The sequence below is a fragment of the Cervus elaphus genome, chromosome 18, assembly GCF_910594005.1.
Source record: "Cervus elaphus chromosome 18, mCerEla1.1, whole genome shotgun sequence".
NCBI lineage: Eukaryota > Metazoa > Chordata > Mammalia > Artiodactyla > Cervidae > Cervus > Cervus elaphus.
The window spans coordinates 109,326,156-109,470,334 of NC_057832.1; the positions used below are offsets into that span (position 1 = coordinate 109,326,156).

The 144,179-nt window shown below is 42.6% G+C and overlaps 1 protein-coding gene and 1 pseudogene across 1 annotated transcript; both read right to left on the reverse strand.

Annotated features, from left to right (window-relative positions):
* Positions 1–2,554: 2,554 nt before the first annotated feature.
* KDM7A (lysine demethylase 7A) lies at positions 2,555–77,848 on the reverse strand. The gene is made up of 20 exons (XM_043871604.1): positions 77,561–77,848; positions 44,560–44,645; positions 38,515–38,632; positions 34,147–34,307; positions 32,168–32,309; positions 31,690–31,876; positions 30,572–30,734; positions 25,464–25,551; positions 24,152–24,258; positions 22,812–22,903; positions 19,451–19,540; positions 17,545–17,754; positions 15,932–16,056; positions 15,565–15,719; positions 14,245–14,342; positions 13,607–13,755; positions 13,208–13,416; positions 11,775–11,860; positions 9,684–9,957; positions 2,555–9,084 (listed from the first exon to the last, which is right to left on the reverse strand). The coding sequence occupies exons 1-20, from the start codon at positions 77,752–77,754 to the stop codon at positions 8,990–8,992; spliced, it is 2,829 nt and encodes a 942-aa protein (XP_043727539.1). The 5' UTR covers positions 77,755–77,848; the 3' UTR covers positions 2,555–8,989.
* On the reverse strand, positions 52,886–54,104 carry LOC122673754 (annotated as a pseudogene).
* Positions 77,849–144,179: the final 66,331 nt, after the last annotated feature.

The window sequence follows — 144,179 nt, forward strand, 5'->3', positions numbered from 1 at the left end:
TCCCACCTTCAGGAGGCAGCCAGGCCCCAGGTGCCATGTCCTTTCACAGCCACAGCAGCTTCTGGAAAAAGAGAACAGTTCTGCTGTTTGTTCACCCTGTAAGTAGAGCTCTAAAGGGGTGTGTGTGTGTGTGTGTGTGTGTGTGTGTGTGTGTGCTCTAAAGGTGTGTGTGCTCTAAAGGTGTGTGTGTGTGTGTGTGCTCTAAAGGTGTGTGTGCTCTAAAGGTGTGTGTGTGTGTGTGTGTGTGCTCTAAAGGTGTGTGTGCTCTAAAGGGGTGTGTGTGTGTGTGTGTGCCGGGATACTGTGGATGCTCTAAGGGGGGTGTGTGTGTGTGTGTGTGTGTGTGTGTGTGTATGTATGAGAGATACTGCGGGTGCTCTAAGGGTGTGTGTGTGTGTGTGTATGAGAGATACTGCGGGTGCTCTAAGGGGATGTGTGTGTATGAGAGATACTGCAGGTGCTCTAAGGGTGTGTGTGTGTGTGTATGAGAGATACTGCGGGTGCTCTAAGGGTGTGTGTGTGTGTGTGTATGAGAGATACTGCGGGTGCTCTAAGGGTGTGTGTGTGTGTGTATGAGAGATACTGCGGGTGCTCTAAGGGTGTGTGTGTGTATGAGAGATACTGCGGGTGCTCTAAGGGTGTGTGTGTGTGTGTATGAGAGATACTGCGGGTGCTCTAAGGGGATGTGTGTGTATGAGAGATACTGCGGGTGCTCTAAGGGTGTGTGTGTGTGTGTATGAGAGATACTGCGGGTGCTCTAAGGGTGTGTGTGTGTGTGTGTGTGTGTGTGTATGAGAGATACTGCAGGTGCTCTAAGGGTGTGTGTGTGTGTGTGTGTATGAGAGATACTGCGGGTGCTCTAAGGGGGTGTGTGTGTGTGTGTGTATGAGAGATACTGCAGGTGCTCTAAGGGTGTGTGTGTGTGTGTGTATGAGAGATACTGCGGGTGCTCTAAGGGGGTGTGTGTGTGTGTGTGTATGAGAGATACTGCGGGTGCTCTAAGGGTGTGTGTGTGTGTGTGTGTGTGTGTGTATGAGAGATACTGCGGGTGCTCTAAGGGGGTGTGTGTGTGTGTGTGTGTGTGTGTTTAAGAGATACTGCGGGTGCTCTAAGGGGGTGTGTGTGTGTGTTCGAAGGGGTGGGTGTGTGTGTGGGGTGTGTTCTAAGGGGTGTATGTGTGAGAGAGATACTGCGGGTGCTCTAAGGGTGTGTGTGTGTGTGTGTGTGTTTGAGAGATACTGCGGGTGCTCTAAGGGGGTGTGTGTGTGTATGAGAGATACTGCGGGTGCTCTAAGGGGGTGTGTGTGTGTGTGTGTGTGTGTGTGTTTGAGAGATACTGCGGGTGCTCTAAGGGGGTGTGTGTGTGTGTTCGAAGGGGTGGGTGTGTGTGTGGGGTGTGTTCTAAGGGGTGTATGTGTGAGAGAGATACTGCGGGTGCTCTAAGGGTGTGTGTGTGTGTGTGTGTGTTTGAGAGATACTGCGGGTGCTCTAAGGGGGTGGGTGTGTGTGTTCGAAGGGGTGTATGTGTGAAAGAGATACTGCGGGTGCTCTAAGGGGGTGTGTGTGTGTGTGTGTGTGTTTGAGAGATACTGTGGGTGCTCTAAGGGGGTGGGTGTGTGTGTGTGTTTGAGAGATACTGCGGGTGCTCTAAGGGTGTGTGTGTGTGTGTTTGAGAGATACTGCGGGTGCTCTAAGGGTGTGTGTGTGTGTGTGTGTGTGTTTGAGAGATACTGCGGGTGCTCTAAGGGTGTGTGTGTGTGTGTTTGAGAGATACTGCGGGTGCTCTAAGGGGGTGTATGTGTGTGTGTGTGTGTTTGAGAGATACTGCGGGTGCTCTAAGGGGGTGGGTGTGTGGGGGGGTGTGTTCGAAGGGGTGTATGTGTGAGAGAGATACTGCGGGTGCTCTAAGGGTGTGTGTGTGTGTGTGTGTGTTTGAGAGATACTGCGGGTGCTCTAAGGGTGTGGGTGTGTGTGTGTGTGTGTATGAGAGATACTGCGGGTGCTCTAAGGGGGTGGGTGTGTGGGGGGGTGTGTTCTAAGGGGTGTATGTGTGAGAGAGATACTGCGGGTGCTCTAAGGGGGTGTGGGTATGTGGGGGGGTGTGTTCTAAGGGGTGTATGTGTGAGAGAGATACTGTGGGTGCTCTAAAGGGTGTGTGTGATACTGCGGGTGCTCTAAGAGGGGTGTGTGTGTGCTCTTAAGTGACCATGAGGAAGCACCCCCACCCATGACCACAGCGCAGCCAGTCACCCCTCTGTGTTCCTGTTTGAACAACTGCTTCCTTAACAACACATCTAATAAGGTAATAAGACATTCAAACTTTTCACACTGAAACCTTCAGAACTCGAAGGAGCCTAAGTTTGACACAGCTTTTCACATTCTCAAATAATTCTCTCAAGACTCAATAAGCAGAAAACGGGAACAGAAAGTCAGAATTGGATATAGAATTCAGATTTTTTTCTTTCAAAGACACATTTTATACAACTTTCAACATTTATACTTTCAAACAAAAGGAGCAAAAAATACACCGAGTACTAAAAAAAAAAAATCAAAACAGAAGTAATACAATTTTAATTTCAATATTTTAAAATACAGAAATTGAAAAGTAGGAATACCAAATACAACTTCAAACAAGTCACTTGTCCTTCTCTATAATAATCAATGTAAACTACTTAAAAACTTACAAATTTAAAACAGAAACAAAATAAATACTGTACACTTTCCCTGCCTGCAGGCAAAAGATGGGAAATACTGTTATGAATCCGAAAAAAAAAAAAATGCTCTTAAAGCTTCAGCATCCCACTTCCCAGCCACACCCCACTCCACCGTCACAGTGTGCTTCTGTATTCAAAGGACACACATGTGCACACACGCTGACTGCCTACCCACACAACAAGACACTACTCTGCAGACACCCCGAACAAGAAAGGCTACCAGTCACCTGGGACCATGGGCATGAGAATTAGGTCAGGAAAGTCAGTCAGGCTAGCAAAACATTACTACAAAACTAGTAAATACCAGAGCCAACAACTGTCCCTTTTCAAATTTCACAGATTTCAACCCCCTAAAACCAAGACTACCCCTCCCTGTCACCACCCTCTACCCTCCCCCTTGCCCCCCCAAATCAAACAAACCTGCTGAAGCACTGGCGAAGTTAGACATTTCACAGCAATGTGAAAATTCATATTATATAATCTCTTAAAATGAACCTTTTCACCCTCTTTCCACAGCATGAAACTGTTATGGCTTAATTTATATTAAAAGTAGAAAAGTCTTTTCGGAAGGAAACGCGGTCTGCCAAGATGCATGTGCATTTCCTGATCAGTGCTATTTCATACCTAACAACTGCATGACTTGCTTTGCAGTCAGAAGCTGTTTTTTGGAAAAACTGAGGTTATAGCTTTTGATTCAGTCTAACCATAAATGTAAGGCCCTTAGTTTGGTTTAGGTTTCTTTTGCAAGATAAAATAACCTTGGGGTTCACTTAGCAAGTTACACCTCAGGTCCCTGACTATAATGTGGAAGTTATATGTAAGCTTTGCAAAAATAAAAGGTGAATCCTATGAATCTTAGAGGGAAGAAATGATTCTAGGCAAGGAATCAACTCCTTATTATATATTACACCTGCTGCTGGTAATGGTTACCCACCAAAATCCACCAAAGAAATATGAGTATTTCTGGGTTATTTTTTTTCCTGCAAAATATTATATATTCTAGCACTTATGATCATTGTTTTGGTGAAAAATCTTGGGGGAAAACAGCTGACACTTTGAAAACAAAATGGCCAAAATAAAACTGGGTGGAGGCAAGGTTTGTCTTTATGATTAAGTTTCATTTAAGGTTGTCTTCTGAAATAAAAGTGAATTCAGAACGTCACAGGTCTTGCATAGGTAAACTACTTGGAGGTCTTGGGCTACGTGGTAGCCAAGGTTTATTAGTGAAATAGTGCAGAGCAGATAAAACTTTTTGGAAGAATCACTGAACACAGTTTCAAAAAGGCTTTAACAAAAAGAAAATTCAGTATTACACTTGTTAAGACAAAACTTCAGGACACTAGAAAAGGACAGGAAGGGTGACAGGGAGACTCTAAGGAGTAGAATGCAGGTAAATGAGTATTAAGTTTCCTCTACCCACTGAAGAAGAAAAGAAATACCATAACAGAATAAAACCACAGTCTGACAAGCTAATTGCTTTGGAAATAGGCATTTGCTTCTTAATGTCCTTAACTTAAATTTTTAGGTAAGGGGTATCAAATATTTGACTTATGGCATGACGTTTACTGAAAAATAAAAAAATAAGGGAAGGTTGTTTAGTAAGGCTACAGCATTAAAATTACATTACGTTCAACAGCAATATAGTGAGTATGTCACTTCCTCTGTCTTTCCCCCAGCTTCTAGGAAGCATATCGACATCACCCACCACAGACGAGCCGAGGCTGCAGTGTCCCAGAAAAGGGGCTGCCGCAGGGAGCAAAGTACCAGAGGCCTAGTATCCACCAAGCCCCCAGCTGGTCACTGCCCTCTCTGGGTTTCATCTGTCTCTTTTCTCAAGCTAAAGATCAGATGTTCAACCTTCTCAAAACGGCTTTAAATGAAAATCTGGGGCATCTGAAAATGACTGATGACCTTTAACTTCTCTTTTTGGAGGAAGCAATTAGCTTAATAACTAATGAGAAAAAATGAATTTTTGAAAAAATTTCAAATTTATAATGAAGCCCTCGTCTTTTAATATGAAATCATAAAATGCTTATACACTGCAATAGCTACTACAGCAGTAGTATACTGGGCCATACAGTCATTCATCAACTCTTTGAGGAGCTGACATCACGAGAGAACACTTCTTGCAAAAAGCAGAATCTCTTCTCCTGAAGCTTCCAGCCAAGACTCCCTTCCTACACTACAGGGGTTTCTCTCTACCCAATGCGCCACTGTTGGCCAACTCAGAGCTGTCTTTGCTCAGAGCTGATCCCCCATTATCCTTCCACCTTATTTTCCTGCCCTACTACCGTGAGTAGTTGCTAAACCATCCTAATTCCATAATTTATTTTACCCTATTCTAGTGCCTTGAAGAGTACGCAGAATGTGTGAAGCAGTAATCTTTGAGAAGAACTCAAAAACTAATTTTAATTACTTTAAATCATCTAATCATCTTAATGATTACTTGGGGATAAACATTCTCACTCTTCTCCACAAACTATCTCATTCCTTTTTCTTTCACCTCACACACTGATTCTGAGTTTAATTCAGCACCTTTTAGAGACTCTTCAGTTTTTTTTTAGGTAGCATGCTCTGGGCACATATTTGATATGAAGCAAATTTTATGAGTAACAGCAGTTTTCATTTAAAAATGCACATAAATGTGCATTCGTTGTCAGTTGTAACTTATCATAAATTCTCTGCAAGTATGAAGTGTAATTAGATTAACACTTTTCTATGTTTTTCTTAACTGAGTTTTGATCCAAATTTACAAATGAGAAAGCTAAGACTCAGAAAGAATAAGTGACTTATTCAAGGTCACACAACTGAAATATAAAGGGCAGAACCTGGACAAACACCCAGGTCTTCTGCTCCTTTCATGCTATAACATGCTCCTGTGATTATGAACATTAAATTATTAAATTTCGAAAGGTCTTTTAAATTTTGAAAATAATTGTTTTTTTACTTCTATAGTTATAGAGTGTATTTCCACTGAAACTAATAAAGTTATGTCTTGTTTTTTCTATGAATGGGCCCTCTTTTGTTTAAGTTTGCCTAGAAGTGAAAATAATACTGCCTATTTCCTAGAGAATACCTTCAACAGCAGAGACCACAACTCCAACTTTATATCCCCCCACTCCCACAGTACTAAGTAGTGCTGGGCACACAGTAGATGCATGATAAATATCTGATCTCATATGAATAAATACAGTAGAGTTCATTAAAAAGGCAATAATTGGATTAAAAAACAGCAGTATTCAGTGCTGAATATTTTAGTGATACAGATGAGCTTGTTTTCTGAGTTTATAAGATGGTTCTGGTCAGAATTTTCAATTCTGTATGCTTTAAAAATCAACTGATGCTTATTAAGTTCGAAGTATTTCTAGGATATTGGACTATTATGAACTGCCAGCTTTGTAGAGTATACATCATTAATCAATACTGGAGAGCTTAGTAGTATGTGATATTATGAATTAGAGTACAGTGGATCCCAGGTTAACAGAAGTCACTTATTTGAATCAATAAAGGAAAATAATTACCTGCTACTACAATTAAAATTGCATATGTTAAATGACAATTGTTGGTCATTATTTGTATTTGCTTATAACTAACTAAATGCCACCATTGCTGTCTTCCTAAGTTGCAGTGTCTGTAGGGTGGTGTTATTTATAAATGAGACTGAGGGAAAGATGAAAGGTTATTACAGTCGAGTCCAGATGCTGGCAGCAGTCACTTCAAAGTTCAGTCATTTCCACAAGATACAGGGATGCAGCACAGTCAGTGATTTTATAAGAGCTTTGACTATGGAGGTCATTGGATTCAGTGGCTGAATTTTTACCAATTCACAAAAAGTTCACATGTATTCTATTTTAGTGGTTATTTCATCTTACTGAAAGGTTTTAAAATTTAGCCAGTTAATGGGCTAACACTGCCAAAAATGAATCCACAGTACCTTCACTTAGAAGTTCCATATACTGGCTACTTAAAATTAGTATTTATTGGCCTAAGTACACAGGGCAGATACTGGCCACAATTTTAATTCATAAAAATAAATTATTTTCATTTTTATGGCTAAAGGAAAAAAAAAGTCAGGTAATTAAAAATACTTGGAGCTGTGAAAAATGTAAAGACAACAAAAGAACCCAGAGCATAATGTAGCTGGAAAAGAAATGATAATTCTTATTTCTAAACTAAAACCAAAACATGTGTACTATAACACTAAAACGGTTTATCTACAGAAAACCAAAACATCACAGTACTATATTGTGTGGGGAAGGTGGGAGAATCACGCAAACCCACATTTTTGATATCTTGAGATCTGATGACCAACCAAATGACTGACTGTACCTACTTCTTTCCTAGTTTTGGCAAAGTGTAGACAGAGTTTTAAGTCAGCCTATTATAGACATTTAGTACTTCCATAAAAATTCTTCCTGAAACCCAGATAAGACTCAGACAGTGGTCCAGTCATTTAAACCAAAAAGGCTAATTCATAAGATATATCATATATATTCCATGAAATATTGGAATGGAAACAGAGTAAGAAATACTTCTCTTTGAAACCATGAAAGACAATGATATAGACTTCTTTTTTCTTAGCTCTTCAAGTGATACTTAAAAGGGAAAGTCCTGCTACCTTGCTGAGTGAAAAAAAAAAAGACAAATCCATAATATGGCCATATTTCTTTTCCATAAAAATAAATTTTATCCAATTTGCCTGTATTTTTTGTAGGAACTTATAAAATGCTCTATTGTCAGAACTGGAAATATCTCCACCCCACCCCCCAAGAAACAAGAAATTACTTGTTTTTATGTCACAGGCGGAGAGGAAAACATAAGCTATTGCAAGCAGCTGAAAACTGGCATTTAGTAAAAATTGTGCACAAAGGATATAAATGATTCCTTAAAGCTCAACCGGATACTTAACCTCACTATGCACTGGTTAAGTTAGGACAGATGGAAGAAACTGCAGAAAGCACCCATTTTACTCCAAATCCACATCTTAAATAACGCTTTAGAAGGTTAAGAAACAAAAAACTACACACACACACACACACACACACACACACACACACACACACCCAATTCATCTACTCCAACATGCTTGCTTCTATACAACTTAATATAGTATAGTCTTATATTACGGCTTATTATGCAGATTTGAATATTCTAAGTCAAACCATATTTCATATTTTCCAACAGATTAGGTATACAGAATAAAAGCATCATAAAATATAACCTCTGTGGCAGGTGCTGGCCCTGCCCTCCAACACCAGCAGTATGAAGAAGGCCCTCTGGAGTTACAAATGTATTTGGAAAACTACAAACATGACAATTTAACCAAACTTATAATACTTTTCCCACAAGCAGGGAAAAGATATTAAAGCTGTACTCTTTGGGACCCAGATATCATCAGCAAAAGTGAAAATGCAAGAAGCCTATTTTTCTATTTAGAAGAAAACTGCAATGTCAAACGAAATGAGAAATGTGGCGTCTTGAATGTAGTTCTTACACACTGGCTACGAAAGTGTTTCCCTGCAAAGAGAAGAGTCTTGTGTCATCACGAAATGAGGGGGAGTGCAGAGGGAAGGTGGGACATAGGTAATCGACCTGGATAACAGTATGCACCTTGGATGTTAGCAAAAGCGAAGCTAATAGCTTATAAAAAACACATGAAATATATAAAATAAAATGATTTTCATATACATCTTAATTTAAAATAATTAATGCATCAAATCCCTGTTTAAGACTTTAACCTGAATAGCAAATTTAAGAGTCCAGACTAGTTACTGTTACCGTGGCTCTTCCCCACGTGTAACACACGCACTATCAAAAATAATTTAAAAACCTTCACATTCTTAAATCTAAATTAGTGAGATATTTCTCCAGAAATCTTCCAAATAAATAGCTTTAAAAAAGAAAGAATTTAAAAGCTGTTAACTTTAAAAAAAAATCTGTTAAATAAATTACTGATAATTCTTTACCCTATCACTGAAAATAAATCAAAACACTACCAACAACAAAATGAAATTCAAGCCCTGACAAGAGACCCTTTCCAGTTCAAGGTCTCTTTTTAAGGTTCTACCCTCCTTCTTCCTCTCCCCACCAGGTCCAAAATGGTTATTGCTGAGTGGGTGTGGCACAGTGAAAATGCAGCATCAGGTTCATTTTGTTCTTCAGGCAGTGTTCCCTACTGTACATGCAAACTGCTTCAGTGGGGCGCGTGGAAGCTCCAGGCTCCCGCACCCCAAGACCGGTCTCCGAAGGGAATAGTGGCCACGGCCACAGCTCCGTCACACAAAGAAACGTGCGTGGCCATTTCTGTTCAGTTTAAGGATCTTCCCAAGACGTTGCTTGGCTGTTGCCATTCCTTTTTTTGGACGTTTACCTACAAAACACAGCACACCAACAGCAGTGTAAGTAACAGTGAAAATCACAGTTGACAGGACCTGGAAGGCTTAAAGCAGAACAACACGGCAGGCAAAGGCTTTCAGGCGTCTTGAATGGGTCGAGTCACATGCCTGGAAGTCCACTGCTTAAAACCGTTCCAGCTCACCCACGAGATAAGGGCCAACCTCCTTCCTAAGACTTGTAAGACTCTCCCCCGGTCTGAGCCCTGCCTATCTCTTCAGCACCAGCTCTTACCCATCCTGCTTCAAACTGTGCTTCAGCAACGCAACTGCTTCCTACCTCACCCCATGCTGTTTCTTCCCTTTGTCCTACGGGTCACGCTGTCTCCTTCGCCTTCAGTGCTGTCTACACTGTCCCCCCCACCTCAGCATGGCCAACCCATTACCGCCTTTCCAGGATCTACCTCCCCCTCCAGGAAACCCCTCCTGCTCCTCAGGGTTGACTGAGATACCTTCTTCTCTGTCCCCATAGTAATCTGAGCACCTGCTATCAATGTTGTGTCCATACCCAGCAGGCTGTGAGCAATGACTGCAGAGACATGTCTATTTAACTTAACCTACACACATGTGACGTTACCTTTTGTTGCCTGGTTGCTGATAGGTGGTGGATTTGACGCAGGTCTCTTGGTGGGGTGAAGGGGCACTGAAAAGGAAGTTTCACCAACAGGCCTTTCTGGGCTTATACTGCCGTTACTTAGCTGGCACGCCCCTGATATCAAGCTTGAACTCTGCGTATACTTTGCATTCTGAAGGCTTGAGCCACTGCTGTCCACACAATTCCTACTTTGTACTTTCTGACTGATTTCTGATGAAACTTCCTTTTTGATGCATTTCTGGCCTCTGTTTAGATCCTAAGAAAGAAGGAAATAAGGCCAAATTTTTAGGGTTTCTTTAAGATAAGTAGTAACAATTTAAGAGAGAGAAGAAACAGATTACTGAACTTGGGTTTTCTTAACATGAAGTAGCCATAGATGACCCCTCCTGATGGTCATCTCATTCCAATACCTAGTAGCTCTGAAGGATTCAGGTTTTGAAGATGCCTTGTAACTTAAGTTGAGACATCTTCAAGTCAAGAAGAAAACATTATAGATAGATAGATAGATGATTGGTGGGTCTTGAAATCAAAACAGAGAGGGTCCCAACCAGAATTAAAAAGAGAAAAGGAAAAGAACTTTCCATAAACTTGGAAGGAGCATACTGTAGCTGTACTGTTTCATGAAACTAGTTTTAAGTGTGTGTTTGTGTGTGTGTATTAAAGTGAATTTCTGATTGTGTAATGGTGAAGTTTTAAAAACAGCATTAAACACAGACTTGCTTTAAAACAGTCTTACAAATACGCTTGAGCATGAAGAAACAGCTTTTCAATTTAACACACTTTTCTAATACCACTCTAGATTACAAGAAACAGAAATTCTATTTTCTCTAAGGTGATCTTGCTAATCATTTGTCTTCTACTTCTTTATTTTCAAACACAATTATAAAAGCAACAGCTAGATTTAAATAACAGCTTACCTTTTAATACTAAATCCTATAATGCTGAGTTATAAATTTTATAACCAGTGAGGCACTATAAAATCATACATTAATAAGTGAATTCTTAATAGTTAAGGAATTTCTTACCTGACCTTTGTCTCTGGAGCATATCCTCCCATTAAAAGAACTTGTACTTGCCTTTAAAAAATAACTTGGTTCTTTCTCTTTTTATAAAAGTAATTGACAAGTATTTAGAAAATATAGATAAGCCAAATGAAGAACATTAAAACCACCCATATTTCTGTTATTCAGAGAGCAAATGGGGTTGGGAGGCTTGGAGACTCCACTGTGCCACCTAAGAGTTTTGATTCTTTCTTTGGTTGTCATTTTCCAAGGTCTGCAGCAAAAAGGTCATGCTACTGCTGCTGCTACTGCTAAGTCGATTCAGTCATGTCCGACTCTGTGTGATCCCATAGACGGCAGCCCACCAGACTCCTCTGTCCCTGGGATTCTCCAAGCAAGAATACTGGAGTGGGTTGCCATTTCCTCCTCCAAAAAAGGTCATATAGTCTTCCTTTTTTGGTGCTACTGGCAACGTTTTTTTAAAAAAGGTATTTTGGGGGTTCATTTTGTTTGGTATAAGCATTCATACACGAGAATCCTAAGACATCAAGTGTCTTCTCTTGGAGCAGTGACTCTTAATCTGGAGTTAACGAATGGTCTGGGGTGAGGGTGGGGCACAAACATGAGAAAAATGTAAGCACAAGTCATATTTATGGAGAACATTTTTTGGAAAGAAAACATTTTCCTGTAACTGTCATCAAATTCTCAAAGAAATTTGGTATCTAAAAATGCTCAATAAACAACAGCAGAGATTAAAAGGATCCTTGTGGTATTGTGGTACTTTTTTCCTTTCATGTTTCATTCTAGCCAGACATAACCTAAAGGTGTTGGCAGCCAGGAGTTTTTAACTGCTTTCTTAAATAAGTTGCTTTTTTCCAGATAACATTCTATCCATAAGCCTTTCATTGGTTAGTCAGAATCCCTAAAAATGGGCAGCTGTTCAAATGTACATTTAATGATAATTGTTAAGCTTTCTATATCTGGGGGTTGATTACTGATTGCAGTTTTAAAAACAAAAGCAAAAACAGAGCTAATGACAATCCTATTTCAATATTTCAAACCTTGAATATACCTGAAGATTAAATCTGGAAGTTGTATCAAATTGTTTAATCCAGGAAGAACTCCTCAAGTCTTGATCTTCAGTCTTGACATGATATCCTAAAGAGAAATTTTAATTAAAAATCTTCTCACAAACTGGATCTTAAAGAACAAAGTTAGCCTGCTGCTTAAAACTGAAAGTAAATTTATGTTGACATTTTATTTAAAAAATGAGCATGCTAACTCTTTATTCATATACTTTCACCATACTCCTTTCCCTCTCAAAAACAAAACAGTCACCAGCTTGCAATCCAACATGTTAATTATTTCAATTCTCTCAAAGACTGTCTGTCTTTCTTTCTATGGCAGGTTTTGGGCCAGATGCTGGAGGACCTAGATCAAATTCTGTGGCCATCTGTTGTAGATGTAAAACCAAGTGCAATACAGTTTCTCTAAAAATAGTATATTTTCCCATACAGAATAAAGGCATATGTTTGCCTGAATCTGGCAGCATTTCCAGAGAAGCTTTCTTTTCAAGGGGCCAAAGAGATTATAGGAAGACAGAATGGTAAGTGGAAAGACAGAAAAATCCAGATTTGAACTTGAGACTTTTTATTACCAATGCAGCTTTAGGCAAGTTATATAACCTCTTTAAACCTGAGTTTCCTCTTATACAATAAGCAAAGATTTTGAAATCACATGATCTAGTCTTGGGTTCAAATTCCAGTCACCGAGTAGCCATGTAAGTCTGGGCAAGTTAACTCCACTAAATCTTTTTTTCCTTACCTATTAAAGCTACATTACACACACCCCATGTGTCGTTTCAAGAATTAAGTGAAATGAATGCCAAACTCCTGGCACATAGCTGACACAGCTAGGTGGGAATTAACATAATTCCTACAGGAGACTTCAGTTTTAATGTAGTACCATCTTTTCCCTAATCCTCCTCAGATTTTTAGGGAAACAAAATTTCTCCCTAAAGGCAGACAGAAGAGACCACTATGCGGCACCACTGATATTGCCACTGAGTCTTCTCTCTTTCCCAAAGCCTCCTTTTCAAGTAGGAGAGAATACCCCCAAGCAGAAACAGTTCCCTTCCATAAAAGGAAAAAGAGTGGATTGTTCAAATTTAGCACATCAATTAAGACACAAACATTCCTTCCATTCTGATCAGCTTATAAAAGGGAAACAATACTGTCTTGCAAGTCAGAGAACACAACTTCTTAATCCTTTAATTTACATTTTAAGTTATTCTATTTGCATCTAACATTTGTCAACATTTTATACATATATATACATATATATATATATATATATATATAGCCAATATGTCTAACACCATCCCCAACTGAAGATGTTTAATAAACATTTCTTGTTCATAATCTCTAACCTCAAACTAGGATTACAGGGCTATTACGGTGAGGGTTCTGTGTTGTTTTTCAGAGACTTACAATTTATGTTTCTTACCACTTTCCACTGGCTTATCACAGCGATACAACTGCCTGACCTCATGGTTACTGCTGTGGCAGCTGCTGGGGTCCTGGAGAGAGGGTCTTTCACCACCGCAGTCTGTGCTTTGTATCTGCCTTTGTAAACACGTGGAATAGTGCAACCCTGCCATAGACAGCATGCCCTGAATAGCTTCTTCCTCTGTGCTCGTCGAGGTAGGACATTCCCTGAAGGGCAGATCAGCAGAAAAGACAAGAACTTTCTTACTCAAAGGAAATATTTGGTAAAATTTAAAACCAAAACACACACACACACACACACAACAAAAACCCCCAAACAAAACAAACAAAAAATAACAAATGTTTTCCTATCATTTATATCACATTGTAATAAGACCATCATCATCAGCATGCCTACCTTTTAACTGGAATTTCGCTTCGAGATGGCTTCTGGCTCTTTTGAAGGAAGTTCCTCATCACATTAGATTCTTCCTTAAAGTTTGATGTTATCTCCTGTTTCTTTTCATCACCTGAACTTTCAGACTCTTCAGTGGTAAAATTATTTTTCTGAGATAATTAAATGGAGGGAAATCTATATAAGAAATCGGAACAAGTTTGTACAAACTAACCAAAAACACTTTATCCATCTAAAGGGAAAGTAAGAACTTAATTATCATGGAATTATTTCTGTATTTCATATGAAAAAGTGGAAATCTCTAGTTACTGCAGTAACATAATTCCTTAGTTTAAAAAAAACCCACACAGTACAGGCTTTCTTTAACGCAAAACGAAACATAACCTATGAGGAAACATGAGAAACCTGAGAGCTGGATCTCCCTCTACCCTTTCCAAAATCAGACAGAAGCTGTGTTGATCAGATGTAAGTAGTCACATGACAGGGTGTGTGTGTAATTCCCACTGCAGAGAAGGCTCTGTGCCACAAAGGTCAGACAGACAGGCTTTGGGAAAGCTGTCATCCACTTTCCTCCCACATAAAGGAAAGTGGGTGTTCATCTTTCCATCACATAACTCTAAGTTACAGGGTCCCAGGCGTACCAGTGCAGTGCAATCAGGTCCAGAGTCTTCTGAATCAGAAATATCAGAATATTCAGATGATCGATTCCTGAGTTCTGATTTCACACTTGTTAAAAACCCTGAGAAGGAAAATGATCAGAGAAAAAGAGCCATCAGAATTGGAACAAAGTGCCATCCAAAGGCTGTCCAACTCCTTTCTCACTGCTTTCATTGTCTTCATTTCATTCTTCCCCCAAGGACTTTTTCCTTAATTAACCAAGATACAGATTGAAGTGTATTCTTAAAACTTCTGTGGTATTTATCGAATATGGTTTACAACCCTTGCATTATATATTATTGACTATTATATATTTCTTCCCAGAAAAAATCTCAACACTGAAATTAGCTATGATGCTTTTCACTTTCTGTTGTGCTTTATTTGTCTCAACAGAAAACAAAACAAAAAAACTCTCCTGGGCCTAAGACACATTCAAGTAGACAGTGAATCCAACAAGCTTATAGACCAGGCTTCACCCTTGCCTCTCTTTCCCCACAGCACTTTCAGGTAGCAACTGCTGGTTAAAGTTTCCATTGATCAGCTGCCTCTCCCCTGGCATGTGAACAAATGTAGAGTCACAACAATAACATACTTATCTGGAATTAGCAGGAACTGAGGTATTCGGCATGGATTAAATAATGTTAATTATCTAGAACTTTCACTTATCAAGTACTAAAATGTTTAACTACTTTTTAAGATAGAAGGGTATATGGAGGCTCTGAAAAATGTTGAGAAAATGAAGACTTCATTCAAAGAAGATCTCAAGGAGGAGGAGGTGTTACTATTCATTGCATTGATGGTAACCAATTAACAACCAAGTAGAGGCCTTCTTGTCAATATGCAATCAAATAAAATAATACTTGAGTTACTAATAGCTTCAGATCAGCCAGTTATATATGTCTCCTAATTCTGAAAACTGTATGTATATTAGCTAAAATTATCTTGGAAACTGCACTACATTTGCAACTGCTTCATAATTTGGAGTAGAGGCCCATAAAATGCATGAGCTTTTATGTGACTCTTGTAAAAACTGTCATTAGATGAGGGTGTCACTGGCCGATGACATCCTTGTCACTAATACCACCTTCCCCGGCTGCCACCCCTCATTGGGAGGTCACATTCAGCATTTCCCTGATGGAGAGATGACTCAGAAATGCTCCAGATTTCTCAAAAGAGTATTAGGGACGTAAGAAATTTTAATCCTACTACTAATTTAAGCACTTTAAAATGAGCGAGTTACCTGTCATATTATTAGCATATTAATAATGAACAGACCTTTAAAATGACCATTAAAACAAACATACTGTTAAGTGGTTTTTGAGACTCTTCATTCTCCACTCCCTCTATTCCTGAACTCTCTTCCATCTTCACTTTTGCCTTTTTTGTCCTTCTCTTATCCTCTTCATTTTCACTATCTGCTGTATAAAGACTCTGATCTGTGAAGGGTTGTCTCTCATCCCTATATATAGAGGGAAAAATAATCAGTCAGAAAATAGTGCAACTGTGCAGCCAAACAGTATCACACCCTCCTTACTTTGCAGAGCAAACTGAGAACTGAGACAGTTTCCCCATATTTCAGGCAGGTGTGCAATGGTCTGGACCCGGAATAAAATGGACAGAGCGAATCCACAGAAAACTAAATGCTCTGATACTTTGATCTACTTCACGTACTTAATTATCCTTCCATTTGTCAGCAGCAATCGAAGATCATTATCTTTCGCTCTCCATTCAGGTACTGTGGAAGATGGCTGGAGATGTTTGTTGAATTTTCCGTTCAGTTTTGAGCTCAAGATGTCCTTAAAGTATAAAAACAGAACTTACTTAACCTCCACCCTCAAATATACCTGCTTGACAAGTAAAGGAGCAGGATAGTATACCACCACCTCCCCCTGCCCCCGGCCCCACTGCCCCACATCCTAAGAGTGCTGGGCAGCCTCCAAGGCTAGGGCATTTGCAGTGCTGCAACATGGAAACTAAATGGTTCCTAAAACCAGAATGAATGTGGTTCATCTTTCTGTAGGGCCAGTAACAGTAAAACACACTCTACAAAGCAGAATATAAAATCTGCCTCACGTGAATTCAGACATTTCACTCTTGTAGAAAGCTGAAAAACTGGAGACGTACTGCCGTCATGTACTTTGAATTCGCTTTCCCTTGTTTCCCCCTAACTGCTGGGTCCTTGCCGGTCCCCCTATTTCTGACCTAATCTCTAGTCCTCCCACCAGGTACTCTCAGCAATTTACGGGTCACCACCCTGCTATCGCCAGGAACAAAGGCCACCGAGTGACATAAAGGCACAACGGTAGCTGGTTTTTAAAACATAAAGAATATTTCCTTTAATATTTTTCTTTAATAATACATAGAGCTTCTTATAATAACCTGAAGCTTCTCCCAGACGGCTATGGGTTGAAGGAGGTTTAGAACAACAAAAGCTTAAAACAGTAGAAATATAATTATATAAAATTTAAACTATTTAAGGAAGCTTTAATTTCTATATAACTTCTGTAAATATGTTAATTCAGAGATACTGCTATCTTTACTCATTTTAAACTGTCCTCTCCTTAAGATGTACAATCATGGATGACATGGATCTCACCACAGGTCAGTGGCATGTTTTACAAAGGCCCCACGCTGAGCTCATGAGTCTGTTAGGCCAGCATTTCTCAAACTGTAATGAGTTTAACAGTCTCCCAGACTAATAGTGATGCATGCTGCTGCTGCTGGGCCAGGGAAAGGCCTACAGCACCTGCACTTTCCTCTGCCTTCAATACTCCTCCTCAAGTCTGTATATCCACCTGACGTCTTCTGCTATGTAAGTTCCTGTCAAATGCACCCACCTGAGAGGTTCTCCGACCACCTCAGCAGAAGCAACCAGCCACCCCAGCCCCTTTATTCCACTGCTCTCTTCCTTTACGACCTTTTTATCTGAAATTACATGACTTTAATACCTGTCTCTGACTTCGATCCTTCCAACTTGAGCTTGGATGGAAGCTACATGAGGGCAGGGCCCTGAGTTCTGCCCACTCTGGTAGCTTCCCAGAGCCTAGAAGAGAACCTGGCACTCAGTAAACACTCCATATACAGGTCAGCAAACCGATGGGACCTGTTCATCCTACTTCTACACGGAAGCAAGTCCCCATCACGAGCAGAAGTGCTGCTGACCCCTAGGGTGCTAAGCAAAGATCAGACAACAAGAATGGCCAGCCTGTTCTCTTTCTATCTTCCTTCTGAAGGCACTTCAGAAACGACTGAGTCTCTCATGTGACCATGGAACAGAAGCTTGCCTCTTCCCAGGGACACATCTCCAGTCTTCTGAGCACCTCCCTCGTGTGGAGCTCCAGGATGTCGAGGTTGGAAGGGGTTCGGACATTGTGGTCTCGAAGTTTTCGCATCCTTCGTCGGGAATGGTATGGGGAAGCTGCTTCACTTGAGGACCGTGAAACTGGACACACAGAAGGGATTCCCTGAGATTTAACTGGTTTGCCGTTTTCCTCCTTTAAGAACAAAATTTGGGGTATTTTTATGACAAGGCCACAAACATAGATGACTAAGTAATCATCTATAAAAATATTTTAGAAAACAAAAAACATTCCTTTTAATCATATAAACAAAAAACACCAAATTATAAAACTTGAACAGTTCTGCTGAGATCTTTTCCCCTTCTCTCTCCCACCTAAAATACTGTGAACATATATCCTTGATTTTCAACATAATTTTAAAGGCTGTGTCATATTCTACTGTAGAGATATAGCATAATTTACTGACCTAATACTTAGGGATAGATATTGTTTTCATTCTTTTACTATCATTTTGGTTCCAAGAGGTGATAGTGGTAAGTGGGTATAGTCATATATCAAGTGTAACTGGAATTGTCTCATTTACTTTATTAAAGTAATGCTAAGTCAGGTATATGCCAGTTAGAAATCATAAACTAATTTATACTTCCTATCAGCAGAGCAAAAATATAGAATTTTATCTTTGCCAATGTGATAAACCATCATTTGAAATCATAAATTATGTGGTAATATGTGGTTGAATACTTTTTCACATATTGAAAATATTTTTCATATTTTTATTGAATTGGCCATTTCCATCTCTTCTTTAGTGAAATTCCTGTTTATATTTTCTTTGTACATTTTTCTACAGCCATTTTGCTGCCTTCTGTACTCCCTACCCTCCAATTAAAAAAAAAAAACAAACCACTTTGGTGACTATTTTTGTCTAATTATTCTTCCAAGAATATTTTACCATTTTCAATTTGTAATACTAATTTGGAATTGACATACTCTAGAAATGACACTCCCATTTATTAAACTAGAGTTTTATTTCTCTTAGTAAAGATTTATAGTTTTTCATATAGACCTACACTTTCTTATTGAGTGTATTCCTAGTTTTGGTTGTTGTTGTTATATATGATATTTATATACCTATACATTTACATATATTAAAATTAAATATATGACTTTTTACTTTAAAAATTCATTTATATGCAGCTCTTCAAAAACATAAAATAATCTCCTACTATATCTGAACATGTTGAGAATTATATGAAATACTCTATCCAAGGATATTAAACCCAACATTTTAATACCTCTTTTTTGTTTCCCAAATACAGCCCTGATCTGAGCCGTTAAATCATCAGCATCCATTCCTCCACTTAACTTCCTTTCAGTTCAAGCTGGACACTAAAATAGAACCACCTTCCTGAAGAATTACTTTAATTAAAATCCCCTATCTTTAACACCTAGAATATCTTCTAATTAATAAAATACCTAATCTCCCACTTTATGGGCTTTTATCAAAGGGCATATACCTAACCCAGTTGTCATAATATTTTCAGTTGAGTGGGTCTCCTTGCCCCAACCCTCTTTCCAATCCAGCTTCACCGGTTCTTACTCATCTTAACATGTATTCATCTTTGCATTGCAGAAATGAATGACATCTGAAAGTTTTGTCTATTCTGTATTTTTTCATTTTTGGAGTAACCTGAAGAACCTGAAGTAACTCGGTAACTACATCCTTATTACTTCATTATGATAAAACATTCCAGATTTCTCTGTAGGGCTTTGAAACCCTGAAACTTCTTTCAAGAATGTCGAGGCTTTCCAATATTTGTAGTATGGTGGTAGATCCAACTGCCTCTCAAAGTAGATAGGAACCAAGCATTTAGATGATAGTTTCTACTCTTACCTCTATTGCTCGAATTACTTTAGAAAGTTCTTTAATAAGATGTCCAGGTCTAACATTGTCTGGAATTTCAAAGGCATGTTCAGATACAAGCTGTATTTGGATTAACAAAGATAAGACAACCAAAGTTATTTACATTTTAAGATGTAAAAACTAATCGATTTTTAGATTCTCTAGATTTCATAGACACAGTCAAATACCAAGAAGCCAGGTCTCAGAACTCATGGAGCTGGTTTCATATCTTCTAAGGAGATCCTTATTAACTTATGAAATCCTTTTACTTTGAGTTAAACATGGACTTGTCTTTCTGTGAATTTTGCTCAATATGGACTAAAAGCCTACTGTAATTCTAAATACTACTATAATTAGTAAAGAAACTAAGCCTTAAATTTAATTCATAATACAAAAGGATTTGTAAGGGGAAACACAGGCACTAAAATAATCCTAGCTTCTCATGGTAAGTCTAATTCATAAAGTCTTTTTTTTTTTTTTGCTTTTCAAAAGTAAAACAGGAAAAAGATTCCATCAATAGGAAAGAGGAATTAATTGGCGAGTTACCATATCTACTGAAGTGCAAACTGCTATCATTATTTTATTATGTCTAATTCCAAATATTAATCTGTTTATCTAAGAACAGGCTTCCCAGGTGGCTCAGTGGTAAAGAATGCACCTGCGATGCAGGTTCAATCCTTGGGTCAGGAAGATCCCCTGGAGAAGGAAATGGCAACCCACTTCAGTTTTCTTGCCTGGGAAATCCCATGGACAGAGGAGCCTAGTGGGCTACAGTCCATGGGGTTGAACTGAACACAACTTAGCGACTAAACAACAACCAAATCTAATAACATTTGACCTTTAGATGCCCTTAACATACTTATTGCTACTCCTGCTTTATATCCTCTCCCTGGTTTTAGCATAATTTATTAAAACAAACTAACAATAACAGTAACACTAAGTGCGAACTATGTGCCAGGCTGAGCAACAACAAATTAAATAACAACAACAAGAAAATAACTGAGCGACTGAACAACAGCAAATGTGCCAGGCAAGATACAGCTGAGTACGTTACAGATGTTAACTCATAAATCACTTCAACACTAGACAAGAGGTTCTACTAGGACTCTCATTGTACAGGTTCGCGCTTTATCAGCAGCACAGCTGAGACTTGAATCCAAGCCTCTGACTCTGGAGTCCACACCCTGAACCACTAGGCTACTAAGCTGCCTCTCAGTTTAGAGCAAGGTTAACAATTAACTACAAACATCATGCTTTTAAAAGTGTACTTCAGATGTAATGAATTAACAGTATCTATTATTGATGAACTTTGTTGTTGTTCAGTTGCTTGGTCATGTCCGACTCTTTTCAACCCCGTGGACTGCGGCACGCCAGGCTCCTCTGTCCTCACTGTGCGTCAAAATCACCCACAAGTTTGTTACAGACAAAGGTTCATAGCCTACTACAGATCTATTATACCAAAATCTCTCTGGAAAAAAGGTTATTTCTAAAAATCTCTATAGGCAATTTTGATAAACACACAAGCTTGAGAACAACTTGTCTAAAGCTTTCAGAAGGAAAGGAATTACACAGTTTTTACAAGACACCCTTTGTTTTTACCTTGTTATATACGATATACTTTTGCAATCTGTTTTTGCCTTTATTTGTCATTTAGATGATGACATCTCTGATGCTGATTTTTATTTTCCTATATGCTTCCACAGTGCCCCTGCTCTAATGGGTATACAGCAATGATAAAAAAAAAAAAAATGAAAGGAAGCATAGAATTATTGGGAGGGTAATCTATTACCCTCAGAGAGTAAAGAACCTGCAGGCAATGCAAGAGACGCAGGTTTGATCCCTGGATGGGGAAGATCCCCGAGAAGGTAATGGCAACCTACTCCAGTACGGCTGCCTGGACAATCCCATGGACAGAGGAGCCTGGCAGGCTACAGTCCATGGGGTCGCAGAGTCGGACTCAACTGACAGACTAACACTTTCCAGTATCTTTTAGGTGGCTCAGTAGTAAAGAATCCGCCAGTCAATGCAGGTGATGCAGGTTTAATCCCTGGGTCGGGAAGATCCCCTGGAGTAGGAAATGGCAACTCAGTCCAGTATTCCTGCCTGGAATATTCCATGGACAGAGGAGCCTGGTGTGACAATCCATGGGGTCACAAAGAGTCAGACACAACTGAGTGACTGAACACAAGCACACAGCAAGTATCTTTTAAGAGCAGGATTTTTATTTCAAGTGCACATTTGAGAAATTAGTAGGGAAATGTATTTTCATCAGATAAAATATTTATCACTTATTAAAGCACTGTGTGTAAAGTTACAGGAAGGAAATAAAGATGAGAAAGTCCCTGTTTTTTAAGAGCTCATAAATGTAGACAATAGGAAATGGACACATTACTTTTAAGTCCACTGGCACAAGAGACATGCTATGGACATACAATGAAAGGACCTATGAATTCCAAATGGAGAGATCTGAGATGACCTCTTAGAGGTGGCAGGATTCACATGCAAACTAGACTACAGTTCAGGGAAAATGGACAGCTCCTGCTTGAGCCTGGACATCTCTTTTCCTTTGTTCTTACATAAGACCAGCAGAGGGATAACAGCATAGACTTTGCAAACACAGAGACCAAGCTTTCGTCTTAGCTCCACCAGTTGTCTTGGGCAAGCACTTAAACTCTGAATCTCAACTTCTCCATATGTAAAATGGGGACAACAAAAGCACCCCAGACTCATTTAGTTGCTCTGAAGAGTAAATGAGTTAGTAAATGCATTTACAGATATAAAGACTAAACACAGTGGTTAGCACACTATGTGAGCACAAAGTTATAATTATTATTCTATATCTACATGTTAATTTCTTAGTCAATATCCCAGATAGTCTCAAATTTACTTTCTTTTCAAGATTAAAGAAATACTAGGTACTTCATTCTCATAAATATAAACAAAAACCAGCACATCTGTATATACTAATAAAACACAGGTTGTACTTCTCAGTTAAAGCATGATTCCTATTCCTTCTACCACTCCCACTCATTGACAAAACAGCATAAGGGCTCTGTTTTCCTGACCTTGCCATATGAAAATTAACAGTTTCCCTGATGGCTCAGATGGTAAAGAATTTGCCTGCAGCACAGGAGACCCAGATTCAATCCCTGGGTTGGGAAGACAGGGAATGGCTACCCACTCCAGTATTCCTGCCTGGAGGATTCCATGGACAGAGGAGCCTGGAGGGGCTATAGTCCATGGGGTTGCAAAGGGCCGTGGACACGACTGAAAGACTAACAATTTCACACTTTTCACTTTCCTGACCTTGCCATATAAAAATTAAGTTATTTCACCAAAGACAACTACTTACTTCTTTTTTCATCCATAATTTTAAAGCAGTATGCAGTGCTTTCACTCCCTGTACTAGGTAAGTCTGAGGCTGGAAACCATCCTCTCTCAATTCTGTGGGAATGAAGTTAAGGGGGAAAGGAGTTAGGTTCCGTGGCAAAGTGTTTAACTTTAGGTTTTGAGTAACCACCAAATATCAAACAAGTTAATAGAGAGGGAAAAAAGTGAAATAAGAAACAATCAATTGACAAGATGAGAAAGAAAAAGAAACTGAACTACACTAAAAACTAACTACTACCTCCATCTCACACAGCAGCACCACTTTCAAGACACCCACCTCCACACAGTGCTACACGGTGTGAGATGGGGTTCTTACTACTTGTTCCTTCCAAAGAAAGTGAGCCCCCCTCACCCCTTCTCAGGAAAGAAACCATGAATGAGTTCCATCATTTAATTCTGGGCATGCTATCCTGCGAAAACAGTCATTGATTTGCTTCTTTTCATTCTACCCTTTCTTCTTGTGCAACTTTTAAATGAGAAAACCCCCAATGTTTAGAATAGACTTTGCTGTTTAATCTGTTTATATCTCTTATTCTGTGGAAGTTAATTATAATAGTAGCTCTATTTCCAAACTTACTAGAAATGTAAGACAACACAAAAACTAGATCGACTGTATTCTCATGGGCACAAGGGTAAAGCAAAATAGATAAAAGTTAGAAGTGACACTGAGTCTCCAACTTGACTGCTCAAAAATCATTAAACCAATACTAAAACACTAAAATCTAAAAAGCCACATAAAAATGTAGCTTTCACATTTAAAGGGATATTCCCCCACCCACCCGCCCCCCAAAACCATTCTTCTTCAGCCACAGATGCACAGCCTGACACTAGCTGGTTTGCACTAACAGGTGCCTTATACTGACCACGTAACGGTCACAACAGTAACAGCACAGGCACCACCTGATTCTCTCAGGACAAGAGAATTATTCCCTTGAATTTTTTTAAAGCAAATGCTTGGGGACAAATATTAAGTAACAGTCTTTGGCTTCAACTACGTTTTTTGCTAGGGAGGCACTTTCACATGCCTGATAATCTGTGCAGGTGACTAGAGTCCCAGGAGAAAGAACACTTTTCAGTACTACCTGTGTGGTTCCAATGCAGCAGTTCATGTATTTTTACAACTATGGACTAGAGATCTCCTAATTTGTTAAAAAGCTTCTGAATACGGGGAAATCATGCATATAAAAAACAAAATAGGGACACTAGCCATCATATTTTTAAAAGGACCTCTCTATCAGTGACTTTAAGTGAATTTATAAATATCATGCATCACATGAAACAACAAAATGTTCAAATTATTACCTTTTAGGGTTTCCAGCAAGTTTTTGGCTACAAACCAACATATGGCTTCAAAGAAAGGGAATTTGAAAAGATCTGGTGTTTTAAGTCTTTTTTCCATCTCATAACACCTAAAATAAAAGTTGAAGAAATTCAACATTAGCATTTCCAAAGTTAAATGGAGGCAACCAACTTAACTGAAATAAGGCAGCCCATGAAACAGAAGACCAATGGGGTCCTACACATTGCTCAACACCACACACGTGGGTAGGACTGAGTCGTGATTTGACTCAGGTCTGCCCTTATCAGACCTGACAGTATACTGAAGAATTTACACTGGGCTTCAAAAAGATCACCCCTAGGGATCTGTAGCCTAGTTTTAACAGAAGGAATTTTACAAGGGTTCCACTGTAATAAATACAATGTGTTTAGAAACCAGCTCCCTGTATTGGACAGCACCCCAACATCCACTCGTGGAGTTTTCTTTAGGTCCCACTAAGCATTCCAGCTCAGGACCACACTTGGGAGGGGTCAAGGTGAGACGGCAGAAACCATAGGGTGAGTTTTTTCCAAGAGTCCTTGCAGCAGTCCATACAGCCAGGAGCCGTCTTTCTCCAGGGACACAGCTCAAGATTCACTTGGCAAGTGCGAGAGTTTGGCTTAAAGCTTCATGCCCCGTAAGAACCAGAATCTCTTGTAATAACTCCACTGATGCATGGCTTCCAGGGTTCCCCATGGGCATGCCAAGTTACAAGTCAGGAAAGTCAAAAGACATGGCTCCCTACCAGGTATTTCCAGTTCTCCCAGTCCTTGCACAGTTTATCAATGAGGAATCATTTTACCATAAGCAATGTTGCCTAATAACATTCTTCTCTTATTAGGCTACCAGAGGAAGTTTTTGCCCAAAAGTCAGATTGTCATGCAGAAGGGGAAATAGTTGGTAATCCTCCACCACAGCAAAATTGAAACAGGTGTTTCCTAACTTCGAATTGTTCTGTCCCAGCCCCATATGTTACACCTGAGTCTGACCTGATTTAGTTCAATTCTCTCACTGGAAAAAGAGCCAAAGGAGAGCCTATCCATCTCTATAAAATTCTGAAATGTGGGGAGATATTTAGTCTCAACTTGAATAAATGATTCTTTTTGTTTTAGATTCATCAAGGTGTCCTCCTGTCAAAATTTTAAGGCAATGTTTTTGTCAAAAGTTTCAAATAATTTCTCAGAGCCTATCTCCATGATATCACAATCAAATGTGTTGCTGAAATTGTTTATCTTTAACTTTCAAGTCCTATTCAAGAAAGAATGAAAAGATCCTTCAAGAGCTGATAACACAAACCTGAGCTGCATGCCAATGTTAAGGTTGTGCAGAAAGTTCCCCCCAAAAGCCATACAGTCCTGAGAAGTGAGCACAGCATGAATCCACCCTGAAACGGTTAAAAGGATATGTCAGGGACTGTTCGATATTTAAACAACACAAATGTGATATCTACCTGTTTTACGAAACACACAAAAAATCAGTTTACCTCATACTTCAGTGCCAGAGAAGCTAATGTCTATTATGATCTAAAGATGCAATGATTCAAGTATTTATTAAATGCCTATTCTATGCCAGCTTCTGTGCTGTGTTTCAGATTAACGCATTGACCCAGTTAGACAAAATTATGGTACAGAACAGAAGGAGGTTTTGGTAGTTGTTACTGTTTTTATTTTTTAGTTAAAAAACACATCTAACTTTATGTTAAAGATTTTACTCTAAGACAAGTCAAATCTGGTTAGAGTGAGGCAAGCACGTTTTCATTAAATGAACAATTGGAACTGGCTGAGCCCCTGGCCTTCCTAGTGTTATCCTGAAATGACTGCCTGTAGGGACCAAGCAGAGGAGGACGGGTGGGACTCCACCCAGGACCTGCCTCTAAGAAAGAAAAGGTAGATCCCCCATATTCCATTAGGCAGGGTTATGGCCCTACAAATACAAATGTTGGCTATTAGAATGGTATCTTCCCATAAAGCCAACATGTTTCCAAAGTGAGGCTCATTTCTTTTTTTTTTTTCATTTCATTTATTTTTATTAGTTGGAGGCTAATTACTTTACAATATTATAGTGGTTTTTGCCATACATTGACATCAATCAGCCATGGATTTACATGTGTTCCCCATCCTGAACCCCCCTCCCACCTCCCTCCCCATCCTATCCCTCTGGGTCATCCCAGTGCACCAGTCCCGAGCACTTGTCTCATGCATCCAACCTGGACTGGAGATCTGTTTCACTTGGTAATATATATGTTTCAATGCTATTCTCTCAGATCATCCCACCCTCGCCTTCTCCCATAGAGTCCAAAAGTTTGTTCTATACATCTGTGTCTCTTTTTCTGTCTTGTATATAGGGTTATCGTTACCATCTTTCTAAATTCCATATATATGCGTTAGTATACTGTATTGGTCTTTATCTTTCTGGCTTACTTCACTCTGTATAATGGGCTCCAGTTTCATCCATCTCATTAGAACTGATTCAAATGAATTATTTTTAATGGCTGAGTAATATTCCATTGTGTATATGTACCAAAGCTTCCTTATCCATTCTTCTGCTGATGGGAATCTAGGTTGCTTCCATGTCCTGGCTATTATAAACAGTGCTGCAATGAACACTGGGGTACATGTGTCTCTTTCAGAACTGGTTTCCTCGGTGTGTATGCCCAGGAGTGGGATTGCTGGGTCATATGGCAGTTCTATTTCCAGTTTTTAAGGAATCTCCACACTGTTCTCCATAGCGGCTGTACTAGTTTGCATTCCCACCAACAGTGTAAGAGGGTTCCCTTTTCTCTACACCGTCTCCAGCATTTATTGCTTGTAGACTTTTGGATAGCAGCCATTCTGACTGGCATGTAATGGTACCTCATTGAGGTTTTGATTTGCATTTCTCTGATAATGAGTGATGTTTAGCATCTTTTCATGTGTTTGTTAGCCATCTGTATGTCTTCTTTGGAGAAATGTGCTTAGTTGTTTGGCCCATTTTTTGATTGGGTCATTTATTTTTCTGGAATTGAGCTGCAGGAGTTGCTTGTATATTTTTGAGATTAATCCTTTGTCTGTTTCTTCATTTGCTGCTATTTTCTCCCATTCTGAAGGCTGTCTTTTCACCTTGCTTATAGTTTCCTTTGTTGTGCAAAAGCTTTTAAGTCTCATTAGGTCCCATTTGTTTATTTTTGCTTTTATTTCCAATATTCTGGGAGGTGGGTCATAGAGGATCTTGCTGTGGTTTATGTCGGAGAGTATTTTGCCTATGTTCTCCTCTAGGCCTTTTATAGTTTCTGGTCTTACATTTAAATCTTTAATCCATTTTGAGTTTATTTTTGTGTATGGTGTTAGAAAGTGTACTAATTTCATTCTTTTACAAGTGGTTGACCAGTTTTCCCAGCACCACTTGTTAAAGAGGTTGTCTTTTTTCCATTGTATATTCTTGGTGAGGCTCATTTCTAAGAGATGATGTGTAACTTCTGAAAGAAAGGTCTTGGAGACCAAACGTAAAGACATTATACAAATGTAAATAAATATATTCACATACATTTGCATGGAAAAATTGACTGTTAAAACAGACGGATCCCATTTTCTTTATACTTTTCCTAATTTGATTTGTCATTGTTCTGTGATACAGTATCTATAAAAGGCCAAGAAGACTAGATTTCAAGTGGTGGCCATTTGTGTGCTCAAAGGCACAAAGTCTTAAGCTTGACCCTGAAATCACAAATTTGAAGTCTGTGTCGGCTTCAGATTCTGGTTTGGAGAGTTCGGGGCGGGGTGGGCGGGGCTGTCACAAGGATCAGGATGCTCCACTGTCATCTTGTGAGCGGGAGCCAGGTTGCGACAGGCAGGACAGGGCCACACAGCAAGGCTGTCCTGCATTGGCCAGGACTTTCAAATATCTGCTGGGCATTCAGACAGGTACAGAATCTGTCACTGACTGAGCCCAGAAATGATAGCTCCATTAATGTGAAACACAGCATCTTTTGCAAGGTTTTGGCACAATTTTCTAGGAACACAACTAGGTAGCCTGTACACTGAAGAAAATTTATCAGTTGCCAAATACCTTGGGGGAAAAAAACCCACACTATCTATAGCAGTGGTTCTTCAAACGTGGTCCCCAGACCAGCAGCATCAGCCTCAGCTGCGAGCTTAATAGAAATGCAAATTTTCAGGCCCACCCCAGAGCTGCTGAATCAGAACCACTGGGTTAAGGCCCAATGCTCTGTATTTTGGGCTTCCCAGGTGGCGCCAGTGGTAAAGAACCCCCCTCCCAATGAAGGAGATGCAAGAGATGCAGGTTTGATCCCAGGGGTGGGAAGATCCCCTGGAGGAGGGCCTGGCAACCCACTCCAGTATTCTTGCCTGGAGAATCCCATGGTCAAAGGAGCCTAGTGGGCTATGGTTCACACGGTCGCAAAGAGCTGGGCAGGACTGAGCACACACATGCTTTGTGTTTTAATAAACCCTCCAGGTGACTCTGAGGGTCCACGTAGTTTGAGAACCGTAATCCACACCAACGCTATAGACCCTGAGCTACCCGCCACACACCTGTACTGCTTAGCTGGCCTATGCATCACCCTGCCTTCCAGTGCTGCTGTGCCTGAGCAGGGACATTGCAAAACAGTATTTTATTATAAATTACTTCTAACTTCTTTATAATCTAATTAGGTTATTACATCAGTTGGGGGGAGGGAACTATTGGTGCTGGCGGTTATACTGATGATAAATTTGAATTTAAGATTTTAAAACAGATATAACAAAATATTTACTACAAAAGGGAGCTTTGGGGGTCTTTAAGGGACGGGTTTGGCCCATTCACAGTGAAAATATTGATAGGTATCTAGATTTTATAAATTCTGGTAGTTCTAGGCATTTACTCATTCATTTATTCAAGACATACTTATTATATACTCCAGAGCCAAAGTAAGAAAGCAGGGCCTATAACAGATCCTTGCAAACTCTGCAGCCATTGAGGTCACCCAAATCAGAAGAACACAACTCTTAGAACCCCTGGCCTGCAGAATCCATACCCTGCATTCAGTCACCTCTCAAAATGATATACCTGATGCCTGTACCTGAGGCTATAACTAAGGCCAATACTCAATCCCTTCCTAGGCTCCCTCAGAACAGACTCATTTGCCTCCTAATTATCCCAGGACAGCAGCCCAGATTCCTACAGCAGCCTTGGCCTTCAGCATCAGCGTAGAGCTGACCAGTTAAAAACTGAAGGGAACTTCATCAAAATTTAAAAATTTTGTGCAAAGGACATTATCAAGAAAGTGAAAAGACAACCCACAGAATGAGAGAAAACATTGCAAATCATATATCTGAAAAGGGTCTATTCAGAATATATAAAGAATTCTTACAACAATAAAAAGACAGCTCAGCTTAAAGGCGGGCAAAGGATTTAACAGACATTTCTCCAAAGAAGACATACAAATAGCCAGTATGAAAAATGCTTAGCATCGTTACTCATTAAGGAAACACAAATTAAAACCACAATGAGATACTAGTACTTCACACCTACTAGAATGTCAAAAATAAAGAGAAGCACAGTGTTGGTGAAGATGTGGAGAAACTGAAATAACTTTACATTGTTGGTAGGGATGTAAAATGGTGCAGCCATTAAGAAAACAGTTTGGCAGTTCCTCAAAAAGTTAAACATCATTAAACCATATGACCCAGCAATTCCACTACTAGGTATAAACCCAAGGGAAATGAAAACAAACCTCCACACAAAAACTATCACACAAATGTTCAAAGCAACACTATTCGTAACAGTCAAAAAGTGGAACCAACCCAAATGTCCATCAACTGATGAGGGGATAAATGAAATGTGATACATACATGCAATGGAATATTATTTGGCCATAAAAAGCAATGAAACACTGATAAGAGATACAACATGGATAAGTCTAGTAAACATGATGCTAACTAAAAGATGCTGGATACAAAAGGTCACCTATTATACATGAAATGTCCCAAACAGGCAAATCCAGAGCCAGAAGAAAATTAGAGGTTACTAGGGGCTGAGAGGAGGGGAAACAGGGAGTGACTGCTACTGGTACAGGGTTTCTTTTTGAGGTGATGAAATGTTCTGGAATTAGACAGGGAGAGGGTTGCACAGTTCTATTAATCTACTAAAAACCACTGAATTGTACACTTTTAAAGGGTGTATATTAAGGTATGTCAATTTTTCAAAATAAAAATGAAGGCAAATGACATAAAAACACAATGCCAAAACAAGTTGAACCACAAGAGAAACCCTCTAAGGGACAAAGACGTGAAAAGTTCAACATAAGAATTATCTCTCAGGCTATGCAAAGCTACTTTCCAAACATGTTAAACTCAGAGATTCCAATCAAAAGCTGACTCTGTGATGAGCAATCGCTATGGGGAGTGGGGATGGGATTAAAACCTTACCTGTAGGAACAAATAAGGTATGTCCCTGCTTTACCACACATTTGTAGCATTTATCCACCTTATCTCCAAAGAACACTTCACTCTGGGTCACAGATGAACTCCAAGATTCATAGAGGGCCAAATTGTCATCTGTTGGCTTTATCAAATAAAAAACCTTCTCGCCCTAGGAGGAAGTAATCACACTATTTTTGAAAAAGGAAATGCCATTCTCAGGGTGGCCTATATTGATGCAATTTCCCAATACAATGTTCTAAATTACATTAGATAATTGTCAGATTTCTCAGAAAGACATATTTCACATGCCTGATCAACAGCTATTGCCTTTAGTAAGCATCTTCACAGGTACTAAGGCTCCCCCTCCCAATACGACAAGGGGTCAGTAAAGCCGTGATGGAGAAACAGTTACAGGAGAGGAGGGTAAAGAATCACAAGCATCCTACTGATCTCATGTTCAAGGTATAGAAGTAAATACAGGTTAATGGGCCCCAGGTTACAGAGAGTCATCTCTGCAAACTCTGCCCTTTCTTCTAAGACCTGTAACACTACAGCTGTTTTTAAAGACTTGTGAACAGACTTTCTTTAGTGACCTGACCCTCTGCTTTCACATGAAGCAAAAGAAGAGCTCAAGGCACAGCATCAGAGTCCAGAGCGTTGCTGATGCACAGGCACGTGGTTTAGACGAAGATCTGGTTCAAGACTGTCACTGTTCTGTGACGATGGAAATGCTTCCTATCTGTGCTACCCGATACAGTAGATGAAAAGCCCTAAGTGGCTACAGAGCACTTGAAATGTGGTTAGTACAAATGACGAACTGAATTTGACATTATGTTTCATTATTTACATTTAGCCCCATGTGCTGAATGGCTACTGTAATGGAAAAGCACAGTTCTAGATAAAGCAAGGTGAATATAGGCTCCCAAGGAGAATTCGTAATTTTATGGGCATTCCTGACTTATCCAACTAGCTGTCTTTAGCCTGACCTTAAGATCAGAAGCAATTATTACTCTAATTTTGCTCCTTCTCAGGTATCTGATTCATGGATTGACTGGTCATTGACTACAGGGAAGAAGACTGTATGTTTTTGTAGTTAAGTGAACAAAGAAATACGCGAAGCTTACCCAGAGGACATGGTACCAAACTGAAGTCCCACCAAAATCAATGTGGAAATCTGTGTAGCTGTCTTGAACTCCCATTAAGCAGTATTTCTGAACAAATGGCTTGGGAAAGACTGAATCATCTGGCCAATAATTTTCCACCCAGGAAAGTTTTCTGGCTATATCAGGAACCTCCACCAATTCAGACATCCTTTAAAAAAAAACAAAACAGACACACACAAACACACACACCCACATCATGCAAATTAAAACTTCTTAAAACTGCATCTCCCATCTCAACCCCAACCAAGAAATTAACTGAAACTCAAGGCTAACAAGAATACTTAAAAGTTTGAGCATGCCAAAGCAAAATGTACAACATAGCTATATCTCTGGACCACTTTAGGAGTCACAATTATGTTTCTTACTAAAATAAATTCATCATTTAACTACATTTAGCTAACATTCACAAGGCTAAATCAAAATGCCCAGAACTACTCACTTTGTATCTGAAAATTCAAGGCTGATCACATTTAACACTTTTGGTCTGTTGGGATTCGTGAAGTATTTCACATAATTGTGAAGTGTCATTTTGCTGTCTGCCTGCCTTGCCACATCAATGACATCTATCACTTTGTCACCACCTGCAGAGAAAAATTATCGTCTTATTATTTTGCTTAAGAGTTTCATCAATAGATGCCCTAAAGAAAAATATTTTAAAGACCATATTTACTGCACATGATAATTAAGCTATCTGTAAGAACTACATAGCCTAGACAAAGACTCTTCCTATATCCTCACTTTTTAAGTCCAACTGGAACTTCGGAACAAAGGAACAATTTTTGAAAGAATAAAGCAATTAAGACAGAGCTGCATAATTAACACCGAGTGTGAAAATTTATGTGTTTACAAAGGTTTCCATACAACAATGATTTCTTGTGCAGCCTATGACAAAAATGCATATTACACTGGTAGGTAAAAACTGTGCCACATGTTCTGGCTGTTAATTCCTGGTGATCAATAATTATAATTAAGAATTCTACACAAAATGTGGACACAGACTTTTCCCTTTTACTTCAACACTTAAGATTCTGAGTCCATCATTTTGAGAAACCAATCAGTCATTGGGGAATTAGTGAACAAATTAACCAGTACAAACAATTTCTGTTTGCCTGGTAGTGTCTTCTCTCCTAATATTCTGCTTCAAGAAAAAAATGAAACAAAAATCAGTTCATATTATTGTCTGTGAAATGAGTTTTGAATTGGGATTAATTTACAATTTTCCTATAAAACCATGAGGTACTGCATGTACAACACTGAATCACCCTAAAAACCAGTTAGTTTTACAATGCCCTACAGGATAAGGTGAAATTCAAAATACGGCAATACTTAATCTGAAACAGGAAACAAATAAGTGCCAGCTTCTTACCTGAATGTAACTTTAAACAAATTAAGAAAGTCAAATAGACTATATTATATTTAGCAGGCAAAACAATTCTGTTAACTGAAGCATTTTGCAGTATTAAAAAAGTTAGCTATCAAGTAGTGTGAACATTTTACCTACACTTTTATTACACTAGCTATTTATTTTACAATGTTATCTATACAATCAGGTTTATGTGAAACCTCAGCCTCATCTTCTAATTTATCAAATAGTTCAAAACTAAGCTGAATGTGAAGTCAGACAATTTAACTGGATTTCCTCAGTGAAACAATTGGCAATGTCAACCAATGGATCGATAAAGGGACAAATGCTCAGATTATTTCATGCTCAGAAGATAACATACTGGAAAGAATAGACAGTTTGAGTCAAGATAGACTTGAGATCTAATCCTTAAATAATCTTTATCTACTTTGCTGACAAGGAATGAGATCTACATAGAGTCAGCTTTCTCTCTCAATACCCTAATGAGAATGAAAGAAGTAACTGAAAATGTCAAAAATAATGCAACAGAGAAAGGGTCTTCCACCCTGCTTCTTATACCTTTCTGCGACTCAATACAAAGCATTAAGTCCAGACATCATTAAATGGCAGTATCCTCAAGTCATTAAAGTAAAACTAGGTTTGAAAATAAGCTTCTCTTTTCTAGGCAGCAGGAGGTTACTAAACCAGGATCCAGAAATCTTGCACCTGAATGCTGCTACCAAGGTCTAGAACTCACCCAGTTTCCCAAAGACTTCTTTTTCATATCTGTAGCTACCCCTCTGTAGTATTTTTTCCTAGCAAGTATCAGTAAATTTGAGGACAAAAAAACAAATAAAGCAACAGGATGAGGCTGTACAGAATGCTTCCTTCTGTCTTTCTGAAAGTAGGTCTGCTGAGAAAAACGTTTTCAACGTACATGACATTGCATTTCACTTTTCCTGACCCAGAAACTGAACTAAACTAACACCTCTTCATTCAGTTTTTGGTATTTTAAGATAATATCAAGTTTATTTTTACCGTGTTTTCCCAAGCAATTAAAGGAATCAAGTTCGTACCTACATAACGTTCCACATCCATAACAGAAAAAGTTGGTGGAGGGAGCCTGAGTCCTAGATCATCTAATTTGGGAACCATTATAGGGACTTCAAATCCATGTTTCTCCAGGTATCTTTGTGTCAGCTGGCTGCCATGCATCTTTACAATGATTTCATCGGCACTAAAGAAAACATAAAAGTAAAATGTCATCTTTGCTGATAAGTTCAGCTAAAAAAAAATCTGGTAATGGATTAATTCATATGCTATATTATTACCTGTATCAGTGGTTCTCAACCTATCTCATACCTAATTTTCCTTTTTTATAACTAATGTTTTATAAAGCTCCTTTTAGTATCCTACATGTAATTGGAAAAATATATGTGAATTATATAAAATGCCTTAACTATAACAAGAGAAAAAACAAACTATAGCAAACTATGGATTGCAATATGTAAATATTCAGGTAAACAACACTAGAAAAGGTAACAGAATAACAGTTCAGTTCAGTCACTGGTCATGTCCTACTCTTTGCTACCCCATGGACTGCAGCATGCCAGGCTTCCCTAACAGAATAACAAAATAATGGGATGCCTACAATTAGTCGTAATGAATGGTTGGATTTAAAAGAAGTAACAAGATTAGAAGTAACTCAACACATGCTGCATAGAAGCCAGAAGAACAAAAGGGAGGGGGTACAATACAATAAGAGCTGGTTAGGATAAGTAAAACCAGATCATATTTCATCTGGCTATAAAATTCTACAAATATTTATTAGACATCATAAAGTCGCCTGAGACACAGAACAATTCATGTTTTCCTGCAGACTGGAGGATGACTAGCATCCATAGTCCTTACTCATTGAAACAACGTCCAAATGCCCCAGTTGAGAATTCCTGATTTAAAAGATCATTATCCTAAGTATTTAATAAGTTTTAATACATTAGTCACCTTCAGTCACTAAAAACAGGTGCATTCTGGCTGCATTCTTTAATGACTAACCTGTTCTAGGCATTACACTCAAGTCTGTCCCTTTTCACTGTCTCCTCAGTTCAGTTCAGTCACTCAGTCGTGTCCAACTGTTTGCTACTCCATGAACTGCAGCATGCCAGGCTTCCCTATCCATCACCAACTCCTGGAGCTTGCTCAAACTCATGTTCATTGAGTCTGTGATGCCATCCAACCATCTCATCCTCTGTCGTCCCCTTCTCTTCCTGCCTTCAGTCTTTCCCAGCATCAGGGTCTTTTCCAATGAGTCAGTTCTTTGCATCAGGTGGCCAAAGTATTTGAGCTTCACCTTCAACATCAGCCCTTCCAATGAATATTCAGGACTGATCTCCTTTAGGATGGACTGGTTGGATCTCCTTGCAATTCAAGGGACTCTCAAGAGTCTTCTCCAACACCACAGTTCAAAAGCATCAATTTTTTGGCATTCAACCTTCTTTATGGTCCAGTTCTCACATTCATTCATTACTACTGGAAAAACCATAGCTTTGACTAGATGGACCTTTGTCAGCAAAGTAATGTCTCTGTTTTGTTTTTTTTTTTTAATGTCTCTGTTTTTTAATATGCTGTCTAGGTTGGTCATAGTTTTTCTTCCAAGGAGCAAGCATCTTTTAATTTCACGGCTGCAGTCACCATCTGCAGTGATTTTGGAGCCCAAGAAAATAAAGTCTGCCACTGTTTCCACTGTTTCCCCATCTATTTGCCATGAAGTGATGGGACCAGATGCCATGATCTTAGTTTTTTGAATGTTGAGTTTTAAGCCAGCTTTTTCACTCTCCTCTTTCACTTTCATCAAAAGGCTATTTAGTTCCTCTTAGTTTTCTGCCATAAGGGTGCTGTCATCTGCATATGTGAAGTTACTGATAATGTCTCCTGGAAATCTTGATTCCAGCTTGTGTTTCATCCAGCCCAACATTTCGCATCATGTACTCTGCATCGAAGTTAAATAAGCAGGGTGACAACAGTCTGCCTTGGCACACTCCTTTCTAAATTTGGGACCAGTCTGTTTTTCCATGCCTGGTTCTAACTGTTGCTTCTTGACCTGCATATAGATTTCTCAGGAGGTAGGTCAGGTGGTCTGGTATTCCCATCTCTTTAAGAATTTTCCAGTTTTGTTGATTGTTCCCTAACCATAAATCAGAGATCTCTAAAAATGGAGATAGTCTCAATTTTATATTCCAAATGCTCACAGAATTGCAGCTGCTATACATTGAAAGCTAAGGGCAACATTTGCATAATAGGTTAAACACAACAGTTTCCTTTCTTACAATCAGATCTTAGCTGTCTTGATGTCATCTGTAGCCTAGCTGTCAAGGAGATAACAGGAGAAACTAGGTCCCTGAATTACTGAGCTCAGATCATCCCACCTTCTCAGAAACAGCAGGTCAGTTTAAGGCCTTAAAATATCCAGACAGACTCTCCTTGGACAGTCATGTAAGTAGAAGGCTTAGAGCTTCTTTACCTGACTCACTGAGTTCTGTATTGCCTTTTATTTTCCCCATAAATATTCCCAAGTGTTCCTTCTTCCTCAGCCTCTGAGAACTTAACAATTCCTTAAACCCAATCTAAAGGAGAATCTTAAATCTCTTGTACTCCTTCATCTTAAATGTTTGGTGTTCTACTCCTCCAAAGTGATCAAAAATATATAGATTCAAGTGCTCAAAAATATAGGTACATCATTACTTACAAGAGAAAAAAAAACTGGACCCTTTACCATAGTGGGACTGTTAAGTAAACAATGGTACATATATATGGTACACACACACACACATACTATTGCACACTACATAGCAGTTAAAGAGTGAGATAAATTTATGTATATATGCAGAAGGGTATCTATTAAATATAACAGTAAAAAAAAAGCAAGTTGCACAACATATGTGTAACATAACTCCATTTTATCTTTTAAAATTAGAAGTGTATATCCATCACACATCTGTACACATAATTGTTTTTAAAAATTATCATTTACATAAAAAAAGGATCTGAAAAAACTTTAAGTCTTAAAATAAGGGTGGAGAAGATAACCCATTCACTTTATTTTACACATTTCTATGCTAATCCCATTGAATATGTGTGATTTAGTTAATTATTGTCACTCTGTCTTTGGAGGTTTATGGAGTTAAACAAAATAAAACCAAGACCTTTAATTAATGGTAAGTACAGTGTGGACATTTGTGAGCATCTCTGTAATCTGTATTTAACTCATTTGTGTTTAACACTTTGGCAGAGAAACCACAGGAATCACTGGGCCAGGATTTTTGACACTACTCTTTTGGGTTACAAACCTATTTAAAAAAATGAAAACTATGGCCTTGCTCCCTGAAAAAAATCACATCAACAATAAATAGTTTATACAGTTTTAGGGAACTCACAAGCCTCTCTGAAGCCAGCCGAGAGACACTGGCTGAAAATTTGGGCTCCAAATCAATCAATGAAAAGAAACATTTCTCCAATGACTTTGATACTGATAAAAGAGAATATTTGAGAACAGGACCTTTAATATCGCAAAAAGCACATGGAAATCACTGTGTTTCATATTTTTTTCTCTCTGTTACCTGTGGGAGCCAACAGAAGCCGCTTATCACTTATGCTTCTGTTTAAGGGAGGGGACTGGCCAGGTATCCTCAAGATTACAAAGAAAGAGCAAGGGTTTTACACTTACAGGATCTGAAATAATTCCATAATAGGCTGCAGGTGATATTATGATTGAAATTTGAATTGTACTTCCCCTTTTTAACAAGCCTGGATGTGATCCCGTGTAAAAAGCCTATTAAGCATTATCACTTTAAATAGATGTCAGGCAGTGAGTAGGAAATGATCTAAATTAGCGTGACTAAGTGCTGCATAATGCTTTTGACACTCCTCTCTCGGGCCACACAACTCAAACACATTATCTTAAAAACAAAAAACAAAACCTAGTCTTGCTGCCACCAGAGGCTGAGCAACAGCTGTGAGGACTTCCGGCCGAAGTAGAGTGGAGACGGATCAGAAAACAACGTAAGGGAAAAACAGCGTGAAAACAGGAGCAGGTGAGGTAAAGAGGAAAGAGGAGCTGCAGGTGTACAACATAAGGAGTCAAGAATGGGACTAAGTGCCTCAGATCAATGTGCTTCAAACTTCTCAGATTGAGACCTACAGTTAAGAAAAACATTTTTACACAGTAATCCAGTACACATACATATAACAAAACTTTCACGAAGCTATGCTTATTTACTCCTATTACATGCAATGCACCAAAATTTTCTATTTTATTTTCAAAAAGTAAAAAGCTGGTTGAGAACAGTAATGGCTTGCAACCTGAAGCTTGAAAACGCTGCTTTAGATAATGTCACCTTATTAGGTAACATTCTTAAATGTTCTTTGGTCATAACAGGTTTCCATACCTTGGGAAGACTCGAGAACGTAGTTCCTTCACAAAAGTTCTAGTTCCAGCCTGCACTGGTTTGGAACCATCATCAATTTCTGTGTAGTCATGCCTGTGCCAGTTCCTCCTCTTTTTCACTGGATTTTGAGAAGATTGAAAGAAGAAAACATCTCTGTAACTGGTGGTACCATGTACTTTCTATCATTATAGTCTACATAATCAGAAACAATTGTTAAGTATAATAATACTCACATTTTTAAATGTATTTCTAAGGCTGAAGAAGTAAAATTTACTTTATGGAATGCTGCAACTATAGGCAGTTAACTGTGGGGTTTTTTAAATCCTTCTACTACTATTATTATTATTATTTTGGCCATGCCTCACAGCATGCCCCAACCAGGATTCAAACCCACACCCCCTGCAATGGAACCTCAGAATCTTAACCAGTGGACCACCAAGGAAGTCCTTTAAATCTTTTTACTTCAAAAATTATTTTAAAATTAAACCAAGGAATTCAAATTAGCAGATTGAGCCTTTTATAATACCCATATTTATATATGCTATAAACCTCACTACTATTTAAAATCTGGACTGTCACTAGAACTTTAGGTCATAACAGGATTTTTATAGATCATCCAAATCAGTCTCTCAGGACAGGGCCTTTGATCTCACATCAGAAATCTATTTTAACAGCACAGTCACTTCTCTTTTATGTCAAGATTTATTCCCAAAATAAGCATGGTTACATTGACAGAGGAACAGCATCATAATATAAGGAAGACAAGTGAGGTGACAGAATAAATACCGGAGGGTTCATTCTAACGCTCAGATCCTGTGAGTCTATAGCTCTGGGAGGCTAAAACCTGAGTAGGCACAGCAACCACAATCAGGACACGTGGCTTTGACTCCTAGTTTAGTCACAACTTACTCTGCGCATGTGTGTGCACGCTCAGTCACTTAGTTCTGTCTGATTCTTCTGCAAGCCCATGAACTGTAGCCCACTAGGCTCCTCTGTCCAAGGAATATTCCGGGCAAGAACACTGGAGTAGGATGCCATATCCTCCGCTAGGGCATCTTCCCGACTCAGGGACTGAACCTGCATCCCCTGCACTGGCAGGCAGACTCTTCACCACTAGTGCCACATGGGAAGCCCCGACTTACTCTGCAACATGTCTGGGTGCAGTGTCCTCGATGTGGAAGTGAAGGGGCTGAGTTCTATTTTTCAGACTGTGCTGCGGAACCCTTAATAAAAGGGAAGATGGAGAAGAGACTGAGGTAGGAGCTCTGGACCTCATTCATTCCTCTTTTCCTCAGGGTGGAACTACCTACACATCTTTTGTGTGGCATCGAGGTAAGATTTCAGTTTTACATCTTTTTTTTTTTTTTAATTTGAAAATCACTTTTAAGCCTAAAACTTCCGTAATTGTGGGAAATGCATGTGAGCGAGTGAAAGTCATTCAGTCATGTCTGACTCTTTGCGATCCCCATGGACTATACATATAGTCCATGGAAGTCTCTAGGCCAGAATACTGGAGTGGGTAGCCGCTCCCTTCTCCAGGGGATCTTCCCAACTCAGGGATTGAACCCAGGTCTCCCTCATTGCAGGCGGATTCTTTACCATCTGAGCCGCTAGGGAAGCCCAGGAAATGTACTGATGTCTGTAATTTACTTAGATTGAATCAAAAAATAAGATGGGCAGTGTACAGTCGGATAGTTAATGGACAGATATGAGATAAACAAGTAACATGAAATGCTGATAAGTGGAATCTGGATGGTAGGTTTAGAGGTAACATTCTTTCAACTTTTCCTGTATATTTGAACATTTTCATAATAAAACCTTGGCAGGGGGTGACAACTCTATGAGTCTAAGTTATTTCAAACCCTTCACCTTACAAAGATCATAATAATATAAAATACTGCTGGATCCTCATACGGATAAGGAGAAGCCACATTTAAATAATCAACAGGGGTAGAAATTAGGTTCCTTCATATCTAAGTCTCAAACAAGATTCCCAAGTAATTTATGGCAGTCAGATCCTCAACATGGAAAAGAGTAAATCCCACTTTTTAAAAAAACCTCATGGAAAAAAACTGACAATCATTAGGCAACCTTCCTAGAAAATACCATTAAGGCATCCATCGTGTGTGTGTGTGTGTGTGTGTGTGTATTCTTTTTTCCTTACTTAAAATCACTTCTAGGGAATTCCCTGGCGATCCGGTGGTTAGGACTCTGTGCTTTCACTGCTGTGGGCCCTAATTCGGCCCCTGGTTGGGGAACGAAGATCCCGCAAGCCTCGCTACACAGTCAAAAAACAAAACAAAACAAAAATCAAAGGTATATGATTCAAAGGTATTTGATTCCAGGCTTTTTGCTTAACATATACACAGATATATAACCCCATTTTATTTTCAGCTGGGATCATAATATTTATGCTTATCTTTACTATCATGGGCATTTCGTCCTTATTAAATGCTCAAAAACAATTTAAAGGCAGCCTAGAGTTTTAAGATGTAAATGAAGATGTATCTTTAAACAAAGATGAAATTAATATTTATATACATAAGTCTGTTTCTGGCTACATACTACAAAATTGCCTCCAGAAAAGTAGCAGGTAACCTATTCTCACCAATACATATGAGCAACCTGGTCAACAGTGGGAAAGAGGGAGGAAGGGAAAAAAGAAAAAGAACAAACTGCCCATTTGAAAGTTAATAATGATGTCACATTGTTTTAATTTTCATTTTGACATAACAGATTAGAATTAAAACAGATTGGGATTGGACAGCTGCAGGTTCAAACTCCAGCTCTGCCAAAAAGCTACATCACAGACCTAGTAAGATCATTTTTCTCACATCAAGGTGTTACAAATATCAAAGGAGATAACATAAATCTATTAACTGTACTTCTCACCATCGTGTCTGGGGCAACCAATAAGCTGCCAATTACTTTTCTTTCCTTTTAAATGTGTTGACTTGCAGGATGTTAATAGAAGGCTACACTGTCCTGTTGGACTAACATCCTCAACACATCAAATCAGCCACTGCAAGAGCTGACTGAATTTCTCAAAGGAAGGAGGCCAGCGAAAGAATATTTTAATAATGGTCATAGGGAAAGGAGAGAAAATTTTGCATTTGGATTGCATGTGCCTGAGGAGCACTGAGAATATGTGTTTAAGTATTGGGCTGGGTTTTTTGATACTGGGCCTCGAATAGAGTTCTTAATCCCCATTAGGAAGGTAAAGTCTAAATTCACCATATTAATGAATATTTTACTGTCTAAATGGAATCTGCAGTAAGAATTCCTAGGGAACTCTGAAAGAAACAGGAAATCTTTGGTAGCAAGTAAGAGAGGCTTAAGAGCAGAGAGAAAAATGTCCAAAAGAGATTACCCAAATTAGGTGTGAGGGTGAGGGGTGGGGAAATGGAACGTTAAACCGGGATAAAACAGATTGCTGGATCTGTGGCATTTTTCTTATGGGTACTTAGAGCTGGACTTTTTGCCCAGAAGACAGCCCATGCCTGATCACGGATGAGAAGAATATGAAAGGGCAGGTAATAGTCAAGCTCCCCTCTGAAGCATTGTTATTCAAAGTGTAGCTTCATGATCCATTATGGATTGTGAAATCAATTTAGTGAGCATGACAAGCTTTTAAAAAAATTAAATCACACAGGAAAAAAGAAAATAAGAGTGCATTACATGGAGCAGTGTTTTAAATACTACATTATTCTGATTCATAATAACCCATATAACATTTCATAGAAATTAAATTCAAATTATTTCATTTGGGGGTTATTTACTTAAATTCTAAACTGAAACTTACATTTCAGTTCTGTTTCTCGTCTTGATATAACAAGCCAGTATTATTTATTTCCTCCAAGAATTACACTTGGTCAATAATTACTTCAAGTTATATACTACATACTTCGGCACTACACAAAATATGAAACTTTATAAACATTTATGGGACTTCCCTGGTGGTCCAGTGGTTAAGAATTTGCCTTCCAGTATGGGGAACATGGGTGCAATCCCTGGCTGGGGAACCAAGATCCCACATGTGTGGGATCACACATGGGATCACAAGCCCATGGGCCACAACTAGAGAGCCTGCGCTGTAATTACCGAGCCTACTCGCCACAAACAGGATGTGGGTCACAACTAAGACCCAAGGCAGCCAAGTACATAGATAAGTAGTATCTTCTTTAAATTTGTGACAATAAGTCAATTATACATGTAACAATTCAACCAATTTGCTAACCTCAAATTTTATACTGCATAATTAACAAAAAGGATAACCTGTACTTTACAAAAAAATTTTTCAATAATTTATATAGCTTAAATTGTTAAATCTCTTAGAAACTAGGTAAATTATTAATATTTCTAACAAAACAGATAAGCAGTCAGTTGTTACTAAGTCACTTTTGAAAAATCACTTGCCCATAATCAAAAAACACAATTTCTACTTTAAAAAAGTACTAGGGAAAAAACTGAATTCAGAAAAAGAAATTGTCTACGTTACCCACATCTGACCAAAGTGTGTACAAGGTATGTTTGGGAAAAGGTAGTTCTAAAGTGATTAAGTCTACAATTTTCCCCTTTAGTTTTACGAACACAAAAATGCTAGGATGCAGTCTAAGTTTTTAAGAGAAGAAATAGTTAAAATATATTCCAAAGCCTCTTAAAAATCGCTTCTCTACTCTCACATCTGTACAATAACTAATACTCCAATATATTCTGAAGCATTTGTAAGAGGCTAGCAACAAAGGGGATGACAGAGGATGAGATGGTTGGAAGGCATCATCGACTCAATAGACATGAGTTTGAGCAAGCTCCAGGAGATAGTAAAGGGAAGCCTGGCGTGCAACAGTGCATGGGGTCGCAAAGAGTCGGACACGACAGAGCGACTGAACAACAATCTCCTTTCCTATGTGTTGCTGGTGCACTCCAGAAGATGTGTGAGCTTCCCTGCCCATGCCCACGGCCCTCAGAAAGGACAGTGTGGGCAGAGACTTGGTCTGGCCTCTGTCCTTGGGACAGGATGACTGTGGGAAGGTTACTTCCATCATAGAGGACTGCTAGACAGGACTCTAGGCCATACTCAACAGCCGGACCTAATTCGGACAACAGAAGTAATACCTTGGCATGTCAGTGCCCTAATTTTTTCCTCCAAGTGTACTGCACATGTGCATTAAAGTCTTGTCCTATACACTGTCCCAAATAGTACTGATTATTTTCTTCTTCTTTCAGTTTCATTGGGATATAATTGACATACAGCAATGAATAAGTTTAAGTTATACAACATAATGGTCTGACTGACATACATCATTTCATGATGACCACAGTAAGTTTAATGACTGTCCATCATCTCATGTAGACTCAAAATAAACAAAATAGAAAGAAAATTTTTTTCCTGTAATGAGAACTCTTAGGATCCACTTTTTTAACAACTTTCGCAAAGAACATACAGCAGTGCTGAATCATATTTACATGTTGTACAGCCCTAGTACTTATTTATCTTATAGCTGGAAGTTTGTACTTTTTGATCACCTTCATCAAATCCTGCCCCCCACCCCCCACCCCTGCCTCTGGTAACCACAAATCCGTTCTCTTTTTTTATGAGCCTTTGTCTTTGAAACATAAATGGCCAATAACTCTGTGTTAGTTTCTAGCACACAAAGTAGTGATTCAGTATTTCTATACATTTCAGACTGATCACCAGTAAGTCTAGTTACAATCCTTTTAAAAAAAACATTTAGAGATAAAAATAGCCAGAATCAGAAAAAGTTTACTTTATTTTATTTCTCAAGTTGAAAGCTTTGAAAAATATGTGTTTTGAGTTTGGAGCTTTGCACTGGCAATTAAGAACAATAGTGTTTTTTTCACTTAATGCTTTGACTTGTTAAATAAGTCAGTAATTCAAACAAAAACTGTACTCTCAATACCTTCAGAAAAACCTTTCTTATAGTTCTTGGTGGGTATAATAAAACTAGCCAGAGTATCATTAAGTATTGTCATGTATATATTAAGTTCTAAATCCCAATTTTGATTTAAGCTTCTAGTACTCACTCAAGGAGGAGCCATGCAGAAGCGCACAGTTGGGACAGTGATACAGGTCAATGTCGACGGCATGATGTTCTTCTACTCCAACACAGCTAAGGTAGAGAAACATAAGGCCAATATGTAAATAAGGTAAAAATCTTTACTTAACTATAATAGATTGGTTAGAATCTAGCTAAGAAATGCACAACAATCTCACCAACACATTTTGAAGAGTACAGAAACACATGTAAGAATAAATTTTATTGTCTTCTCTGCATACTGGAGAAATGGCAACCCACTCCAGCACTCTTGCCTGGAAAATCCCACGGACAGAGGAGGCTGGCAGGCTACAGTCCATGGGGCAGCAAAGAGTCGGACACAAGTGAGCGACTTAACTTCACTTCTGCATGCTGGAGTGGGTAGCCTTTCCCTTCTCCAGGGGATCTTCCCAACCCAGGGATCGAACCCAGGTCTCCCACAGTGCAGGCAGATTCTTAACCAGCTGAGCCACCAGGGAAACCCAAGAATACTGGAGTGGGTAGCTGATCCCTTCTCCAGCGGATCTTTCCCACCCAGGAATCAAACTGGGGTCTCCTGCACTGCAGGCAGATTCTTTACCAGCTGAGCTACCAGGGAAGCCCCTTTTCTCTGCATATTTGCTGAATAATTGTGGGGGAGAATATACCCAAATACATGGGTAGTGATTCACTATTAGCAGCAGTAGAGACAGCACAGGTATAACATATTTATAACATAATAAGTATATTTTATTTTATAAATATATATTTTATTTATAATGTTATAAATAATTATAACATAAACCGTAAGACCCTCAACCATTATGTAAATGCTACCTGCTATGGACTCAATGTGTTTGTGTCCTTCCAAAATTCACATGCTGAAGCTGTAAACCCCGGTGTGACTATGTTTGGAGATAGGGTCTCTAAGGAAGTAATAAGGGTTCAGTGAGGTCATAAGGAGGGGGCCTTAATCCAATAGGATTACTGTCCTTTTAAGAAGCGACTCCAGAGAACTCACAAATCCTCTCTCTCTCTCTCCAGTTTCTTCTCTCTGCCTCCCTTTCCTGGGTAGATTAAAACACCACCTAACTGTAAAATATGGTCGTCATCAGCCAGGGTGGCTAGCAAATTTGGGTTAACGTCACTGACGTGGCAAGAGCACTGAGTCCTAAAAATTCTGCATTAGGTCTCATACCCCTAATTAACCAGTTAAATCAGTTTGAGGCATTGTATCTGGAATACTCTATTCCATGGAGTATAGAGCAGTAGCATTTAAATAAAGATTGAGGGAACTAGGAACTTGAAAAACTATATAGTGACATCTTGAACACAGGAGTAGTTCATCAATCAAAGACCACAGCAGCTTTGCTTACTTTCTAAGTAATTTATTAGGGTAAAGTTCTACATGTTTGTATTCCCCGAAAGTGTCAGAACAAAAACACAACCACAACTAGTACCTGAAAAAGAGCCAAAGCAGTACTAACACAGAATTTGGGGGTGTCAGTTGACAGGTGTTACAGTGGAAGAGAAAATCAGTGAAACGGATGGTGGTCACATTACTCAGAAGGCAGCAAAGAGAGTAAGATGACAGGAAATACAAACAAGAGTGTGAGAACCATGAAGGAGAGAATGAAAATGTAACATACATTTAACCAGAGCCTCAGAAGGTAAAGTAGAGAGAACAGGGGCAGAAGCAATACCATGAGCTAACAGCTACAAATTTGCAGAAATAATGAAAGACACTGATCTCCAGATTTAAGAAACCCAACATATCCCAAGCAGGATGGATAAAAAGTCAACTCACATCACAGTAAATCTGTACAAAACAAAATTTGGGAAATTTCAAAGCCATAAGAAGAAAAAAGCACAGATTACATGCAAGGATGAGAGACTTCTCAAAAGAAATAATGAAAACCGGAACACATTAGAATACCTTACATGTGTTTAAAGAAACAATCTGCTAACCTAAAATATCTATTAACTGAGCATTCAATACTCAGTTAAAATGTGTTTCAAGGAGGGGGAAAGAAAGAAGCTGTACAACCAAAACAGAGTTTAGCCCCAGCCAACCCACAGCAAAGAAAATGCCAATGTATGCACTTCTGGCAGAAGGAAGACGGTCACAGACAGGTCTGAGATGCAAGAAAAATGGAAAAGCCAAAAAAAGTAGAGCAATATCTCCGATTGAATATGTAGGCAAATCACAATCTATGAAACATACAAGGTTTGAACTGCAGAATTAAAAAAAAACATGACCTAATGAACATTTATAGAACCCTACACCCAACATCCATAGAACACACCCTTCCTCTCAAGCACACATGGACCGTTCTTAACAAGCAACCACACACTGGGCCACAGTCAGTTTTGCAGGTGTGAAATCAGAAATTCTCTGGCCACAGTTCAGTTAAGAGAGAAAGAAATGACAAAAAAGGTAACTGGAAAATCTTCATGTGTCTAGAAATTAAGAAATAATATTATAAATAAGCCAAGTAAAAAGATAAATCATAATGAAACTCTAAAAATTATTTTGAGCTGAACAGTAATGAAAATGCTACATAACAAAATTTGCCAAATGCAGAACCTGTAAACAGAAATATATAACCTTAAATATATGCATTACAGGAAAAAGGGGTTAAAATTAATGAAGTAATAAAATCTACCTCAAATAGTAACAAAAAGAATAACAAAATAAACCTTAAACACACAGACAGAAGGAAAACTAAAAGAACAGAATTGATGACACAGAAAACAAACATACAATAGAGCACTGTGGCCAAAAATTGATTCTTTGGAAAGACATAAAATTGTCAAACCTCTGGCAAGCTTATGAAAAATAAGATAAAACATAAATAACCAATGGTAAGAATAAAAAGAGGGAGAAAACTATAGATTCTATAGATACTAAATGTAAAAGAGGGTATTATGAATGATTTTATGCTAAAGGATTAGAAAATATAAGACAGGCAAACCTGAGTCACAAAGAAAAAATATTTGCATAGTCCTAAAATTGTTACTTCTAACATTAAAAAGTTATGCCCCCCTCAAAAAATTCCCAGGCCCAGATGGGTTCACAAGAAAGTTCTATTAAGTATTAAGGGAATAAATAATTCCAATACTATAAATTTGCACAAGCAAGTAGAAAAAAAGGACTTACTTTCTAACTCATTTTATGATAACACAACCTTGACATTAAAACTTAGAAAAGATGATACAAGAAAGAAAAACTATAAGCCACTCTCATTTGGAAATATCAAGTTTGGTTTATCTCAGGAATGCAAGGTGGTTTTAACACTAAAAAAAATTTAATCTGTGAAATTTGCCACATTAAACAGATTAAAAGAAAAACCCACATGACCGTTTAAAAAGGAGCAGGACAAGTATTTGATAAAACATTTATTTCTGACTAAAATGCAAACAAAATTCCTTAGAAAATTAAGACAAGGATACTTACTAAATCTATATTACTAATACTCACTAAAGGATTCTTATAAAACTCCTAAGCAAGTAACATGAAAGTAGTCTCGGAACTTCCCAAATAAATTAATAAATTTAAAAAAAATCAAATTAAACATAAAAATTAAATATCCCTAAACCAAGAAAGTTATTTCAGATCTTTAAGTAGATCTAAAAGGAACTACATACGTTTCCGTTTCCTCTCTCAGAAGGAAGGATAACTTCTCCCACTCCTCAGCCCCCATTAAAAAAATTCTACAGTCACTACGGTTTCCCTGATGGCTCAGACAGCAAAGAATCTGCCTGCAATGCAGGAGACCAGGGTTTGATTCCTGGGTCGGGAAGATCCCCTGGAGAAAGGAATGGCTTACCCACAGCAGTATTCTTGCCTGGAAAATTCCATGGACAGAGGAGCCTGGCAGGCTACATACAGTCCATGGGGTTGCAAAGAAGTCAGACATGACTGAGTGACTAACACTTTCACTTTTCTAAGTCCCTAAGCTTTAACAGATATGTTAAGAGCAAATGCAGTAGGACACATAAGATGCAGAACTCCGAAAGCAAACTTTCTAAGAATAACTTTCAAATCTCCTTCAGTCTCTCACAAAACCTTCCTTCATATACCAATCGCTCCATTTTCTCCTAATGGCAAAATGCTCAGTGTTTCTTAGACTGTTGTGAGTGTGTGTGTGGAGGGGGTGCCTTCCTGTGGAGGTGACAATCTGACCTTTGCTGACTAGCTTCCATCTACAGAACCGCCTCAGTGCCTTTTGGTAAGTGGGACAGTGACAACTTTAGCACTTTCTATTGTCTTAACCTTCTGAAATTGTTGCTTAGCTAGCTTTTTTGTGTGTGTGTGTGACACTTGACAAGAACAGAATTTAATTAATGACTAACCAGGATTCCCTGGGATCTGCCAAACATTCTTTTTTTTCCTCCTGCATAATGCTCCCATTTATATTCCCTCCTCTCAATGTCAGAAGAGTTGGAGGCCAAATTTTTAAAGATGTTCCTGCCAGCAGACTTCATTAGATATTCCTCTTGCTTCAAATCCTCTCCCCATTCCTCACCAAGCAATCTTACAGACTCTCCTTGGTGAAACTTCACTGGATCACCCCACAGAAAGTTCTGCAACACTTTATTCACACACATCTCCACTTCTGGATGTCTAATACTGAGCTGTTTTACATACCTTACTTCCTGACTTGAGCTCAGACTTCTCCCAGGATCACTTATAGTGACCTCTCAACAGGATGATCCCAGTAAATTTTTTATGATTATTAACTGTGCTGAAAACTTATTTGAAAATCGATCCATTGTGGCAAAGTTACATGCAAGTTAAAAAAAAAAATGTCCAGCTTGAATTTCTGAAGAATTTAGTATAGGAACTAAAGGCAACACAATCTGTAAAAAAAAAAGGGGGGGGGCGGGGGGGGGGAAACGATCTTTCAATGTATGAATTAGTAGATTTCTCATCTTTCCTTAGATAGTAGAAGGATGCAGTAATGAAATTCATTAATTCACAATTTTGCTTCATTGCAAGTTTTCACCTGTGTTTCAAAAGTTCACCCTTCTACCCAAAAGTAATTTTTACGACTTCTCCATAAAGGACTGAGTCATCCATTGTGCAAGCCCCAAAACCTCACAGTAATACCACCAAAGGGGCTGGGGAGTGGCCTTTGAGATGAAGTAACTCCAGGAATAGAGAGGGAGGTTTATAACCTGCTCGTCATATTTCCTTTCATGTAACTTTGGAGTCAGCCGAGGCCTTGGGACAGCTATAATCCAGGCAAGGACTACTCAGACCAGTTTCAAGCCACCAGAGAAATAGGGGTCAATTGGCTTGAGTGGGATGCATAGATTCTGGAATCAGGAAAACTGATTTGATTTCTAGCTCCAGTAGTTTTGACTTTGAGCAACTTTTTTAATTCCTCTGAGTAGGAGTTCCCCTAGGACTAAACAGGACAATGCAGGTAAATATGTAACGCATATGGCTTAGCATATAATAAGCAATGGTACAGTAAATACATTAATAAATAGCAACCATTAACATTATTATGCTTCTATTAGGTACTAATCACAGCTAATACAGGTCTGGGCTTATTACCTATGAGGTCTGAGCCCACACAGGAAACTTGGCCTTATGATTAGGCTTAATATTTTTTCCTTCAGTGATGTCTCTTCAGAGTACACGTTAGACACTCAAATGGCCATTCTTAAAGGGAAAAAGAAGATAATTCTTTTCCAATTTTTAATTACTTTTTGATGGTTGAGTTCTCTGGGGTCAATCTACCTATGTTAAAATCCTGGACTACTACCTATGTATGACTTCGGGTAACTTTGTCTGTTCTTTGTCTCACTGTAAGGATGGAGATGACAGTATCTCCCTCAAAGTTAAACAAATTAATTAAGTTAATAAACATAGAATGTTTAGAATGAAACTGTAGAACAATTGTTTTGAAGGTCCAAAAACCTTACTTTGTTTATTGATATTGGCTTAATAGGTTGACATTCCTGCTAAAACTATACTAGAATGCCAACAGCCATTTTCACATCTAAATTACATTTCATGCAGTTTTAACCCTAAGATACTTTATTATCAGGTATCAGCTAAAGCAAAAATTTATAATTTGCATGTATGAAATATTTTCACTGAAAATCAAACTGGTAATTTTTAATTAAATCTTTGATTCAGAAAAACCCAACGTCTGTTATTCTCTTGCTGACATTAAACTGTGTTCATAAAATTAAGTGCTTTTCCTTACACGTTGAGCATGACATTGAAGACTTTATTTTTGACACATCAAAGCTATTTACTGGCATATTATGTGCTTAACTATATTTAACAAGGATTTTGAATGAAGTGCATACTGAACCAAATTCTTTCAGTTCATAATAATCTCAGAAAAAATGTGACACTTTTCCTACCTCTAACAGTTGGCTCATCCTTCCAACCGTCCTAACGGCTTCCTGAGTTATTTCCAACCAGCTGACTCAGAACATTCAGGTTACCAAGGGTGAGGGAGGAAGACAACATAAAAAGGAATTGAATGGGGATTTCTTGGTGGTCCAGTGGCTAAAACTTCATGCTCCCGATGCAGTGGGCTGGGGTTTGATCCCTGGTCAGGGAACTATATCCCATGTGCTGCAATTAAGACCTGGTGCAGTCAAACAAATAAATAAAACTTTTTTTTTAAAGGAATTGAACAAAGAATATGACAGAAAAATAAGAGGGACTGAAGAACCAAGAGATGAGCTCACTGATACAAAACACCCTTCAAAAAGCTGAAAATCCTGTTGGTATGCTTCTAATAAAACTTGTTCCAGGATGAATGTGTGAAATATACACATCAAATATAATTGACATTACACTATTTACCTCTAGAGCACAGAAAAACATGCTTGTTCTGCTTGTCACTGCCTGACACCTGAGTACATAGAAGAGGCGATATAAATGGTAAATAGTTTAAAGGATCTTTGTGAAAGTGGCTTAGTCGTGTCTGACTGTTTGTGATCTGATGGACTATACAGTCCATGGAATTCTCCAGGACAGAATACTAGAGTGGACAGATCTAGAGGATCCCTCCTCCAAGGGATCTTCCCAACCCAGGGATAGAACCTACGTCTCCCGCATTTCGGGTGGATTCTTTACCAGCTGAGCCACAAGGGAAGCCCAAGAATACTGGAGTGGTAGACTATATCGTCTCTAGCGGATTTTTCCAACCCAGGAATCTTAACAGGGTCTCCTGCTTTGCAGGCGGATTCTTTACCAACTGAGCTATCAGAAAGAAAAGTACTATTATACTTTTCAAGGTACTGTAAGATTAAAATTGTTTATTTTTTGTGTTTAGTTTTTATGTACTATTTGTGTGAAAAGTATTATAAACATATTATAGTACAGTGCTGTGTAACCAACTGTGTTAGCTGGGTACCTAGGCTAACTTTATTGGACTTGCAAACAAACTGTACTTACGAGCCCGCTCTTGAAATGGAACCTGTATTTATGGGACTTACTATGCAGTTCTACTCTTTAGCAATCGACTTTGGCTTGTCCGGCTATGTGTGGGGTGTGTCTACAGTGACTAAGGAAAGCTATAATGCAAACAGTGCCCAGCAGATTTGCTATTTCACGGAGATAGACTATACTTCTATTTATAACCAGTGAAAGGGCAAATAAATGCCATCCCAAAATGAATATTATTTGAGAATTAAGTAAGAACTTTGTAAATCATCTCAGGGGAGAAAAAACTTGCCATGATGATAAAGGATAAACAGAAACAATTATATAAAGGTTTGCTTAGAAATGTCCGTAAGTTAATAACGGAAAGAATTAAGGACTATGCCATCAGTATATACATTACTGCCTTCGTATATGTTTTAATAATTAATTTAATGAGAAATTTAAACTCTACATCTGCAGCTATAGGATTAAAAAAAATCTTGATTTCATAAATGCATTTGTGTATTTTTGACTGATGATTTCTCAGTTCAGTTCAGTTGCTCAGTCGTGTCCAACTCTTTGCAACCCCATGGACTGCAGCACACCAGGCCTCCCTGTCCATCACCAACTCTCAAGAGTTTACTCAAACTCATGTCCGTTGAGTCAGTGATGCCATCCAACCATCTCATCCTCTGTCATCCCCTTCTCCTCCCACCTTCAATCCTTCCCAGCATCAGGGTCTTTTCAAATGAGTCAGTTCTTCACATCAGGTGGCCAGAGTATTGGAGTTTCAGCTTCAGCATCAGTCCTTCCAATGAACATTCAGGACTGATTTCCTTTAGGATTGACTGCTTTAATCTCCTTGCAGTCCAAGGGACTCTAAAGAGTCTTCTCCAACACCACAATTCAAAAGCATCAATTCTTTGGCACTCAGCTTTCTTCACAGTCCAACTCTCACATCCCAATAACTAAAGTAAAAAACATACAAAAATCTGTCCTAAAGCAATTTGAATTTAGAAGTACAAGAAATGTTTGCGGAGTTCAGTTCCTTACTGAGAAACCATGAGACTTAGGGAGTTAACATCTAAGAAAACTTTTTCTAAACCCATTTAACACTCTAGTCTATCTGCGGGCTCCAAACCTGGCTATGCATTAGAATCTCCTGTGGAGCTTTTACAGGCTGTGTGAGGCAGCCTTTCAAAAGAATGAGGCAGATCTGCAAGAAAGGATATGGAAAGATCTGCAGGACATGCTGGAAAGCAACAAAAGCCGGGTGCCAAAGAGTATGCCCCCACCCACCCATGCCTGCATGCCTGCAAATGCAGAGTATAATGTGTGGAACCATCTGCAAAAAAAAAACGTGTAAGAGAAAGAAAACTGAATGGATACAGAATGGAAGGGAGGGACAATTGCTTTCACCATACAACTTTCTACTGTGGTTTTTTAAAATTATTGTTTTTGTTTTGCTTTGATAGGAAAGTAGGATATATTGGCGGGCATGCGTAAGGAGAGGACAGTGCCAGGCTCTCATGAGCGCGGGGCCCACCATTTGTCCAGGGGAACATGAGCAGGGATATATTTGACTCCACAGCCACCCTGGATGGGCCGCTTTTCTATCATGTTTTCAAATTCATCAGCATCAAACTTAGTAAATCTCCACTTCTTGGAGATGTGGATCTTCTGGCAGCCAGGGAACTTGAACTTGGCCCTAGGGAGGGCCTTAATCACACGCTCCTTGCTCCGCAGCTTGGTGCAGATGGACAATGTGACTTGGCCGATGTCGCCCCTGGCCGCTGTGCACACCTGTCTGGAGCCCACTAGCTCCAGCACAGCATAGCATCTTGTTCGTGTGGATAACGTGGAAGGCGTGGAGCCACATGGATGTGAAAGTCATCTTTGCCACTGCTTTTCACCATGTACAAATACGGGCACTTGTTGGCACAAATACAGGCAGCCTCCAGGGCTTCAGAGGAGAGTGGCTCCTACACATCTGACACTGTGTGGCCACAGGGTGGGAACTCAGCTTCTTTTGGCTTCTTCTGCCCCAGGTCAAAGATGCGGATCTTGGCATCAGGGATACACCTCGACCAGAAGCCAGACTTTGAATAGAGCTTGTTCTTACAGTACAGGTAACACCAGGAGGGGTGGCAGTCATGGTGACATCAGGATCTTCAGTGAAAAGAGATGTTTTTTTTAAAAGAAAAAAATACATTCTTGAGCCCCACCTTAGATCTACAGGGAAAAGTTAATGGGTGGTACCTAATAATCTTCATTTTTAACAAGCTCCCAGGCAATTCTTTTGCTCAGTAGAGAAATGGCGGTTAGGGAACTATTGATCCAAAGCCCTAGCAGAGAGGCTAGGGCAATGCCTTATTCACAGCTGTTTCCTGTGAAAACTCTGTTACTCCAATTAGGCTTCATATTTCTTAAAGATATGAGTAATGAGATCCAACCAGTCCATTCTAAAGGAGATCAGTCCTGGGTGTTCAATGGTAGGACTGATGTTGAAGCTGAAACTCCAATACTTTGGTCACCTCATGTGAAGAGCTGACTCATTTGAAAAGATCCTGATGCTGGGAAAGATTGAGGGCAGGAGGAGAAGGGGACAACAGAGAATGAGATGGTTGGATGGCATCACCAACTCAATAGACATGGGTTTGGGTGGACTCTGGGTGTTTGTGATGGACAGGGAGGCCTGGTGTGCTGTGGTTCATGGGGTCACAGAGAGTCGGACACGACTGAGTGACTGAACTGGACTGAATAGTTGCTTCCCTTGTGGCTCAACTGGTAAAGAATTCGCCTGCAATGTGGGAGACCTGGTTTCGATCCCTGGGTTGGGAAGAAACCCTGGAGAAGGGAAAGGCTACCCACTTCAGTATTCTGGCCTGGAGAATCCCATGGACTGTATAGTCCATGGGGTTGCAAAGAGTTGGACACGACTGAGCAACTTTCACCTCACTTCACTTGACTGCTGCTGCTGCTAAGTCACTTCAGTCATGTCCGACTCTGTGCGACCCCATAGACAGCAGCCCACCAGGCTCCCCCGTCCCTGGGATTCTCCAGGCAAGAACACTGGAGTGGGTTGCCATTTCCTTCTACAATGCATGAAAGTGAAAAATCAAAGTGAAATCACTCAGTCGTGTCCAACTCCCAGTGACCCCATGGACTGCAGCCTACCAGGCTACTCTGTCCATGGGATTCTCCAGGCAAGAGTACTGCAGAGGGTTGCCATTACCTTCTCCACCACTAATAACTTAGAATTTCCTATTCTCTGATCTACCTAAAGCTGACTATACAGTAGATGCTCAAAGAATATTTACTGATTGACAGAAAGCAGAAATTCCAAGCACATTAGAGAGGCATTAGTTTGGGCTACTATCCTGGCCAATATTCTACCATACTCAAATTAAATGTGAATTTTGCAGATAGAAAGGGGTAGAAAATGGATGTGACAGGGGAAAAATTAATAACAGATGACTTTTTCTTTCAAGATCTTATTTTGAAATGTCCATACTTTTTGTTAATGAAAAATAATGTAGTATTACTCAATGTTCAAATTTAGTCATAGGTATTTATAACCCTATTGTGCAAAAAAGGATCTCTGTTCTTTACAGATTTATATATTATGTCCATTTACTCTGCTCTCCTTTCTTGTAGCTTCTAAGTGTCCCTATCTTAATTTTCCAAGTGGGGTTATCTACTAGAAGAATACATAGATTAAAAAGATTACAGGTTGAAACAGACTTTTAAAAGATGAACCAATAGCCCAGCTCACAGTTCTATTGTCCACTGTGAGCATGGGAAGGAAAGCTATGTGTTCTAGGGTCTAATGACATCTACAAAAAATTTAATGTATACAGGGCTAAGAAATCACACCCTGGGGTAAAATACAACAGCAAGTCATAAACTTTTATATTGAGGACACTTCAGGGATGAGTCAGCTACAAAGGACAGGAATCAAGTCAAGCAGATCTAGTGCCCTAGTAACCTTTCTCCTCTTGTAACAGTCTTCAGTGCCCAAACCTAAGGGAAGAGACAACATGCCGAGCCCAGCCAAGAGAAAGGATTCATCTTAGAGAACTTCCTGTTGGAACAGAAACTAAAGTTTCTGGGAGGTCTACTCAACACCCTTAGCAGGCTTTTTCATTCTCAATGAAGGATGAGTTAGAGTAGAGGTTTGGATCATAGAAACCTTGACATAATCCTTAACAAATATCCCTACAGCAAGATTTCAAAGAACTTCAACAAAATTACAAATCAGAAGTACTCAACAAAAGTAAAATGGGTAGTGCTAATTGTCCAGAAAAGTCAGCAGCAAATAGTGCACCATACTATTTCAAAACACACCGTAAGGGCAAAGTGTAAAGTGTATAATATGCAAGGATTTTTACCTATTAGATCCATTCTGAAGAAAATGTATAAGTTCCTCAAAGTTCATTTTGTAATTTTTCTTTATTTCCACTAGAGGTCAGATGATAGATGACTGGCAAATACGAGAAAAATCCAGGCAGTCCTTGCTTTGCATGGTAGTGTGGGACCATAAAAATACTTACACAAGTTGAAACCACACAAAGCTATCTTAGTTATCATTGGGAAAATCACAACTGTCCCCTGAGCTTCAAAAATGTTTGTGAAAACATTTAAAACTCTCTTACTGTTAATTGTCATGTATAGAGAAATGAAAAATCAGTAAAACATTTATTTAGTACACTGTAATTTAAAATATGATGCTATTAAGTGTACCTTCACTAAGTTCTTCTGGCTGCACATCAAAGAGCCTCTCAAACGGCAGCAATGTCAACACTCTCACCATCAGTTACTCATTTTACTGTTTCATTTATGCTCAATTTAAATTTCACTTCCAGAAACATCACTTTTTGTTCTTTGCTGGACTTTCGTCTTTATTGACCACTTCCCTCTTTTGATCACCCAGCTTTGCATGATAAGATGGGTAAGATGTCGGGTTTATCGGTGGGAAAGCAGGATGCAGCACGACATCCTTTCCTGTCTGTGTGTGAGCTGAAGGATCGATGCCCAGCTGTCACTGACATACTGACTTGCTGACCTGCAAACTGAGGAGCTAGCAGCAAACTCTGTACTTTATTTGCACAGTTAATATATCATGGCGGCCAAAATTTGAATCGTGTTATTCGGGGACTGGTATTTAACTAAACCATGGTGATACAGTGATATAAGGAGAAATATATATTTGGTCTTCCTTCCTGGTTCCTCGCACAACAGTACCTAAAACCTTTGTAAAGTTCCTGAGTGACAGAGGAGCATCTTTGTTATTCACAACAAGCCCCTCTCGACACACTTGAGTTTATGGTAATACAGTGACTCTGGACAGGCCCATGGATAGCTTCACGATGGTCAAGTTGCCCCCAGAACCAACTGTGTGATTAGAGATTTAGAGCTTTCAGCCCATGTCCAACCTTCAAGGAAGGGAGAGAAGTTGGAAATTAAAAAAAAAAAAAAATCACCAATGGCAAATGATTTAATCTATCATGTCTACGTAGTGAAGCTTCTATAAAAACCCTACCCAAAGGGTTTGGAGTGCTTCGGGGTTGGTGAATGCATTCAGGGGCCAGAAGAGTGGCATATCCCCAACTCCAAAGGGACGGAAGCATGTGGGACCCTTAGGGACCTTGCCCTATGTACCTCTTCACCTGGTTATTCATTTATAACCTTTATAATATCTTTTATAATTATATAAAGGATAGTGCAAAGGAAAGTGCTTCCCTGGGTTCTGTGAGCCATCAGAGCAAATTATCAAACCTAAACAGGGAGTCGTGGAAACCCCATTTGCAGCAAATTCAGACAGAAATGGACGTAACCCATGAATTCACTATTTGTGATTGCTGTCTGAAGTAGGGGGGACGGATTAGTTGAACTGAGCCCTTAACCTGTGGTGGTGATGTTATATAGTTGCTAAGTCATGTCCAACTCTCTGCAACCCCATGGACTGTAGCTTACCATGCTGCTCTGTCCATGGAATTGTCCAGGCAAGAATAACGGCGTGCGTTGCCATTTCCTTCTCGGATGGCATCTTCCCGACCCAACGATCAAACCCGTGTCTCCTGCATTGGCAGGCAGATTCTTTACCACTGAGCCACCAGGGAAGACCCCAAAATATGGAACATTTCACAGTTAACCTGTGAGGTCTACTCTAACTCGAGGTAATCACTATCAGAGTTGAATTAAATTGTAGGACACCCAGTTGGTGTCTACAGAGAACTGAGTGTAGAAAACCCACACATTTGGTATCAGAAGTGCTATAACCAGAGAAACAGTTTTCCTTTGCATGGTGACTGAAATCTGTGCAAATCAGAACCACACAAAGTACGGACTGCCTATACAGCATTCTCTAAAACAGTATTTCTGAAACCATCCCACAGAAGTTAAGGTTACACACATAAAGATTCCACAGTCAAATAAGACTAGGGAGGTGCTGGGCTGAGATCAAATCACTTTGTTTACCAGCAAAATGCCTTGGAGGATTCAACCAGTTGATGTGCACATTGCATTTCCCAGATGAGGATCAAGATGGTGCTATTATTTCCCACCTTAGGAATGTGTTATAGAAGTTAATGTTCAGACTCACCAGCTGTAAATATTTACTACAAACTTAATGTTTTATAATTACAATTGTTATAGTTTAAATTTACAATTTTTTTAATTTACAATTTTTACAATTGGTACAAAGTACTGGTATATTCAATGTTTAGTAAAACCACTCCTTTAACACAGGATACCAAATTAGCAACAGCAGTACCAATCACTTACAGCATACAGTATTGGAAAACATATGAGCAAGAAAAGTCAGTAACTAATAACACACTAAAACTTTTGAAACCTATCTCTGTCTCTCTCTTTTTTTGCACTGGGGATCCAGTAGTGGCTCAGAGAGTAAAGAATCTGCCCGTAATGAGGGAGGACCTGGGTTCGATCCCTAGGTTGGGAAGATCCCCTGGAGGAGGGCCTGGCAACCCACTCCAGTATTCTTGCCTGGAGAATCCCCATGGACAGAGGAGCCTGGCGGGCTACGGTCTGTGGTCGCAAAGAGTCAGACATGACTGAGAGACTGGGCGAATCACCGCACAGGGGACCCTAGTTCCCGATCAGGGATCCTGGAACTCATGACCCCTGCAGTGGAAACTGGGAGTCTAAACCACTGGACAGCCAGGAAAGTCACTAAAACTATCCTTTTCACCTTAAAAGAAACTTATCGAGACGTGTGTCTCATATTTCCCTTATCACAATATAATTGTGTGTGTCCTCAGTCGCTCAGTTGTGTCAGACTCTTTGTGACCCCATCACGATGTAATTAACAAATATTGATAGGGCACTTCCTAGGCTCAAGCCTAAAAGCTGTACCCTTACCTTAAAGAGCTGACAATTTTATCAAAATACACAAGAAGAAGCAAGATACACCATATCGCTATGCCAGGCGTCTGATTTTCTTCTGGGCAAAATTACCTATGAGCCAGGACCACCCTTCTCCACAGAGCTTCTTTCCTAGGGTTAGGAATTCAAAGCTACCATCCAGCATTGTGAGCTCTCTGACCTCAAAATGATAACCCTGCCTGCCAAGCCTGTTTAGGTGATATCTGCAAAGTTCCTTCTGCGTTGCTTGACTCCATTCCTGGCTAGGCCCATCCAGCTGTCACCAATGTATCAGAATGAGAATGGGCAATTTAAGAAGACCTCTTACTGAATTCCCCATCAAAATCTTGACGTTTTTCTCTAGGTAAGAAAACAAAATCAGAAGCAACAACAGGAACCAGTTAAAAGAAGATAAGAGATAGCAGGAAAAACATATATCAAGGAAGGAGATGAACACTGTTAAATAAATGCCCATCTGACCTGTGGCAATATAGCGCACAAACTGAACAACACAATGCTCTCTCACAGAGCAGAGAGTAACTTAGGCCCATGATGGTGAGACATTAAAATTAAGTGGTACAGTATTCTATCAAGAAGAGCATAGCATATTACGAAAATCCTTCTAAAAATAGTTGACACATAAAGAATTTTAACTCCTGAGTAACTTTTCTGAGGATACTCAGCCACATTTCACAAGTAGAACCTTGGGGGAAATCTTGTTTAAGTAGTCTATAACACTTCCCAAAGATGGCAATGCCATTGCTAGTTTATTATATGCTACTTAATCTGTAAAATGTTAACACTTCATTGCAGTTGTTCCCAGGTTAAAGGTTACCTATTACTATGACATGTTTCTAGCACTTTAAAAAGTAGGGATTCAAAAGGAATAAAGGGAGAAATAAATTAAAACAGTTTCAAATTAAAATCATATCACACAGAAACTCCAAGTCAAGGCATCTTTCTAAGGTAGTAGGACCAGAAAATTATTCTGTGAAGTAAGCGAGCAACTTTCACATTCTACTTTGGTAGTCGTGGTCCCAAAATATCTGCACAGACATAAGTAAATGAAACACTCTTATTATACAGGCATAATATTGTATATTATTATATAATGCATATAATAGACTGTCATGCTATTAATAAGTGGAATCCAAACTCTACTTTTGAATCCAGTTATCTTTCAACCATTTACTTATGATCGATCACTCTTCAATCAACAAATTTCAACCCACTGAGGTTGGAGTGTCCCAGAAGCAGATCGTGACACACAAATCTGAGTGGGGTGTCCATAGGGGAGGTCATCTCTGGAAGCACTGGCCGGCGAATGGAAAGGGGGGACAGGGAAGGGGAGGAGGCCACAGTGGGCACCTTCAGGAGCATTTACCCCTTTGGGGACACCTGGAAGACAAATCCATGCAGAAGGGGCTTCAGGTGGTCCCAGCAGTGGATGAGGTAGCTAAGGTATTTATCCACTGTCTCCCAGTCAACAAAGGTTGAGGGCTATCCAGAGGCATTAACTGCCTAGAATTCTCAGCCTGCTTCAACTGGTAAGCTGCTGAGCACCTGGAGCCAGAAAAAGCCCTCAGGTCAATTCTCAGGTGCTTTCAACAAGAAGGTATTCCAGACATAGTGACGGAGACAAAGACAGAGATGATGATGTCATTCAATTGTGTCTGACTCTTTGCAACCCCACGGACTGCGGCACACCAGGCTTCCCGGTCTTTCACTATCTCCCAAACTCTGGGAGAGACAGAGATGGAAATTCAGAAGCCAGGGGAGATGGGTGGGGTTCAGGAGAGCCTGCTACCTGGGTGGACTGTAGTCGAGCCAAACTAATGTGCAGCAATACTGAATTTGTTTACTCTTTGTACATATACACATGCTCATCTTAACATTCACTATGTTCTTCATCCTTCTGTCCATTATTCCTCCATTCTCTCTGTGACGAATAATACATAAAATACATATAATGGGTGTGGAGAAAAGGGAACCCTCCTACACTGTTGGTGGGAATGCAAACTAGTACAGCCACTATGGAGAACAGTGGGCAGATTTCTTAAAAAACGTAATAGAACTGCCATATGACCCAGCAATCCCACTCCTGGGCATACACACCAAGGAAACCAGAACTGAAAGAGACACGTGTACCCCAATGTTCACTGCAGCACTGTTTACAATAGCCAGGGCATGGGAGCAACCTAGATGCCCATCAGCAGATGAATGGATAAAGAAGTTGTGGTACATATATACAATGGAATATTACTCAGCTATAAAAAGGAACACATTTGAGTCAGTTCTGATGAGGTGGATGAAACTGGAGCCTATTATACAGAGTGAAATCAGTCAGAAAGAGAAACACAAATACTGTATATTAACATGTATATATGGAATTTAGAAAGACACTAACAACAATACCATATGCAAGGCAGCAAAAGACGCACAGATGTAAAGAACAGACTTTAGGACTATGTCAGAGAAGGCAAGGGGGTATGATTTGAGAGAACAGCATTGAAACATGTACATTATCATATGTAAAACAGATGACCAGTGCAAGTTCCATGCATGAAGCAGGGCACTCAAAGCCGGTGCTCTGGAAAAACCCAGAGGGATGGGGTGGGGAGGGAGGTGGGAGGGGGTTCAGGATGGGGGGACACATGGCTGATTCATGTCAATGTATGGCAAAAACCATCACAATATTCTAATTACCCTCCAACTAAAGTAATTAATTTTAAAAATAAAGGCATATGCTACACACACACAAAAATACATATGATAAAGTTATTATACATAAATAGGTACAGACTAAGTAAATAATATTAATAATGTTGCCAATTAATAAGTAATATTTAATACTTAATTTCTGAACAAAGATTAAGGACAAAGTTGTCCAACTTGATGAGGAAATCCAAAACTGATTTGTGCATATGGGAACTCAGCAACACTCCAGAGGGAGAAATAACCATTCCTACCAGTTTCAGAAACACACATAAAGTTGATGGGTTGTAAAGATCTGTTCTGTCCCACCTCTGAGAGCAGCCTCAGCTCTGGGCCTGCTACCATGAATCCCTTGTGAGACAGGATATGATGCAGAAGAAATGAGACAGGGAGCAGACGGAAGGAGGGCAATCATCTTTTAGACAAAAGGGATTAAAATATTTTAGCTATTTTAAGAGAAGTTCCACAGAGAAAGTAGCACTTCAGGAACTATTTTTGAATGAAGAAAAGACATTATGGTGATGACCAGGGAATTTCCAGAGATTTTTTTTTTCCTGCTGAAGAAGGAAAGTGTTGTGCTATACTTATATATCTGTGGTGAGGGCTGGGGGTTGGGGGGATGGCTAGAGGGAGGGTAAACACTAAGGAAAGGAGGGGCGGGGGCTACTCTGAGAATGAGGAAGGAAAACAAAGAAAGCTAGGACAAGGCAGAAGAGATGAGATCACGCAGCGACAGCAAGAGGCAGAAATAAAATGAAGAGGGATTTCTGCAGGAGGAGGTACAAGCTGTATTAGTTTATTCGTTTGTACGCCCCAGTACATGAGTAAAACAGGCACTTGACACGATCTGCTTTCCTTCTATCAAGCGATGAACTCACAGTGTAAAACGAACCCAAATGCCTTCTGTGGCTCAACTACTCACTCATTCAAAGCACCCTCAGGACGCTGGAAACACAGCAATGATAAAAGCAACAAACCAAGTGCCTACACTCTTGAGGCTTACATTTTACTGGAAGGAGATAGACAGAAATGACGCTGGTACAGCCCGAAGGAGCAGTGGCAGGGGACGATGCCGGACGGACAGTTGGGGACAATCTGCTGGGTCTTACAGGCCACAGGAAGGCTTCCGCTCTGAGTGGGATTCCAGCAGAGGAGTCACAGGATCCGACGCTTTAAAAGTACTACTCTGGTTGCTGTGTTGGCAGGAGGAGGACTAGTTAGGCAGCTACTGCAACAATCTCAATTTATATAGGAGAGGGAAGTGAAACGATGAGAAGCAGTGAGATTCTGAAGGTGAGCCAACAGGATTTTGCTGAAAATTTAGCGCAGATTACACGAGAAGAAAAGTGAAAGTGTTAGTCGCTCAGTCAAGTCTGACTCTGAGACCCCGTGGACTGTAGCCAGTCTCCTCTGTCCATGAGATTCTCCAGGCAAGAATACTGGAGTGGGTTGCCATTCCCTTCTTCAGAGAAGAAGCGAGGGTGACTCCAAAGATTCTTGCCCAAAGGAACTGCCATTAACTGAGATGAAGAGGACTGTGGGAAGAGTGGGGCTGACTGGGAAGCCAGATCTGGAGTTTGACTTTAGACACACTAGAGGATCGGATGCTTACTATTCATCCAAGTAGAGATACTAAGTTGGCAATTACATATTTAAGATGAGAGCTCAGGGAAGAGGTCTACAAAGGTGATAAAAATTGAGGGATCACCCACACACAGATGAAAGCTGAAGTGGTGAGACCAGATAAATGTCAAAAAAAGAGAACTACTGAGGAATGAACCCTGCGGCACCCAGTGACCAAAGACCAGGGAGATAAGAAGGAACTGCAATGAGGACTGAGGATGAGGAGAAGGAAGGAAGGGTGAAGCACGGGAACTATCAGTATAGGGATCTTCTAGAAGCCAAGTAAGGTGAAACTCACCCATAACTTTGAAAAGAACTGCTCCAACGGTGTAGCAAAGATGAAAGTCCCACTGGACTAGGTTCAGAGAGAATGGACCTCAACTAAATAGAGATGGGAAGGAAAACCACAACTGGAGGCAGCAAATACAGACAATCCTTCTGGTGAATTTTACTACAAAGGGAGAAAAGAAATGAGGCTGCAACTGAAGGATGAATGTCAGATCAATAATTTTTTTAATGAAGTTAAATCTTATTTGCACACTAATGGGGGGGAAATGATACTAGGGAAGGGGGTAACTGCTGGGGTCAAGTCCTTGAATCAGGGAAAGGAGATGGGATCTTCTACAACGAATACACCTACAGATAATCTCCAATGACTTAGCAGTTTCCTTTTCTTTCTGAAATTACATTTCCAGAAAATTTCCTATTTCTGAAAATACATCTCTCCAACTAAAGCAAACTTTGGCTCACATACAAATGGTTGAATGTGAGATGTGTAGCACTGACACTTCAAAAACAGTGACTAGAATAAAAAATGTCTGAAGGGGAAAATGTCATTTATTTGAAGAATATATACTATTTTGACAAAACAGATAAACTACTTTTCATAATTTAAGGATCCCTTCTTTCTGTGGGTGTGTACAAACCCTTTAACTACATTTTATTAATCTACTTCAAGGTCTACCGAAGTGTACCGTTATGCATACTTGAATGAATAGATTTCAAGCAGGCTTGAAGTCTGCTAGAAAGATGGCCCGCCTGAGCAGCTGATCTACAAGTCATCCAATCTTGCCATAAATGCTGAGGAACGTGCTGAGGCTGTGAGTAGTTACACTGCTGGGCAGGCAAGGTCACCATTAAAACAGAGGAACCCAGAGGACCCTAGCACGGTCAACACCGTGAGAATGGCTGAACCTGATGGGATCCAGTTCCTGGATGGCACTGTCATTGGCAACAGGACATCAGTATGAGAACTGAAGACCAGGTTAGGTTGTCCTGCCAATGGGACAAATTCTGCAGAGCCTTCCGCTTTACAGAGCCATTCTCATTTGGTTAAATTCTTCAATCCTTTACTTCTATAAGCAAAACCTGTATCCTTTACCTGTCTGTATTATCCTTTCGGCAATCACCATCACCCTTCTGACAATCTTACACATAAACATTTTAGATGATAACACCTCTTTATCTCAATAAATATATCTTTTCTCACAAATATTAAAATATGTCGTAAGCACTGCAAACACAGGATTTAACAGATACCACTGTTTAGGACAAAATTAAATTTAAAAAACCAAAATCCATTTAAAGTGGTTTTAAGGAAAAACATTAAGTAAACAGTACAAGTGCCACGCAGATGCGGCAGAAACCATGATGGTGGTCAATGAAAGCTTGAAATGCGACAGTGGTAATGAAACCAAAAATCACTGATGTGGTGAAGAGAGACGAAAAATCATGCATATCTTAACATCACTTGATCCTTAAGTTCTAAAAAACTTGTACCACAATCCTTCTCTGTCCTGTCCAAAGAAACAGAGAACTTCTCAAAACACCAAAACCAGTGAATGCATCGTGCAGCAGCCCTGCAGCAAGGACAAGGCTGAAAACAAAGCACCGTGCAACTGGCAGGAGGTAGGTGGAGAGAGCCACTGGGAGACACTCCTGAAGGGACAGGCAGCCCCCAGCGAGGCGATCCTGGGGGAGAGGGGTGTGTGCAAGACTGTGGAGCTTCCAAAGGCTAATAATGTCCAACAAGGGCTTCAAGGAATGAGAACCCAAGCTCAGGGCAGGGAATCTGAGCTCTCCTCCCACAAGGGAAGAGTAGATAAGAGGAAAATAAGGCAGACAGGGTCCAGTGCTGACTGCTTGGCATCTGGATGGCTGGAAAAGTGGGCATGAGGAGAGAAGTCCCTGAATCAAACAGAAGGGACTCTGCTCTCCCCGTAACCATGGCATCGAAGGAAATGTTGATCCTCCGATATGCAGAAAATAAGGACAGGCCAGCAAAAAAAAAGGAAAGTGACTTCAAGAACCAGACACACAGAAAGCCGGCCTTAAAATAGGAAGAATGTAAGAGGAATATGAGTCAGACCTGTGACAAGTTAAATTAAGTAAAAAAGCTCCAATTCCTCTAATCTGCAGACAGCTTATATCCTAAGGTTCCTTCATGAAGCAGTGACGTGAAAAAGACTGACCACATGTCTATGGTGCAGCGTGTGTGACCCGTGAGGCTCTGAGGGAGGTCACAGAGAAGAGGAAAGTCCCAGGAACCCACAAGCCCAAGCTCTGGAGAGAAGGCGCCCATGCGGTCGGCCACCACAGAAAGCTTCTCAAGTCATCGATGGGAACCATCCAGAAAGTCTCTGCTTCAAAAGACGCCTTTTGCCCCATACTTGTCACAGAGATTCCTGGGCAGGACTTCCAGGACTTCCAGACAGATGTCCAGGGCCATCTTATTTTCTTTTTTAATATTTATTAATATTTAAGTATCCATAGGATACTGCATAAATCAAAAGGACCACAGTGGACTATGTCTCAATTTCTTTGTCAAAGAGGACCACTCATCTGCCAACACCTTCTGTGCGTACAAAACCACTAAATTATCTACAATGGTATAGCTTTACCCAGCTTCTGCAGTTTCGTAATTTATTGCACACGATGTCAAGACTGTTATGATTACTGATAAACAGAAGTCGATATTATGTTTGAAATCCTGTGTTATGAGCTCAAGGAAAACATTTCCACTTTACAAAGGAAGAGAAGTTTAACACTTCACAAAGCATTCTGAAAGTTTTACTTCCCCCTACCCATAAAATGAGCTTCCCTGGTGGCTCAGATGATAAAGCATCTGCCTGCAATGCGGGAGACCCGGGTTTGATCCCTGGGTTGGGAGGATCTCCTGGAGGAGGAAATGGCAACCCACTCCAGTATTCTTGCCTGGAGAATACCATGGACGGAGGAGCCTGGTAGGCTACAGTCCATGGGGTCACAAAGAGTCAGACACGACTGAGCGACTTCACTTTCACTTCACCCGTAAAATAAAATCTGGATATGTCATTGTATTTCCTCTAACAATGATTTTTTGATGTATTAGAATTATCAGATGAATGCAACCTATAGCCCTGATAAAGAAGTATCTTACATTTGCATAGTTAGTATGTTTAAGCTTATCAAACTTATATTTCACTACAAGTGCTCCTTACCCTTTCTGTCTTTGATCAACAGTCTCTTTAGAAAATAAATTTTAAATAGGGTTACAGCTAAAAAAAAAAGTGGGCTTCCCTTAGTAGCTCAGCTGGTAAAGAATCTGCCTACAATGCAGAAGACCCCAGTTCGATTCCTGGGTTGGGAAAATCCCCTGGAGAAGGGATAGGCTACTCACTCCAGTATTCTGGCCTAGAGAATTCCATGGCTGTACAGTCCGTAGGGTCACAAAGAGTGAGACACAACTGAGCGACTTTCACAGCTAAAAACAATTTCAGAATATATAATGCTAGGAACTTAAGAATGTACCTAAATGCTTATCAATAATAAAGATAAACACAAAAATATATACATATACATTGCAACACTGTTAAGTACTAAAAAAGAGAGAGAGAGAAACCAGCTGAAGAATTCATCAACAGAGAACCAGGTAAATTATGGTAAATCCACAGAATGGAATTCTATGCAGCCATTAAAAAGCATGAGATATCTGTATATGCTGATGTGAAGAGCTCTCCTAGAACACTGGAATATTTTTAAAAATTAAGAAGAACAAGGTACAAAACCATATATACCATATGACCCCTTCCATCTGGATAGAAATTCAAAATTGTTAATGGTATTTCCCACTGAGGAAAGGGGACTGTAGGAAGGAGACAAGACACTTTCACTTTTCATTTTTTTATCTTTCTATATTGCTTGAATTGCTTACCAGATTTTGGAGGTTTTTTGTTTCTTAGTTACAAGTTATGTGGTCAAAGGAGACATGGACCTTTTTAAAGATTCATCATTTTACTTCACATTGCTTAAAACTAATACATATTATACATTGAATTTTTTTCTTTAATAACCAACAGAAGATACTAATGAGCCAATTAATTTCAAAACTAGTGATTAAGGGAAAGAATCAAGCATTTAAATCTGCCTTTCCTATATAAACTGTACCACTATGTAACCAAAGGAGTAGACAAAGGGAAGTTTTTTTGTTATAAAAGTACTCCAGCTAATAAATGAAGAAGAAATTTTATAATTAAAATATCATTTTGCAACTGCTAATGAACAAATGAATGGATACTGGCATTGACCAATGGCAGCAAATGTAACAAAAATAGAAACTCCCAGACATTTCATGCCTCCCAATGGAAGACTATACCATCCATTCATAAAATACTCTTGGGGGGAAAAATACCTGAAATCTGATCAAGATCTTCTAGCTCCAACTATCAACTTACAGGGAAGAGAGGAACATGTTGAGAGATACTACAGGGATGTAATAAGCAAAATCGACAAAGTGGATAAACCACCACTTTCTGCAAGAAATAAATTGCAAAGGAAAAAAGAGAAAGAAGACCAAAACCGACAAATCAGGGTTTTCCAACAGTAGGACTATTGACATTTAGGACTAGGTAACTCTTCCTTACCGGGCTGCGCTGTGTGTGATGCTCAGCAGCATACCTGTCCTCTCCTCTGACACGCCTGGAACAGCTCCACCCACCCCCTGCCAAAATAACAGACGTCTCCAGACACTGCCTCCTGTCCTTTGGGAGGCAGCATCCCATCCAGCTGAGAATCAAATGTGTGGACCTTACTTGGACCTCGATGCAAACTATTAATACAGTACCAAGATTTGCCACTTATTGTAGTTTTTCTTAGAAGAGGCCTTATCTAAAGAGAAACACGTGCTAAAATAGCCACAGATATAATGATACACCCCAAGTTCACTAAAAATTACACCAAGGGCAAGGGAAATCAGGGCAGGGTTAAATGAAGCAAGATTGGTCATGAATGAATTGTTAATCACTAAAGCAGAGTGATGGTCTCTGGGAGCCCATTATACTGTCCTGTTTATTTCTGTTTATGTCTGAAATTTTCTTAAAAAAAAAAAAAAACACAAAAATAAAAATCAAAGCCAAGACCATTGTGGTGGCTAGCCACATTCAACTGAATGACAAACCAACCCACTGAAAGAATCTTAACATTCAACTAGTTTCCATTAACCATGCTTGGGGCTCTCAGAAGATATAAACAGACGATTCTTTAAAAAAAAAAGAAAAAAGAAAAGGAAAAAGAAAATGGCCCCAAGTCCCACGAAAAATTGTTCAAATTCATTTGTAATTTTTAGAGATATGCAAATCAAAACATGGATACCATTTCTGACCTCTTAGGTTGGCAAAGATTAAAAATATGACAACAGGTCCTGATATCAAGAATGTGGAAAGTGGAACTCTCCTACACTGATGGTGGGAATGAAAACTAGCCCAACCATTCAGGAGAGGAATCTGGTGAGCCTGACAAAACAGTACACTCATTTTTGACCAAGTAATTCTACTTCTAGCGATCTAACCTGGAGATACACTTCCATTAAAACAAAAATACATATGCACAAGGTTACTCATTGCTGTAATTATAAAAACAACCTAGATGCCCATACACAAGAAAATGGATAAATAGATCAGGGTATATGCACACAAAGGAGTACCATACAGCTGTTAAAAAGAATAAAGAAGAGCTCCACAAAGTGACAGGAGTGATTTCCAGTATACACTGTCAAAGTAAAAAAAAAAAAAGCAAAGAGTATCTATTGTATGATACACTTTGGGGGGGGGGGGGGGGGGGAAAGCGGTCCTGAGAAAATACACATGGATCTGCTTGTTTTGTGAGAAAACAAACAGAAGACTTCACACGGAAAGAGACTGATGACTCATGGGGACAGGGGAGATGGGGGACACGGAGGGGCAGGAGGAGTGAAGGGGGCGTTGACACTTCTGAGTATACCTTTTCAAGTAACTTCTGGTTTCTTAAAACCACAGCCATGTATCACATTCTCAAAATACAAACCAACAATTAAAACCAACCAGGGCAGAGGAGGAATCCAGAATGCAATATAAACAGTAACAAATAAACCTAAGTGAAAGTCACTCAGCTCAGTCATGTCAGACTCTCTGCGACCGCATGGTCTACACAGTCCACGGAATTCTCCAGGCCAGAATACTGGAGGGGGTAGCCTTTCCCTTCTCCAGGGGATCTTCCCAACCCAGGGATTGAACCCACATCTCCTGCATTGCAGGCAGATTCTTCACCAACTGAGCCACCAGGGAAGCCCCACAAATAAACCTAACCATGTTACAAATAAATAACTCACTAAAGTAGAGGAAAAGAACTAAGGTAACTTTGGAAACCAGTCTTCTGCCTAGATATAAGGCTATAAAGCTAAAGACAAAAAAAAAAAAAAAAAAAAAAACTACACAGATACTAGAATCTACTTAGCAAATTGCCTTTCTCAGAAGTGTATAGGTTACCAACTTGAGAACTATTTTATGTACTTTATGTATACACTAGGAATGAAGAAATAAGTAAATTATATATTGTAGATAATGAGAGCTGCATCTCTGTTAGTCAATAAAGTTATAAGGAAAGGGGAAGGTTAAAATGAACTTTGTGATGTTAGATTAGAATCAAAGGTATTATAAAACTTTACAGTCTTAATACAGATAGACGCAAACACACACACGTGTGTGCATGTGTGTGACTAGAGTATTTCCTAGCTCTGTCCACGGAGAAGGCCTGGAAGCAATGAGTCCACCGAGTACCAGACCTTGGTCTCTAACAACCATTCTCCAATAAAAGGAACCAGGGCTCACACAAATCCTCACAAAAATCACAGAAGTTACCACTAACTCCCACTGTAGTTAATATTCATAGAAAAGTAAGTAAGCAATCACTGCAACAATAAAACGTAACTTCCAAGAAGAATTAGACACTCGGTAGCAGCTGCAACCTCAGCACGGACCTGCTGCTCAAAAGCTGCGCAAGTTATTGTGGTGTTTCAACTGCTCAACCCGCCAAAGCTCGCTTTGTGATCAATTTCCTTCACACCTGTTCTATTCTTATTCTTGAGCTCCACCACATCAGATCATCAAATAAAAAGGCGTTCTTCCCCTTGGTGATCAGTAAACTCAATTTCATGCCTAAGAACACGAGATATGAGAGCAAACCAAGCAGAAATCTGCCCCCAAACTAACAGTTTAAAATTTTTTAAAGCTTGATGGGAGAACTATAAGTTAGTGTCACTAAGCATTCTATGACTCCATTTCACAACATATTTTAGTTCAAAAAGTAACACTGAGCATGTATGTATAATTACAATTGTAAGTGAAACATATGAAGAAAATACTCATATATTCTCCCATGATAAACTGTCACATCAAAAAAAAGATGTTGAGAAATTCAATAAATAGACTTTTTGTCTCTTACAGGGAGATGATACATGTTCACGGAGAATGTTTATAATACTAAAAGACTTGATCATTAAGCAGAAATGTATATAAAACCAATTTTAAAATTCCCAACCTTGACATTAAGAAAAACCGAAATACACTCCAATAAGAAGTCCATTATAAGAAGGATGAAGCAGTTAATTATAAAATTTTTCAAGTAACTATTTTACACTCTGTTCCCAAGCCAGTTATGTTTATTTTAAACCTATTTATGCCACAGAAATTAATTGTAATAAAGAAAAATAAGGAAGATGTTTACAGATGTATTTCTGTGGAACCCTGTCACATCTGTTTATCTATGCCACCACCCCAGCACACCAGCCACCCCAGGACAGAGGCGGAGTTCAGATCTCGCTCTATGACCTTCTAGCTCTGCAACCCTGGGAAAGTTACTGACCTCTCAACCCTCGGACTCTTCATCTGTAAAATGGAGATAACACCACCCCTTATCCAGCAAGGTTACAGTGAGAATTAGATGAGTTAGTTAACAGAGCTAACGCAGTTAGAACAGCGCCTAGCGCTGGTAAAGCATTCAGTTTAAGAGTTTGAGTAAGTTCCCAGGACTCCACAGTGAGTAGCTGGGAAACTCCTATCCAACAGCATTATTCTTGGTAACATGCTTCTATCCTCACAAACCAGGCTCTTCATTCATTCAAACTTCAGGAATAAAAATTAATATAGGACCTGTGTAAATTACCAAAACCCACTCAAACATTCTAAATCATCTCTCATCTGGATTATCACAATGGCTTTCTGACTCGTCTGCCTGTCACCTTTACCTCCCGTCTCTTTTCTCCATGTAGCAGCCAGAGTGAATCTTTTAAAGGTTAGGTCAAATGGTTTATTCCTCCAGTCAAAATATTTGACTATTTGCTCCGAGTGAAATCCAAAATTTTTTAGCATTCCAATGTCTCTTTCTCAAAACCTCCCATAATCACACCATATGAACACAGACTTACACTACCCCCAGTCCTTTCTCTTCTAACTCAATTTTTCTTCACAGCACTAAACATTCTTTTGGCATGTGTATTTGTTCATCTATCCCACCTCCCCACCACCCCTGTGCATGTGTGCTCAGTTCTATCTGACTCTCTGCAACCCCACGGACTGCAGCCCACCAGGTTCCTCTGTTCATGGGATTTCCCAGGCTAGAATACTGGGGCAGGTTGCCATTTCCATAGAATATGTTACAGGAGACCAAGGACTTTGCTTTACTCACCACTGTATTTCTAGCACCAAGAACAGCGCCAGGCATACTGAAAATTGGGCCAAAGCCAACAGCATACTTGATAAAACCCAAGAGGCAATCCCTTGTGTCAGGAACAAGAGATGAAATAAAATCACAAAATACTATGTGTTGTCTATTTACACCACAGAAAATAATTGTAATAAAGAAAAATAAGATGTTTTACAGATGTATTTCTGTAAATAGAACTTGCTCTATGACCTTCTAGCTTTGCAACTCTGGGATAGTTACTGACCTCTCAACCCTCAGATGCCTCATCTGTAAAATGTAGATAATAACAACACTTATCCAGCAAGGTTACAGTGAGAATTAGATGCAAAGTGGCAAATTTTTATTTTTTTATACTATTCATTTTAATATTTGAAGTATAACAAAATTTTTAAAAATCTTCAATGTGTATGCAGATCAGTGAACTTCTCCACCTGTACACACGCATGACCAAGATACAGAATATTTCCTGCACCTTGGAAGCTCCCTTCCGCCTCCTCTCAGGAAACACCCCTGGAGAGGTAAGTATCAGTCTGACTTCTATCACCCAATTATGCCTGCACTTGAACTTCACAGAAGTAGAATCAAATAGTATATGCTTTCATGCCTGTCTTCCTTTGTTCAACTTCATATCCATGAGATCCACCCACATCACTGCACACATCAGGAGTACAGTCCTTCTTGAAGGCTAAGTAGCATTCCATGAGTATGCCACAATTCATACAATCAAGTATGGATGATATTTAAGCTGTTCCCATTTGGGGATAATAGAACAGTGCTGCCATGAATGGTTTTCTGGGTTCAGGGGTATGTCATTTGGTGGAAATATTCAATTATCTGCAGAATGGTGACATTTTTTGTTTGAGGATTTTTCGGGGGGAGGGGGGTAGTAATGGTTAATAATAATACCTTAGTGAGAACCCAGGAAAATACAAGTGGGCAATGGGTGAAAGTATAAACTGAAATAACCTTTCTGGAAGACAATCTGGCAATAGCCACAAGAAGCCTAAAAATATCTATGCCCTGTGACTAACCATTCTACTTCAAGGAAATTTCTTACTGAGTATTTACATGGCTCAGATCATCTTCTAAGTGTTTTACATGTGTTAACTCATTTGATTTATTCTAAGGAAATGATTAGAAATGTTCACAATTGGTTTGTTTAGAAGGCTGTCGACCATCCATCATTAGGAAATACAAGAAGTCGTAAACAAAGTAAAAAACTAACAAGAGGGGAATGATTTCAAAATGCACTGTACTTCCTTGAAATTAACCTCTGTGCAGCCACTGAAAATGTTTTTCAAGAACATTAAAGATAGGAAAAAGTAAACATTGATAAATGATAGGAAACAGTAGAATGCACAAATTCCTAGTTTTATTTTTTCCAGTTTTATTTTTAAAAGTACATACCTATAACTTAAATGTTAAAATGAATGTGACTAACAAGACTAGTAAATAAAGATATTTACATTACAATAGGGAGAGAAAAGACATTATAATACAACTAAATTAGGGCAATGATGCAATTCTACATAGGATGAAATAAAAGCACTATGGAAAGACATCTAGCCTAGAGATTAGGGGGAAGGGCATTGTCAAGAAAGTTCTCCATTGTCTTACTTCTACTAAGGACTCTGAGGAAGAACTCCGTCTCCAGGTTGGAAGGAACCTGCCCAGGAAAGTCCTGTTAATTCCTCAGCTCACCACCCCCAGGGTATCAATTATCAGTTATACCCTGAACCCATATTCTTTTCCTCCCTGGACCCATATTCTTTTTCCCTCCTACTTACAGAAAAGACTTAGGTAGACTTGAAGAACAGGAATTCCTAAACACTAAGGATGCAATCAAAGCCTCAAAACTTGGAGGAAGCTGGTTCCATCAGACCTCATGCCTGACTAAAAAGCCTCAAGGAAGGTCTTCCCAGTCAGGATAGTTTAGGACAAAACCTTTTTGGATTTCCAGATGTCAGGAACTCCAGACAGAGTAAACCCAAATTTATACTAAAATTCACTGACTCCTTGAGATTAAAAAATTTTTTCTACTTGAAAAAATAAAAGTATCAAGAAGTTATCCAGGTAGAGATAACCCTCTGTATCCATTCTCCTATGCTTTCTTCCTCTTCTGCAGATAGACCAAACCTGGAAACCAAAGGAAAGTTGAGCATGGAGATTAAAGATACATAGGTAAGCTTAGTTGCTCAGTCATATTCCACTCTTGCGACCTGTGGACTGTAGCCCACAAGGCTCCTCTGTCCATGGGATTCTCCAAGCAAGACTACTGGAGTGGGTTGCCATTTCCTTCTCCAGGATTAAAGATACACCATGGTATTTTAGGGGCCAATTCTCACATAAGCAAATGACATCTGTTTAATAATTAATACATAAGAACATTTTGCTGTGTTCACTAAACCATTCACTTGTGGTACAATAAACAGAATAAATATTGATTACAAGAAAAACATACGGACCCCAAATTACCAATATTTCACTGAGTTAAACTTGCTAATAAGATACTGCTTTTGCACCGTAGGGTATTATGTATCACTAAATTTTCTAACTTTTGACATCTGAATCACATTAAGTTCTCAAGGGTTGCTGGTCAAAAAAGCCCTGGGTTCAAAAAAACATTTTTCAAAGTCACCTCCACAGATACAAAGTGACACAAATTCATGTGACAAAGCAGTCCACACTCCTGCTCTCCCTCCTTCATACACGCCCTCTGTTTTCCCTTCAACCTTTTCTGTTTACAAATTTAATACTTAAATGTATTAACAAGAGTTCTCATAAACTACCTGCAGCTTTTCACAGTTATAGTGTTACCTAAATTAAGATAAATAAAATTCCAGTCTAAAATTGATTAACCTTAGCAAACCTCTACATTGTACAATGAGATAAATTTCTTATGAAGCTAAAACAGTTCTTTGAAAAAATAAGTCTGCATAATCACCAGGGATTCGGGATTTATTCTGTACGGAACCTAGATTTCTGGATAATCTCTATTCTGGTTGCATATGATGGGAAAAGAGGATATAGAGATACAACTGGCAAGACTTGTATCTTCCTATTTCAGTTTTACGTACAACCAAAATATAGGAAAAGCATCGGTTCCAAGTAACGAAAAAGAACTTTAGAGAATTTGTTTTTGATTACAAGCGGCACGGCTGTAATAACACTCCCAGCATATACCAGACTGTGAAAAGAGGATCTGCCATACAAAGCAAGGACGCTGTCTTAACTTTTACGTCGACAATTTGCTGGTTTTACTCTCCTTCTGCTGTTGCTGTCAGAATTAGGCAACCTGAAAACGGATCAAGTAAAACTAGCTGTACTTGAAAATTAAGTAAAACTAACTGTACCTAGCGCTCAGCACTGACAGGAACGCTGCAAGTGAACTGGTTTTCTCTCCCAGGGCCAGTAGAGGGAGACTAAGACATCTGGCCTGGTCGTGTAGTGTTTCTGCAAAATTGGGGAGGGGGGGAGTGGAGGCTGTATTTAAATGTCCTGCTGTCAATCAAAGGACACTTCCTACAATCACAGTCACCATATCTGCTATTACCCGCGAGCGTACTCTCGCCCAGAAACACCCCGAAACGGGGCTCGGGAAACCTGCTTCACCTAAAAGTGACCGCAGGCCTTGCCACAACACCCAAATAAGGACTTGGGGAGCCCAACCTCAACTAGTTTCTTTGTTTAAATGCCTGCGAATCCCTCCCACGCCGGAGTCAAGAGGCTGTGGCGCCGCCCTTTATTAGCCTCACACTTTGATTACAAAACACACGAGTCGGCGGCTCGGCGGCGGGGGCGGCCCGAGCTCTCACAAACGTCAAACCCGAGACACAGGCGGCGGCCGAGGCAGAAGGCGACGCTCGCCGCCCCCGCCACCCGCCCCGAAGTCCCCACCGGCCGGCCAAAGTTCGCCCGCCCCAGGCCCCCCGGGCGCTGGCCCCCGGATCGCCAGCCCCCGGTCGCCGTCCCCTCGGGCGATTGGGGACGTTTCACTCTTTGTAACAAAGTTTGAGCCGCGGCGCGGGGGCGGCCGCGGGGGACTGGGGCGCGAGGCTGTCCCTCGGGGCCCCGCTGCCCACTCCATCCGCTCCACCCCCGCCGGGACGGGCTGAGCCGCTCCGGCGGCTGGGGGCCGAGACCCGAGCCGCCCCGCCGCCCCGCCCGGGACCCCCGGCCCGAACTTCCGACTGGCATCTCTCTCGAGTCCCCGCAAGTGCCTCCTCATCTGTTGCTCTGTTTACTCCGCTGGAGCCCCGCCGGGCCGGCGCTGCCGACGCCCCCGTCCCAGCGCCCCGCGGCCGAGGAAGTTTGATAAAAAGCCCGGGGAAGGGGGCGCGACCGCGACCCGCGGGCGGGCGAGCGGCAGAGGCGAAGAGGGCAATTTCTGGAGACCCCCGGGCCGGGGCCGGCCGCTCGCCGCCCGGAAGGAAGGAGCGGCGGCCGGTCGGGCAGGGCGGCCAGCCGGGTGGCGACTCCGGGCCGGGAGCCCCAGCCGGGCGGGGCGGCGGCCGGGCTGCGGGCGCGGCGGGCCGGGCCGGGCCGGCGCTCCGACCGCCGCCTCCGCTGGCGCCTGCCCCGGCCGCGTCCCCTCGCCCCGGTACCCCCCTGCCAACTTCTCGGCCGGTCCCCTTTGTTCCCGTTTGTTGTGGCGACTCTTCGGCCGGCCGGGCGATCCCACCAGCCCCCTCTAAGCCCGCTGGGCGCCCGGCGAGCCCGGGGCCCCGCGCGCCCCGCTGCCCGGGCCGGGGGGCTAGGCACCCGGGCCCCTCGGCGCTCGGTGCGGCTCGGCGGCCGGCGGCGCGGGCGGCCGGCGCGGCGACGGCGGCGGTTGGCCGGTGGCCGGCGGCGGCGGCGGCGGCGGCGGCGGCGGGGCTGGAGGGGGTTTATTTACCTGCCGTGGAACCAGTCCTTGCAGATATCGCACTCGATCATGAAGCGGTTCACGTCGTACGGCTGCCGGCACACACAGTATACCGGCGGGGGCGGCGGGGCTGCCGAGGCCCGGCCCGGAGCCGCCACCGACACGGCTGCCGCGGCGGCTCCAGCTGCTGCTCCCGCGGCCACCGCCGCCGCCGCTCCGGCCATCTTTAAAAAACACACACACACACACGCTCGCTCGCTGCTCCGCTTGCAGACTGGAGCGAGCGCAGCCGCCAGCCAGCGCCGCCTCCTGCAGCAGCCGGAGCAGCAGCCGCGGCGGCGGCGGCGGCGCCTCAGTGCGCGCGCGCGAGGCCGCAGCCGGGCCCGGAGGGGGCGGGCGGCGAGCGGCGGCGCGCGCACGCCGCGCAGGGACCGAGCCCGGCTCCTTCCGGCGCTCCTCGCGGGGCCGCGCGTGTCGCGCACGTCGTTCTGCCGCCCGGCGCGCGCGCCCGCTCCGCTCGCGTCGGCCGGGCGGAGGGAGACGCGCTGAAGGGCACGCGGGGCGGGGGAGGCGGAGGGAAGCAGAGGCTCCCTGAGGACACGCGCGGCGGCGCGGGGCGCGCGGCCGCGGGAGGAGGGCGGCGGGTGCGTGCGAACGGCCGGCCCCGGCATTTCTGAGTGACCGCGGAGGCCGGGGAAGTTCCTGCGCAGTGGAAAGCGGCGCGCTACGTCTGTGCCCTGGCCCTGGATCCGAGGAAATTAGAGCCCCGCCGGGGCCACCTCCCGACCCCGGGAGTATTTTAAATCAATTAACCTCCGCGGGTCCGAGCCGAGGGTTAACAGCACAGCAATCTGCTTAAGTCCTGCTGAGGGGCAGGAGTATGCTAGGGAGTCATTCAAAGTTCCAAAAACGTCCCATCCGAATTCCCACCGACCAAGCCAGGAATGCAGTGTTGATGGAGCCACTGGTAGGTGAAGGAGGTTGTTCCCAAGAGGAATTCATTTAATGTCTGGGAGCCCAGAGGAACCAGTCTTGAAATGTGGTGGGTGGAGAACGGACCGGAGAGGAATCTGGAGTGCTTATGAACAACACGACTTAGATGCGAATACTTAGATGAGTTCCAAGTTTGGAAAACAGGAATAAAATTCTAAGTGACAGTGACACGTCGGAAAGGGACTATTAGAAAAACGGTAATACGGGACTTGGCAGATGATAGGCCACTAATAAGTATTTTTGAATGAAGGATGAGACTGATAATAAAAACAGCTAACACATCCAATAGAAATGGATTGCCTTGGTATCATAATTGGGGCGAGTTGGAAGGGATGTTAAGAATTATGGAACATTGTAAATTAACTATACTTCAATAAAATTATATATATGTATATATATAGGAATTATGGGAACAGATGTTCACAGCTACATTTCGAAGGCATGTCTATCATTGATTTAAAAAACAACAAAAAAATCCTGTAGCTGCCATCTCACTCAACCCAAGGCAGAGAATCACTGATACCTAGTCTAACCTTTTTATAATTGAGGAAAGCACTTAACTTGTTTAAAGTCTCAGATCTGGGCTTGAACTAAAGTTTTTAAGTTTCTTGATTCCGCAACCAGTCCTTTTTCTACCACACCATTGCTTGTCTCATATTTTGCATGAAAAGAAACACCTGGAAGTCAGAGTTGACCACAGAATGAATGAGTTGGAAACCTGTTTCTGCTAGTGAAAAAAGAAAAGTTACTGTAATTTCAGCATAAGTTTAGAGGCATCCTGGATTGGGGTAGTGAAGAGGCTTACGTTCAAATCCTGTTTTGTCGAAGCTGTGTGACTTTGAGCGGGTCACTCTTTTCTCTTGAATTAGATTTTGAAGATCTCGTCGAAGAAAAATTATGGATAATAATATCTTACATAACTACCTCACAGAGACTTTTATCTCAAGCAGAAGAGACCATGTATTTTTAAAAGTACACTGTAGAGGATGTGTGTTGTCACAGAAGGGGAGGCAGTGGAAGCTGTCATGTTGGAGTCGTGATGAGAAGGGCATTCAGACAGGCACATGGCCTGATATGGGGGTGCTCTTGGTGCTAGAGGAGCCTCCTGGCCTTGGGATGTCAGCAGGGATGGAGTGAGAGGGTAGCCAAGCAGAGGAGGAGGCAGCAGTGACAATCATAGATAGGTTATGTACAAGAGGATTGGTAAGTAAATATATTAAGGAAAATGGGAGCTCATTTCTCACTGTTGAGAAAGAGAGTTAGAAATATGGAAAGAAAACTAAACTGAAACTTGTAGTAGTGAACTGGTAATGGAGGTATCAATCTATTTCTATTTATAGAAATAAATATCGGCATATAAGTCGGTGCAGACTCTGTCCATTAAGAGAGTCTGGGACACAACACAATGATGAGGGCATCTAGCCCAGATCTTGGTTTCTAAATACTATTCTCCACTTCATTTTTCTTCTTGGCCAGATGGCTGATTCCAGGACTGGAGGAGAGAAGTAAAACAAGAGCCTGGAATCCCTATTTGTGCCAGAAAACGAGGATATGTTCAAGAATGATGGGGCATGTCAAAAGGACACAGGGCAATTTGTGTCCCAAATCTGGGACCAAAAAGTGTGTTAAAACCCATTGAATAGCACAGGAAACCATACAGGTGTAAATCAACACAAATTGAAAGTTTGAAAATGATTGGAATATTTACATACTTTCAAAGTATCTACTCACAAAACTCTTACTATCTACAAAGAGAATTAAAGAAACTTGACGGTGGAGAAGTCTGACAAACACCACCTTTTCAGACTTCAACGGACGTCAGCAATGTGACAAATCAGACACTCACACCTGAGAGGATCCAGTGAGGAAACTAGCATCACTTCTGTGTGTTTTCACCTGGCCTACTTAGTTGAGTCTCCAGTTTCAAAGGCACATCAGAAAATCTGCAAGAATATAAATACTATAAGGCATATAAATCTGTAAGGAAAGATTAAAGAAATTTAAACACAAAGATTGGACCTAGAAAAGAAAGGAATGCAGGCTGGACCTCTGAATGATGCTGAAATTTTAGTGACAAGCTCCATGCCTAATAATTAAGAGCGTGTGCTTGAGTTCCATAGTCTCCTATCTCTGTGGCAACTAGCTATTGGATTTTAGTTTTCTTATTTTAAGGCGTGATAAGAATATCTACTTCACACAGTTCAGTGCATTAAATGAGATAACAAAATGCAGGTCACAATTCCTGGTACATACTAATCCATATAGCTGTTAATTATGAGTGTGGCTCAGTGGTAAAGAATGTGCCTGCTAAGGCTGGAAACTCAGGTTTGATCCCTGGGTCGGGAAGAGCCCCTGGAGAAGGAAATAGCACCCCACTCCAGCATTCTTGCTTAAGAAATCCCATGAACAGAGGAGCCTAATGGGCTACAGTCCATAGGGTCACAAAGACTCAGACACGACTTAGCAACTAAACAATAATAATTATCTGTAATTATTTTATTTGTTTATTAATAATAGTAGGACAGAAGGAAGAGAAGCTAGAAAGTTAGGAGAGAAGATTAGGAAAGTATTATCCCAAAAACAAGGGGGAAGAGAATTTCAGAAAGAAAATATCTTGAGGAGAGACACCCAGCTCCATGCCAGCATTGATTGGCAATGACATGGGACTCCCTCAGCCTTTCTCCTTTGAGGGTCCTCTAGTAACTACCATGGACTTTCCTGATAGCTCAGTTGGTAAATAATCCACCTGCAATGCAGGAGACCCTGGTTTGATTCCTGGGTGAAGAAGATCCACTGGAGAAGGGATAGGCTACCCACTGCCGTATTCTTGGGCTTCCCTTGTGGCTCAGCTGGTAAAGAATCTGCCCTCAATGCGGGACATCTGGGTTCAATCCCTGGGTTGGGAAGATCCCCTGGAGAAGAGAAAGGCTACCCACTCCAGTACTTTGGCCTGGAGAATTCCATGAACTGTATAATCCATGGGTTCACAAAGAGTTGGACACAACTGAGTGACTTTCACTTTCGTAACTACCATACATCTTACTTAACATTTATATCAAATGTAAGTCATTTTTGGATTTTTTTAATACTTCACTTATCTGTAAACCCTCATTTCTCTGATAAGAAATGTTTGCTCCAGCCTGACAACTTTGCTTCTCTCTACGGCCAGTTCTGGTCTATCTCCATGACCATGTCTGCTAGTCCCTTCCTCAGTATTCCCTCTCCTTCCTTTTTCTTTAAAACCCACCTTCTCTGACCTCTGATTCTTCCATGTTCCTTTCTATACAAAAAATTTAATTTGCATATCACTGGTGTGCTCCTCAGGCCTTCAGTCAGTGCCAATACATTTTTTTTCCCTAGAGGATATTTACTTTTCTTCTTACAGATTCAGAAAAAGAAGGAGCTTGTTTCCAAAACACTATCCATACTTGAAGAAAAAACAGAATCATTAGAAAAAATGAATAACTTTGCTGTACCCCTGAAAGTAAACATTATAAATCAACTATAGTTCAATAAAAAGAAGAAAAGAACTGTAATTTATGAACTTTAATCCTGATTGAAATAAAGTCTAGACAATATAGTTAGGGGTATATGGGGATATCTTAATACAACCTGTAGATAACATTAAATGAACATTCATTTTCTTTGGTGTGAACAATATTGTGCTTTTATAGAAGAACGCCCTTATTTTTAGGAGACACATGCTAAGATATTGATGCTTTCTAACTGTGATGCCAGAGAAGACTCTTGAGAGTCCTTTGGACTAAAAGGAGATCAAACGAGTCAGTCCTAAAGGAAATCAACCCTGAATATTCATTGGAAGGACTGATGCTGAAGTTCCAATACTTTGGCCACCTGATGTGGAAGAGCCCACTCATTGGAAAAGACTGATGCTGGGAAGGATTGAAGGCAAAAGGAGAAGGGGGCGGCAGAGGATGAGATGGTTGGATAGCATCACCCACTCAGTGGACGTGAGTTTGAGCAAACTCCAGGAGATGGTGAAGGACTAGGAAGCCTGGCATGCTACAGTCCACAGAGTCGAAGAGAGTCGGACACGACTTAGCAACTGAACAACGACAAAACTAAGGCTTTGAAAGTAAAGCATTATGATGTCAGCACTTGCTTTGAAAGGTTCAGCAAAAAAAAAAAAAAAGGAAAAGCAAGATGGAGATGAATGGAGCAAATCCGATAATATTAACAATTGTTGAATCTAGGTAATGAGATGTGTGAATGTTCATGGTACTAGTCTTTCACCTTATCTGTGTTTTTATAAGTCTTCGTAAGTTTAAAAATATAACCTTTCCTGAGTCTTTTCAGAAGTTAAATGATATTTTTGTGGTGGATAACACTTTTTAGAGTTACACCTGTCTTTCAGAGATCAAAATGCTATGGGACTATTTTTTTGTTTGTTTGTTTAAGCTTTACAAACCAAAGGGTTATGAAATAAGAGGGAAAATCTGACCCTTCTAAAGAGGAATAGGGAGGGGTACCTCTTACAAAATAAGTTTCCTAAATGCTCCCAGTGCTCCCACCACTCCATCCCTTGTGTAATGAGAGATGATGTTACTCGTGGGCATGTGCCCCACACGTGGACAACGACGATGCAGCAAACTGTTGATAACCACTGTTTTGGACTATTATCTCCTTACAAAACACTTCAACTGTGCCCCAATCTAACCATGAAAAACACACAAATTCCATTAGAGGGGCATTCTACAAAGTACCTCAGCAGTATTCCCCATAACTGTCAGGGTCATGAAAAATGAGAAAAACCCGAGAAAATGTCACAGCCAAGAGTCATCTAAGGAAACATGACAATTAAATGTCATTTAAATCCTCACCAGGCAGAGAAGTTAACTACGTGATGGCCAGACTGTAGCTATGGAGAAGCTGCCAGTTCTGAGAACTGGTCTCAGAGAAATGGGAACAGACCCACCGTGCATTGAAGTTTAACTGTTCTTAAAATGACCCAGATGCTGCTGACCACACCACCACATGACCAATTTCAAGATGACTGTCACAGCTGAATGTTCTATTTCTGTATGTAGCCCCCCTCCCTCAGTCTAGAACTCTCTTGCCCACTGATTGTCAGTGTGGGGAGTCAGCCTTTGGACAGGAGTCTGCCATCCCTCTCTCCCCACCCCCAATTGCTGGCATCCAAAATAAATCAAACTTTCCTTCCCACCAAAAAATTAAAAAATAAAAGCAAGTCTAATGTAGTATCCTAGATGGGATTCTGGAAAAGAAAAGGGATGTTAGGTTAAAACTAAGGAAATATGAATAAACCATGAGCTTTAGTCAATTATAATGCATCAATGTCCGTTTGTTAATTGTAGCAAATGTATTGGACAAGTGGAGGATGTTAATAACAGGGGAAACTTGGTAACTGCTATCGTCTCAATTTTTCTGTAAATTTAAAACTCTTCTTTCGGGGGCCTAGAGCTTAGAGTTAGCCCATAATCACAATGCTTTGGATTTGTCACTGTTTTGATCTATCAAAAAACTCTTGGGTATGTTACCGACATAGCCCCCATGTTTCAAATACCAATCCAATTACTAAAAGACCTACGCAGGGCATTAGATCATGGTTTCGCGTTCTGAGTTCTGGCGTACTTCAATGCAGTTGGAAAAGATACACCTGGTAGAGTAAGCAACATCTTATTAAGAATTATTTAGTCTGGAAAATGTTGCATGTCTGTGTCTGTATGCATATGTACCTGTCATTAGCCTGAGGGGATGGCAAAAATTAAAAGTATTTATTCATCCATCTACCTCTTCATACATGAATTCATTGTTGAGTGTCTGCTCCATCCAGCTGGTCGTCGCTAAGAACACAAGAGCAAAAGACACATCACGTGTGCTCAGTGTCCTCATCATGAGTGGGATAAACAAGTAAATATAAAATTGTAACATAACACGCTGTAGAAGACAAACGCAGAGAGCTCTGGCCACACATAGGACGGACATCTAATCTGGTGGGGTTAATCAGGGAATGTTTAGTCTGAAAGGAAAGAAAACTACTGAAAAATTATATTTCCTTCACCATCTCTGTTTATGAAATAATAAAACAGATTTACTTTCCAAGCAGTATAAAGAAGTTATACTCCCACCTCTGGAAGAGGTGGGATTTATACATTGGTTTATGGGTGTCAGGTTATAAGAAGCAAACCAAATAATCAAGGTCTAGTACTTACTAGTCATGAGTCTGGGGTATCTATCATTAAAGGGGACTGAATGAGTGGCAGCAGAAAAATCTGATGTGTAACAACAGAATTTATAAGTACTCGAAGTGGTGTATTCAGCCGTACTGTAGATTTAAGAAAAATTTGCTAAACACTGTAATAAAAATTGTAGACAAGTTATTGGGACTTCCCTGATGGTCCAGTGGTTAAGATTCCATAGTCCCAATGCAGAGGGCACAGGTTTGATCCCTGGTTGGGGGACTAAGACCCCATATGCCACACGGCACAGCCAAATAAAAAGAGAAAATTATGGACAAGTTCTTAATAAATTTTGTTTGCATTCTTATTTCAGGGGTGAGTCCTCCTTGTTTCTGATTGATGGCAATCAGCAGTCGCTCCTAATGATCAGTAAACAAATGTTTTTAAAACTCAAAGAATCTCTTTCAAATTGAACCCAAATGACGAGTAATACTTTTTGTGACCTAAAAATTGCAACATTAATCTATACGTAATGTTTGGATATTGTTCATTATCTTTGAATCCCTCATGACTTATAAACCTTTTGCCTATGGATAATTTACAAGAATAACTTACAACCTACTACGTCTGTAGATTTAATTAAATTGTGAGTCCTGCCTCTTAATTGTATTGCATCACAGATTTATTCTTTTATAAGTCCTAATTAAGAAATTAACATTAAAACAAAAAGGGTGAGTGGGAGGAAGGCGTAAGAGGGAGGGAAATACATATACATGTTCATGTTGAGGTACAGCAGAAACTAACACATAATTGTAAAGCAATTATCCTCCAATTTTTAAAACCAAGTGCTTTGAAGTTTTAGTTTTGTTTTCTAATTGCACAGAAACTATAAAATACTATAGTATTAGAGATAGGGTTTAGAATTCCCAGCTATCTTTTGCTTAAGTACTTAAAAATAGTAATTCATGTAGAGTCAGCCTTAATATTCAGGGCCAGTTACGGGAAAGAAGCTTATAGTCTCATATGTTTGAGAAAAAATTGCTTTAAAAATGATTTTTAACAAAAATACTAAAAAGAATTACTTTAGCATGTAGAAACAAAAATAAGTTGGGTTAATAAGATTTTACTGAGGCCTGTTTCATGTAAGGCAGTATATTAGATGCCATGAAGAAAATGAAAGAAATGTATAAATGATTCCTGCTTTTAAGAAACTTATGATTTACAAGATTAAAAAAATAGTGAGCCAAGAGTTAATCATGTAGTACACAGGCAGCCCTTTTAATCCACGATTTTCAAAGAACTTTGTGAAAAGAACATTCAGTCAAAAACAAATACAAAATTGCAGCACAGATTTGTATAAAAGGTGTGAGGAAGACCAAAGCCTAGGATGAGCTGGGCCTTGCCAAAATAAATGTGGGACAACTAAAAGGACTCTTGGATCTATATTTAGAGTAGGGAAAAGAACAAGGAAGGTGTAGGCATAATGGTAGAGGCGGATGGCAGAGTATTGACAGATGATAAAGCAAAATTCTCAACATCTATTTAATTTTCATCTCTTATCAGATGTCTTTTGAGCTAGAAAATAGTCTCTGCCAAAAAAAGATGGTATGTGAGACTAAGTATGGATTTGACCTACTTATTTGTAGCAGCATTGGGAAGACTAGAAATGTTCTCTATTTGATTCTAGACTTAGCTTCTTGAGTGAGCCAAAGGGAAGTATCAAAGGATGGAAGACGCAGAGGCAGGTGATCCTAGAGAGGCAGAAGCAGGTGATCCTAGAGAGATCCAGGCGAAGATGCACAAAGGACCAGTATATCCACCGGAAACAGTAAAACCAGATGACAGTGCAAAGAAGACTCTTGGTGACAGGACTGGAGACAAGGCGGTAGAGAATGGAATCTAGAGCTATCAGGTTGGCTGAAAGAGGTTCATTCTGTTAGTCAATAGGTTGTTCAATAAAGTTCTTGGTGAAAATGATAAATGTGTCTTTTACTTACAGCCAATCAAACGTTTTAGCCAACCCAATATATATATATATATATGTGCAGAAACTATCCTAGATTCTTAGTGTACATTATCATATATATGTGTGTGTGTATATATATATATATAAAAAATTAAGATATGATGGCAACCCACTCCAGTATTCTTGCCTGGAGAATACCATGGACAGAGGAGCCTGGAGGGCTACAGTCCATAGGGTCACAAAGAGTTGGACACAACTGAAGCAACTTAGCGCGTGCACACACACACACACACACATATATCTTAATGAGAGTAGTATTTTGATCCTTGGACTTTTCTGATGTAGAAAATAAGACAACTTGCTCAGGCTATGCAGCTAGTAAGAGGAACAGGTGAGATATAACTCCAGGTCCATAAGACTTCACAGTCTCTTTCCTCTGTGTGCCAAAGATGGCCCAATAATACGGAATCCAAAGGATAATAAACTAAAGAATCAAAGGTACCCATTGGCATCAAGGAAGTGTGTCAGCAGCTATGAGGGTTCCTATCTTAGAACTGGAGTTGAGGAGTCGGGTGGCCTTCCCTGGGCAAAGAGACTGGCAGGAACAAAGTTAGACACTAGGCCTATGTGGTCTTGGATATATCAAAAGAATGACCTGTCACAGGGCCTAGGACAGAGGCCAGGAATTAGAAATACAATTCAAGGAAGATGACTTGCTGCTGAGGTGCTTAAGTACTTCCTGCTAAGACTCATGCAACCCAGGAGAGTGGTAAAGGGAAATCCCAGGGTTATAGAGAGCAGAAGGCCTAGAGAGCGATCTGTCAGATGAATGAGGATGGTAGAACAGGAGGACAAGGGAAAGGTCTGCAGGGACCAAAATATAATGAAACTGATAGATTGCTTCGAATGATCTTGTTAACATAATAAAAGAAAAACTGATGACAGATGTATTGGAGCATGTGTGCTAAGTCACTTCAGTTCAGTCGTTCAGCTTAGTTCAGTTCAATCGTGTCCAACTCTTTGCAACCCCATGAATTGCAGCACGCCAGGCCTCCCTGTCCATCACCAACCCCCGGATTTCACTCAAACTCATGTCCATCGAGTCGGTGATGCCATCCAGCCATCTCATCCTCTGTCGTCCCCTTCAGTTATGTCCAACTCTTTGCAACCCTATGGACTGTAGCCCACCAGACTCCTCTGTCTATGCGTTTCTCCAGGCAAGAGTACTGGAGTGGGTTGCCATTTCCTTCTCCAGATATTGGAGCATGGGATAGCGGGGAGAGGAGAATTAATAATTAAGTATTTAGAAAAATAAGCAAATTAAAAAATAAGTTGATTTTAATTTTAGGATACACTAAAGTTGTAAGAGAAAGGAAACAATCGGAATACACTATGGAGTTCTATAGTGAGTCCTATTTAAACTCTGGCTATTGTTTTTTTTTTTTTAATGGTAATATAAGTGTACTTAGAAGATGGAGAGTCTAGAAGAGGGGTTGGATTGAAAGAGTTAAATCCTCAATAATAATAACAGGAAGTCATTAGGCAATATCCAAAATTGAGAAATAGCCATATAGGTATTTTATTTAGAAACATGAAGTGGAATAACAGAAAAGTGGATAAAAGCATTCAAAGTACTTGCCAGTAGAGAATAGGTCTGGGAGGCATGGGGACAAAGTGTGGCAGGGTAGGGGTAGCCAAGGTGTAGCAATGATACCAAAGGACTACTTTTTTTTCACTGTTCAGTTCAGGCGCTCAGTCGTGTCCGACTCTTTGTGACCCCATGGACTGCAGCACACCAGGCTTCCCTGTCCATCACCAACTCCCGGAGTTTACCCAGACTCATGTCCATTGAGTCGGTGATGCCATCCAACCATCTCATCTTCTGTTGTCCCCTTTTCCTCCCACCTTCAATATTTCCCAGATTTTTTCACTGTAATTCCATACTATTTGATTTATTATTACTTATATCCTTACATCATTATGAAAAAATTGTGAGCATTTTAAATACAGATGGGATTGGATTGGTTGAAAAAGAGAAAGGAACCACACCAAAAGTAATTGTGGATCGTCTCAAGAAAGCTTTCGGGAAGCTTCAAGCTCCAGTCAATACATTTAAGGACAAAGAGAGAACTATGGGACAATCATGAGGGTAACTCATTAAAGAAACTTTCAACCTCCTGGAACAGGTGTATCCTCGTCTCTCCTCCTCAGAAACAGAGTTGCTGGCGGCACCGGCTTTGCCTTAGGCCGATAACCAATGTCAGATTTGTTGTTGTTGCTCAGTTGCTCAGTCGTGTCCGACTCTTTGTGACCCATAAACTGCAGCACGCCAGGCTTCCCTGTCCATCACCAACTCCCAGAGACTACTCAAACACATGTCCATTGAGTCAGTGATGCCATCCAACCATCTCATGCTCTGTCATCCCCTTCTCCTCCTGCCTTCAATCTTTCCCCAAATCAGGGTCTTTTCCAGGCTTTTCGCATCAGGTGGCCAAAGTAGTGGAGCTTCAGCTTCAGCATCAGTCCCTCCAATGAATATTCAGGGTTGATCCTCTTTAGGATTGACTGGCTTGATCTCCTTGCAGTCCAAGGGATTCTCAAAAGTCTTCTCCAACGCCACAGTTCGAAAGCATCGATTCTTCAGTGCTCAGCCTTCTTTATGCCAGCTGTCAGATTACTTGGCATGTTTTCAGGCTTGTTAAAAGCCAGATTGCTGAGCCCCACCCCCAGAGTCTCAGTAGGTCTAGGGTGGGGCAGAGAATTTGCATTTATAACAAGCTCCCAGGTGATCCCTAGGCCGTTGCTGGTCTGGGACCACACTGCGAACCACTGAGCTAGAGGGAAACCAGAACTGCCCTCTGAAGAAAGTGGGCAGCATGCCTACAGAGCTTCTAATCAGGGTACTGAGGGATGGGAGAGAAATGCAGCGGAGCTTAAGGTAACCCCAGGCCTCCATAACAGACACCAGGAAAAAAAAAGGGAAGAGACGGAGTGGACGATAAGGATAGAAATACATCAAGCAGCCATTTCCCCAGAATAAAGCCCTTCCTCCTTTGATAATTGAGAACTTCCCCAACCTGCTGGCCTGCTGTTCACAGACTTGATCTGAATGCCTGTAAACACTCCTTGCCCATCTACCTGAAATACACAATCAGGGTTCCTATTGAGGAAAGAACCATGTGGATAAACTGCAGAAAAAGCCCAAACCAACTCATACTAATAAACAGAAATGTGTATTACAAAGTGAAGGACAAAAAGGCACATGAGGAAAATCTACAGCATAAAAGAGAAGGACTAACGTGGAAAACAAGCTCACAAAGAAACAGCTCACTAGAAGAAGCATAATTCAGGAACATAAGAGAAACATCTTCTCTTAATTCTAATGAGTAGCCTCAGAGAACATTGAGAGAGAATTTCAAGAAACAAGAGGAAGCTGCTACAAAAAAGGAGCCTTCTTGGCTCCTTCAGAGTTCCTCACAGAGTTTGAGGAACCTGAAAAATATGACTACTGGAGTAAAAGAAAAGAAGTGAATGAGTGAAATGATGAATGAACAAAGTTAGAAGCCAAATTAGTGATCTGGAAGATAAACCTAAGGACATCTCCCAAAACATAACGCAAAAAGGCAAGCAAATAGAAGGTATGTGAGGGAAATTGAGTCATAGAAGATGAAGAACGTCCAATATTTATTAAATGGAAGTTCTGCAAGAAGAGAAACAAAGACAGGGCAGAGAAATCAGAGAAACAATAAGGAGAAAATTCCCTACACTTAAGAATGAATGATTTCCAGATGGAAAGGACCCACTAAATGCCGAAGCAGAGCAGTTATAATGAGACCCAAAGAAAGGCGCATCTTGGTGAAAATCCAGAATAAAATTCAGATTAAAACATTTATTTACTTATGCATATTGAAAGTTTCTAGAAAGATAAAGCCTATTGCCTGCCAAGGAATAATAATTAGTCTGTAGCCAACGGGAATTTGCTGTATGTCTCATGAAACTCAGAGGCTCTGTATCAACCTAGAAGGGTGGGATGGGGAGGGACTTGGGAGGGAGGTTCAAGAGGGAGGGGACATATGTATACCTATGGCTGATTCATGATGAGGTTTGACAGAAAACAACACAATTCTGTAAAGCAATTATCCTTCAATTAAAAAAAAATTAGTCTGACTTCAGACTTGTCCACATGGTTAGATGCTTGACTGTCTTCTGAAGAGGGCTTCATAATTTGCAGGGCTCAGGGAAAATGAAAATGTGGGACTCCACAAAAAGAATTATTAACAATTTCAAGACCCTGGGGCTTCTCTGGTGGCTCAGTGGTAAAGAATCCACCTGCCAATTCAAGAGACACGGGTTCAGTTCCCGGTCGGAGAAGATCCCACATGCCTCAGAGCAACTAAGCCCACGTGCCACCAACTACCGAGCCTGGGCCCTAGAGCTGGGGAATCCCAACTTCGGAAGCCTGTGCTCTGCAAAAAAAAGAAGTCACTGCAATGAGAAGCCTGAGCACCACAACTAGAGAGGAGCCTCTGCTCGCCAAAGCTAGAGAAAAGCTTGCATAGCAACAAAGACCCAGTGCAGCCAAAAATAAACAGGTACAAGATTTTCAAGATGGGACAGGAGAGACTTAAGCCAAACAAGGGCCCTTCTAAATATAAGGCCTCTTTAATCGGTACTTATTTCCAGGTCATTCGCAGCTACCAGTGGTTGTTGTATTTCATGCCGCTCTCATCCTTGGAGTAAAGGCAGCCCTACTTCCAAGCTTGGAGAAGCAAAGACTTTGAACGTAAAATTTTATACTCAACCAAACTGTCGATTAAGTAGAAGTGCAAACTGATGTTTCTGGACTTTCAGAATTTAGAAAATTTGACACTTGCCCTGAATGGAAAAAAAAAAAAGTATCTGAGTGGTTTTCAAAAACAAACAAACAAAAAAACAAAACCCCAGAACTTCCAGAAAAATAAATCAAGAACTCCAAGAAATAGAGTGACTTAAAAAATCAGAAGCAATGGTAGCTGACAATGACCTAGAAGTAAAAGAAGATTAAAAAAACAGGAGCTACGTTAGGCGTTGATGCATCAGTGATTTTTCTTTAGGCTTCAAGGATTTAATAACATTGGATTACATTCTTTCCCTACAGAGCTAATCACTGTTGGTTCAATGGCGAATAACATTTATTTATTTATTTCTGCCTATGCTGGGTCCTCATTGCTATGCAGGTTTTTCTCTAGTTGTGGCGAGCAGGGGCTTTTCTCTAGTTGCAGTGCAAGGGCTTCCCATGGCGAGAGTTTCTCTTGCTGTGGCCCACGGGTTCTAGAGCACGGGCTCTGTAGTTGTGGCGCTCAGGCTTAGTTGTTCCACAACATGTTGGATCTTTCCAGACCAGGGATGGAACTTGTGTCCCCTGAACCGGCAGGTGGATTCCCAACCACTGGACCACCAGGGAAGTCCCTGAATAATATTTAAATAATTATAATACTGTTATGACTTTTTACATGATTTTTATTTTTAGAATCAATCTATAGTCAAAACATGAAAAACTTGACTTATGGCTACAGAACAGAATGTATATTTTAAATCTTGATAACATAAAAAAATGTCTAATAAAGAAATGAGAGGCAGATGAGAAAAGAAAGGAAATAAGGCAATGTGCAGATTTCTTCATCTGTCAGCAGAGATTCAATAGGATCTGCCTGAATTTAATAAACCCAGAAAAAAGGCTTTAGTATTTTATGTGAGGTTATAAGCTATCCCATAGAAGATGTAAAGAACTGAAATAACATATCTAATAAAACTGGTTAGGGAGAGTAGGCAGCATTATAGATATGTTAAATTCTATATTTGCATAGCAGGGAATTAGTAGATACTTTCTACATTGATAAATCAAGAAACAGTCATAAACAAATTATTTCAGTTTGTATCATAACTACCATAAAATGTAAAGCAGAAAATCTTGACAGTGGGGGCTTCTGAGGAGTGAGTCTGAGGGAGCAGTTTGGGGAAGGGAATGTGAAGTTTATTTTCCATCTTATACTTTTATTTTATGCTTTTTGTATCATTCTAATTTTGTCATGTGCATGCATTATTTCTAAAATTACAAAGCAGTTAAGCAAAAAAGGAAACGAGGAAGATAGAGATCAGCAGGAGCCGTTATGATTTGAATTTGACTTTCTTTCCTGATTACTAGACTAGGAGATCACAAGAATTCATTACCACTGTGTCTCAGACCTGCTTCTTGGAGCCAGGGGTACAAGCAGTGAACTTTAAAAAGTTAAAAAAAAAAAATTTAACTGTCCTCATGGAACTTGCATCCTAATATAGGAAGCTCACATCCTAGGCAATACGCTCTTATAAATAAACTTCAACTAAGAAAATGTCCATATAGCCAAAGCTATGGCTTTTCCTGTAGTCATTTACGAATATGAGAGTTGGACCATAAGGAAGGCTGAGCACTGAAGAATTGATGCTGTCGAAATTATGGTGCTGGAGAAGACTCTTAAGAGTCTCTTGGACTGCAAGGAAATCAAATCAGTCAATCCTAAGGGAAATCAACCCTGAATATTCATTGGAAGGACTGATGCTGAAGCTGAAGCTCCAATAATTTGGCCACCTGATGCTAAGAGGAACTCATTGGAAAAGACCCTACTATTGGGAAAGATTGATGACAAAAGGAGAAGAGGGCAGCAGAAGATGAGATGGTTAGACAGTGTCACCAACTCAATGGACATGAGTCTGAGCAAACTCTGGGAGGAAGTGGAAGACAGAGGAGCCTGGCATGCCACAGTCCACAAGGTCGCAAAGAATCAGACACTACTTAGCAACTGAACAAAAGAAAGGACAAGGGGATAACTGAGTGTGAGGGCTGATGGATGGTAGTTTTAGACTGAGGGAAGACCTCATGAGAAAGTGACTAAATGACTTAGACATGATAATGATGAAGGACTGGTAGTCTGGCTACCTTGGCCAAGTATTCCAGAAAAAAAAGCTAGTGCACAGGCTCTGGAGCAGGAATATACCCTGTAAATTCCAGGAACAGCAAGGAGGCCAGAGTGACTGGGGTAGAAAAAGTAAATGGGAGTGTTGTCAGGGAGGCTATGAGAGAAGAAAGTGGATGGGGCTAAGAACCATCAAAATTTCCTCTTAACTCTATGGAGAATTTATAATCGTATAAACTGCATTATCAGTCAGATTCTTGACAGGCAAGAGCTATCATTTCAACTAGTCATTGATGAGAACCAAATCATCTATGTGCAAATTTATATACCTGATGACTGAAAGAATTTTCCAGACTAGCTTCTGGTTCCAAATGTTTAAAAATCTAGTTTCTCCTCCCTTATTCACACGTTTCATAGCAAATTCCTGATTCTAGCCCTGCACCTTTCTGACATAAAACAGGGTGAATCTACAAAGTGGGCAGTAGACATGTCCTAGTTCATAGCCCTGTGATGAAGCTGGCTCCCTCTGGCTCACAAGAGTCCACTGTCAGGTTTTCAGAAATTTGGGGAGTCTATTGTTAAACAGAGACATTATTAAAAGTTAAATAAATAAATAAATAATAACTAAAAGATAATAAATACTCAAAACTCATCATCTCCCAATTATCTCACTACATTTTACCATTACTATGCTGTTTAGGTTATTTACATCTATTGAGTCTATTGGATGTGAATACTATGTAATGGTGTGTCCTCTTTCCAGCTCTGCTTACAGTGATGTCACATTGACAGCTTGAAAAGTGCACCGGTGGGAGTATTTACACCATGTTGCTATAGCTGTTCATTCGCTTAGTCATGTCCGACTCTGCAACCCCACGGACTGCAGCAGGCCAGGCTTTCCTGTCCAACACCAGCTCCTGGAGCTGGCTCACACTCATGTCCATCGAGTCACTGATGCCATTCAACCATCTTATCCTCTGCCGCCTCCTTCTCCTTTTGCCGTCCATCTTTCCCAGCATCAGGGTCTTTTCCAATGAATTGGCTCTTCACATAATATGGCCAAAGTATTGGAGCTTCAGCTTCAGCTTCAGTCCTTCCAATGAATATTCAGGGTTGATTCCCCTTAGGATTGACTGGTTGGATCTCCTTGCAGTCCAAGTGACTCTCAAGAATCTTCTCCAGCACCACAGTTCAAAAGCATCAATTCTTCAGTGCTCAACCTTCTTTATGGTCCAACTCTCACATCTATAGATGACCACTGGAAAGTCCATAGCTCTGACTAGACAGACCTTTGCCAACAAAGTGATGTCTTTGCTTTGGAAATCAGCAAACACCACAAATCCACTGCTAAACATTCACTAGTGCACCTCAACCTGGTAGCCATTCCTACCCCAGGACAGCTAGCCATCAAATAACTGTACACAGACATGACTACAACGTACACAAATATGTTCCACAAAAACAAACAAAATGAAACTCCAACTCAAATTTTCCTTAACTGTAGCTACTCTCAACAGGAGAATAAGTGTAAATATTTATTTATGTATTTATTTACTCAGCTGCATCGGGTCTTAGTTGCCACGTGCAGGCTTAGTTGCTCCTCAACATGTGGGATCTTGGTTACCCAACCAGGGATCAAACCCACGTCCCCTTCCATTAATCAAGGGCAAGATGGATTCTTAAACACTGGACCATCAGGGAAGTTCCTTGCCAATTTTTAAAAGCAAGATTATGTGAATATTCTGCTAGGGCACCTCCTCAGACGTTGGAAGAAGCTCCAACAAGTTAGGGGCCCTGAAACGTAAGCTTCATTAGCTTCGTGGTAAATGTGCCTCTGCTCCAGTAGTTTGGAGATATTTCTACTGCCCCTCAGTGGCTCCCCCCAGGGCCAACTCTAGGGCTGGAGGCAAATGGAGTATGGGGACAGCGAGAGCCCTGGGCCACACACGTTCTCCATGCTCCACTTGAGTTCTGCGTGGTGGCTCTCCTGCACATATTCTGGAAGGACTTCGTGTTCCCCTCCAATCTTCCTATCTGAACATCACTGCCCTAGTAGCATGGCTTTCTTATTCTTAGTTGCCAAATCTATATTAATTTGCTAGGAGCGCTGCAACAAAATGCCATTGACTGGGAACTGTAAACAACAGAAATCATTTTCTCGTGGTTCTGGAGGTTTAAAGTCCAAGGTCAAGGTGTTGGCAGGATTGCTTTCTCCTGAGGCCTTTTTCCTTGGCTTGGAGACCACCATCCTTGTGCTGTCCCTCTGTGCTATCATGTTTCCTGGTGCTTCTCTATATGGCCAAATTTTCCTCTTCTTCTTAGGACACATTTAGTCACATTCTGAGGTACTGGAGGTTAGTACCTGAACAGCTGAATTGGGTCGGGGGCGGGGGGTCACAATTCATCATAGAACTCTATCCTCCCTGGAGACACTAAGCCTCAGACTCTTATCCTACCGTTAATATTGATAGTGAAAAGACCACTAAAGGACTTGACTTACCAAGAAGAAAAATACAGCAGTAAGTGTTTTAAAACCTATCACACTGTTACAGAATGATTCAATAGAGATCCATAAAGAATAGGAATCAGAACTAGGGTTTGGAAGCTACAGGGAGGCAGGTTTTAGTTTTGTGTGAAAGTACTGTGCAGAAGAGGTACTTCCTGGTACCCAAAGAGCTCTCCATCACCTAATGCATTCAAACAGAACTCAGCTATCAAAGAGAAGTGCCCACATAAGGTTTTATTTATTTATGGTTGTGCTGAATCTTCATTGCTAAGCACAGGCTTTCTCTAGTTGCAATGAGCACGGGCTACACTCTGGTTGTGGTTGCATTGGTCTTCTCATTGCTGGTGGCTTCACTTGTGAAGTCCAGGCTCTAGGATGGGCAGGTTTCTGTAGTTGCAGCTCATGGGCTCTAGATCATGGGCTCAGTAATTATTGCACAGAGGCTTAGTCACCCCATGGCACGCAGGATCTTCCCAGACCAGGGATCAAACCCACATTCCCTGCATTGGCAGGTAGACTCTCAACCACCGGATCACCAGGGAAGTCCACAGATAAGGTTTTGAATTAGATGATCTTCAAAACACTACTCACCCCATATTCCCCAATTTTTTTTACAACCAAGATGGCAAACACACACTTAGATTCAGCAAATTTTTTATTTTTCAAATGTAGGATAGGTTATAATTCAAAATATATTTCACAACTTAGAACTATGGCTCAGTAATTTAAAGTCATTTTCTTTTAACATTTTATCTGGGAAAGATCTGAAATGATCGAGAAGCAAAACGAAAACAAAAATTGCCCAAGCTCCAAGATTTGAAATTCAAGAAAAAGTTTTCAGATCTCAGCACGAAATGATCCAAAATAGGCAATATAATTTTTACATCTCTTGGAAAAATACTGAGTCATATTGCCCACCCACATCTTACAAAAATAACAGAAATCCAATGATTCAAGCAAGATACACTCTGCCATTGTCTGAAGCAAACATTTGAGTCATTCAGGAAAATGAGGAGCAGAGTCTCGTCAGTGACAGAAGTTTAAATACTGTGTCCCAAGGAAAATTTTGGAGTGAGGAATTTTTTCCAGCTTCAAACATGATTTTTCCTTGCACCCCTGGTTACCCGAAGACCAGAAATCACCCTCTGCCATGAGAATACCACAGAGCGTTCGCCGAACGGGCAGAGCATGGCCAGAAATCCAGCCAGCAGTTATTTGGACTCAACAAACAGTCCCCAGGGAGAAAACGAAACATCCTGGATGAAGAATGCAAAAGACTTGCTAGAGACCCTCACAGCCCAGGGCAGAAGGAGGCCACACTTCATCCCCCCTCTGAACTCCCTCTCCCAGACTTTCTCTTTTTCTAGATTCAGAAGCCACAGCCTAGGGGCTTCCCTGGCGGTCCAGTGCCTAATACTCCCAGCTCCCACTGTAGGGGACACAGGTTCAACCCCTGGCCAGGGAACTAAGATCCCGCATGTCAGAGAGTGTGGCCAAAAAAATTAAAGAGTTTGGACAAGAGTCTGAATATAGAGCCCAAACCTGTTTGGCTTTTGAAAAACGTGTGAGTTGCCCTAGGCTGGCAAGCCTCAAAGCCTCTCTTTCCAGAACAAAATACCCTCACTCCCAGAAAGGAAAGTAGAGAAGGTGTCTTGTGCATGCCAGGGAGTCTAGCCTGAAACACTGGACGGTGGATAAAAGGAGCACAGAATAGACCTGAGTGGTCACAGGTGCTCAGTCCTGCTGCGGTGACACCCTCTACACCCTGGTGGAGAACAGGTCACCTGAAGTTCCCCGACTGCACGGATAGCATGCCCTCATCCCCTCCTCCTTGGGGCTGCCCTGGTGGTTCAGTTGGTGAGACCACCTGCAATGTAGGACACCCAGGTTCAATCCCTGAGTCGGGAAGATCCCCTGGAGAAGGGCATGGCAACCCACTCCAGTATTCTTGCCTGGAGAATTCCATGGAGAGAGGAGCCTGGCGGGCTACAGTCCATGGGGTCGCAAAGAGCCGGACACGATTGAGTGACTGACTAAACTACCACCGCCACCTCCTCCTTGTGCCCTGCTCACACCAGGCAGACCACTATTGGTTGGAATCATGAAAGGAATATATGAATAAGATAGGTTTCTGAAAAGCCATGTGTTTTTCTGGAAAGCTCAGTCTCTCCGTGAAACACCTTAACGGTGTTTCATTAGCGCTGCCCACAGCAGACCTGAGGTGTCCTGCACTCACTCCACGGGGACACGGGGTCTAATTAATTGGTTCACAGACGCAGAAGTTTTTATCACCCTTCTGTTTTCATTTATCTGACCCTCAACCATTGTTTAGGGGGCCAGGCCAGCATCCTTTGACTCCTGTCATTGACCTCTGACCTTTCAATTGTTTTCAGTGGTTCTCTGTCTAGGAGCAACAGGGAGGCTGGGGAGGGGAGAAGGAAGTTCAAGTGTCTACTAAGCATCAGTAGAAGAGATTCTCTTTTGATGAGAATCCGACAGAAAGCCTTGAAATAGACAGCAAGAGAGCACAGGGAGAGAGGGTGAGAACCAGATATAGAATCTTTTTTTCTATATTAAGTACTGGTGACCCTGAGGGTGGAGACAGCCAAGAAGCATCAGCTCAGACAAGCTCAGTAGCACCCAGGAAAAACATCCTGCACGCACGGTAATCATGTATCAGTTCTCATTAACTGGGCTGAAGCAAGAGCCTCCATTTCCCCTGTTCCTCATCTTGGTCACGAAGGCAGGCAGGATGTTACGGTAGCTGAGAGCACAGGCTCAGGGCATTACCCACCAGAGTTCGCACTCCAGCCCCATCAACAAATACCAGCGTGACCTTGGGCGAAACTCCCACGTGGTCGGGCTGAGTTAACAGAACCTGCCTCACGAGGTTGTTGTGAAGATTCAATGAGGTAGGAGTGTAACATGTTTAGAAAGGCCCTGGGACATAGCAAATCTCGGTAAATCTGAACTGTTAGTCTTTTATTTTCCAGAACTTTCTCCTTCCATGTTCCTTTATTTATTATTATTATTTGGCTGCGCTAGGTCTTCGTTGCTGCTCGGGCTCTCTCTAGTTGCAGCGAGCGAGGAATACTCTCTAGTTGTGGTGACTTATCACGTCGCAGAGCATGGGCTCTAAGGTGTGCCAGCTCAGTGGCTGAAGCACGAGGACTTGGTTGCCCCATAGTATGTGGAATTTTCCCAGACCAGGGATCAGACCCATGAGCCCTTCATGGCAGGCAGATTCTTTTTTTTTTTTTTTTTTCAGATTCTTAACCAGTGGACTACCAAGGCAGTCCTATTTGAGGGTAGAGTGGTAGATTGTTACAAAAACCTGAAGACATGATGAAACAAATGTCTCTGGGGAATAAGAAGGAAACAGGGACACTTAGCGAAAGAGAAATACATTTAATGGGAAAGATACACAAATGCCCTTTTGAAGGCTGAAATCACTTTGCTATTCGGGAACATTAAAATGTGTTGTGTATATAGCCCACCAGGCTCCTCCATCCATGAAATTCTCCAGGCCAGAATACTGGAATGGGTTGTCATTTCCTTCTCCAGGGGATCTTCCCAACCTAGGGATTGAACTTGGGTCTCCTGCATTGGAGGCAGATTCTTTAGCTCTGAGCCACCAGGGAAGCCCATAACTTCTGGTCAAATGCTTTATATAGCAACTCTAAGAGCATAGCTTACCTAAGCATTGGCTGTAAGTTTATCAGTTGACTTTCTTGGTATATGTTTTGAATTCTTGTTGTGAACGAAACTAATGTCAAAGGAAACTGACTTGTCAGTTTTTGCCTGTTTTATGAGAATCAGACAAAATCTAAGAACTGGGGGTTGAGGGTGGGGGTCAGCCTCGTAGTAAAACAAAGAAAGTCATTATGTTCTCTGTATTCAGTGTCCTCCACTGTGTCAAAAAGATACAGAAAGCCCTGTTTGCAGAAAAGGAGCTGAGAATAAAACAACCCAGGTTCATAGAGAACATCTTGTTTTCTCTCTCCCCAGTTTTCTAATCAGTCTTGTTTTCTGCGCTGCCACTAACGTTGTCAGCTTTTTTCTGTTTCCTTTTTATCACCTTCAAGGATTGTGGAAGAATAACGTTTCATCCATTCCCAGCTAGTTGAAATGGTAAAGAATCCACCTGCAATGCAGGACACCTGGGTTTGATCCCTGGGGTCAGGAAGATTCCCTGGAGAAGGGCATGGCAACCCACTCCAGTATTCTTGCCTGGAGAATAACATGAACAGAGGAGCCTGGCAGGCTACAGTCCATGTGGTGGTGAAGAGTCGGACATGACTGTGACTAACACACACACACAAAATGAATTGCCCTATCTTTCCCATGCTAGATTGTTTCTGGAAGAAACGTATGTCATTTGTTGGTTCACTCAATAAATACTAAGGCTCCCCTCCCCCACCTCGCGTGCCAGGCACTGCGGTCATGGATGTAAGTACAGGCCTGGCCCCTGCCCCTCCGGAGCTCACAGGCTGGGGAGGAGAAACTTGCCCAGAAGTAAGTGCAGTGCAGAGTTACATGAGCAGATCCTGGTGTTCAGAGGAGGCCCTGGGGGCTGGTGCCGTCCAAGGGGAGGGGAGGCCGAGTCTGCCCATGGGTGGGAGGGTTAGGAAAGCTTTGGGAAGAGGCAGTTGAGGACTCCTTTTCAGATACACTTTCCAAATAGACTTCCTCTTTCACATTCTGTAGGACTCAGTGGGGGTGGGGGGTCTCTGGAATCTTCAGGGGCCACTACTTGCAAAGGTCTCATGGAAGCATGGTGGGAGTATTTTTACAGTCTCAAAATTAGCTGACATTGGAACTACCCTGGTAGTCCAGTGGCTACAACTCCCTACTCCTAACACAGGGGGTCTAGATTCAACCCTTGATCTGGGAGCTAGATCCCATGAGCTGCAACTAAGAGTTTGCACACCCCAACTAAAGAGCCCACACGGCCCAACAAGGATCAAAGATCCTGAGTGCCGCAACTAAGACCCAGCACAGCCATATAAATTAATTAGTTAAAATAAATATGTATTTTTTAAATTAGTTGACATCATTAGTGTTTCTCAGGAAGAGATATCTGACAGAGAGATCAACGCAGCCTACATTTCCTTACTCAGTCGGTATTTGTTCAAAGCCTACTGCAAGCCCGGAGGCTAGTCCTCCTGACTGCCTTTGCGGAGCTTCCCTAGTTCAACCCAGAAGTCATTCTTTTTTTTTTTTTTTTTTTAATAATTTTGTTTATTTATTTATTTATGTTTGTCTGTGCTGGGTCTTCATTGCTGTGAGGGCTTTTCTCTCGTTGCAGCAAGTGGGGGCTACTCATCGTGGCGGCTTCTCTTGTTGCAGAGCACAAGGGCTCAGTAGTTGAGGCTCCTTGACTCTCAGAGCACAAGCTCAGTAGTTGTGGTATACAGGCTTAGTTGCCCCATGGCATGTGTGACCTTCCAGGACCAGAGATTGAACTCGTGTCTCCCACACCAGCAGGTGGATTTTTCACCACGGAGCCACCACAGAAGCCCAGAAGTCATTCTTATCAAGTACAGCAATCTTGAAGTCCTTTGGGCACCTCATGTTTCAAGAGCTTCTTTGTTTTTTATAAATGCTCACAGCGCCTTATCAGGGGACCCCTTCAAAGATTCCCTGCATAGTTTCAGTGTTGTTTTCCTTCCAGACATCTCTTCCTGAAGATGGTATCTACCCAAGTGGCTTTTATGGCGATAATAGGTCATGACTGACAGATGAGTATCTTCTCTGTAGTAATATCTTAGGACTTAGTACAAGGAAGAATGCGAAAGGAACCAGAGTCTGGGTGGAAGGGAGTGAGCAGATGGACTGAGTTAAAGTCCCAGGAGAGGAGCAAGCTACAAATCTCAGGCCTCCAGGGTCTCAGGAGCAAGGAGCCAGTGCAGAAGGCAGGAAAATACTTCCAGACCCCATCACTGCCCCATCTTCTTCATATGAATACCAGGTCCTAAAGACAGAACCCTCCTCTGACTTCTAGAAGTGTTCATTCTCTGGTCTACCTTCCCCAGATTTAGAGATAAACAGGAAAGCTGAGCACTGAAGAATTGATGCTTTTGAACTGTGGTGCTGGAAAAGACTTTTGAGAGTCCCTTGGACTGCAAGGAGATCCAATCAGTCCATCTTAAAGATCAGTCCTGAGTATTCATTGGAAGGACTGATGCTGAAGCTGAAACTCCAATACTTTGGCCACCTGATGTGAAAAACTTATTCATTTGAAAAGACCCTGATGCTGGGAAAGATTGAAGGCGGTAGGAGAAGGTGACGACAGAGGATGAAATGGCTGGATGGCATCACCAACTCGTGGACATGAATTTGGGTAAACTCTGGGAGTTGGTGATGGACAGGGAGGCCTGGTGTGCTGCAGTCCATGGGCTTGCAAAGAGTCAGACAAGACTGAGCAACTGAACTGAACTGAACTGATGGTTTTCCCAGTAGTCATGTATGAATGTGAGTACTGGACCATGAAAAAGGCTGAGCACCGAAGAACTGATGCTTCTGAACTTTGGTGCTGGAGAAGACTCTTGAGAGTCCCCTGGACTGCAAGGAGATCAAACCAGTCAATCCTAAAAGAAATCAACCCTGAATATTCATTGGAAGCACTGATGCTGAAGCCGAAGCTCCAATACTTTGGTCACCTGATTCCAAGAGCCAACTCATTGGAGAAGACCTTGATGCTGGGAAAGATTGAAGGTGGGAGGAGAAGGGGGCAACAGAGGATGAGATGGTTGGATTCATCCCTGATTCAATGGACATGAGTTTGAGCAAACTCCGGGAGATGGTGAAGGACAAAGAAGCCTGGTATGTTGCAGTCCTCGGGGTTGCAAGGAGTTGGACATGACTTACCGACCAAACAACAACAACAGATGTCTCAGGTTCCCAGGCACACAGACTCTGGGACACACACTGGCACACAGGAGGTTCACTGGGAAGGCCCTCGGGTTTAATGATGGGCAAGGAGTGAAGTTTGCAGACTCAGGCAGAGGGAGGAGCTGAGCTGTGAGGGGGTCATGAGAAAGGCCTCACTCCCCCACAGGGAGCTCTGGAGCTGGGATAACCCCTCAGAGGGTCCAGAATCTAGGTAAGGGGGCCATACCCTAGCACTGACCAGTCAAGGGATGTGGCTTGTCCCTGGAGGAAGGAGGTAATCTTGAACAAAGAGGGCAATTCCTGGCAGGGACTCAAGAGTTGAGTCCACCTGCTCCCAGCAGCACCCTCAGAACCCACTACTGAGTGATGTGATTACATTAAAAGTGACTAATCATTACCCCTACTTCTCATTTTGTGTCTCCACTGGGTGATAAACACGTTGTGGGGAAGTCTTGCCCTTCCAGCTCTAAGCATCCCTCGATCAGCACCCCATGGTTTCTGAAGGCGTGCCCAGACAGGAATACCAGGTGGCTCTGCCATGACCAAACTCAGTCCTTCACGCTACAGGGACACCAGCCATGAGAAACTTGTCTGCGGAAGACTGTCATCCTAGCTCGGGATCCCTCGTCTTCTGATCAGGAAGCCAGAAGTCAAGAACGCCTCTCAGAAGCTCAACCTCCTACTGACCCAGAAACTTTAGTACACACAGTGGGTCCCAGAGCATGGCCCTGGGTCCAGCCTCAGCATCACCTTGGAACTTGATAGACATGCAAATTCTCACAGCCCAGACCTCTGAATCCGAAAATCTAGGGGTGGGGCCAGCTATAAGCGTTCTGACATGCCCTCCTGTGACTCAGGCCCACTATTTGGGAGCTGGGCTTTAGTGATGCAGCCTCCAAGGGCCACACCTAGCTGGGGAAGTCAAGGGCAGGCACGGAAGGGCAGAGTATCAAGGGCAAGGTGTCCATCCAAGGACCCACCCTGGCCTGGGGGAACAGGGGAAGGAGCCAGGCAGGCCCGATGCCACCTGAGACAAGGTGCAACCAAGGTGGACGAGCATCTCTGAGGGCACCCCCCCCCCGCCCTGGGCTGTGTTCTAAGGGTCCCTTGGCTGGGCTGTATTTCCTTACTGCAGTGGAAGGGAGGTGCCCTGGGTGTCACTTCCTTGGTGGAGAAAAAAACAAACTTCTGCCCAAGCCACTCCTCTCTGTGGGAAGGAGAAGTGAAACGGGGCTGCAGAGCAGAGAGAGGGGGGCCGACTGGGGTCCTCCAGAGACACCGAGACTTTCTGGTTTAGCCTGCCTGCACAACCCCAGCCGTTCTAGGAAAACAGAAGTGGCTCCCTGAGGAAGCTGCTTCCATTTCTGTAACTGCTCATGAAGCAAGAATTTACTGAAACCTGTACGTGTGCTGAACACGAAAGGCAGAGCTTTGTCTGCCAGGCTCGTGGAGCCCAGTGAAGACAGACAGGAGTCACGCACCTGAATGAGCAGCTGATGGACTGGCTTGTATCAGCAAGAGGAAGATACAGGAAGATGGAGGAAGACGCCCCGGAAGAGGCTGGAAGGAAGGAAAGGCCCTGAAGCCAGGAGGAAGGAGGGGAGACAGCTGGAGGCATGAAAGTGAAGGACCAGAAACCAGGAGGCTGGGAGGCCAGGAAGGACCCAGCTCCACCAAAGCTGAGAATCCTGAGCTGGGCAAGGGGTCAGTCCTGCCTGGGAGCCCCCTTCCATAGGGTGGCCAGATAAAATACAGGACATTTGGTTCCATTAGAATTTCAGACAAAGCAAAGAGTAATTTTTAGTATGAGTGTGTCCCAAATATTGCAAAACTTTTTGTTCTAAAATATTATCTGTTGTGTATATTTTCTAGTTCGTCACCTGCTCTTCAGTAGCATCTTGTGAAGTGGTTCTAGTATCACCATCATTCCTATTTACAGACGAACAAACTGAGTCATGGAGTTGCCCTTGGCCACACAACTAGCGAGTCTGTTCCCACAGTCCGTGCTCCCAGGTTCTGAGCTACCTTACAGAGTTTGGAGTCCATCAGACCTTGATGCAAAGTCTGGCTCTGCCACCCACTAGGTAAGGACCTAGTAACAGTCACCACTGGCAGGTCGTTGAACCTCTCTGAGCCTCAGTTTCCTCAAGGAGTTCCTGCCTCAGTATTTTTGTGCAAATTAAGTGAGGTAACTGAACAAAAAGGAAGTCCTCAATAAACAGTACTTTGATGATGAAGGGGAGGAAGATGAAGATGATGGTGGCGATACCAAGCTTTGAAAGGCATTAGGAGGGTCACTTATGTTACAGAGAATGGGCTACCAGCTGGGCTGGAGCAGATCCTACCATTTCTTCCACTTTCTCATGCAGCCTTCTCCCTAGACCTGGCTCTAGTCTATTCAGTTCTCTAACTTGTCTCCCTGTCCCGACCTGAGCTGCCCCATCCCCTGTATGTCAGAGGCTTCTTTCCCAGAGCTCCCAGGAGCCCGTGAGTTCAGAGTCTCTCATTACTGGAGGCAGGGGTTCCCTCCCTGCACTGCTAGCTCATGTTCTCTCCTGTAAGCAACACGGGCCTTTCCTCTTGTCTGTCATCCCCTCGGTTCCCTGTGCAGATGTACCTACCTCCCAGTTCTTGCTGCCACTGGGGAAAAAATCCAACAGATGGAGTATTTTGCGCCCATCGCCAACCACATATGACAAACGGTTTCCCCTCTCTGTTACGCAACTCAATCTGCTTCAGACTGCCAGTGCGCATGCTCGGAACTCCTTTAATCTACATATGCACTGAGTAAGATCCAGATAGAAACTATCTGATGATTGGGTTCAGTTTTAGTCATTTCCTGCCTTCCCAGGACAAGTCAGGTCTAGAGTTTCGCTCCTGGCCCCTCAGTTTCCCACTGAAGCCACCTCCCTCCTCCAAGGTCGCCTTAGCAATGGGGCATCCCTGACAAAACAACCTCACCCTCTAATACCTGGGCTATGTGTCTGAGGTGCTGGGGACCTAAATCGCTTCAGTCGTGTCCGACTCTTTGCGACCCTATGGACTGTAGCCCACCGGTCTCCTCTGTCCATGGGATTCTCCGGACAAGAATACTGGAGTGGTTGTCATGTCCTCCTCCAGGGGAATCTTCCCGACCCAGGGATTGAACCCACATCTCTTATGTCTGCTGCACCGGCAGGGGTTCTTTACCACTAGCACCACCTGGGAAGCAGGACCATGACTGTTTACAAGTTTATTCCTCATGGCTTTTTACCATCAGTGCTTCATGTGAGTATTAATCCTAGTAAATAAACTTTTTAAAAATGTCTGGTCAATTCTCTCATTAGACTGCTCTGTCTCCCGGGACTGAAAGGGCCACCATCAGCCCTGACCTTCAAGAGCCACAACTGGCTCTCAATGTGATAGTGTGATGCTTTCATTCCAGACTGTGTTCTAAGCAGTGTAGATTACAGCAGAGAAAAAGAGAGACAAGTTCCTTCTTTCATGGGGCAAATAATATTTTGGAACCAGATACCAACCATGTGGTCACTCCCAAGTCTCTAAGTCACTTTCTTACCTTGACGTCAGGACATGTGGCCTTGCCTGCCTACCAGGCTCTGGCTCTGCACATTCCCAACTGCCAACGGTGATGGACATCTCCAGATCTTACCTGTTCCCATGCCCCTCACCTGTGTGGTCCCTGTGAGTTTCTAGCCTTTCTTGACCCTCCCAGCCGTAGTGCTGAGTCCTAACCTGAAGACCCTCAGCCACCCATTCTGCGACACTGACAACACCCAGAGTCTGGCCATCTGGCCCTCAAAAACTGTCCCCAGCTCCATGCCAAGCTGTCCTACAGATTGGCCCTCAGTTCCCTAGGAAACCACAGGCTGAACTGACTGCCAAGTCAATGGAGGGTTTCGGCCATGTGGTTGGCCACCTGGGCAGAAGGCTTGCTCATTGCTCTCCTACCTAGCACTTTCCCTTCCTGAACTCTGGAGCCCAACCCTATCTGAGTCACCTGGGCCTTGGAAACCTGTTGCTTTGAAGTCACGTACAAACTTGGAAACCCAGTCCTGCTGGATCACAGGCACCGTGCATATCTGATGAGTGTTCTGCCTTAATTAAATCTTTATGTCTCTGAAATATCTCTTCCTGTTTCTGGTGTTCCCGCTGGATGCCCCAAACCTGTGAGAGCTGGACCCCAAGAACTGGCCCCCCGTCCCTAGAAACTAAGTCACCAGAGACTTGGTTACATTCCTCGACCAACAACACCCTGCAGCCTGTCAGAGTCCTGCCTTCACTCGCCCCTCTGCTCATTCATCTATTCATCCAGGCAACAAATGTTTACAGAACATGTGCTTTGGAGCCAGATAATGTGCAAGTCGCCCAACAAGGAATGGTGAGACATGCTTCCTGGACCAGAGGAGTTCCCAGCCCATTGGAAGGTATCCAAGCAGATCTAATCTATTTCAACGATGTGATCAGTGTCCCAGTGGGGTGAAGCAAGTTCAAGGTGCTCGGGGAACACTAGGAAGGCATCTAATTCATGCCTGGGGTGCAGGGACTGTCTTCCTCAGCGAGCAATGTAGAGTCTAAGCTGCATCCTGAAAGGCAACAAGAGCTGGTGAATGGGTCCAAGTGGGAATGGCAGATCTCACATGAGAAAAGCCTCAGGGAAACTGAAAAGGTCAATGTGACTGGGGCAGTTTGGAGGAAGAGGCAGGGCCCAACCACAGAGGAGTTGGTTGGCATCCTGAGGGCGAAGGGGAGCCATCAGGGGGTCTGAGTGGTACCCACTGCACCTGCTCTGCTCTTCATGACCAAGGGCTATTATCTGGGAAGCTTGCTCAGCCACCTGATGGAGAATGAGTGAGAGGGAAGGCAGGTTCTGGGCAGGAAGGGGCGACCGCGGCAGGATTCCAAGCATGTGATGATAACAGCTTGCACCAAGGGAGTAGTAAAAAGGACTGGGAATGTAAGATCAATGGGACTTAGTGGTTGACTGGGCGTGAAGTGTGAGGGGAAGGGGAGGGGTCTGGAGGCCAGGATGATGGACGATGGGAGCGTGGTGGTGCCATAAACTGTCATCAAGGGACAGAGGAGGGATGGAGACAAGGCCCTGGACAGGAAGAGCAGTGCTGACTCTAAGGTGGCCACGGGTAAGGGAGTTGTGCCTGCAGGAGCCATCTCGGCCAAAGACAGAGGTCTGAGAGGTGCACCCAGAGTAGCTGAAGCTACACACACTGCCGAGTGAGAAGAGCCGAAGGCTAACGAGGGAGCGTGAAGACGTAGGAAGTTTTATAATCCTGGGACTTCCCTGGAGGTCCAATGGTTAAGACCCCAGGCTTCCACTGCAAGGAACATGTGTTCAATTCTTGGTTGGGGAACCTTATAAGACCCAACATGCTGTATGGCCAAAAGTAAGTAAAATAAAATAAAATGATGAAGAAAAGCATTATTGAAAAAGAAACATACATAGTCTCAAAGTGTCTTCCATACATGTCACTTTTATTATCACCAAAATGTAACTTTACAATGTAAAAACATTGAAGTTACTAACAAAAGTAACTTTACAATGGAGACACCTGCCGGATACCACCCTCACCCAATGATCAAAATGAACATCGCCACTAATGGGGGAGATAGACATCACAGGCCTCCTGATATGAATCACTGGGAAGGAAACAACATCACTCCCATGACATTCCTGCCCAAAATTCATAATCTGAGTCTAATCATGAGGGAACATAGGACAAATCCATATCGAAGGACATTCTACAGCATTCTTATTTAGCTAGGAAAGTAATCAAGACTCCGGTGACTCACAGAAATGGTTCCTAGGGGCAGAGTGGCCAGTTTTTGGCATACAGCCCTCACTGGTCTAGGACATCCAGGAGGAACTCCAGAAACAAGATGAGATATTTCAAAGACCTAAAGATTTAACTAAAACAGGGCAAAATAACTGGCCTGTGCTCTTCAAAAATTTCAAGATCATGAAAGGCTAAGGAACTGTTCCAGATTAAAGGGGGCTAAGTCACAAACATAATAACTGAAGAATTCAATGTATGATCCTAGATTAGATCCTGTAGCAGGAAATACAATTTATACAAGTGCTCTGTAATAATCAGCAAAATTTGAGATAAAGTTTACAGTCAATATAGACATTAGTACTAAGTCAGGAGTTTTATAATTTTGATCTGACTTTTGTCACTGTACTGTGTAAGAGAAAACCCCTTTTAGGAAATACCAATAGAAGTATTTAGAGCTAAAGGAGAATTATGTCTATAGCTTACTCTCTATAGATCAGGAAAAAAGTAACATAGATAGATAGATGATAGGTAGATAGATAAGTAAACAGATAAGGATAAAGCAAATGTGATAAAAGGTTAGATGTTAACATTTGGGGAACCTGGGTACAGGTATTCTGGAATTCTCTGTGGCATTGTTTTCAACTTTTCTGTAAATCCCAAATTATTTTGAGGTGTGGATTAAAGGCTAGACATTTACTAAGTAGTGTCAAAACTGACTTGTGAGTTGTTCCTCCAAAAATTTCAACTCTCATTTCTACCCCTTCCTTTCCTTTGCAATGTAACTAAGACTTCAAGTGTTAGTCACTTAGTCGTGTCTGACTCTTTTTCAACCCCATGGACTGTAGCCTGCCAGGTTCCTCTGTCCATGGGATTTCCCAGGCAACAATACTGGAGTGAGTTGCCATTTCTTTCTCCATGGGATCTTCTCAATCCAGGGATCAAATTAGTGTCTCCTCCATTGGCAGGCAGATTCTTTACTACTGAGCGACCTGGGAAGCCCAAGACGTCAAACGGCATTCTTTTTTATTTTTTTAAATTGTGATAACGTAACACTAAACTTACCATCTTAACCACTTTTCAAGTGCACAGTTCAAAGTGTCAAGTATATTTACCTTGTTATGCAACAGCTTTTGGTAACTCTGAAAGTTTTTTTGTTTTTTTTTTTTAAGTAAGAAGCTTTATTTTATATTGGAGTATAACTGACTAACAATGTTGTGACAGTTTGGGGTGGATAGCATGAAAGTATTTTTAAATAAAAGTTTTTAGGGGCTTCTCTGGCGGCCCAGTGGCTAACAATCTGAGGCTCCACTGCAGGGGGCCCAGGTTCAATCACTGGTCAAGGAAATAAAATCCCACACGTTGTGCAGTGGCCAAAAAATAAATAAAAATTTTAAAAAGAAAAGAAAAAAGCAGAGGAAGAGGTTCCCTGGAAGGAGACAAGAAAGAATAGGCACAGAGGAAGCAAGAAAATATGAGACAGTGAGGTGACGAGAGCCCAGGGAGGAGAGTGTCAGGATGTTGAGCAGGAACTTGTGGTCTGAGGGGTCAGCTCTGCAGACAGGTCACAGAAATGTAAGGGGGAGACAAACAAGACAAACAAACCACAACCCCAAGTGTTTGCTCTAGAAAACATCATACTCCTCCCACAGGTGCTAATGGTGGGGAGGGAAGCCGAGAATATTCTTTGAAATCACTGACTCCATGAAAGAAGATTTGGCCTCAGAGTACCTGCCAGTGTTAAATGTGGCTAACCATGGAGCCCCCAGGATGGAAGGGTGAATCAGGGCCTGCTGGGTAAGTCCAGGGGGGCTCACCCCCAGGCACCCATCCTCACCCTCACCAAAAAGAGAACATCAAGTCAACACGGAACTGAAATTGCCCAGCGTAAAGAGTAAGAGTTATTTTCATGGGCCTTTGGTGACCCCAGAGACAGAACGTTGGGGTGGGCCTTTTGACTCAAAGAAACTGAAATCTGGGAGGAGATTCCAGGTGGGGAGTAAGGAGGCTGTAGCCACAAAGCAAGAGAGAGCAGCCAAGAAGAGAGGTGCTGGGAAGAGGTTCCACAGGCCCAGTGGCCAGCAGGTCACAGGTCACGGGAAGGGCGCTCCGTGCTCTCTGCTTCCTCACCTGTGCGGTAATGCCCTGGAAGCATCTATAAACTTAATAAATGTCTTTTCACCCTGTTGCATTGAGTGAGTGGTGTGTCCTTGGTATAAAGACAGAGGGGATGTGTTCTTATCTGGGGGATCACGTAAACCAGAGAGAACTGGGACAGCCCTCGGGAGCAGGACTGAGATAGCCATGGGAAGGGGGATGGGAACAGTGGAGAGAAAAACTGCAAGAGTTTAAAAACATACAACAAAGGTTCATCTAGTAAAGGCTCTGGTTTTTCCAGTAGTCATGTATGGATGTGAGAGTTGGACTATAAAGAAAGCTGAGCACCAAAGAATTGATGTTTTTGAACTATGGTATTGGAGAAGACTCTTGAGAGTCCCTTGGACTGCAAGGAGATCCAACCAGTCCATCCTAAATGAGATCAGTCCTGAGTGTTCATTGTAAGGACTGATGTTGAAGCTGAAATGCCAATACTCTGGCCACCTGATGCAAAGAAATGACTCATTTGAAAAGACCCTGATGCTGGGAAAGATTGAAGGCAAGAGGAGAAGGGGACGACAGAGGATGAGATAGTTGGATGGCATCACTGACTCAACGGACATGAGTTTGGGTAGACTCTGGGAGTTGGTGATGGACAGGGAGGGCTGGCATGCTGCAGCCCATGGGGTTGCAAAGAGTGGGACACAACTGAGTGACTGAACTGAACTGAACTGAACTGAAAAACATACAGGTACCACATCCCCTCTGAGGTGGGAAGATCCTCAGAAACAGTGGGGGGTCACATTGTACTATGCCTGTTACCTACACACCGATTTTTCTTTGTTAGGTTAAAGGGTAACCAGGACTTCTCTGGCTGTCCAGTGGTTAGGACTCTATGCACTCACTACTGTGGCCCTGGGTTAAATTCCTGGCTGGGGAACTAGGATCCCACAATCCTTGCAGTACAGCAAAACAAAAAGAAAGTAAAAAAGTAAAGGAGCCAAAGTAAGTAAGCTCAAGGAGCCAAAAGAATTAGAGATATTCGGCCACAGAAGAAGGGAAATTGGTTATTGGGGCTGTCTGGGACCTTGGCAGGAACAGATTCCATGGACAGATGTGGTATAAATCCATCACAGGGAGCTAGGAGAGCATAGGTGGGGAGGAAGGAGAGGCAGCCAGTGTAGACAGCTTGTCCAAGGTTCTTGGCAGTGAAAAGAGGAAAGACAAGGGTACTGGAAGGTGGAAAGGATTTTGGTTTGTTTCAAGATGGGAATGACTTCAGAATAATTAATTGATGGTGAGTGGGGCAGAAATCAGTAAAGAGGAAGAAATGGAAGATTTGGAGGAGAAAGTAAATAATAGCCATGGGATTTGGTTGGTTCAGCCTTGTCTAACTCAATGAAACTATGAGCTATGCCGTGTAGGGCCACCCAAGATGGACGGGTCATAGTGGAGAGGTCTGACAGAATGTGGTCCACTGGAGAAGGGAATGGCAAGCCACTTCAGTAGTCTTGCCTTGAGAACCCCATGAACAGTATGGAAAGCCAAAAAGATAGGACACTGAAAGATGAACTCCCCAGGTGCCCAATATGCTACTGGAGATCAATGGAGAAATAACTCCAGAAAGAATGAAGAGACAGAGTCAAAGCAAAAACAACACCCAGTTGTGGATGTGACTGGTGATGGAAGTAAAGTCCGATGCTGCAAAGAGCAATACTGCATAGGAACCTGGAATGTTAGGTTCATGAATCAAGGCAAATTGGCAGTGATCAAACAGGAGATGGCAAGAGTGAACGTCAACATTCTAGGAATCAGCGAACTAAAATGGACTGGAATGGGTGAATTTAACTCCGGTGACCATTATATCTACTACTGTGGGCAGGAATCCCTTAGAAGAAATGGAGTAGCCATCATAGTAAACAAAAGAGTCTGAAATGCAGTACTTAGATGCAATCTCAAACATGACAGAATGATCACTGTTCGTTTCCACGGCAAACCATTCAATATCACAGTAATCCAAGTCTATGTCCTGACCAGTAATGCTGAAGAACCTGAAGTTGAACAGTTCTATGAAGACCTATAAGATCTTTTAGAACTAACACCCAAAAAAGATGTCCTTTTCATTATAGGAGACTGGAATGCAGAAGTAAGAAGTCAAGAGTTACATGTAGTAACAGGCAAATTTGGCCTTGGAGTACAGAATGAAGCAGGGCAAAGGCTAATAGAGTTCTGCCAAGAGATCGCACTGGCATAGCAAACACCCTCTTCCAACAACACAAGAGAAGACTCTACACATGGACATCACCAGATGGTCAATACCGAAACCAGATTGATTATATTCTTTGAAGCCAAAGATGGAAAAACTCTATACAGTTAGCAAAAACAAGACTGGGAGCTGCCTATGGCTCAGATCATGAACTCTTTACTGCCAAATTCAGACTTAAATTGAAGAAAGTAGGGAAAACCACTAGACCATTCAGATATGACCTAAATAAAATTCCTTACGGTTATATAGTGGAAGTAACAAATAGATTCAAGGGATTAGATCTGATCGACAGAGTGCCTGAAAAACTATGGATGGAGGTTCATGACATTGTACAGGAGGCAGGGATCAAGATTATCTCCAAGAAAAAGAAATGCAAAAAGACAAAATGGTTGTCTGAGGAGGCCTTACAAATATCTGTGAAAAGAAGAGAAGCAAAAAGCAAAGGAGAAAAGGAACGATATACCCATTTGAATGCAGAGTTGTAAAGAAGAGCAAAGAGAGACAAGAAAGCCTTCCTCAGTGATCAATGTAAAGAAATAGAGGAAAACAATAGAATGGGAGAGACTAGAGATCTCTTCAAGAAAATTAGAGATACTAAGAGAACTTTTCATGCAAAGATGGGCACAATAAAGGACAGAAATGGTATGGACCTAATAGAAGCAGAAGATATTAAGAAGAGGCAGCAAGAATACACAGAACTATAAAAAAAAGATCTTCATGACCTATACAATCTCGATGATGGGATCACTCACCTAGAGCCAGACATCCTGGAATTCGGTCAAGTGAGCCTTAGAAAGGATCACAACAAACAAAGACTGGAGGTGATGGAATTCCAGTTGAGCTATTTCAAATTCTAAAAGATGATACTGTGAAAGTGCTGCATTCAATATGCCAGCAAATTTGGAAATCTCAGCAGTGGCCACAGGACTGGAAAAGTTCAGTTTTCATTCCAATCCCAAAGAAAGACAATGCCAAAGAATGCTCAAACTATCACACAGTTGCACTCATCTCACACTCTCGTAAAGTAATGCTCAAAATTCTCCAAGCCAGGCTTCAAAAATATGTGAACCGTGAACTTCCAGATGTTCAAACTGGATTTAGAAAAGGCAGAGGAGTCGGAGATCAAATTCCCAACATCTGCTGAATCATCAAAAAAGCAAGAGAGTTCCAGAAAAACATCTACTTTTGCTTTATTGACTACGCCAAAGCCTTTGACTGTGTAGGTCACAACAAACTGTGGAAAATTCTTAAAGAGATGGGAATATCAAACCACCTGACTTGCCTCCTGAGAAATCTGTATGCAGGTCAATAAGCAACAGTTAGAACTAGATATGGAACAACGGACTGTTTCCCAATCAGGAAAGGAGCATGTCAATGCTGTATATTGTTACCCTGCTTATTTAACTTATATGCAGAGTACATCATGAGAAATGCTGGATTGGATGAAGCACAAGCTGAAATCAAGATTGCAAGAAGAAACATCAATAACCTCAGATATGCAGATGACACCACCCTTATGGCAGGAGAAGAAGAACTAAAGAGCCTCTTGATGAAAGTGAAAGAGGAGAGTGAAAAAGTTGACTTAAAGCTCAACATTCAGAAAACTAAGATCATGGCATCCAGTCCCATCACTTCATGGCAAATAGATGGGGAAACAGTGGAAACAGTGAGAGACTTTACTTTTTGGGGCTCCAAAATCACTGCAGATGGTGACTGAAGCCATGAAATTAAAAGATGCTTAGTCCTTGGAAGCAAAGTTATGACCAACCTAGATAGCATATTAAAAAGCAGAGACATTACTTTGCCAACAAAGGTCCATCTAGTGAAAGCTATGGTTTTTCCAGTAGTCATGTATGGATGTGAGAGTTGGACTATAAAGAAAGCTGAGTGCCAAAGAATTGATGTTTTTAACTATGGTGTTGGAGAAGACTCTTGAGAGTCCCTTGAATAACAAGGAGATCTAACCAGTCCATCCTAAAGGAAATCAGTCCTGAATATTCATTGGAAGGACTGATGCTGAAGCTGAAATTCCAATACTTTGGCCACCTGATGTGCAGAACTGACTCATTGGAAAAAACCCTGATGCTGGGAAAGATTGAAGGCGGGAGGAGAAGGGGACGATAGAGGATGAGACGGTTGGATGGCATCACTGACTCAATGGACATGAGTTTGAGCAAGGTCTGGGAGTTGGTGATGGACAGGGAGGCCTGGCGTGCTGCAGTCCATGGGGCCGCAAAGAGTCGGACACGACTGAGCAACTGAACTGGCCAACTGGCCTGGGCTTCCCTAATGGCTCAGGCAGTAAAGAATCTAGCTGCAATGCAGAGACCCGGGTTCAATCCGTGGGTTGGGAAGATCCCAGGAAGGAGGAAATGGATACCCACTCTAGTATTCTTGCCTGGAGCATTCCAGGGACAGAGGAACCTTGTGGGCTACAGTCCACGGGGTCGCAAAGAGTGGGTCGTGACTGAGCAACTAACACTTTCACTTTCATTTTGTTTGGTTCTAGGACACTACACAAACCCTGTGGGATTGGGGCTCGGCCCAGACGGTGCTCAAAGTAATGTTTCAAATCCCCCATGTCATCATTTTTATCTTGAGCTAACTGGAACTCATTGGCAGAATCCATAAGTCTAGGCCTTTCTACTCTACCATAGCCCCCTAAGTGGTGGGGACCCTCTTATGAAGGGGTAACATTCAATAAAGTAACAGAATGTTCTGGAGTTGAAAAAAGTCATACAGGACTGAGCGACTAACACTTTTATTTTCTTTTTCAACTGAATGTTCACAGCCTACTAATCATTACGTACTTGATTACCTTTAGTTCTCACAGCAGGCATTATTAATCCCATTTTATAGATGAGCAAACTGAGACTCAAAGAGACTGAGAATAAGCAGCAGGTGGCAGAGGAAGAAAGCAAGCCTGGATCTTATTCTGAAGATCATTTTCTCTTCACTCTAGCCCTTAGGAAATACACCCTAAGTCCCTGAGTCAAGAAAATTATGTCTGATTATCTACAGATTCATAAAAGTATGACCAAGCTTTTTTTCTGACGCCTCCCTGGATTTTCAGAATTACAGAAATGCCTCTGTCTGTATCCTGAACCAAAGAAATTTGAGCCTACATAAGCTGTCCAGTTTGTTCCTCTTGAAACCCAGAAACTCTGCACTATTGCTCCTAAGTGTCTCCCCCCAGGCCATGGAGACTTAGAGCTGCTGAGCTCCATGGTAACTTAACAAATCCGATAAGACAGACATTCATGGGCTCCTCTCCTGCCTCAGCTGATACCTCCCGTTCACCTCTGAGGCAATTCCAAGAAACCCCAAGACTTCATGGAACCATTTAACAGCCTCAACTATTGATCATAAAGTCTCACTTTTTTTATGAAGATACTAAAGCTCAAAGAAGTAAAGTGATCTGCCTATGGTCACACAAATAAGTGAATTATAAATTGGAATAAGATGTTCATTTTACAGCTTCTAAATCCAGCTTTCTCTGATATAGGCTTCTAGCTGCCTGCCTAACCCAACAGCAATGTTCCTTGTCCCCCTTTGAATAACAGAACTCCAAATTTATTCTGAGTAGCACCATACCCTGCTAAAGGATTAATTTTCCCAGTCTTCCTCCAACTTCATTCGGCCATTAAGTTCTCGCCAATGAGCTGTAAGCAAAAGCATAGTATGGTTCTTCCAGAAAGTCTCTTTGTCCTGCTGCTTGGAAGTCAGATGTGATGGCTGGAGCTCCAGCAGTCAATTTGGACCATGATGGTGGATCACACTGTTTAGGGAGAGCAGACAGTTCTGGAAGAAGCTTGGGTCCCTTAAGATGGTAAGGCAACTAGACTATGTACATGAAAAGCTATTTAGTATATCTTGGTTAAGTTGCTGTTGTTGCAGCTTAATCTGAAATAATTGATACAAATCAGGAGCAAGTTCAACAGTTTTCTTTAGGCCCTAAGGATAATTCCCAACTGTATGGCCTGGGAAGTATGACTAGCAACCTTCCATTCACTCTCAAAGCCCCTGTGTGCTGTGTTTCCTGAGGCAGAAGGCCAGCCTAGCTGCATTACTCAGTCCTTGGAGTACCAGGTCATCTAAGTCACCAATATAGGCTCATCAAGAATGTGTAAGTCTACAACTGGGCTCTATTTCCAGAACTCCCAAAGCCCAACCACTTCCTGAGCCTTCAAGCTGCTGTATTCCCTTAACCTCAGAAAACCCCTGAGGTTGTGTGATTAAGAAACCCAAACAGGGGTCAATGAAAACTGCAAGAAGTCATAAAAAGAGACTACTTAACCTTGCCCACAGAAACTCAGTAAAAATATTAATACACCTAGTAACCATGAGTGAGGCAAAAAGAATAAATATAAGGAGATTAGAATCCAACAGTGATAGAAATAGTTAGAATGGGATCCTGAAAACTTGAGTAAAGTTTTTCATTCAAGCAACAAATTCAAACTGGCTGGAAGAGACCAGAATGTAGGAAATTTCCACCTACTTCCCACAGATGAGACACAACTTAGGAAACACAGCTCTGTCTGAACCTAGCAGTTCCACAATCACGCAAACACTACAACATCTCTGGGGCTCTGCCCTCAGTCCTAGGAGTGAAGTGGGGAGATGGTAAACATCTGTCAGTGTGAAGACACGTGGGCACTGGTTAGCACCTTAGCCGAGCTGTCCAGGCAGCTAACAGGGATGGAAAGCTCTGTACTGGTTCCCATACTTATGAAATGAGGCAAAAGGAAGGTTATCTTTTGATCAAGGTGGATCCTGACATTTGCAATCATCTCGATTATAAAAACTGCAAGAGAAGGGTGAAAGTGAAAGTTGCTCAGTTGTGTCCGACTCTTTGCAACCCCATGGACGTCCATGGAATTCTCTAGACCAGAATACAGGAGTGGGTAGTCTTTCCTTTCTCCAGGGGATCTTCCCAACCCAGGAATCGAAACCAGGTCTTCTGCATTGCAGGCAGATTCTTTACCAGCTGAGCCATAAGGGAAGCCCAAGAAACTGGAGTGGGTAGCCTACCCCTTCTCCAGGGGATCTTCCCGACCCAGGAATTGAACCAGGGTCTCCTGCATTGCAGGCAGATTCTTTACCAACTGAGCAGTCAGGGAAGCCAAGAGAAGGGTAGTACGTGCCCATGGAAGAGATTAGCCACAATGGAAGTGGTCAAGGAACAGGTAAGAGATTACCTCACCCGTGATGCTGAGCACTATGGTGGGAACCACAGGTGGAGAACCTAGGGAGAACTCTTCCTCCTGGTGCTGTTAGCACTGATGAGGAAAGTCCCCCTAGTGATGCTGAACACCTGCATGGGTGGGACGTTGTGCCTCACACCCTCTTTCTGCTCCAACCCTTGCTTTGGCAACCAGCTGCAACGGAGGGTCATCTACAATGCCTTGTCTCAGCTATGCCCTGAATCTCTTGCTTTCTGGCCCAGGGTCTCTCTGCTATTGTGTGTCATTGGTAGCCTGCAGGAACCCCCTCACCATGGGACAATGGCTTGACTCTCAGGAAGCAAGAACCAGTGAACATCCTCCTCCCCCTCCCCTTGAGTGAACAACGCTTAGGTGTGGGCTATGCAGCCCCCAGGGATATTAAGCTCCAATCTGTTGTTGTTGTTTAGTCACTCAGTCATGTCTGACTCTTTGTGACCCCGTGGACTGCAGCACACCAGGCTCCTCTGTCCATGGATTTCCCAGGCAAGAATACTGAAGTGAGTTGCCATTTCCTTCTCCAGGGAATCTTCCCAACCCAGGGGTTGAACCCCTGTCTCCTGTGTCTCCTGTATTAACAGTGGATTCTTTACCACTGAGTCACCAAAGTCCAGTTACCCAAAGCCAATAGGATGAGCTTTTCCCCTTCCTGTTTCACTTCCCCAGTCCTCTCTCTTGTTCCTTGGAATCTCTTTGCAAAATAAATGAGAGGCACATCTCATTTTATTGTACTTCGTTTTATTGTACTTCCCAGACACTGTATTTTATTTTTTTTCCATTTATTTTTATTAGTTGGAGGCTAATTACTTTACAATATTGTAGTGGTTTTTGTCATACATTGACATGAATCAACCATGGATTTACATGTATTCCCCATCCAGATCCCCCCTCCCACCTCCCTCTCCACCCGATCCCTCTGGGTCTTTCCAGTGCACCAGGCCCAAGCACTTGTCTCATGCATCCAACCTGGGCTGGTGATCTGTTTCACCCTAGATAATATATATGTTTCGATGCTGTTCTCTCAAAACATCCCACCCTCACCTTCTCCCACAGAGTCCAAAAGTCTGTTCTGTACATCTGCAGACACTGTATTTAAAAAAAAAAAAAATTGAAGGTTTGTGGCGACGCTGCATGGAGCCAGTCTACCGATACCATTTATTTCAACAGCATTTGCTACTCTGTATAATTTGCACAATATTTCAAACATTTTCATTATTATTCTCTTTTTCATGGTGTTCTGTCATCTTTGACGTTACTATTGCAAAAAGATTACAACTCACTGAAGGCTCAGGTGATTGTTTAGTATCTTTTTAGCAACAAACTATTTTAAATTAAGGGATGCATATCTTGCTATTGCACACTTAACCAACTACAGGATAGTGTAAGCAAAACTTTTATACGCACTGGAAAGCCAAAACATTCATGTGAATCGCCTTATTGTGAAATTCGCTTTTTTTGCAGAGGTCTGGAATGGAACCCCTGGCATCTCTGCGGTCTGCCTGTAACCTGCCAGCCAGTCCTCCTCTCAGGCTGTAAATTCCAAGGAGAATCAGGCCAGGAGAATGTGGAATAGCACAGGTGCACCACCTTTGGAAATGACCAGCCTTGTGAGGTCAGAATGGAATAGCTCTCACGTGTAAGAAAATATCAAAGGGAAAACTATTGTAGTAATTGGGAACATGCCCCAAAGCCAGGGACCCTGAATTCCGGGACAGTGTGGCTTGCGTGTATGCTCTTTGGGCTTCATTCCCTTTCTTCAATTCTTCTCCTCCGAACAGTTCCGTCTACAAGACCTCGCCTTCTCAATTTCTACTGAGTTTGTGATATCCCATCGGGTTCACAGCTCCATCGTCTCACCCAGGCTCTAGGCTCATCTTAAAGCATCTCACCCTCAGCATCTCACTGAGAGCCTACCTGGATCAGAAATGGTCTCCCCTTCCCAATTTCTTCCCTGAATGTACAACCACCAGTCTTGAGTTTCACATTCAGAATTATTTTCAGCCTCCCGTCCTTTCCCCGCCATGTTCAATCAGACAACAAGTCCCGTGGTTCCTTTAGAGACGTGCTTAATGTCTTCACTTCTTCTTCCATACCCGGCCCCACCCCGGGCTGGGACACCTTCCCCCAAAATTCCCCACATGGCAGGTCCGCCAGTCGGTGATCTTCAGCGCTTTCCTCCTCTTATCTGCCCTGTGAGCTGTGCTCAAGCATCACTGACATGGCTGAGGTTTCATCTCTGCACCCCTGCAGTAAGGCAGGCTCACGGGGCTCAAAGGTCCTCTGTTCCTCCTGGGGGTGCACAGAAGGGCCCCAGAAGTTCACAGCAGCCTGGTCTCCCGGGAGTGAGTGGGGAGACGGGCCTGGTTTCTCTGGCACCTGCTGGCTGAGTTGCTTTCTCCATAGACTCAGCCTAAGTACTATGGCTCCCAATCTTTCCCACAACATAGCCCTTGCTTTTACAAAATGTCAGAGCTGAGGGTCATTCCAAAGCCTTCCACTTTTGTTTTTGACAGTTTTCACTGTTGCAAAGTTTTTTTGTTACTTTGAACCAAGATTGCTCTCACTCTAATTTTGCCCGCAGGCTCCTGTCCTGCCCCTGGGCTGTCTCTGCCTTGCTCTGGACTTACACAAATCAGCCTGATCCCTCTCTCATATGGGGGCTTTTCAGACGTGAAGACATTTCTCCTGCCTACACGCTTTCAGCTGCTTCCTTAATGACTTGGCTTCCAAGTCTTTCATCATCTCCCCAATTCATTCATTTATCCAATAAATGGACATGAGTTGGAGCAAACTCTGGGAGATGGTGAAGGACAGGGAAGCCTGGCATGCTGCAGTTTGTGGGGCCAGCCACAAAGAGTCGGACATGACTTAGCAGCTGAACGACAACGACATCCACTAAATAAATGATGGTGCACCCACTTTGTGTCAGATCTTGTTAGGCACTGGGATACAATGTTGAAAAGGAGTGACCTGATCTGATTTCATGAAGCTTATTTCAATCTAGGGAATGCTTAAGTTTATTCTTGTTCCCCTGAAAATGTGATTTGTTGTTGCTGTTCAGTCACTAAGTCGTGTCCAACTCTTTGCAACCCCATGGACTGCAGCGTGCCAGGCTTCCCTATCCTTCACTATCTCCCAGAGTTTGCTCAGATTCATGTGATACCTTTGTCCCTCGGACCTGTTACATGTTCAGTGGGGCTGCTATGTCCCCTGTAATCTTCCTGTGACTTGAATGTCATATTCAATGGAAGTAGAAAAGCACTGGAGTTGGGGTCCAGTTCCCTCTCTGTCACTGAAGGATATAAGCCTCTTCAAAACTTTGATTTTCCATCCATAAAATAGGGGTAAAAAATACCCCGCCGATCCAGCATCATTCCTGGTGGCTCAGCTGGTAAAGAATCCGCCTGCAATGCGGGAGACCTGGGTTCAGTCCCTGGGTGGGGAAGATCCCCTGGAGAAGGGAAAAGCTGCCCACTCCAGTTTTCTGGCCTGGAGAATTCCATGGACTGTATAGTCCATGGGGTCGCAAGGAGTCAGACGTGACTGAGCCACTTTCTCTTTCAAACCCAGTTTTCAGCAGCCTGGAGTAGGTAGTTTTTAGACTGGGACTCCAAGTCATGATGATTCCGAGGCCCCAGATGAATCTGAATGCAGGCCCACAGCTCCATCCCTGAAAAATCTCCCCTGGGTCTTTCAGGGAGCCCTGAAAAGGGTCCCCCAATTAGTCCCTATCATTAACATGCCCCTCCTCTGCCCTGGCTTCTCTGGCTGAGGTCCACAGCCCCGAAACCACCAGTAGGAGCCTTGGGGGCTAATGTTAGGGAGCCTATCTGGCTCCAGGCTTGTATGTGTGTGTGTGGGAGAGTACTGCCAACCCCAAAGCTCACACCCTGATGACCCAGCAGTGCTGACTCTATACATAGGTGGAAAAAATGCATCTTCCATTCATCCACTCCTACAAGCAACTTTCAGCAAATACATACCCCTTCCCCCTCAAAACAAACCAATTAAGAAAAACACCAATTTCCACAGGAGTTCAGAAATCTCAATCATTTGCACCCCCCAGATTCAGACCTGGCTCAGCTTGATGAATGATTAACAGGCTCAAACTGGACCTGTGAGTCTCTGTACTCGGGTGACATAAGCGGCATCTTCCAGCTTCCCCTAGGACAACAAGGCACACCTGCTCATCGGGCGGTCTTCAGGAAATAGAAACTCTGCCCCAGAGCCGGATTGAAACATCCACTTCAAAAAGCCAGAAAACTGCCAACTGCTTTTAAAAGGCAGTGCCTCCTCCCTCCCAGCACGTGGGCTGCCCTGCGGCTGAAGCCACCTGATCACATTGAAGTAGGAGGCCAGAGACCATCACCGGGAAAAAAGTGAAGGATGAGGCGGGAGGGGGGGTGGGCGCTGGGGGTGGTACCTGGGGAGAAATGGAGACAGTGGTGTGGCGGAGATGGGAGAGCACGTGGGGAATGAGGCGTGTCACAGAAAATCAAGCGAATGCAAACACAAAGCAGCTACCACTCCGGGGAAGACAAGGGTTGCAGGTGAAGGGGGGATAGCCTATAGCACTGCCTGGCTCAGGGGCCCATAGCACTTGTCCGGTCCTAATAACATGAAAACTAATCATTTCATCAAATGATGTGATGCGGGGGCAGGTGACCCCTTGGCTACCACAGTTAGAAGTAACCAGGTAGTATCCAAAACTGAAAAATCAAGCAATAGTAACAGAAGCATATTATTTAGAACAATAGAGTTAAACACCAGGATAAACGCTATTGGGATTGGCTGTCTCTGGAGAGAGCCACGGGGCAATGGATGAGGGTGATGGCTGTTTTTCATCACAATTTTAATATATTTATTCCATTTCACTTTTTTTTTTTTTTACTGCACTGTGCAGCATGCAGGATCTTAGTTCCCTAACCAGAGATCAAACCCATGCCCCCTGCAGTGGGAGTGTGGAGTCTTTAACTGCTGGACCACCAAGAAAGTCCCTCATTTCATTTTTCAAACTATGTCCGTGTATCATTCTGTTAGAGAAAGAGAGAGGGGAGATAATTTTATATAAAACAGATCCTCTAGGCTTCTATTAACACAAAGCAGGATTTCAAAAACCTCAGGGCTCTGCTCTACCTGGGAAGTCATCAGATACGTGGCCATGTGTATTACTTACCAGGCTGCAGCAACCAAGTGCTACAGACTCAGTGGCTTAACCAACAGACATTTATCGTCTCATGCTGCTGGAGGCAGAGGCTGAGATCAAGGTGCTGGCAGGGGTAATGCCTTCTGAGGCTGTGAGTGAGAATCTCCTCTGGGCCTCTCTCGTAGTTCTCATGATTTGCTGGTGATCCTTTGCCTTCCTGACCTGTGGACACATCACCCCCTTCTCTGCCTTCATGTTCACAAGGCATGTGTTCACATGTTCACTCCGTGTGCATGTGTGTGTGTGTTAATCGCTCCATCGTGTCTCTGCGATCCCATGGCCGTGGAAATCCATGTGACTTTTCAGGCAAGAATACTGGAGTAGGTAGCCATTTCCTTCTCCAGAGGCTCTTCCTGACCCAGGTCTCCTGCACTGCAGGCAGATTCTTCACCGTCTGAGCCACCAGGGAAGCCCCCTGTGTAGATATCTGTGTCCCAATCTCCCCTTTTCATAAGGTTTTGTTTTCAGCCACGCAACCTGGCTTGTGGGATCTTAGTTCCCTGATCACGGGTTGAAACCAGGCCCTCAACCGTGAGAGCACGGAGTCCTAACCACAGGACCACCAGGGAATTCCCACTTTATTCTAAATGAGCAAATTACACCTGCTATGAACCTATTTTCAAATAAGGTCACATTCCGAGGCGGTGGAGGCCAGGACCTCAATATATGACGGGGAGACACAACTCAACCCATCACACTGTGGTGGAACTGGGCGATGTCATTGTTATGCTCTGACACAAATTGGCCACGGTGCAGGCACGTGACATTCCAGCCTTCAGGCTCGCCACCTGCTGCTCCTGATTCAGTTCAGCAAGGGCCCATCCCTCCTCTCTGCTCCCTGAGTACACACCTCTGAAAGGCACTCTCACTTCTTGCTAACACAACAGCAATCCCTGTGTCCTCCCACCATGTCATTTCCTTCAGCCGCCCACTCAGCCACCATCCATAGCTGTCCTCCCCTTCCCTCTGATTCAGCCAGCTCCTTTACCCCTCACATGGACTCAGCCCAGGAGGCCCCTAGTTCCCCACAGCAAGAAACTGTACTCAATCCACGGCACAAAAGAACGAATGCTCCCATCCCCAGTGTCTGAGCTGGACATCATGAACAGGAGTCCTTACCATCCACTCACTAGTCCAGAGTGTGCGTGCTCAGGCACTAAGCCGTGTCTGACTCTTTGTGAGCTCATGGACTGTAGCCCGCCAGGCGCCTCTGTCCGTGGGATTCTCCAGGCAAGCATACTGGAGTGGGTTACCCTCCTCCAGGGGATCTTCCCAACCCAGGAATCGAACTCACATCTCTTACGTCTCCTGCATTAGCAAGCGGGTTCTTTTACCACTAGTGCCACCGGGGAAGCCTATATATATATATATATAAGCTCCCCTCTCTTGAGCCCGCCTCCCATCCCCCCCATCCCACCGCTGTAGGTTGTCACAGAGCGCTGGGCTGGGCTCCCTGTGTTATGGGGCGGCTTCCCACTAGCAACCTATTTTACACATAGTAGTATATATATGTCAGTGCTGCTCTCTCAATTTGTCCGACCCTCACCTTCCTCCTCTGTGTCCACAAGTCCGTTCTCTACATCTGAGTTTCTATTCCTGCCCTGCCAATAGGTTCATCAGTATCACTTTTCTAGACTCCATACATATGCATTAATACACGGTGTTTGTTTTTCTCTTTCTGATGTACTTCACTCTGTATAACAGGCTCTAGGTTCATCCATCTCAGTTCAACTGAGTCACATTCATTCCTTTTATACGGCTGAGTAAACACTCTTAAAAAGTAAATGATTCAGTAAATAATGTTGATTTGCTCTATGAAATCTTAAGACCAAGTTAAGTTACATTACCCATATCAATTTGACACCCTCAGGCCTAGAAGCACCCCGCTGAGCGCTGGACCACATGTTTGTGAGAACTTTCTCCCATGGGGAAGGAAGGACAGATCAAGCCTGGGAGCACGTCTCCACGGGAAAACACACTGTATAGGTTGTCTTGGAGCATCTTGGTCAAGAATCCACTGCTAGAGCCATTTGGAGATGGCTCAAAGTAAAAAACAGCCAACCCCTACAAGTTTCTAAAGGAATTCATTCAGGACCTAGAGAGTGTTATATAGAGTGAAGTAACTCAGACAGAGAAAAAGAAATATCGTATGACATCCCTTGTATGTGGAATCTAAAAAGAAATGATACAAATGAACTTACAAAACAAAAAGGGACAGAAAACGAACTTATGGTTGCCGAGGGGAAAGGATAGTTAGGGAGTTTGGGAAGATCATGTACACACTGCTATATTCAAAATGGATAACCAATAAGGACCTATTGTATAGCACAAGGAACTCAATGTTATGTGCTGCCTGGATGGGAGGGAGGTTTCAGGGAGAACGGATACGCATATATGTATAGCTGAGTCCCCTCGCTGTTCACGTCAAACTACCACGATTGGCTATACACTAATACAAAATAAAAAGTTTAAAAAATAAGGGACTTCCCTGGTGGCTGAGACTCTGCACTTCCAGTGCCGGGGGTGCAGGTTCAGTTTCTGGTCAGGGAACTAAGACCCCACATGCTACACAGCCCCCCTCAAAAAGAGTTTAATAAATAAGATAATTCACCCAGGTCTGCTGCCTACAATTTCTTTAGAACTTGCCAACGCAATAGAGGGAAGCCTTATGCTTATTATTTGTAACAATAACAGTGATGAAAAGAACAGCTAAATTTTCATCATGGGCGGACTGTGGTTCAGGCACTGTTGTTTTGTGAGGCTTGATTCGTTTGATTCACCCAATTAACTTTTAGTGAGGAGGTGCTCAGGAAGGAGGGCTCATTCCCACAGCTGCCTGGCCCTAGGCCTTCAAGTTCTCTCTATAAAGGGAGGATAAGACCCGTGTAATAGCTTTGTTTTGAGGATTAAACGAAGCCATGTAGGTAGAGCACTTTAGCCCAAGATTTTCCATTGTAATTTCACAGACATAGAGAACTGAACGATACATTTGAAAAATATGTACTGCGTTAGTTAAAAAACAACGGGAAAGGGGGAAATGTGAGCTCCTTTCCAGAGTATGTCAACCGGCCCCTCAAGACGTCCGTCCCGGTGGAGGTGAACTTGGAGCGCTGTTTGATCGCTTGATCCCGGTAGCCAGTCTCTGCTAGGCCTGGCGTCACCCCACATCAAAGCAGAAAACGCGAAGTCAGAAGAGCCGAAATGCAGCCCCCACTTCAAAGGGAGTTCCTCTCCCGGAAGCTGTTAGAGTCTTACAAGGACGGTAAACAGCAATACACCTCAGGGGCCTCACAGCGAGGTACAGCTCCATCCAACCAGCTGCCTCTCGCCTCCAACTCAGACCTCCCTGGGACCCAAAGAGGACACCCGAGAATGAAGATGCCGCTGTGTTTGAGGATGTTGGTCCCTCGCCTTCCTAAGTTCCCTACAGCCAGAAAGCCCCACCGCAGAGTGGGCCGTGACGGCGGTGCCCCGTCTTCCTTTCTGCCCACTGTAAAGTCCACACCGACAGCGCTGATTCCTGGGCTCCAGTCCTCTGGCTTATATATACTGTATGCTTCTGTGTTTATAACTCACAGCCAGAAGTAGAACACTCCTTTTTAGAGCGCGATTGGGGTATGAGTCCGATGGTGAAGGAGGCACCTAAAACGATCTGCCTTCTCCTGCCCTAGGTCCAGCATTTGCAGCCCCGCCTCCCTGCCCTCCGACCCTTGGCTAAGCTACCACAAGGAAGATGCGCGGGTCATCACACCCTTCTCCACCTGTCTGTGGCCCAGATTCTAGCCACAGGCAGGCTGAGGCCGACGCGGGAGTTTCCCGGAGCTCCCTTGTATATTACAGCTGGGGGAGGGGGGAGTTGGGGGGGTGGTGGTGGGCGAGCGGCAGAGGACCCTCCCGTGACCCAAGGGTGCCCGGATAAACCCATTTGGCGTGCCCGTACTCCCCCGGCCCCCCCAAATTCAGACGCTTCCCCTTTCACCACCCCCGCCCCCAGGGCCTTCACACCCCACCACTGCCACGCCTGCCAGCGCCTTCCAGACCCCTGAGAAACCTTCCGCCCCGCACGCTCCCATCCTCGAGACCCATTCGCAGCCCCGCCCCCCGCGCGCTCGCATCCCCAGACCACCGCACGCCCCCCGAGGGCACACCCCCACCCCCGCACCCCAAGCCGAGCCGGCGCCGGGCGGGGGCCCGGATGCGCAGACGTGCCGCACGTGCGCCGCGCGGTGATTGGCAGCGCCGGCCCCGCCCGCGCCCCCGCCAAGCTCTCCGCGCAGCTCGCCCAAGGGCGTCTTGGATCGCAGCCGCTGATTTCCCGGCGCTGGGGCTGCCCGGGCGCATCGGCCGGGCTGCGGGGTTCGCCGCTCCGGGAACAATGCAGGCTGATGGGAAGTGCGTGTGTGGTGCGGGGGTGGGGGGAAGACGGAGAAACCGCTAGAAAGCGCCCCCAGCTCACCAGTGTTCTCTAGCTAGGCGGTGTTAAAATAAGCTTGCTCTGAGGAGCTGGAGATGCTATTCCTGCCGAGTGAAAATACTTTCTGTAAGTGATGAAAGAAATGTTCCACTTTATTCGGTTGTGCACTGGGGCCCAGGACATTCACGCCCCAGCATCCTTCACTTCCCCGGGAAGGGGAAGCATCGGGAAGAAGCCTAAGCTTTTTAATGCCGCCGGCTGCGGGCCTGAGAAAGTGACAAAGGCACAGCTCGCGTGGCGCTGAGTGATGCTCCGCCTCCGAGTAGAGAACCAGAAAGACGTCTTTTAAGGGGCCGGTGGCGGCTGGGTTTACCTGGGAAACGTTTCCCAAAGAAGGCGATTTGAGCAGAGGCTGGAGATGGCGGGTCTAAGACTGGAATTGCGGCCCGGGACAGACTGAGCGCGCGGAGGAGGAGCGCGCTCCCAGGGATCGATGGGCACCGGGGGGCGGCGAAGGCGCAAGCAGCCCTGAGTGGTTCTCGGCGGTGAACCTCAGAGGAGCTGTCTCTCCTCATCCCAGTCGCAGTCAGCCAATGAAAAACACGCGCAGGGGGCTCCCCAGCCAATGGAAACGTGCCGCCTGCCGAGGCATTGCCACTGGAAACACCGATGGAGACCCGGGCAAGCGCTTTTTCTCGGAGGCTGCTTTCCCAGAAGTCTAGGATCGGTGTGTACCAAGGACCGAAATACCCAGAGCGAGTTCATTTACTCAGTCTCTCGGCTTAGAGCGCCTGCTGCTTGTAAGGCACGCGCCGTGGCGGGTGGAGGGGGCCAAGGAAGAAAGGGAGGAGGGCCGAGGGACGGAAACGCGCTTCCTGTCCTGAGCGTCGCGGAAGCTGCCGAAGGGCTCCTCCGGCTCCTCTACGTCCCGCGTCGTTTCTCCTACTAGAAACGTTAGCATTTTGTGCTTGTGCCGTGCTTTACAGATTCCAACTTGCTCTCACAAGCGTGATCTTATTCGGCAATCATTATAACCTAAGAAACGGGTGTTATTACTCATATCTTACTAGGGAGAGAAGTGGGGCTCCAGATCAATTAAATCATATACCCAGTGACACAGCTGTTAGCGTTGGGACTAGAACTCAGGTGTCCAGGCTGCAAATCCAGGGCTCTTTAAATTTATCAAAGGAAGGAAACCAGTTCTGCTTTATGACCCTGGTGCCCAGGGCACACCCAGCAATTAAACTGAAATCCAGAAGGGCTGGGTTAATTTTTTTTTTTTTTAAGCCTTAGTCATTGCCCTTTCAAATTGCCCTTTGAAATGCAGTTTAGCAATGCTGTTGTACACCTGGGTGTGAAGAGGAGTGTCCATGGACTCACCACCAGGAAAGTCAGTACCATAGGGAAAAGCAGAATGAGAAGAATGAGGATGGGTTAGCAACTGTGGGTTTCCTCCTCACCTACATCCCTGGGGCCAGTCTCTGCCTTCTCTCCTATTGGTCCACAACTGAAGATGCTGCTTCCTGCTCCTTGGGCTAGGCTCTGCCTGCCTAGTATAGGCTATACTCAAGGGGACCGATGAGACCTCCCCGACATCCACCGTCATCACCCCAGCACTGAGGAAATGAAAACGCCCCACTCCTTCCCTGGCCACAGTGACCTTGAGGTCTGTTTTTTGTTTGGGGCTGTAAAGCATGTGGGATCTTAGTTCCCCAAGCAGGGATTGAACCTGCATTCTGCATTGGGAGAGCAGAGTCTTAACGATTGGACTCCAGGGATGTCACACAATGGCATTGTTAAAAGGAATTTTGCTCCCAGAGGATATGTTACTTTGGAACTTGCTGTGTCTCTGTTACAGACAAAGTCTCTGTCCTGGTCAGCAAAATCGATAGTGCCCGAGGCTGAATGCCCATAACAGTCATCTGAGATTTTATATTATTATATTATTGTTCCAAGACTCACCTGGAGATCTTTGTTCCCTGCAGGGATGGAACTCTCGATCACCGGCCGTGGAAGCTCAGAGTCTTAACCACTGGACTACCAGGGAAGTCCCTGCTGGTCATTTTTTTTAATGCACATCACTGAACACAACTCTGGATTGTGATTCAGGAGGTCCTAGATGTGTTATTTGTTTTGTCTTCTTTTAAATACTCTGAAGTGATTGAGATGACCAGCCAAGTTGGGAACCCACAGATGTAGAAAGACTTTCATCAGGAAGTTTGAGATAACCCAAGGGTGAAACTGGCAGGTGATTGGTTAGATGACGAACCTGTCATTCATATGTTGATACTGCCTAAGGATGTGCAGAATGACAACTCCATTCATTAGAGAGCCTAAAGGGGAACTAAAACTCCTCAAAGAAAGAAAATACTATGTTGAGTAATCTAAGACTTCACAGGAGTATAGGGCTAGGGAACTGAGAATGGGTGGTACCTTACTTTAACTAAAAGTTGTTGTTCAGTCGCTCAGTTGTATCTGATTCTTTGTGGCCCCATGGACTGCAGCACACCGGACGCCCCTATCCTTTACCATCTCCTGGAGTTTGCTCAAACTCATGTCCATTGAGTCAGTGATGCCATCCAACCATCTCATTCTCTGTTGTCCCCTCCTCCTCCTGCCTTCAATCTTTCCCAGCCTCAGGGTCTTTTCCACTGAGTTGGTTCTTCACATCAGGTGGCCAAAGCATTGGAGCTTAAGCATCAGTCCTTACAATGATCTCGTTTAGGATGGACTGGTTGGATCTCCTTGCAGTCCAAGGGACTCTCAAGAGGCTTCTCCAACACCACAGTTCAAAAGCATCAATTCTTTGGCGCTCAGCCTTCTTTATGATCCAACTCTCACATCCATACATGACTACTGGAAAAACCATAGCTTTCACTAGATGGACCTTTGTTGGCAAAGTCATGTCTCTGCTTTTTAATATACTGTCTAGGTTGGTCGTAGCTTTTCTTCCAAGGAGCAAGCGTCTTTTAATTTCATGGCTGCAGTCACCATCTACAGTGATTTTGAAGCCCAAGAAAATAAAGTCTCTCACTGTTTCCACTGTTTCCCCATCTATTTGCCATGAAGTGATGGGACTGGATGCCATGACCTTAGTTTTTTGAATGTTGAGTTGTAAGCCAGCTTTTTCACTGTCCTCTTTCACTTTCATCAAGAGGCTTTTTAGTTCTTCTTCACTTTCTGCCATAAGGGTGGTGTCATCTGCACATCTGATGTTACTGTTATTTCTCCTTGTAATCTTAATTCCAGCTTGTGCTTCATCCAGCCCGGTATTTCGTATGATGTACTCTGCATATAAATTAAATAAGCAGGGTGACAATATACAGCCTTGATGTACTCCTTTCCCAATTTGGAACCAGTCCATTGTTCCATGTCTGGTTCTAACTGTTGCTTCTTGACCTGCATACCAGGTTTTCAGGAGGCAGGTCAGGTGATCTGGTATTCCCATCTCTTTAAGAATTTTCCACAGTTTGTTGTGATCCACACAAAGACTTTAGTGTGGTCAATGAAGCAGAAGTAGGTACTCTAAAGAGAGATAAGGTCAGTGACTCACATCTTACATAACTTCTATTCTGATCAGTGGACACTGTTTGCTTTAGTTCTTTATCATGCTTACCCTCTAGACCAGCACATACATTGTACTGTATAATGTTCAATACAGTAGCCACCAGTCATGTATGACTATTGAGCCCTTGAAATGTGGCTGGTCCAAACTGAGATGTGCTACCAGTGTAAAATGCACACTGGATTTCAAAGACTTAGCCAGAAGAAAATGGATAGTTCAGTAACACCTTTAACAGTGATTACATATTAAAACAATATGTTAGATCTGTTGGGGGTAAATCAAATACATTGTTATAATTAATTACACCTGGGTTTCTGTTTTTACTTGTTTTAATGTGGCTGCTAGAAAATTTGAAATTCCATATATGACCTGTAGGGGCTAAAAACATTTGTGATCAGGGTGATGGAGATGTATGTGTATGTGTGTGAGCTTAGGCACAAATTGTGCCCTAAGCTTTGTGCATCCTGCTGCTGTATGTAAATAAAAATCAAATTAAAAAAGTAAACAAACAACAGCTTCCTGTTGCATTTAAAGCAATATCTAAGATCCTCTCCTGGTCATCAAGACCCAGCCTGCTTCTCTGCCTCATCAGATATCATGAGGGCTTCCCAGGACTCATTCACTGTTCTGCTTTTCACTTGTGCCTGGCTCATGCCCACTTCTGCACATTGGCATTTGCTTCTTCCTCTGTTTGAAACGGATTTCCCTCCAGATCTTTACAGTCATTTACGTCTCAGCTTAAACATCACCTTCTTTTTCCCTTGGGCATCTATACCAGTTAGAATGTTGTTGGTCCAAAGAAACAAGAAACTCAGATTGGCTTAAACATTGAACAGAATATAGTGGCTTGTGGACCTAAAATGTCCAGCAGCCAATCAGGCTCCAGTCACGGCTCTGGATCTGTCTCTATGATTCTTTGGGTGGTGGGTCAGCTCTGTCCTCATGCTAGCAAAATGGCTGCAGCAATTCCTGGCCTCACATCTATCCCACCTCATGCAGAAAGAGAGTTCCTTATCCTCCAACACTCAAAGGAAAGTCCTAGACTTTACCTAACGCATCGATTAACCTAAGAGACTCCCATGTGCTGATCAGCGTATCCCTGAACCAGTCACTGCTGAAAGGACGCAGATTAGGCTTAGGCAGCTAAGGTCCTCTCCCACCCAGATCTCTAGGCTGTCATGTACTGGAGAGATGCTGATGGATGCTATAGAGGTCTCCAGCAGTGTTCTCTAGACCAACTGTCCCCACCTCCGGGATCTAATGCCTGATGATCTGAGGTGGAACTGATGTAATAATAAACTGCAGTATAAATGAAATGTGCTTGATTCATCCTGAAACAACGCCACCCCAGTCTGGAAAAATTGTGACCCACGAAATCAGTCTCTAGTGCCAAAATGATTGGGGACGACTGCTCTAGACCACCCTACCACCTAGGGCTGGGCAAACTTTGTAAAGGGCTGAAGAGTGGGTCATTAGTCTTTGTATTTCCTAAGGGTTTATTTTGTTTTATAATCCCTTAAAAATATAAAAATTGTTCTCAGCTGATGGACCTTAGAAAAATAGGCCACGGGCTGGATTTTGCCCAAGGGTCGTAGTTTGCCAATCCCTGAACTAGACTATTGTGATGCTTGTGGTGTCTAAATTTACTTTGTTAATTGGCTTCCCCTGGCTACAACATACACTCTGTGAGAGCAGGAACCATGTTTGTCTTCTCAACACCTAAAAATAGTGCTGGGCACACAGCAGATGCTCATTAAGTGGTCCCTGGACAGATTACGAAGAAAAGTTTCTGGTGGAGCATGTCAGGACCCAGGACCTAGCTCTGACCTGGGTTTTTCTGCCCTCCCTGTAGGGGACACAGCTGCTCCCATACTGACCAATGCAGGAATGGGCAGGGCTACTAATGTTTACTTTGTCTTTACACAAATTAAGGGGTTTCTTCTGGCTGGTGCAGCCCAGAACCCAGGACCATGGTGAGTGGGTGAGGATTGGGCTGTAGCCCCCACCTAACCCCTTGGAGGGCATCTTGGGTAAGACGCAACTTGCACATCTAAGATCTCACCTTTTACTGTTCTGACAAAAAAGATCTCACCTTTGATTCAATGGCCAAACCCTCTGCTGGTGCTCTGCCTTCTTTTATTCTTTCTTTCACCCACTCCCAATCCCCTCTTTTTCCACTTTTCTTCAATCAAATATCTACAATTTTTATGTGTCAAACCAAAATTCTCATTTGGTTCTTGGAAGTGTATCCCAGTATAATAGAATGCAGCAGAGGGGGAATTGTGGCTGAGGAGGGATTTCCATCCTGTGTGATTTCTGTGCCTCGGGAAAGACAGTGGGCAACAAGAAAAAGGACCAACCAAAGTTGCCAAGAGAATAGGGAAGCTGCTGAAAATATACAGTGATACATTAAGGGTTTTTCTATCTGGAAAGATAAAGGCTAAGAAGGAATAATATGTTTGATCATGAATATTATGGTCAGTGAACTCATTCACCCAATCCCGAACTATAACCAGGGGCTCTGGTTAAAGCTAGAGGGAACGTGGTTTCGGAATAAAAGAAAATCAGACTTCACTTGGTGGGTGGTAAGTTCATGGAACTTATTACCCCAAGCAAGAGTCAGACTGGAAATGAAAATACCCAGTATGCTGTGGAAGATTTTCTTGTTGACAGACTGTAATGTCTTAGGAAGAGGAATGAGGATGCCTTGGGATATCTCTCCAAGATATGCTCTTGGAATTCCCAGACGGGAAGAAAAACTGGTTGTTCACAGTCCTTCCCAGCATGTCCTTGGTGGAAGCAGAGTTCTGAGCTGGGCAGGACCTAGAGCCCAGGCTGCTTACCACATACCCTGGTCAGTCCGGAGGACTGTTTTGCTAAGGAGAGGGGATCTCATAGAAGACTTTTCCTGCTTGGATTTCCTTACCCAACTACAATCTATTGCCGAGAATCCAGGGGTCACTGAGGCAATAAAATGTTTGTGGAAACCTTGCATTAATGTCTACTCTGCCCAATGGGAACCCACCTGCTGTCATTAATGATAGCTAACAAACACTATGTTGTTATTGTTCAGTCACTCAGACTCTTTGCAACCCCATGGACTGCAGCAAGCCAGGCTTCCCTGTCCTTCACTGTCTCCTGGAATTTATTCAAATTCATGTCCATTGAGATGGTGATGCCATCCAACCATCTCATCCTCTGTTGCCCCCTTCTCCTCCTGTACAACAAATACTATGTACTATGTGCTGTTATAAGCAGGTAATGACTTAATCCTTCTAACAACCCTGTAAGATGGATCCCATTGTCATCATCTTCCCTGGTGGCTCAGACGGTAAAGAATCTGCCTAAAATGTGGGAGACCTGAGTTCGATCCCTGGGTCAGGAAGATCCCTGGGAGAAGGGAATGGCAACCCACTCTGGTATTCTTGCCTGGAAAATCCCATGGACAGAGAAGCCTGGAGAGCTACAGTCCATGGGGTCGCAAAGAGTCAGACATGACTAAGCAACTAACACTATTTGACAGATGGGAAAACAAAGGCACAGAGAAGTAACTTTTCCAAGGTCTCATAGCTAATAAGTGTTCCAGGATTGAAACTCTGGCTGGCTGACTCTGGAATACACAAACCCCACTACACTGGCCTTCAGGCCACTCCTGCACATCTGCTGGGGTGACACCGCTCAGCTCTAGTCAGGTGCTACCCGAATGCAGACCCATTGTAACCTTTCTTTCTTTTTCTTTTTTTTTCCAAGAAAAGCCATAAGGGTCCACACTGGGTTCTGGACGGAATAAACCCAGCTAAATCCCCCAGAACTCATCCAGTTTCTGACTTCTGTTCAGCCCACGCCACCTCTCCAACCGACTTGTCTTACGGAGAGGGTGCTGTGGTCCATGTCCAAGGACATGAGTCACTAGATGTGGGCTCTAAACAGAGCAAGGGAGACAGGCAGGGCATGTGTATAGAAGCAGCTCGAGGTGGGGTGGGGCGGGGTGGTGGGCAAAGGCTGTGAGTTGGGGTGCTTCTGTGTCGGGTCTGTCCCCAAGGGAACAGGCTTGCTGGCCTTGTCAGTCAGCAGTGATTAGTAATCTCTGGGTCCCTTGCAGTTCCGGGACTCAATGAATCTATGGATGTCATCACAGAAAGCAACATCTAAGGCAGAGAGAGATGTTTGATGTTGGGAAGATAGGCTCTGTGGCACATATATATATATATATATATGTATAACCTGATTGTCCATCCTAAGGCCATCAACCACACAAAATGTGCAGAGCCCAAGGCTATGCAGTGTGGTGTGGGCTGAGAGAACTGCAGGGCAGAGGCTGGGCAAGGAGTCCAAAGCATCAACAGAAGCCTTCCTACAGTGTCGCCCCGTGAGCTTGGGCAGGTGGAGCACCGCCCCTCGAGTGCACAGAGAGACCGGGGGCATTCTTCTAGCTTGCACAAAGGCACTGTTCACTATGCTGAGCACTCATGGGGCTGTGTCCCCCCAGAGGAGGGACCTTTTCTAATCAACACTGAGTCCCCATATGTAGCAGGGGTCCCTAAAGAAGTCTGAGGTGCCACTATACTCTTTCACATACCCCCACTTTATTCGATTTCTTTCTTTCCATCTCTTCTACTCTTGAGAATGCAGGGATTTGGGGGTGGGGCACAGGATTCTGCCCTCATTCACCCACCCCTTCCTTCCTGTGGGGCTCCAGGGACCAGAGCCTGACACACCAGCTGGGGGCAGGAACACTGGATCCAGAACTCTGACTCCCCTGCCCCCCAACATGAACCCCGGGAAGAAGCTGCGGGGGAACCAGGAGGCCAGGCTGCCAGAGGACCTTGGTTATTTCCTCATTCTGTCCCGGGCTGGAAAAGCCAGGGATGAGAGCGAGGTCACCCAGCCCCCAGGAGTCGGGGGGTGGAGGGGGGACACGGGCGGAGGCTGTCCCATTGCAGGAACAAGGTCTCCCAGTTTCCCTCATCACAGATTAGGAAATGCTGACCGAATAAGGATGAGGAAACTGGTCAAGGTCACATAACTAGAAATTGCAGAGCTGGGCTTTGAACCGGAGGTGGACGCTGTGGCCTCTGCCCAGGTTCCCCTTCGGGACTGGGGGCAGCCCCCAGCCGGTCCCTTCTCAGGAAAGACCTCGCCTCAAGGCAGCCGCCATGTCCATGGCCAACAGGGACAGTCCCCGGGCCAGCTCACTCCTGCGGGGGTGGGGTGGGGTCACAAGCCCGGCCCCAGTTTGGGATGACTCTGGGATGGAGGGAAGACGGGGCTCTTACGGCATCTCTGCTGCATTTCAACACCTTCTGCCCAGTCCTGCTGCCCTCTCTGCTCCTGTTGGGAAGAGTCCCCAGGAAACGCTCAGCCTACAAGTCCCCCTCTTAGCATAGGGAGACACCCACCTAACACGCCTCTGTGACATGCTGCCTCTCCGCCTCCAGCCTGCCAGGAGGGAAAAACCAGGAGTCCACCGAGAGGAGAGTGTGGGGACCCAGAGATGAACAACGGCAGGAGGCCACCACCTTCTCCAGGTGGGAGGGACAGGAATGGGGGCAGTGAGACCTGAGCCCAGGGACCACCCAGGAACCACAGTGGGTCACACTGGGTCTGTCCGGAAGAAACCGAAGCCTCTGCAAGAGACAGCCCCAAAGGTGGGAGTGGGTGAGTGAGACCCTGGCATCTCCCTTCCTTCCAGCTTGAATTTTATGATTATGGACAACTTATGCACATATGGAGCTTATACTGAGGTTGAAATTTGCACATATTGGGGTAATACTAAAAATTCAAAGTTTTAAATCTGTTCAGGGTCCATGATAATTTTTTTCTTTTCAGAGGGAAACACTGCTGTAGAATGATATGCTGGTGGCCAAGTGGAAGGGGGTGTCCCAGGGAGGGGGTGTGCAGACCATGGCTAGCCCCAACCCCAGTGCCAGCCCACACCCTTAAAGGTGCAGAGTTTCAATTGGCTTGATCCTTTCTGGATTGGGGGTGGGCAGCTTTAAACAGCTCTGAGAGCCAGAGAATTTTAGGACCAGGAGGGTTTCTAGAGGTTTCCCAATTAACTCATTCTCCCCCAGGCCCAGAGCCCTGTAGTGAAGCTTAGACAACACATCCCATGGAGAGAGCCCCATAGCTTTGGGGGACCATTGTTCTGGGGACTGGGGACAGCTTGAGGCTTCTTAATCTTAGCCTAGATGGGTATGAGTGTGGGTGTGTGTGTGAGGAATGTGTGTACATGTGTGTGTGCGCATAGTCCCACTTTCATAGTTCACAGGAGAATGGTGTCTGGACACATCTTTTCAATCTAAAGGAGCCACTGGCATTGGTAATAGATTGTGACTATATCCAGCTTGCATTCCAACGGAGGGAAAGTCCCTCTGGCCCATTCTCCCAGGAAGGGAAACAGGATCCAATGGAGAGATGAGAATGGAGGGGCCTGTCCCAGCTCCCAGCTCCCAGGAGGCCAGGCCCAGCTCCGGAGCCTAGCTCTTATCAGTCGGCTGGGGACCTGGGCCAAGGGCACACCTGCTTCTGTTTATTCTTCCTCTTTATCTTAATGGGCCCCCCACCTGTCACTCCCTGCAATATCCCACACCACTGCCCTTGGTACTTGGGTACCTCTCCCTGCTCCCGGGCAAAGACCCAGGGAGGGAGGGCATGGGGACAGACAGGCCGGAGACTTGGTATCTGGGTTAAGGCTCCTCACTAAACACAGGCTTAACTGGACGCTGAGGTCAAGGTGGAAAAGAAGGAAGAGTAAGAGGCTGGAGCCCTTCCTCCTGGGAAGGAAACTGGCAGGTTGCTACGAGCAAACTCAGCTCTAAGAGAAATGTAATTACATTTAAATTTCAGGTTATACCTAAGCTAATAACTCTAACTGGAAATTCCTGTTGGGAGCAGAAAGTTTTCTCTCATTAGGAGATAATAGGGAGTCACTCGCCCTTGAACCCAAAACAGTCAGTCTCAAGCTGGGAGGACTTTACTTGGGTAGAGCCTCTACAGCCCACATGGCACCTTTGTGCAGATTAGAAAAAGGGGCCCCTTCTTCCAGGCATCACAGCCCTTGACTGGCCAAGTCCCCCCTATCTTCCCTGGCATCCTAGGACATTGAGAACCGGGACACAGTTACGTAATCACAACAGATCTCCCTCCAGCCCCCAGCTATCCCTCTCATTAACCTGGAAAGCTGAAGCGCTAAACAGACCACCCCAGAAACAGAAAAATGCTGCAACTGGGAGAAGCTTGGAAGGTTTTAACAATGACTTGGTCCAGAGTCCCTGCTCCAATTCTTTCCATGATAAGGCTTCTGGTTGAGCTACCAATCACATTCCAGTCCTCACCCAGGTTATCCTAAACGGTGATTATTGGCGTTTTGGAATGAATGAGAACGTTACCAAATCTCTCAAGGATTTCTTTCTTTACGTTTTGTGTAATGGCTATCATTTTAAAGCATGGGGCTTTTGCGTTACTATCTATATTATGAAGTTCAACTCTTTTAAAGTAGTTTCTTTTTTTTGTAGCAAAATTGGCAATATATCATGGGGGTTCCAAGCTTGATTTTGTAGTCAGAATGATCTGAGTTCTGATTTTAACTCCTCCACTTGCTAGGTGAATGGCCCTGTGCAGTCTGCTTTACTTCACACCCTGGTTTCCTCCTCTGTAAAATGGGGATATATAAAAGTATTTACCGCAAAAAATTTGGTATTATTATTCGTGAATTAATTGAGGTAATGCATAGAAAACACTTGCAGAGTACCTGGCACACAGTAATAATAAACAATTAGCTAGCATTAAAACTTATTTTAAGTGGTAAGGAAAGTGACATCTTACTTATAGGTAATTGAGGAGGATGGCCATGTTTTCTGTCACTTGAACAAATAGCCAATCCCAAATCTCAGGCAGGGAAAGTGAGCCTAGGGCATCAAATTGTGCCAGAAAACAAAAAAGTATTCAAAAGACATAGGAGCTAGCTGAAAAGGATTCTTACAGGCCAAATTTGAGAAAACCGGAGCATCAAAACAAATAATGACTACAATTGGTAGCACAATGAATAAAACAAAATCTACATGATCACTGTGATAATCAAAACAAAAGAGAAAGGAAGCAAAATACTGGTCAATAAAACTGGAAGGAATGATAGAATTGGAAATCACTATTTTGCACCCTGCAATAAAATTAATGATCTAAGCAAAGACCATCAGTGGAACTACTGGGTGAAAGAGTAAAATATTTACATTGGGTTAAAGTAACATCCACAGATGACTTACAAATTACTTACAAATGGAAAACTTCTCTTTACACTGGAGAGACCTGGTAGTCACCATCTTAACCAAGCAATCAAACTGAGCAACAATTATGCACCTTCTGATATGATATAATCCAAAATACACAATACCACCTATGAATTATTCTTGTTGAAGTGATGAACATACTTCTAACCAAGCCTCATGACCTACACTCCAGTTTACAGAAAATATGGGGATAGAGGAAAAGTTAAATTATACCAAGAGAAATCAGAAAGACACATTCACTGTGTGGAACACAGTATAAGACAATTAAGCTATGACAAAGGCTCTCTCTTTTTGTGAGGTTCCTCTGAACCCTCTTTCATCAAGGCCTCCGCCTTGGGCCTACCCCACCCAATCTCTGCAGTGGTAATGGTGGTGCATACGTGCTCAGTGACCCCATGGGCTCCTCTATCCATGGAATTTTCCAAGCAAGAATACTAGAGTGGGTTGCTATTTCCTTCTCCAGGGGATCTTCCTGACCCAGGGATTGAATCCTCATCTCTTGGGTCTCCTGATTTTGTGGGTGGGTTCTTTACCAGTCAAGCCACCCCGATATCTTATCTCCTTTAATATCTGATCAAGTTCCTCCTTTTCTACCCACGATCAGGTCTAAGCTCTTGACATATCTTTAGCGAGAATCCTGTTAAGCAAGTTTAGCAAGATCCCCCTCCCCCCACCTTGTCTCCATCTCCAAACACTGATTCCCGCACCTGCCTTTTGGCCATATATCCCCACCTAACCTCGCTGTATTCAGAGTTGAACTCCTCTCTCCCTTGTTGCAATAATCATGCATAAAGTCTTCTTTATAGTTTGAGAGTAATTTTTTCTCTATAACCTGGATACTTGAAAAATTAATGTCTTTCCTTTTTTTTTTAAAAAAAAAGGTAGATTACTAAAAAAAAAAAAAAAAAAGGTAGATTACTATAGAATGAAAGAAATTAGAGACACATAACAATAAATGAATATAAGATACCTTGGTTGGATCCTGACCAAAAAAGAAAGTCTGCAAAAGTTACTTTGAGCACAACTGGATCCTTTTGATTATGAATTGGAAATTATAGAATGAGTCTTAATTTTCTTAGATGTGGTAGTGGCATTGATACGAAGAGAATGTTCTTACTCCTATGAAATATCTGGCTTTTGGGAATTCCTATAATTTTCTAAAACTTCTATAACAAACAATCATAAGCTAGGTGGCTTACAACAACAGAAATGTATCCTCTTTCAGTTCTGGGGGCTAGATGTCTCAAACCAGGTATCAGCTGGACCATGCCGTGTTTGAAGGCACCAAGAGATGATGATCTTTTCTTGCTTCTTCCTAGCATCTGGTGTTTGCTGGCAATCTGAGGTGTTCCTTGGCTCATGACAGCACTAACTCCATCTCTGCCTTTGTGGTCACTTGTCCTTCCCTGTGTGTTTCTCTGGGACTTCAATCTCTCTCTCCTTATAAGGACATCAGTTATTGGGTTTAGGGCCCACCCTAACCCAATATTCTCTCATTATAACCTGATTACATCTGCAAAGACCCTGCTTATAATAAGGTCACATTCACTGGTACCAGGGGTTAGGACTTCTCCTTGGGGGGAACATAATTTGACCCACAATAAGAATAAAATGTCAAGATGTCTGAAATTTACTTTCAGATGTCTCAGCAGAAAATTTTATAGCCAGAGAGAGAGAAACAGAGAGAGAAAAGAAAAAAAAAATTCTTGAAATGTTAATAATTGTAGGATCTAGGTAGAAGGTAGAGGATGAACATTATATTCTTTCAACCTTTCTCTAATTTTGAAATTTTCAAAGTAAAAAGTTGAAGGAAAAATAGATTCATAGCAATTCCCCCATCCCCAATCCTGTTCTGTTTCATAAACATGAGGAAGGGCCTAGGAATATGTATTTTTAACAAAGATTCTCACTGTTAATAAGCACTCAAAAGTGATTCTAACGCACTGCTAGGATTGAAAAGTACTAGTTGATATTATAAACTCACATGGATATATTTAAGTCCCTGGCCACCTTTCTACCAATATACTCTAAGATGTATTCTTTTGAGGACATAAATTATGTAAAGTTAAATCAACCAACACAGCATGTAGACACTTTACATAAAAATGGTGAGAGTCTCTATCACTAATCAATGTAACAATATCTAACAATTTTTTATCAGATATGTGTTTCACAGTAGGGAAATATCTCTGAAGTAAATGTATTTCTCCAGAACATCAATAGGCTTCTGCTGGAACTTTTTTTCCTGATCCTTCTTTCTACTCTTCTCTCTCCTACAGATATATTTGGTTTTTAAGATTGTGCTCGTGCTTGGTCGTGTCCAGCTCTTTGTGACCCTTTGGATTGTAGCCCCTGAGACTCTTCTGTCCATTGGATTTCCCTGGCAAGCATACTGGAGTGGGTTGCCATTTCCTCCTCCGGGGGATCTTCCTGACCCAGGGAGTGAACCTGCGTTTCCCGTGTCTCCTGCATTGCAGGCAGATTCTTTACCCGCTGAGCCATCAGGGAAGCCCAATGGATGCATGCCTTTTTCCTTTTTTAAAGTCTCTTTACTCACGTTTCAGTGGGGCTTGGGGAGGAGGCTAAAGTTTATACACATGTTCAATCTGCTGTTTAATAGGCAGTCCTCAGAACCCACAGTTTTCAACTCTAGTTTTACTGATGTCAGCTTCCTCATGTAAACTAGTCCCGATTGCAAAATGGAAGGCAAGCAGAAATGTGACTTGATTCACGGAGTTGGAAGACCCACTTTCCCAAAATGCTTTTGGCCCGTGTGGTTCAGGCTGAATGATCAGTCTGAGTATAATTGTCTGACCATCATGTGTGGACTGGGTACACACAGCCCAGCCCCACAATCCAGCCCCGTCCCTTCTGATGAAACACGAGTGCCCACAAACAGAAGGTTCCTCTTCTCTCAGCCTGGAATGAACAGGAAGGTCTCTTGGGGCTGTGGTCTTAGGACTCTAGCTCTGCCCCTAATGTCTTCAGTCCCTTCACTGAGAACTGAGTCATTGCAACACCATGCTCTGCCAGCTGCCTCAGCACAAGAAAAGCTTTGCTGTGGTATGAGGTTTTGTGGGCTGCAAACGACATCTAGGTCAGCAAATTAAACTCCACAGTGTGGTTACCAAGTCCAGCTTCATCTGGCTAAAGGGCTGTCTGATTTCACCCTCTGGGCACTGGCTCTTCTGGTGTTTGGGATACAAGGCCCCTCTGCGGGTGTTTAAGGTACAACCCTGCAGGCCTAAACCCTGGGGTGACATGTGCCTAAGCTCAGAATCTTATTTTCTCCACCAGGGCTCCTGGGCACTTAAGAGTAACAATATTCTGTCCCTGCAGATATATTGTGATTTGTGTCTGTGTGCTGGGACAAAGTGGGGAAATGGAGATGTATTTCTTTGTTCCTCAGTTTCACCCACTGTTTTTCTTTCCTGCCATGTGGACCCAAACATGAGCCTTTCTTCTCAGTTCCCTTTCATGGAAGTTTTTCAGAGAGCTCACAACAGATGGCAAACTGGTCTACCTAGATAGGGCTTTACAAAGAGCAGTATCTCTGGAATTCCCTGGCAGGCCAATGGTTAGGACTTGGGGCTTTCACTGTCATGATCCTGGGTTCTATCCCTAGTTGGGGAACTAAGATCTTGCAAGCTATACAGCCAGAAAACAACAACATCAACAAAGAGCAATGTCTCAATGGGCTATGGTTTTACATCTTGGTTCAGGAACTGGGTCTCATTTTTACAGTGGATAAAGTCCTCAGAGACTAAATCATATTAAAAATTCAAAATAATTCAGGAAATATTTATCTGAAGGCTTGATGCTATCCAGGTCTCAGGAATACAGGAAAGAAAACCAGATCTGTTGTCTTCCAGAAACTCTTTAACTATGGGGGAAGAATAACATTCTAGTGGACGGCTACATATTTTACTGCCTAGCACTTATTCATGCTTTTCTTGGTAATAGAAACCCAAGTTTACTCTGAGGAGAACCCTCTCCTCCATCCTTAGTCTGTGTGCTTTCAATGCCTGGTTCTTGAGCTGAGGAATAGACTCAGGCCTGGCCACAGTGACTGATTTAGAGATAGGCATGAAACCTAATCAAAACCAAGATTTTATTTGCAGAACAGAAATAGAGATGGAGGTAGAGAATAGACATGTGGACACCGAGTGGGAGGGGAGGGCGGGATGAACTGGGAGACTAGCACTGATACATATACACTCAGTTCAGTTCAGTTCAGTCGCTCAGTCGTGTCGAACTCTTTGCAATCCCATGGACTGCAGCATGCCAGGCTTCCCTGTCCATCACCAACTCCTGGGGCTTGCTCAAACTCATGCCCATTGAGTTGGTGATACC

Coding starts and splice junctions, on each gene's coding strand:
- KDM7A (XM_043871604.1), bottom strand. CDS start 77,754: ATGGCCGGAGCGGCGGCGGCGGTGGCCGCGGGAGCAGCAGCTGGAGCC. Junction 13,756..14,244: donor GACCTGATTGCACTGCACTG/GTACGCCTGGGA, acceptor TAATTATCTCAG/AAAAATAATTTTACCACTGA. Junction 9,085..9,683: donor CAGCAACCAGGCAACAAAAG/GTAACGTCACAT, acceptor TGTGTTTTGTAG/GTAAACGTCCAAAAAAAGGA.